The sequence below is a fragment of the Zalophus californianus genome, chromosome 14 (genome assembly GCF_009762305.2).
Source record: "Zalophus californianus isolate mZalCal1 chromosome 14, mZalCal1.pri.v2, whole genome shotgun sequence".
Classification (NCBI taxonomy): domain Eukaryota; kingdom Metazoa; phylum Chordata; class Mammalia; order Carnivora; family Otariidae; genus Zalophus; species Zalophus californianus.
In genome coordinates this window covers 26,843,029-26,964,924 of record NC_045608.1, presented here as the reverse complement: position 1 = coordinate 26,964,924, position 121,896 = coordinate 26,843,029, and the positions used below count along the sequence as shown (strand labels likewise).

Below are 121,896 nucleotides of genomic sequence, written 5' to 3'. Positions count from 1 at the left end.
AATTAACGTGTGAAAAATGGGATTACTAATTCCTTGTGCTGGATAAGGAAGATGATTGTTACTGATTTCTACAGGATTTGGACAACAAGAAAGAGTGTTGGATCTCTTAAAGGGAAAGTGAATGCAATAATCCCGAGTGTTACCCAGCGATTTAGGCGAGATCAGCATTTCCCTAAGAAAGTTTCAGATAGGTCCTCCCCGGTCAGATTAATAGAAAGCAGGTAGAGTTCAGCCAGCAGATGTCTTAGCGCTACCTTACAACAAACAAGTAAAGTAAAAACAATTAAATAAATAAAGCATTTAGGAAGATCTGCTATTTACTCTTTGTGAGGTACTGGGCTAGAAACTTAAAATGTATTTGCACAATCTTTATGACATGCACGGTTCCACTTTCCAGCCGAAGGTCTGAGTGAACAGCACAATGAATGGCCCAAAGCCAGCTGTGTTATCAGAAGAGGGCAGGTTTTGAACCCAGATTTATGGGCCCAAAGCCTGTGCTCTCTGTACACCACCAAAGCAGAACATTTTCCAATATTTTTGTCCTGTAAGTCACTGCATGATGCCCAATATTGAAAAGAACCAAATATCCAAGAGTCCCTAATACATTCATGACATCTTGGTCTGAAAAAAAAGCTGCCAAGGACACCTGCCCTGGCAGCAGTTGCTGAAGTTTAGGAAGATGAGAAGAGACGCACATGGGCACTGTGTCAGGACTCCCAGCACTGCCTTCTTCCCCCGTCTATAGCCAAGCATCTGAAGAACAATCTGGAAAACCTGATGGAGCACTAAAATCCCACTGGCCTTCAAAGCACCAGCTTCTCTTTCTATACCTGATTACTGTAAGCAAAGTCAAATCGCAAACACACTTCTTTGGGAAACACTGTAATAAAGGACTAGGCGACTTCTATGTTCACATGTGAAATTCCAATTAAGCTATACATGCGCAGTACTGTTATTTTGGTAACACAGGGACACAATTTAATGATTCTAATTTTTTTTGTAGTTTTTTACAAGTCAGGTGCCATAAACATTCAAATAATCCATCTTTTAAAAAGTACGTTTACAACATCAAAAGAATTAAGATGAAATATAAACCTTTCTACTTACAATTTTTATACAGATTAACCAAATCACAAATACCACAAATAAATGTTAAATTGTAACAATATAATGAATAAACATTCAGATTCTTAATAAAATCTTCCTTTAACATTTTTTTTTAACTTACCATTATACTAAATAATCTATGCAGAGTTTTGGGGTACAATACCAAGAAGGCACCAACAGTACAAAGCAGATACAAAGCAGTTTCAGAACTTTCTTGAGTGCTCTACACGGATGAACAGCACAAAAAAGGCAACGAGCTTTAGGTAAACCTGGTGCAACCCCAGAGAATTCCCTCTGGATTCCCAGTCATTTCTGATCCATGATGCCAAACTGGATTACAGTGAGAGAGACCACATATCTACTGTTACATGCTTCTCATCTGCAATATAGGAGTATCATGTTTCAAACACCAGCATGACAATTTTAAAGCACAAATGCTTTAAAAATGTATAAGCAAAAGGATTGCTCAGATTTTCAAAACCACTACATTTACAAAAATATTTCCCTTAAACTTGGGATTGCTCCAAAACATTGATTTACAAATATAAAAGTATTATGGAAGGACCCAAAGCATGTGTGCATATGTGTGTATTAACATACTGTTACCGTACTATATAAAAGTTACCAATTTAAAAACCGTATTAACATATACGCAAATAAAGGTAAAACAGTCTCCTCTGAATGGTCTGAACATTAGGTGGCGTGTGGTGTGGGCAGCATACATGTGTGACTCCTTACTTAGATACAACCAATGATGAGCCACATGTGGCTCCAAAAGCCGACATGACCCTGCACACCCATCACCTATGCCTGCAGCAGGACAGACTGTGAACACACGACGCACTGTGTACTGCACACAAACACAATGATATTCTTCCACCCATGCATCAAAATGGTCTGCGTGTCTCCATCAGCTTTGAAGACTTGTGTCAGCACAGAGTCGTCATGAGTTCTCTCAAATCCATTCCACTGGCTTGGTTAGGTATTTTGTCTCATACTAAACAAAAAGTTTGGAATGTTTCAACAGGAATTTTTTTGCTTACTTTTTAGACACCAAAAAAGCCATTAGTTTGAAAGCTTATCTGAGCATACTAAAATGGAGGCATTCAGTATCACCAATAAGTAATCTGGATGACCTAAGCGGTACATTTTTAGAGATGTAAGAAGATCCAAATGACAAGCCTATCACACATAATAGCTAGTACTTTTCACAGGTACGTTGATTATAATTCTTTGACCTGTTGAACCAAGTTTGGCATGATTAATAAAAAGCACACAACTTAGGGCTACAGTGATTCTAGAACACAGTTAGTGGTTTCATGCCAATCGGACTCCACAGTACCAGGAGGGGGATGGGACAGCCTACAGTCCTCAGGTATTAGTAACCAAGGCTATGGCTTTCTATTTAGAGGACTGCAGATTAACCTCATAATACTAACATTCCATTTAAAAAGGACAAAGAAACAAGAGTAAGAAAACTGTCAATGCTTCTTTGAAAATGAAAACTGACTCACCAATGTATCAAGTTAACAGTCAAACCTCTATCCTATCAAAGCCGTGCAGACCTTTACACGGCAGCTCTGAGCACGGAGATGAAAATCACGGATTTTAGGGCAAGAATCTAGATGTGGTTCCAATCTCTGAGGCTGACTCAGCCGTCCTCTGTTAACCTGTGAGGTGTGAGCATCAGCACCCTGGGCCGGTTGGTGTGGGGCCAAGTGACACTGGGCAGTCCTTCCCAGCACCCAGCCGTGCCCAGCAGCATTTCTGGGGCACACAGGCAGGTCTTCTTTAGAAAGAACCAGAGAATCCAACCTGAGACGTTTGGGAGTCATCAGAGTTTGACATAGTAAATTTGAGTAAATGTACATGATTTGAGTAAAGGTACATGTCAGAGTTGATTCTCTGCTGTGCAAAGGGAAACTAGGACCCTATAGAGATGCCTTCTAAATCATCTTATGTAAACCAGTGTTGGGGCAGTTCCCCGGGGGCGGGGAGGGGGGCCGCAAGCATTTCTGCTCCAAGCATAAACTGAAGCTGACTGTCCATTTGGACACGCTGATCCAGAGGAAATCGACACTGAATCTTAACATGAATATGAAGATCGAAGATGTACATTTATTTTCATGAATTACAAGTGCATTTCTGTTCATATTAGCAGGCAGTCTTTATATAACCCATTCTCACTGTTGTCAAAAATCAAACAAGAAAAAAGGATAGCTGAGAAATGAAAAGCTAAAAATAGAATTAGTTTTCCTAAGTGATCTGCTGGATAGCATTTCCGTGGAACACAAACTCAGAGGTAACAATAAGTTTTCGTTTCAATCATAGGCATGTGGCACTTGGACAGTCATCTGTGCACAGAAAGCTGTAACAGTCATGCGAGGGTACAGTGATGATTGAACAAGGCAAATTTCTCACCACAGAGAGCAGTGGGGGAGTCAAGAGGAGGCACCGCACTGGGACAGAACACCAAGTCAACGCCACAGTGTACAGTGGCAGAACAAATACTTAGAGAGATCAGGATAATATGGGATAGAGCTCCAAACATGACTTAGTGCTAGCTTTTTCTCATGGTCTTAGCTCAGCAGTATCAGAAACATTTGAGAGTACTTGACGACAGAACAGTGCTTCACGTCATGAGCTCATGAAGGCTTTATTACAAATTTTATATCGTAGGTTGAAAAATGAACTTGAGATGCTGACATGCTGTAGGAGGAAAAAGAATTGTACACTTTCTCATTTAAAGACGCAGGGCTCCTCTCTGCTAAATCCTGAGGCATTGAATGTGGCTATACTGAACATGGCAGGCCGTGTGAAGCGCTTGGGGGTATGCGTACACCCACGTGCGCAGCTCTGCCCCAAGACGTCCGGCGGGCCTGCTGGCTGCTTCTTCACGCACTTGCCTGAGCGCCCTGCTGCGACCTGTGTCCGTCTCTCACTAAATCCCGAGTGCAGCTGCCACTTTAAATCTTTCTGTGTAAGCCTGGCAAACAGTTAGTACTGCAGATAACACATCTGGGCAAGTGTTATACCTCTATAAATGGTATAAGAAACCACAGTAAATCTACAGAGTGAAGCTGCTGGGTGCAGTACTTCGTTCTTTTATTAAGAAAAATGATTGGGTTTTCTAAAAGCTGGGCAAACAGCACAAACCTTAAATATGCTAGTGACTAACATGATATGAGAAAAGACACGGGCAAGTGCCCCCAAAGGTTCCCGAGATGGGAGCACTCGCTGCAGGCTGCAACAACATCCCAGGTGTTTCCACACGCTCCTGCTCTGGGGAAACGCTGACGGTGAAAAGCTGAAGTGCAAATAAGGGGCTGTCACTGACTTAAAGTGCCCTAGGTAATAGCCTTCCCTACCATAAAGTAAGATGCCAGTGACGAGAGCCATTCTGGAAAGAACTATCTCTGGTGTGACTGCAAGGGTCAGCAGGGCAGCACGGAGGAAGGACTCAGGAGAGGGAGGAACCACTGCATCTTTCAAACCAGAAAGCGATTAGTGACTAAAGCAACGGTAAGCAGTAGGTGCACTGAAGGTACATACTGCCACAGGTCACCAGTGGGTGACACACACAGGGATGCCAGGAACAGTTCTCTGGACTGAAGGAATTCTTTGAAAGCATAAAAGCCACAACTACCAGAAACCGCCCCTCCGAACGGCTCAAAGGAGTCAAGGTGGATAAGCCGAGACGGGCTGGAGACAGGACCGGGGTCAAGAACTGGGAAGAACAACACCGATGTCTGAGCACGTCCAGTCCTCTGAGCCCTTGTCCTATTGAAAAACAAACAAACAAGCCTATGAGTTAAGAATGACCCACGTTAAAACATTAGCAGCAACATTAGGAAAACGGAGAAGTGAAAAGAATGGACCAACATTATGAAACTGGAAGGGGGGGGAAGCAAAGGAAAAAACACTCCTGCAAAAAAGTCATTTCACCTGGAACCACTGGGGCCTGCGCATCACAGGGCAGCTATGAAGGAGTGGGCTCTGTCTCCAGTCTGTAGGCGCCTCTCCTTGGCCACCTCAGAGGAGGTTTCTGTGACACTCACAGGGAACACATGCATGTACGTACACTCGCAGCTCGGCAGGCTTCAGTGTTCCTAAGACGCCTTTTATTAACTACAGTACCCGCCACTCTAATGGTCAAAACCAGAATCTGAAGGTCTTTGTAAAGAACACACATTTGAGGGGCGCCTGGGTGGCTCAGTCAGTTAGGCTCAGGTCATGATCTCGGGATCCTGGGATTGAGCCCCATGTCGGGCTCCCTGCTCTGCAGAGAGCCTGCTTCTCCCTCTCCCTCAGCCCCACCCTCTGCCTGTGCTCTCTCGCTCATGCTCTCTCTCAAATAAATAAAATCTTGGGGGAAAAAAAAAACCCCACACATTTGGGGAGTCTGCGTGGCTCAATTCGTTAAGTGTCCAACTCTTGATTTTGGCTCAAGTCATGATCTCAGGGTTGTGAGATCAAGCCCCATATCGGCTCCACAATGGGCATGGAGCCTGCTTAAGATTCTTTCCTTCTCCATCTCCCCTCCCCGTCCTAAAAAAAAAGAACACACATTTATGCAAGACATTTGTCTGCGATCTATTTTTTTTTTTTTTAAGATTTTATTTATTTATTTGACAGACAGAGACACAGCAAGAGAGGGAACATAAGCAGGGGGAGTAGCAGAGGAAGAAGCAGGCCTCCCGCGGAGCAGGACGCCCGATGTGGGGCGTGATCCCAGGACCTGGGATCATGACCTGAGCCGAAGGCAAACACTTAACGACTGAGCCACCCAGGTGCACCCCCCCCACCTTTTTTTAAAGTAATCTCTACACTCAACGTGGGGCTCAAACTCACAACCCTAAGATCAAGAGTCACATGCTCCACTGACTGAGCCAGCCAGGCACTCCTGCTGTCTCCTATTCTTACCAAGTCTCTTTCTCTCTCTGGATGTCCAGTTAAGACAGAAATCAACCACACAGTGCCAAGTATGTTGTTATAACACTCAAGTTTCCTGCGACTGCAACAAAGCAGGACAAGCAAAATGAAGTACTGGCTGGAAGTGTGAGGTTGGCAGGCCTGGATTCTGGTGAGGCAGGGAGCCATGGCATGGTTCCCACGAGCAGAAGATGGTTCTGATCGCCTAGGTCTGAGGTGATCTGACAGCTATTGTCCCACCAGGCCTGCAGGACAGCACCCTGAAAGACAGGTGGCACCCTGAAGATAGCCTTCACTCATTTACTACACTTGACAGGGCCCACCTGCCTCTCTAGATGTCTGCAATATGTGCCACCTGTAGGAGGTCTACTAGGAGTGTCACACCATCAAAGTACAAGAAGCACACATGTCCCCCCCCTTCGTTATTGTAATATCTCTATTTTACTTGAAGAGATTATATTACAAATCAAATCTACTTTAACACTTTATAGGCTAATAGTTCTCAAGGGTGAGCATCAGGATCCTCTGCAGAGCTTGTTAAAACACAGACTGTGGGAGGTAGGGCAGAGATGGACCACACTTTTGAGGACCACTGCCTAAAGCATCTATATGTAATGAATTAAGTTCAACCCCAGGTCTATTAGTTTTATATCATCCTAGGGAGAAGTGAAACATTACCACTCCAATCAGGTTGGTTCTTGGTTCTGATGAGGAAACCTGCTTGAGATGGCTGGGAGAGTAACTAAGTGCGTCAAAATGCGAAAATAGATCTTCTCTTTGGAGAGACCCTTATTGTTGTGAAATGTTTGCTAGTATGATCTAGCAGAATGTCACTTTGGTATTTCACAATGCACTTTCAGGCAAGATGGAGTTCATCTACCACTCAAGGGTCAGGGCAGGAAGGATGGTTGTTATAACCCAACTCTGTGACAAGGAGATGGACTCAGAGATGGGAAATGACCTCCCTCTAGAGGTACGCTGTTCTGAACTGCAGCCAAATCTACTGGCTGGGAGAAATTTATCAGTCTGAGAAAATTCACCAACAGGCCGAGGAGGAAGGAAGTCAGGCACCTACCTTCACCAGCCTCTCGCAACAGGAGGCTTGTCACAGAGTTAACCACGCAACAGGAGGCTTGTTACAAAGTTAACCACGAACACATTTTTAACTTTTCAGTGGTGTCACACATATCTAAAACTGACCACTTAAACAAAATATAATGAACAATCCCTGATCCTTTCAGACCACTCAGGGCATCAGTAAAGCCTGTGCCGAGGCAAGCAGGGGATACCTGGGGCTTCCTCTGGAGTAGTCTTTGCCATTCCCTCCCGCAAAGGGGCCCCATAGCTATGCTCTGAGGTCCTGTGTGGGCATGTTTTCCAGTTCTTTCCTATGTAGTTGGGCAGTCAACATCACCTTTAACCTCCCTGTATGTTCTGGCACCTGTACCTCCCTGAGTCTCCAGTTTGTAGCTTCTAATCTCACTGTTGCAGGCTGGGAACTCAGTAACACTGTGGCATAGTATTGTGAACGAGTTCCTCAACCTTTTCCAGGGCACAGAACTACTCCAAGGCAGTGTACAGAATTTACAAGAAAATGGATTCTGGGTCCAAAGACCCAGATATACCTAACTTTGCCAACAGTGTATAATCTTCAGCAAAACGCTTAAACGTGTGCAATCTTCAGTTTCCTCAGTCATAAACATGGGCTGTGTGCTGACTTCAGACAATGTTGCTGTGAGCATCAAAATAAAATGTTTGTGAAAGAACTTGGCCCAGAATTTAATGAATGCCTCCAGCCCCACCTTCCTCTGGATTCACTTTTATATTCTAGATGACTAAATTATAAGCCAATCTAGATGCTGGCAACCTCCTTTGAAATGTGTAAGAAAGAAATAAGATAGACTGACAGGTAGATGGAGGAACAGATGGACAGATATGTGAGAAAGATGGATAGCAAAATGTTAATCACAGAATCTAGGTGGTGGGAATGTGGGTTTGTAATTGTAAAACTCAACTTCTCAGAAGAGTTGAAAATAGTAATTTAAGAAACATTGGAAGTAATTAGGTCTACTGAGGTGATCATTTTGTGATGTATAAAAATCAAATCATTATGCTGTACACCTGAAGCTAATATAGTAAGTCAACTGTAATTCAGTAACAAAAAGTTGGGGAAAAAAAGTCACGCTCTAAGCACGTACTGTGCCTTTTGCTCCCGTGGAGAAAGTGAACTAAACACAGAGTGACCGTCTTTGCCACCCCTGTCCCTGGTAAAAAGCCCCAGTCCTGGACTCTCAGAACGCGAGTGGACACTGGCAGCCGCCGTGGCCTCCGTCACGAGCCATCAGGCCAGCAGTTGCGCCCTGCAGCCCCAGGAGCATGCTTGCGTTTGTCTCGTTCCCCTGTGGCAGGTGCACTGCCCTTTTCCTCCAGTAGCCTCGCCAGTGGTCCCAAGGGTACCTGCTCTCTGAGGTTACCCAACATCCTTACTGCCCTGGAGTCACCTGCCCTGATGCTTCGGGAACCCGAAGATGCCTGTGAGGGAGAGGCGGGCTCCTCGGTAAGCCTGGGCTTCAGCCTCCCACACGGGCCTGACTCCCTGGTCCCCCACTGCCAAGCGCCTCCCCAAACAGCAGGATGCCCCCTTCCTGGCACTCTCTTTCACACTAAAAATATGCATGGCAGTTCTGTGTGTCTTTGTCCCCTACTAAACTGTATGCTCCTTTGAGGCCAGGTTCAAGTTTGTTTGCTCTGCTCCCCAGAGAGTCTAACACGTGCCTGTCCCAGAGGAAGCATGCAGTATGTGTGAGCTCAACAAGAAAAAGACGGGGAAAAACAGAGGCCAAAGGACTTCAGGAAAATGAGCTGTTAAAGGGATGGTGAAGGAAGAAAAGCAACCCAAGTAGCTCAGCTCAATATTCTAGGCCAGAGGTCAGAAAACCTGTTCTTGTAAAGGGCCAGATAAAACTGTATCTACAAAACGCTGAGGCAGCTGATCTGACCTTGTGCAGACACAGGGAAGGGAGAGAGCAGGCTCTGGGAGAGGACCCCTTCCACTGTAAGCACCAAGCAATCGGGCCAGGAAGGAGAACCCAAGGAGACTCAAGTTAAGGAGTAAAAATGGTTGGGTCCTGCGGTCTTTCTGTCAGTGAGTGACCTTGCAGATCATTATACGTAACAAATACTTTAATAGACTGTCACATCATGAGGTATGAAAGGATAAATGAATCCAAACCTTGCTAGACTGTCCTCCTCAGCCTCCTGTTAACACCTTCCCTCTCTCATTCAGACACTTTCCCAAGGGCTTGTTTATCAGCATGCTCCTAATGTCCCATAAGCCCGTGCTTCTTCCACACTTCACTTGCTTTGAGTTTGTCTTTTAGGACATGTCCAGCGTCAGGTGCTACGGTTAGGAGCTCTGGTCTTTCAGACTTTGCATTTCCTCCACTCTCCTGAACACCACTTCTTGCCTCCATAGCCCTCGTCCAAGCCTCTAGCCCTCTGGTCTGGAAGCTAACAGATTCCCTTTGAGCTCATCTCCCACCCAGTCTTCTCCTCCAACCTTCCATGCTTAGACACCAGACTTCTGAAAAGCCCATTTTCTGTATCCCACACTAGTATACTCCCTACTAGTTCCCAGCCTTCCTCTGCCTGGCTTCCACGGCTCTCTGAGGCTGAGCTGGCCAAGTGTGTTCTCAGATCCTTTCTACCCTTCCCCTGTCCTCTGTTCTTAATGACAGGGCTGTGAGCTTGTCAACTGCACTGTTGGACTTCATTGGTGACTGGCTTCTGATTAGATTCTGCCAATGGCCGGCACACATAGGAAAAGCCAGGTTTCCTTTTCTCTGCTTCTTAGTGACACATGACTTTTCAGGAGGAGGGAGGCTCCTGGTTTCAGAGGCACTGGATGGTAATGGCAGTTTCAGGCTCCAGAGATCGCCCACACCAGTGGCAGTACAGGCTCCTGACCCCTTCTCAGCAATGGTGATGCTCTAACAGCTGCAGTTACAGAAGCTGCCCAGCACCCTCACTCTGTGATGATCAAGGACCCTGCCTAACACCGTTTTACTTTTGCTCCTTTAGCTGAAGGCCCCCAGGAAGAGTTTCCTGGGGTTACTAATCTGCAGGTAACCCCACTCACTGCTTTCCAGCCCTTCTAATGCCTTCTGACCAGTTATATGCCCTCTATGTGAAACACCCAAGCAGGTTCTGCTTTTGAGCCTTGGTATTGCCAACCCTCAGCCTGAACCATCGTCTCTAGATCCTGATGTATGCAAACAGAATGGACAGGGCAGGAAGAATGGAGCAGAGATACAGTTCTATCAGACGCATGCTGCCACAGAACCCACTCTTCTCTCCCCGCCCTCAGGAAGCCTCCTGTTCTGGTGCAAGTGCAGCAGCCCCGAGGCCACTTGTCGGCAGGCTGCACATGACACTGCTGCCTGTGGAAAAACACCTCCAGCCTCTCCCGGGCTGGTCTGTCCACAGCATTTCTCCAGAAAATGTTTCAGCCCTTGGTTGTAATTCTTGACTTCACTGCTCATTTCTGCAGACTTGAACATAATTCTCACTCCACCACTCACTCGAGTTCCCACACTATTGTCTCTCCTCTTTCCGTATGTTCTCTAAAATCAAGATCTGCATTTCCTTTTTTTTGAACACAATTTTTTGAAAATCTTACTGATACCACCGCATTGTTCACCAGACTTTCCGACTTAAGCATAGGAAGCTTCCACATGGAACTCAAGGAAATCTTTCTTTCTTTTTAATAATATTTAATTTATATTCTCTCTTCCTCACCGTGTGGCTAAAGCTCTAGGTACCTGAAAATTTAAGATCTGTATCCTGGCTGGAATCTAGCTGTCTCTTCAAAGATGAGCTCTTTGAGCTTTTCCTTGGGCAGGTCATCCAGCTCCATGTCAAACTTGAATGGCGCCTCAGCGATGGGCTACAGGAGAACACGGAACAGACAAGAGTGGTTATGGTTGAGGTAGTCATGTACTGATTCATGATGTCTGTACCTTAGACTCTGAAATGTATACAGCAGCACTGACATCTACGGAAATCAAGAGCTCTGATAAAGTATCTACGCACCCATGTCCCACCTGTGAGCTCCAAAAGGCGCACTTTGTATGAACATGTAGTAAATGAATGGAGAACAACTAAATCCATTTTGAGCATTCTTCTGAATTTATCACTAATCCCAAAATTATTTTCAAAATTTTAAGGCACTATGTGTTGAAGTAACAGAAATTTGCTGTTGTGGGGGTGGTGGTGATACGTTTATACAACCAAAAGCCATGATACTCAAATCAATGCACTTGATTAAATACATTACAGTTATCTTCATATGAAAAAATATTATGGAGCCATTAAAAAATGAAGCTGTAAGGAAGATTAATATCATGGGGAAATGTGCATGTTTGAGTTAAACAAAATGAACCCTATTTGTTTTTTTAAGATTTTATTTATTTGACACAGAGAGAGAGAGAGAGAGAGAGCACAAACTGGCAGGGAACGGCAGGCAGATAGAGGGAGACGGAGAGGCAGGCTCTCCGCTGAGCAAGGAGCCTGATGTAGGGCTCAACACCAGGACCCTGGGATCATGACCTGAGCCGCAGGCAGCCGCTTAACCAACTGAGCCACCCAGGCACCCCAAAATGAATCCTATTTAAAAAAAAAAAACTTAAGATACAGAAATATAAGACTGAGAAGAAAATACTCCATAATCTTAATATCTGTGTAACAAGACTACAAAGTGATCTGTGTCATAGTTTTCTGCAAGTTTTCATTTTTGTTTTTCAGCACACTGTATAACTGATCAGAAGGCTATTTAAGTACATATTTAAGGGGTGCCTGGGTGGCTTAGTCAGTTAAGTGTCTGCATTCAGCTCAGGTTGTGATCTCAGCATCCTGGGATCAAGCCCAACATCAGGCTCCCTGGTTCAGTGTGGAGTCTGCTCCTCCCCCTCGCTCGTGTGCTTGCTCTCGCTCTTTCTCAAATAAATAAATCTTAAAAAAAAAAAAAAGTACATATTTAAAATGTATCTGTCAAGGAATTCCCATATATATAATGATGAAAAAGGAAATCAGTCAACTGATATTATTTATATTTTGATTTTTAAGTACCCTCTAACTAACACAGTGTTCTAGAACTAATCTGATGAGGATTCCAGCTGTTAATCAGTGGATGCCTAGTAGTTACCAGGCATTCCTAGATTTTATCCATGTAATCCTCACAACCAGGCCTTTAGGGTAAGGAAACATGGACACCAAACTCTGCGGTAAGCACCGGTTTCCTGAAAGGGGGAAAAAGATTCATGTCCATGAGAGAAAAACAAGTAGCTAGCCCTCTTTGAAGGGCAGCTCCATGTGTGGGGTCACACTGGTGTCCTACATATGCCATCCTTCTGGTCTTCCCAACCCCCTAACTGGGTTTGGGGTACCACCCAGGCTTGCGATTAGGACATGGTGGGCTCACAGGTCTAGTCAGAGCCCCAAACCTTACACTCTCCTTTCCTTTCCTGTTATTTACTATGTTGTAGGTATCTTTGCAAGCTGCCCCCATTATTTCTGACAGAAGGAGACAGAGATAGAAGGAGACTGATTAGGAAATACTTCCCCTTTTTGATTTCTTCCTTCTCTTTATCATCTTCCATTTCCCCCCTTTAACACGCTCCACTTGGTTCTCCCCTCTTTTAAAACCAGAGTGTAAAGGCTTGCTGTCTATACATGAGCCTCAACTAGAAAGATCCAAACTTTGGTTTATATTGCATTTTTCTTCATTACCGTCCAGAGAATAAAGCCCCAGAAGACTCAAAAAGGCCAGGGAACTGGGACTTTCCTGGAGAGAACATGACACATAGTATCTTTACCTGGCTGCCCAGCATGCTCCAGAGGTCTGCCACATCCATCTCTGGACTCATTTCTCACCACAAAGGCTCTTGTGTCCCCATCCCCAAGGAGGCACACCAGACACGAAGTCATAAAGCCACAGTGGGAACTGTCCAAGCCGTCCAACCCCCTCTTTGCAATGCCCCTCCCCAAGCAGGCAGTTGGCCTCCTTTCCACCACCCTCAGGCAGGCACTCTGATTTAGGCACCTCTCACTGCCACAAACCATGACAATGGTCTCTAGCCTTGGACCCCTTGTTTATCTGTGCTCCCCTTCATTCATCCATTTCCGCAGGCCCACCCCTGCTGCAGGTGGCCTGAAGGAAGCTTTCTAAGATAGAAGGGGCTTGGGGGGTGGGGTGGGGAGAGGTTTCAAGCTGTGCTGACAGCACTAGTCTTCAAGGCAGATGATGTGGGCCACTGAGAGGACCAGGTGTGGCACCATATACCTCTCAGGATCGATCTAAGCCTGACATCTGGGCCCTTCCTGGTTGGGCCTGCTGCTGACTGATAGATATTCCCAAAGAAGTAGCCAGGAGTATGGGTCTTACCTCATCGCTTGGGTCATAATACTGCTCCAGATACGGATGGGCCAGAGCCTGCTCTACTTCAATCCTCTTGTGAGGGTTGAATGTCAACATTTTGTCCAGTAAATCCAGAGCTACAAAGAGAAAGGTTTTGCAGTGGTGAGAAGCCAAAGGAACATTTACTGAATTTCCGTTTCCTGCTTAAGTAAACTTAACCCACAAAACAATGGAACTAAGCATCACCATGGAGAGAAGAACCCGCACACTGGGTGCCTATTATCCCTCTGAGCTTCTTGAGACTGTGACCATCTTGACAATCGCAGATCCAGGCTCAGAAAGGTGATGTGATCAGCTAAAGGCTGAAAGTGGAAGACCAGGGTTCAAATCCAACTCTGCCTACAAAACCTGGACTTTTCCGAAATCACTATTCTGCTTTGCAGGCATTTGAAGGAAAAGTGTTATACATGTATTTCTCTTAACTCCAAAGCCCTCTCTGCAATGGCCAATTTATCTTTCAACACATAGAGTAGGCCTCCAAGGTCACAGAAGACAATGGTCACTTGTCCTCCTATGTGGTTTCCAGGTCCTGGCTGAGATCCATGTGTGAAGCACAGGCCCCCTGGCCCACTCTGCAGCTTGACATCTTTCTCCAAAGCCCCAAAGTATTCTCTTTCTCTCATTCTCTCTCTTTCTTATTTGTTTATGTATGTATGTTTGTTTGTATGTAATCTCTGATCTCTACACCCAACGTGGGGCTTGAACCCACGACTCCTAGATCAAGAGTCACATGCACTTCTGACTGAGCCAGCCAGGCGCCCCCAAAGTATTCTCTTGATCTGGTCAGTAGTCAGCAGCTGAACACTTCTCTTATGTAGCGAGTGCGGGAATAGAAGCAAGTGTGGGATCAAAAGGACCAAGAGGGAGGGACAGCTAATGAGCAGCTTACCCTAGTGGCCTCCATAGCTATTGTCCAGGCACTACTTCGAGCCATGAGGAAAGCCAAAGGTCATGGCTGACAGCGGCTAGAACATGGGTTAAGGGAAATGTGACTGAACAGTTCCTGTATTTAGTATCAGGAACAGGTTTCAATGAGAAAGAATACATGCTAGAAAAGACATTACTGCTCTTAAAAAAAAAGTGTGCCTTTATTTAATGATGTTTAGAACAGTGGTTTCCAATTTAGGTAGCAGGTCCTTTCCTCAAATTGAAGGCTCTCGACAGGGAGTAAGTAAGGAGCTACCCAGCTCTCTTAATTCCTAGCTCACAGCTCTGAGGCACCCCTGAAAAATCTAAGGACTCCAAGGAACAAGTCTGAAAAACTACTAGGGAATATAAAGAACACTTTTTAGAGAACAGAGTGATCAATAAAATAAACAAAACCAAAAATGAAAACACTGCCATCTCCTCAATGAAGCCTTATTGCTTACAGTGATAATTTATTAGATCATCGACCTCATCCATCTGCAAATTAGCACATATCACTTAGTCCTGAGAGTAGAATGGTAAAGGAAAATCATTTTAATCACTTCCTAAAAACTGTGTTCAACTCTGGAGAGCAGCAAGCCAGTACACAGTCTGAATCTGAAGTGCCTGACTGCTCGTGTGCCAGGAAGTCAACCTCGGAGAGCACGCGGAGGCAGCACCTTACTGCCTCAGGTGACTGAAAGCACAGGCATGAGAGGATGTGTGTGTGCGTGCCTGTGTGTACATACTCAGCTCTGGCTCCTACTGTGACTTCCCTTGTTGCATGTCACCCACCCTTAATCTTCAAGACAACTGGGAGATGATAAATATGGTAAACCACATGCCGGACACATGAGAAATTCCACCCCAAAACAGAACTTTTCTCATGTCCACAAAACAAACTGTAAAAAAGTTTTTTACATAGTGCACTTCTACAAATAGTACATTTTCTATTTTTTTTTAAAGATTTTATTTATTTGAGAGAGAGAATGAGAGAGAGAGAAAGCACATGGGGGGGAGGGTCAGAGGGAGAAGCAGACTCCCTGCTGAGCAGGGGGCCTGATTCGGGACTCAATCCAGGGACTCCAGGATCATGACCTGAGCCGAAGGCAGTCGCTTAACCAACTGAGCCACCCAGGTGCCCTACATTTTCCATTTTTGCCTCTATCTTTTCAATATACACGAGTGTACTATAGGAAATTGGGGAACAGTGACATTTTGCTTTATGGGCTAGAAAACTTTTTGGAGCAGAGGAGGCTTTAGGAATCTACAGTGTTGACTAAAGCACTGTCTGGACAAGAGAGGTATTCATCCTTGCAGCCATGATGCGGGGTTTCAGGGGCCCACAAACAGGCTTTCAGAGACAGCTCTCTCAAGAGTCAGGATAGTGTAGCACAATGGTCAATAACTCAGGCACCTCTGGCCCCAATGCAAGTCCCACAGAACCCCTGGCAGATGTGTGAACATACAAAATAACCACTTGCTGGGCATTACAGTCCTACTATCTGTAACCCAGATAATAAACCTATCTACTGTTCCCAACCACTGATTGCTCTCCCCGCACCATCCCTCTCACCACAATAGAACTCATCATAGACATTCCCCAAGAACTTTTTTTTTTTAAGATTTCATTTATTTATTAATTTGAGAGAGTGTGAGTGTGTGTGTGCAGGGGCAGGAGAGAATCCCAAGCAGACTCCACACTGAGCGCAGAGACTGATGTGGGACTCAATCTTATGACCCTGAGATCATGACTGAGCCAAAACCAAGAGTTGGACTCTTAACCAACTGAGCCACCCAGGTGCGCTTCCCCAAGAACTTTCTTGAGAGATTAGAAGTCATTTGGCCTTTTGCCCAATTACACACTGTCAGGAAAAATCCAGAAGGGTCTGGCCACAGTCAGATTCTAACAGCATTAGTTCTCAGCCACTGGGGGATACTTTTCCCCTCCAAATCTTGTTGGTACTAAGTAGGGAAACACTTCAAGGCAGCTGGTATTTGGCAGCTTAAGCAGCTCTAAAATAGACCTTTTAGTTCCTTCAAGTTAAATTCTAGGCCCTTAAACCTACAGGCAAAAATCACAAAGGAAGATAGCTTATTTTGCCACTTGAAAAATAACTGGATCTCCAGCTCCCTTTTATTGCTAGCACTACTTCTGCATTACTCACAGCTACAGGGGGGGAGAAGGACAGAAACGGGAAGCCGCTGGCAGGTGCTGATCCCACAGTCAGAGTGCCCGGCCTCCCTCCTCCCACACCACACAGCAATCCAATGGCACTGCTCACATGGCATGAATCACTCTGTCCGTGCATATGCTTCCTCTGATACAGGTTTTATTTCCCCTAAAAACTGGAAGTCTTTTTGAGGCTGGGATTACATCTGACCATGATCCCTGACTCTCCTTGGTAGCCTCCTAGAATGCCACACCTTCTCTTTAACTTCAGTGGGTACACGGCAATATGACCCTCCCTTCTGGTACATCAGCCTTTTTCCTTTCCCATCTCAGACCAGACCTGGGTGAGTCGTATGATCGGCTCTCTACAGCACCACTGCAGGTCCATCCTACCTATCCAGCACAACTCTCATCCGAGATCAAGGCTGCAACCTGTCACTCCCATCCTTGGCCTGAATTTCTGAGTAGGGCCAGAGAAAAAGACCTAGCTGTTCAAACTGTGCCACTGCAACAGTGCTTCTCAAACTTCCCAGTCTTAGAACCCTGCTCTTAAAACCTATTGAGGATTTTTTTTTTAAGATTTTATTCATTCATTTGAGACACAGAGATAGAGAGCATGAGCAGGGGGAGAGGCAGGGGGAGGGGCAGAGGGAGAGGGAGAAGCAGGCTCCCCGCTGAGCCAGGAGCCCGATGTGGGGCTTGATCCCAGGACCCTGGGATCAGGACCTGAGCCGAAGGCAGACACTTAACCATCTGAGCCACCCAGGCGCCCCTTGATGATTGATCTTAAAAAGCAGTTAATTCAGCCACAGTTCAAACTGTACAAGCACTTTTCTCTGAGAAAAACCACTGCATTCAGTATGTGGCAGACATGCTTTATGTGTCTGTGTTCTCATTTTGTTACACACAACGTGCACAAGACATGTAAGGGTGGGATTTAATAAAGCAAATACTTTTTACTGCTCTGTCAGGGACATGCTTACGTGCAGCTGGCACTGGTTTTTAGCTGTGAGGGCATGGCACAGCCACTGCCTTGTCCTGGGTCGAGGTGCCAGCAGTCTTGCTCACCACTGCTTCTGCACCAACGTGTAGATGGCAGCACAGAGAAAGTGTGAGAACACCTTGGTGTTACTATGAAAATAGTTTTAACCCTACGGACACCTGAAAGGACTTGGGGTACCTCAGAGATCTAAGGAGCACACTATTGAGAACCATGTTACCACACAAACTCAAGATTTTTAATCTTATCATGGCCCCCCCAATGTTCTGGGAAATCTCTGCTCAGCTACTTTTCTATTCTAAGATCCTTCTCAACTCACACAGCTTGAGTCAGACCCTTCCTGCCATGTGAACCTCATTACTCTGTGCAGGTATTACTGAGGGTGCTACCGAGGAAACAGAGGTCCCCAGGAGCAACCCTCCTGGATGTCCTTCCACCAGATTCATACATATCCTTACTGTAGAAAGAGGAGACTCTCTCCCTGTTTGAAGCCAAACCTCCACAATGGGTAGCCAGCTCCCCCTCATCTGGACCAGTTGTTTCTGTCTGTACTTTCCATTCACACTGAGTGCTTCAACTCTTTTTTTTTTTTTTTATAAAGATTTATTTATTTGAGAGAGAGAGAGCACACGAGCACATGCACAAGCATGCATGAGCAGGGGAGGGGTGGAGGGAGAGGGAGCGGGAAAGAGAATCTCAGATTCCCGGCTAAGTGCGGAGCCCGGTGTGGGCTCACGACCCTTAGATCATGACCTGAGCCGAAACCAAGAGTTGTATGCTCAACCAACTGAGCCATGCAGGGGCCCCTCAAATACTCTTATGTAGTCACCAATGATCCCTTAATTGGAAGCCTCTGTTCCACGGAGACTGCTGAGCATGTCCACTTTCTCATGATGTCATCTACTGCTTCTGTGAAATATGCACTGGTTATTTTCTTTGTCCATCATTCTTTCTGGTTTTCAAGAGTTCCTACTCCTATTCCATTGGCCACTGAAGGCTCATATTCTCTAGCTCTGACACATGTCCTTCTTAGCCTCTCAACCTCCCGTATGATTCCAAATGCCATCTGTGAAAAAAATTCCTAAATCTATCTTTAGCCTAGAGCGCTGACCCAAGTTTCAGATTGATAAATACAACTCTCTGCAGGCAATAAAAGAGTATATAGCTTATGACCTCATTCACAGGGGTCATAATATATATGTATTTACGCGCACAACTAGAGTCTGGAAAGCCTTTCAAACAGGTTATCTGAAAAATGGAGACAGACTTCTTACACAAATTGCACTTTTACTTTAAAAAATAAACAGAAGCAATTTCCATTTCAAACTTCCCATTCACACTGAGTGCTTCAACTCTTTTTTTTTTTTTTTTTAAGATTTATTTGGCCACAAAGACTGGTCAGGGATGAATACAAAGAAGCAGTGAGTCCCACAGGGGTTGAAACTATCAGGAAACAGGTCAGAGTGACCTGGAGCAGCCGGTGGCCATCTTGTCACCACAAGAAAAGAGCTAACTGGGCACCTGGGTGGCTCAGTTGGTTAAGCGACTGCCTTCGGCTCAGGTCATGATCCTGGAGTCCCGGGATCGAGTCCCACATCGGGCTCCCTGCTCAGCAGGGAGTCTGCTTCTCCCTCTGACCCTCTTCCCTCTCGTGCTATCTCTCATTCTCTCTCTCAAATAAATAAAATAAAATAAATCTTCAAAAAAAAAAAGAAAAGAGCTAACTAACAATAAAGACATCAGAGAGGAAGGCAACACTGAACAACAGAGAGGTCCAGATTCTGGTCAAAGTGGCTATGCTCTGGAATCCAAACATCACTGGACCTGTCAAGTTATGAGAGCCAGTACAGTCGTTCTTCAGGCCTAAGCCATTGGCAGTAGGTTCTTGTGAGGTGGAACCAAGAAAGCCTCAAACAGCTGACCCTCTAGTCCGTGAATGACTCATCCAAGATCCCATCTCTCAGCCCCAGCACCCACAGCCCCATTGCTCAATGTAATCACTGCTAATCTTCTGACAAATTTTGTAGAATTTTTCTCTGCATGTTCTTTTACATGGCTGAAATCATACCTTATATAAAAAATGCTGTATTATTTCCCTGGTAAATATTGCTCATTAATATTTTCCCATGCTATAAAAACTTTGTAAATCACTTCTAGTGACTTTATGATATTCCTTTAAGCAGAGGCATCATAGTTTCTTCAACCATTCAATTAACATTTAGCCTTAAGGTGTCCTTAAATTTAATACGCCCAAACTAAAGTTTCAACTGCCATTCTTTAAAATGTTCCTCCTACTTTTCCTCATCTCACTATTTTCTTCATGTAAATTGTGTTCTTGTCCTTTGCTCATGTATTTATCCACTGAGGTCTTAGATTTCTCTCTGTTCTTCAGGCACGACTAATATTAATGATGACTCTTAACATCAATAAACTAATAATTCATGTAACTCTCCCAAAATTACCCTATGAGGTGGGAAATGCAATTTGTTCCAATTTTGAGATGAGGAGATTGTGAAACGGAGAAGTTAAATAACTTGTCCAAAGTCAAAGATGTGAGGTGGTGGGGTCCATCTGAATTCAGGAGGCCAATTCTAGAGCACAGGGCCCAAATACATGGTGCTGAGCTGCCTTAACATTAATAGTTTTAGGACAGGGATCCTGCAAATGTTTTTCAATTTGAACATTGTATACCTATTGCTCACACCTGACCTATCTAATCCACTTTAAGTTTTAAACTTTTATGTGATCAAATCTACCATTTTTCTCTTATGTTTGCTTTCTTGGTTTGTATGTTTTCACAGCCTAGGAAGAAAGTCTTTCTCCATTCAGAGATCAGAAAAATACTGAATATGCTAAGTATCACTGGCTTTTAACGGCATGATTTTTAAAACTGTATTAAATTATCAGTTCTTTTGGAATTCACTTTCAAGTATGAGTAAATGATTTAAATTGATTTTCTTCCAAATAGTTATTCAACTAGCCCAGTACCATCTGTTGAATAATAATCATTTCTTCCCCCTCACTGAAGTAATTTTGGAGAGAATCCTAAACTAGACTCCTTTGAAGAAAAATCTACAATACTACTGTTCAAAGGACTCAGCAATAAGAAATTTCTACCAAATATGTGAAAAATATTCAATCTCGGGCTTTTTTTTTTTTTTTTAAAGCAAGCTCTATGCCCAACATGGGACTTGAACTCATGACCCTGAGATCAAGAGTTGCATGCCAGGTGTGCCATCTCAAGTCTAATTAAAGAAAAACAAATTAAGGGTCGCCTGGGTGGCTCAGATGGTTAAGCGTCTGCCTTTGGCTCGGGTCATGATCCCAGGATCCTGGGATCAAGCCCCACGTCTGGCTCCTGGCTCAGCGGGGAGCCTGCTTCTTCCTCTGCCTCTCCCCCTGCTCGTGCTCTCTCTCTGTATCTCTGTGTTTTGAACGAATAAATAAAATCTTAAAGAAAAGAAAAACAAATTAAAATGCCACTTCTCCCCCATTTGGTTGGCAGATCCAAAAGTTCAATACCCAAAATTGCTGGAACAAAAGATGTGACAAAATGCCAAACTGCCCTCCAGAGAGACTCAACCAATTTACATGCTATCAGCTGTCTCTGAAAACATCCATTTTCCCCACAGCCTTGACCATATGGTGGGTCATCGAACTTTTGATGCTTTCTACTGGGTAAAAAAAAAAAGGAATTACTGATCTTTCAATGTTCATACCTCATATAATAAAAATGAGTACCAGGACGCCTGGGTGGCTCAGTCAGTTAAAGTGTCTGCCTTCAGCTCAGGTCATTATCCCAGGGTCCTGGGATCAAGTCCCGCATCAGGCTCCTTCCTTGGTGGGGAGCCTGCTTCTCCCTCTGCCTGCCCTCCCCCTGCTTGCGCGTTCTTTCTCTCTGACAAATAAATAAATAAAATCTTAAAAAAAAAAAAAAAAAGAGTACCTTTTCCTAATATTTGAGATATCTACATTTCCTTTTTTGTAAACTATCATTAACCAGACTTAAAAGTGCCAGTGTTTCAGCTTGAAAGTTTTAGTGTTGTGAGTTCCCTGAAGTCTCCCATTCATCTATTTGTCATTTTTTATTAAAGATTTTTTTTTTAATTTATTCATTTGAGACACACAGAGAGAGAGAGAGAGAGAGAGAGCGCATGAGCAGGGGGAGAGAGAAAAGCAGGCTCCTTGCTGAGCCAGGAGCCTGATGTGGGGCTCAATCCCAGGACCCTGGGATCATGACCTGAGCCGAAGGCAGATGCTTAACCATCTGAGCCACCCAGGTGCCCCTCTATTTATGTCATTTTTGTAAAATCCAGACTATTAGCTCCCTGCAGGCAGGTAATCAGTTTTATTGCTGTTCTAAGTCCAGGCCTTGGAACCCTGATGGCACAGAACACTCAGATCTATTTATTAAATAAATGAATTTATGCACGTTATAGTAAAAAACTAGAAACAACCTGGTGGCAGATTAAATATGGCCACAAATTCTTTGCAGCTCCTCCCATCAATGGGTGGATTTATTTCTCCACCACTTGAATCTGGGCTGACCTTGTTATTTGATTTGACCAACAGATTGTGGCAGAAGTGTACTGCTATTCTGAGACCTTGCAGTTTCTGCTCTTTCTCTTTTGGAATATTTCTGCCATTAGAAGCAACCCAGTTGGGTCTACCGTAAGACGACAGGCAATGGCACAAAGGAGAAGCAACTGTAAGATGTGGTGAGGCCACCTCAGACCATGCAACTTGAGGCAAGCTGAGCAGACCCACTTAGATGCACCCAGGCCAGTGGACTTATGAACAAATACACGGTGGTCATTTTAAGGCCCCAGACCGTGGAGTAGTTACACAGCAACAGATAACTGAAGTGAACTTCAATGTCCAATATGAGACTGGTTAAAGACACTATGAGTCATCCACACAAGGGAGTAATACGTAGCATTCATATAACTAGGGTTACAGAAAGATTGCCAAGATATATAAATGAAAAAAAAATCAGTCTTAAGATACAGAATCTAGACCTACAAATTCCAGTGGTCTGAACTTTCATATGACCCTGTGATGCATGTACTATTACTAACTCTATTTTGTAAAATAGGAGGGGTGGCTCAGTTGGTTAAGCCTCTGACTCTTGATTTCAGCTCAGGTCATGGATCTCAGGGTCCTGGGATTGAGCCCTGCCTCAGACTCTGAGCTCAGGTCAGAGATTCTCAGCTTGAATCTCAGCTTGAGATTCTCTCCCTCTCACTCTGCCCCTCTCCCGGCACGCACTCTCTCTCTCTCTCTAATATAAAGACAGAAATCTTAAAAAATATTAAATTAAATAAATAAATAGATAGATAGATAGGAAAACTGAGGCCCAGAGAGGTTAAATAGTTTGTTTAAAGTTCACACAACTAGTAAGTGGCTGGCTATGAATGGAAACTGTTTCTGTTAGAAACTGTGCTTCTAACACATGATGCTATACTGCTCACTCCAGCACTACCAACTCCCATTTTTCCACTTTTTTTATTCTAGTTATAACCCCTCCCTGCTTCATTATTTTCATCGAAGGCCTACATTTCAAAATTAACTTTCTGGATTTTAGTAATGTTAATTATCTAAATGAACCAATCTCAAAGTTCACAGCTTTAACCTAAGGACAATAAGCTAAATAAAAGTCTCAAATAATTTGATACAAATCACAGCTAACAATAAAAAAGAGTGAGGAAACAAACAGGAAGGAAGCCTGGAGGTCTTTTTATTATAAAGTCTTAATTATGCAGTTTTGTTATGTATTAAAAAGGCAACTTAGGAAATAAGATTTAGGTGACATGCTTGGGACAATACAGAATACAAACCAATCTAATCAGTAACCTATGCAATGTAAACGAAGGTATAATTTTTTAAAATCTTACAATTATAATGCACTATGTAATTACAGAATTATAACTAAATACGTAAAAGCTGTGCAAACCTTGGAATAGCAAATGTTAAAGATTACTTATATAATAATGGCATAACAGCTTACTTTAAAAAAAAAAGCCTGAGATTGAATATTTTTCACATATTTGGTAGAAATTTCTTATTGCTGAGTCCTTTGAACAGTAGTATTGTAGATTTTTCTTCAAAGGAGTCTAGTTTAGGATTCTCTCCAAAATTACTTCAGTGAGGGGGAAGAAATGATTATTATTCAACAGATGGTACTGGGCTAGTTGAATAACTATTTGGAAGAAAATCAATTTAAATCATTTACTCATACTTGAAAGTGAATTCCAAAAGAACTGATAATTTAATACAGTTTTAAAGATCATGCCGTTATATATTAATCATGTTAAAGATGACTTTGCGATTTGGGTAATTAAGTTTCTTTTACCTATTCTTTCTATACTTCAAACTGTCTCCCATGATAACACACTATACCTTTATAACAGAGATTTTTTTTTTAAAGATTTTATTTATTTATTTGACAGAGAGAGAGAGAGCAAGAGCAGGAACACAAGCAGGGGGAGTGGGAGAGGGAGAGGCAGGCTTCCCGCTGAGCAGGCAGCCCGACGTGGGGCTTGATCCCAGGACCCTGGCACCATGACCTGAGCCAAAGGCAGACGCTTAACGACTGAGACACCCAGACGCCCCTATATCAGAGATTTTAAAAGATAGTTCCCCCAACATCAAAAATGAATTTAATTTTAAACAACCAAGTGTTTCTGAACCTTGACTCAGATCAGTACATAAAATAAATTCAACATCGAAGCTGACAGTTATTAAAGTAAACATATACAGACATAAGAGCAAAAGTTAGAAAAAGCTGAATTTCCAAAAGAAGACTGGATGACATGTTGTTTTTAAGTAGGCTCCATGCCTAACTTGGGGCTTGAACTCACCGCCCTGAGGTTAAGAGTCGCATGCTCTACCGACTGAGCCAGCCAGGCACCCCTGGATGAAATGTTTTAAAATCATTAAAGAAAAGCCAGATCTATGTATTAACATGGAAAGACACTCAGATACAATTCTATTAACAGTGACCTTTAGGGAATAATTATAAAAGAATTTCACATTTTTAGTTGAATATTCCTAAAACTTTTGAATTTTTACCAAAAATGTTAGCTTATATAATAATTATTTATAGAAAGGAAATTTTAGGTAAAAATAGGGATATGTATGAAGATAAAGAAAGCTGTGGAAGAACAAGCACTGAGGTGCTGGCAAGCTGCTCTCTCTCTCGTTTCCCACTCTGATTTCTTCTTCCACTTTCAAGGACCCTTGTGATTATACTGGGCCCACTGAGATAATCCACGACAATCTCCCCCTTCTTAAAATCAGGTGATAAGCAACCTTAATTCCATCTGCAACCTTAATTCCTCTTTGCCATGTCACCTAACATATTCACAGATCCTCGCGGTCAGGATGCGGACATCTTTGGGGATGGGGTCATTACTCTGCCCACCACAATTCTGTAATAGTATGAAGTCTTTAAAAACAGCCACCTATTAAAAAACAGAAAAACCAACCACCTAATATATTTAACAGATACATGCTAAATAGGCCTAATGGATAACATAATTATTAAACAAAGTGAACCTAAAATATAAAAGAGTAAAATGAAATCCATCACCTTTTTCTCTTATGGATGAGGGCTCTTGGTAATTTATCTAAGAAATCTTTGTATAACCTAGGGTCATGAAGATTTTGTTCTGTTTTCTTCTCAAAGCTTAATAGTTTTAGGCCTTATATTTAGGCCTATGTTCCATTTTTAGGTTTTTATTTGGGTGGGGGATATAGATGTCTAATTGTTCCTGCATCATTTGTTGAAGAGACTGATACAAGCAATAATACTGATAACTTTCAGGGTGCCTGGGTGGCTCAGTCAGTTAAGAGTCGGACTCTTGATTTCGGGTCAGGTCATGATCTCAGGGTTGTGAGATGGAGCCCCACATCAGGCTCATGGAGCCTGCTTAAGATTCTCTCTCTCCCTCTGCCCCTCCCTGCCCTACCTGCATGCTCACGTGTGTGCTCTCTCGAGGGGAGGGGAAGGGAAGGGAAGGGATTGGGGGGGAAGGGGAGGGGAGGGGAGGGGAAGGGAGGGAAGGGAAGGGAGGAAAGAATATTGGTAACTCTCAAATGCATGATGCTGAGTGGAAGAATCCAGACATAAGAGGCCACATACTACATAATTACACCTCTATGACATTCTGGAAAAGGCAAAACTGTAACAGAGAGAAATGAAATCCGGGACTGCCAGGGACTAAGGAAGAGAAATGAGTACAAAGGGGCACAAGTCAACTTTTGGGGGTGATGAAAATACTCCATATATTGATTTTGGTGGCAGTTATGTAACTACATATATTTGTTAAAAGTCAAAGACCCACAGAACTAAAAAGGGTGAATTTTACTCTAAGTTCTTCTTTGAAAAAACATGACTTGAAAAATTATTCAATGACAAGATGAAAAAAGTATAATTTGTTTTGTAGGCTCCCAAATTTTCTGAATCCTAAAAATGTGAACTTAATGCAAGTTAAAAAGTAGCAACGAGGAGGGGGCCTGAGGGGTGGGCAAAATGGATGAAGAGGATTAAGAGGTACAAACTTCCCATTCTAAAAATAAGTAAGTCACAGGGACAAAAAGCACAGCATAGGGAATATAGTCAATAATATTGTAATGCAGGGGCGCCTGGATGGCTCAGTTGGTTAAGCGTCTGCCTTTGGCTCAGGTCATGGTCCCAGGGTCCTGGGATTGAGCCCCGCCTCGGGCTCCCTGCTCTGCGGGAAGCCTGCTTCTCCCTCTCCCACTCCCCCTGCTTGTGTTCCCTCTCTCGCTGTCTCTCTGTCAAATAAATAAAATCTTTAAAAAATAATAATAATATTGTAATGCACTTATCATGGTGAGCATTTAATAATGTATATAATTGGGCACCTGGGTGGCTCAGTTGGTTGGGTGACTGCTTTCGGCTCAGGTCATGATCCTGGAGTCTCGGGATCGAGTCCCACATCGGGCTTCCTGCTCAGCAGGGAGTCTGCTTCTCCCTCTGACCCTCCCCCCTCTCATGTACTCTCTCTCTCTCATTCTGGCTCTCTCAAATAAATAAATCTTTAAAAAAAAGGTAATGTATATAATTATGGAATCACTATGCTGTATACCTGAAACTAATTTTTTATTGTATGTCAACTACAATTCAAAAAAAAAAAAAAGGGTGCCTGGGTGGCTCAGATGGTTAAGCATCTGTCTTCAGCTCAGGTCATGATCCCAGGGTCCTGGGATTGAGTCCCGCATCGGGCTCCCTGCTAGGCGGGGAGCCTGCTTCTCCCTCTGCCTCTGCCTCTCTCTCTCTCTCTCTGACTCCCATGAATAAATAAATAAAACATTAAAAAAAAAAACTTTTTTGAAAGGAGCAAAGAGGGGCACCTGCCTGGCTCAATGGGTAGAGCACGTGACCCTTGATCTTGAGACGGTAAGTTTGTGCCCCATGTTGGGTGTAGAGCATACTTTAAAAAGAATAAAATAAGGGACGCCTGGGTGGCTCAGTTGATTAAGTGTCCGACTTTTGATTTTGGCTCAGGTCACAATCTCAGAATTGTGGGATCGAGCCCCGTGTCAGGCTCCATGCTCATATGGAGTCTGCTTGTCCCTCTCCTTGTGCTTGCCCCCCTCCCCACGCTCATGCACCCTCTCTCTCTTTCTCTCTCTCTCAAATACAGTCTTTTTTTTTTAAAGATTTTATTTATTTATTTGACAGAAAGAGACACAACGAGAGAGGGAACCCAAGTCAGGGAGAGGGAGAAACGGGCTTCCCGCTGAGCAGGGAGCCCAATGAGAGGCTTGATCCCAGGACCCTGGGATCATGACCTGAGCCGAAGGCAGATGCTTAACGACTGAGCCACCCAGGTGCCCCAATAAATAAAAGTCTTAAAAAAAAAAAAAAGAATAAAATAAAAATAAATTTGGGGCACCTGGGTGGCTCAGATGGTTAGGAGTCTGCCTTCGGCTTGGGTCATGACCCCGGGGTCCTGGGATCGAGCCCCACATTGGGCTCCTGGCTCGGCGGGGAGCCTGCTTCTCCCTCTGCCTCTCTCCCTGCTCATGCGCTCTCTCTCTCTCTCCCTCTGTGTCTCAAATGAATAAATAAAATCTTAAAATAAAATAAAAATAAAAATAAATTAAAAATAAAAAGCAAAGGTGGAAAACTACACAGTCATTCCCAGATTCCCGTACCCTACTGCCCCTGCTCACAAATAAAAGGGAAGAAAGCAACAGAGTGAGTACTAAATAAGGTATTACCCAATAGCCACAGACTAACTTTTCAGGCTAGGGACCTAATGATTTAACCAATATAACAAACAAACAAAAAGCTAAGTCTAAGAAAAATAATCAACAAAAAAATATTTACCTTTGGAGTCAGCATTTGGGAACAGCCTGTTCCATGGCACCTTATTTTTGTGTGGAAGAGAAAGCAAGTAGTTTCTAGCTTTTAAATTTATTATACAGTTCAGGTCTTCCTGTGATGGGGATCCAAGAATACCTACAAGATAAAATAATTAGCTGTTAATTATCCACACCCAAGTAGACTGACCTTTTGGCTGCGGGGCACAATGGGCCCTAATAATTGTTTTCTCACCATCTCCCCATGCTTACCTTTCTTAAAAGTTTTTAGAAGGATCCTTAATATTTGGAATCAAGCAAGATTACAAACTCTTAAGTTACGGAGCTGTCAGAACTATTCTAGTTTCATAAAGTGACTCTTATGTAAACTGTGGCAGGTGAACTGAGTAAATCTAGCCCTAAAATGTTCGGTAACCTTACCCAGAATGTGGTTCAGCTGGTCGAGATAATGCTTCCCCGGGAAGATGGGCCTGTTGGACAGCATCTCTGCCAGAATGCAGCCTACAGACCAAATATCAATGGACTTGGTATAGCCCTGTAGTGGGAAGGGAGAAAAGATGGAGAATGGTATGTAATGTTACCGGAAACAGTGAGATCCTCCTACAGGACAGGTACGTGGCTGACAGGAATTTTACCTTCTCCTTTGGCTCTATAATTCAGAAATAAGAGAGTGTGCAGATACACATAATAATTTGGCTTTCTTATAAGTTGTTGGACAACCAAGATTACGTGATTTTATTTCTCTCTTCAAAGTTGATTAGCTTATTAATAAATGAGAATTTCCAAAGTATACTTCATTCCTTTTCTCAAATGATTTGAAAGAAAGCATCCTTATAAACTGAAGCTGGAAAAAGGAAAAAACATTAACAGCCCTTGCTTCAGGACATCTGTGGCCTATTTATTCATTCTGAAAACCTAGAAACCAACTCAAAAAAAGAGGCACTGCTATACTTCCATAATATCTTTATGCATTTTGCAAATCATTTGCAAAAAAGTCAGGCTGAAAACCCATGATCTCTAGCGGGGGGGAGGAGGGGGGTAGTGTGTGCTGGTTCCATCATATTTTACCAATCTGTATTTCTTGTCTTCTTTTTCTATTCAATTTTCAGATATACTTTTTCTTTTAAAGGAATTCTGTGAAAAGACTTGGAATAATTATCTAAATCATACAACAGTGTAAAAAAAGATAGCTCTCCAAGGAGTATAAGTTGAATTTTATGGAAAATGTTAGGTATAGTGATAAATGAACAGAGAAAAAAACTTCAGCCAAATATTAAAGTTTAGAGAAACATAGTGAAAAATCAACACAGAATGAACAGATCTGCAGCTATGATAAACTGGAGTTGAATTTCAAGATAATTATTCCCCAAATTTTTGTAATCCAGAATAGCTTTTGCTTTGAGCCAAAACTAAATAAAGAGGAACATTTAAAACACACACACAGGGGCGCCTGGGTGGCTCAGTCGTTAAGCGTCTGCCTTTGGCTCAGGTCATGATCCCAGGGTCCTGGGATTGAGCCCCGTGTCGGGCTGCCTGCTCCGCAGGAGGCCTGCTTCTCCTTCTTCTACTCCCCCTGCTTGTGTTCCCTCTCTCGCTGTGTCTCTCTCTGTCAAATAAATAAAATCTCAAAATCAATCAATCAATCAATCAATCACACAAAATAACTAAAAGGAACCAGGGCTCCCTGGAGAAATGGCTGCTCCAAGTCTGGGACAGGGAACATATTACGAGGTAAGCCTAGAGTGTCTAGTGCCACAAAGTAAGGAAGTGCTCAACATAAGTGGGGACATGTCACAGTGGCTCCCATTAGAAAACCCGGGACAATTTGAACATCAAATACAGAATGTTAGCTATGGAACTGAAGCCACTGAATAAGATAACCATGAATTAATAAATGGAGAGAACTAAAACAAAGAAGGAACGACAGAGCTACAAAATCAATGGATGGTAAAAAGTAGTGATTGAAAGTATGATGAAGATAACTTACACAATCTTAAGGTATTTTCCCACAAATTCCTACTCACCTAATAATTATTACCATAATTATCACCATTACATGGTGGAGAACCAGAGGACACCATTTAACCAAAATATCTACATGAATTTCACCAATGCGGACATAAACTATCTATGCCTCCTGATACAATACACTGAGAAAAAAATATTGTTTCTGTGGTACTCATGCCCAGAATACATGACACAAAACTGAGGTGCATTCTACAAAACCGCCACCTGTACCCTTCCAAAGGATCAAGGTCAAGAAAGGCCGAGGAATTATTTCAGATTGAAAGAGACTATAGAAACAACACAATGTGTGAGCCTGGAGTAGGGGGAGAAAAGCTATAAAGATTACTGGGGGGCGCCTGGGTGGCTCAGTTGGTTAAGCGACTGCCTTCGGCTCAGGTCATGATCCTGGAGTCCCGGGATCGAGTCCCGCATTGGGCTCCCTGCTCAGCGGGGAGTCTGCTTCTCCCTCTGACCCTCTTCCCTCTAGTGCTCTCTATCTCTCATTCTCTCTCTCTCTCTAATAAATAAATAAATTCTTTAAAAAAAAAATTACTGGGACAATATCCAAAATCCAAATATAAATAATACATTAGATATTGGATCAGTGTTACATTTCCCACCTTTTTTTTTTCTTTTTAATTTCTCACTTTTGATTACTACACCATGGTCACATTAGGAATATCCTTCTTCTATGGCAGGGTTTCTCAACCTTGGCACTGCTGACATTTTGGGCTGGATAAGCCTTTGCTCTGAGGGCCATCCTGTGTGCCGTAGGACGTTTAACATCATCTCTGACCTGTAACTACTTTTTTTTTTGAAGATTTTATTTATTTATTTGAGAGAGAGAGAATGAGAGATAGAAAGCACGAGAGGGAAGAGGGTCAAAGGGAGAAGCAGACTCCCTGCTGAGCAGGGAGCCTGATGTGGGACTCGATCCCGGGACTCTAGGATCATGACCTGAGCCGAAGGCAGTCGCTTAACCAACGGAGCCACCCAGGCGCCCGACCTGTTAACTACTTGATGCCAGTAGGTAGCATTCCTCTCCCCGTTGTGACAACCGAATATGTCTCCAAACACTGCCAGATGTCCTCAGGAACATGAGAAACACTGTTCTAAAGAAATACATGCTGAAATGCTTAGGGGTAAAGGGGCACAACTACAATTTACTCTCACATGATTCAGTGGGAAAAAAATCTACACATGTATACAGAGAGAATGATACAACAAACAAGACAAAGGATAAAGAACTGGTGAGTCTGAATCTGAGGTGAAGTTCTAGCCAGCAGTTCTTCCAGGTGGTCCAGAGCCCCGTGGCTTCCCTCTAAGGATCTGAGGGGTGACACTACTTTTGTACTACTAAGGTGTTTTCCTTTTCATTCATTCTCTCACAAGCGCACAAGAGATTTTTCCAGAGGCTACACAACATGTGACGATACTGTACAGGAAATATAACAATATCTGGAAGATCTGCTTAACTCCGTGAACCAGTATTTTCCAAATGCTAAATATTATAAAACCAAGCATCAGTGAATGTGAGGTAGACCAGTGGGTTTTAATAAGACTGTACAAAAAGTTCAGTGGCATGGTTTCAGATTCCACAATGAACCTTTCATTTTGTTGAGCTTCACTGTAATATTAAAAAGGAAAAGTCACAAGTAGCTGTAAAGACTACTAACATACTCCCTTTCCCAATTACGTATCTATGTGAAGACTCTTCTTCACGGATTTAAACCCAAACAACCTACTGGACAGACGGAGTGCAGAACTGGGAAAGAGTCCAGCAACAGTCTATTAGACTCCATGAAATTTGAAAAATGAAAACAATGTCACTCTTCTAACTAAAATGTTTTTGTTGTGGAAAGTAAACATACTTTTTTATGAAAAATACTTGTGTTAACAAGCAGTACCTTTATTACTATTATTTAGATATTAAAACTTTGTAAAAATTTCAGTGTTAATTTCCATATAGTAAATACTGATGGATATAACCCCACATAAACAATCTTGCTTAGGGTCTTTAATACTTTTTTTTTTTTTAAAAGATTTTATTTATTTATTTGACAGAGAGAGAGACAGCGAGAGAGGGAACACAAGCAGGGGGAGTGGGAGAGGGAGAAGCAGGCTTCCCGCCGAGCAGGGAGCCCGATGTGGGGCTCGATCCCAGGACCCTGAGATCATGACCTGAGCCGAAGGCAGACGCTTAACGACTGAGCCACCCAGGCGCCCGATACTTTTTTTTTTTAAGATATATTTTTTTATCTTAGAGAAAGCGTGTGTAAGCGAGCAGGGAGGAGGGGCAGAGGGACAGAGTCCCAAGCAGACTCCACGCTGAGTGCAGAGCCCGATACGGGGCTTGATCCCACGACCCTCAGGATCATGACCTGAGCTGAAACCAAGAGTCAGACGCTTAACCTACTGAGCCACCCAGGAACCCCTAATCTTTGATACTTTTTTTTTTTTTTAAGATTTTATTTATTTATTTGACAGAGAGAGACAGTAAGAGAGGGAACACAAGCAGGGGGTAGTGGGAGAGGGAGAAACAGGCTTCCCCCCAGGCAGGGAGACCGATGTGGGACTTGATCCCAGGACCCTGAGACCATGACCTGAGCTGAAGGCAGATGCTTAACGACTGAGCCACCCAGGTGCCCCTCTTTGATACTTTTTAAGAGAGTGAAGGAATGTTGGGGCTCAAATATTTGAGAACCACTGCCTTATACTTTTCTTGCAAGCTGAAAAGTCTATGAAAATGTTACAAATACACACACAGCACTCTAGCCAAAATGGGGACAACATGAGTATAAAAATAAAAACATGATAATGGACAGCACGTATTTCACGAGTCCCTAATAATGTTTTTAAAAACAAAGGTGGGAGGGGCGCCTGGGTGGTGCAGTCGGTTAAGTGTCGGACTCCTGGTTTTGTCTCAGGTTGTGATCTCGGGGTCATGAGATTAAGCCCTGCATTGGGCTCCCCACTCAGTGGTGAGTCGGCTTCCTCTCTCCCTCTGCCCAACCCCCTTCTTGTGCACACTCTTTCTCTAAAATGACTAAATCTTTAAAAAAAAAAAAAAAGTGGGAGACAGGAAGAGAAAGAAAAAAATGGAAAGCTCTTCATATAAGAATGGCAGTGAATTAACGTAGAAAGAATACGACTGGAAAATCACCATTTTGCAACCCCCAATATAATGATAGAGGCAAGGGGTCATCAAGGGGTAAACCAGCAGGGTAAGACTGCTGGGAAACAGGAGCTCCATATACATGAGTTCCAAGAATCCATGGGGTTCTTGCCAGAAAAATGTGACCTAAATCTAATCATAAGGAACCAATCTGTACTCTGCAAAGTATTCAATGTCATGAAGAAGACAGGAAGGGCGGGAGGACTATTCTAGAGTGAGCACAATGCATGAAACATGAATTAGATCACAGACTGAAAATAAAACAGAAACAGCTGTAAAATACTTTTGGGTGGGATGACTGGGATGTCACGAAGTTAATGCTGATTGTCTCAGTGTGCTAAGGGTACTAGGGCTGTGGGGAAAGAACACCCTCTGCCTTTAATGAGTATTAGTACGGCCCAAAGGGTCTAGAAGTCAAGTCTTAGTTTATGTTGGTGAAGTGTCAGAAGGTTTGACCAAAGGGAAGAGAGAAGAAGGCAGAGAGGCAGGCAGAGATAGCCAGGGAAGGAGTAGTAAGGTGTTAACAGCTGGTAAACCCAGGGAAAGGGTGTAAGGGCGTTCACTGTACTCTCAATTCTTTAGGGGTTTGAAAATGTTCTAAATTAATAAAAAGAAAAAAATGAATATGGTCCTACAAGTAACATTTTCAGGCTAGAGGTGCTGTAAATAAAAAGAATTCGCACTCAGTTATTACAGTTAACTCTACAAGCAGGAAGTGCTGGGCACCTTGTAGAAGACAGAGGCCATCCTGTTTGGTTATTTCCCCTCCAGAGGGTGAAGACAGTGGAGTCATCTCAAGTCGGGATGGAGGCTGCAGGGCCACCAAGGAACCAGGATAAAAAGCACACTGTCAGCTCTCCTTTACAACTGGCAGGCACAGCGTGCGCACACACACACACACACGCAAATGCTTCTGGTTTGGAATGGCTGTCACATGGCCAGTCCAAAGAAAGAACCTACTATTTGGGATTATGTGTAATACAGAATTATGAGAATCAACATGGCATTTTCTTCTTTGAAACATCTGTTATACTACATCCTTCTTTATAATGGAATTTATTTTAATGCAATTCTTTTATAACTAAACTGAACAAATGTATATCAAGAATAACTAACTGCTTTAAACAAATTCCATTTCCTCACAAAGCAACTTAGTGTTTATCTCAAGCCCTTCTATTTATAAAGGATGGAGGAAGAGAGTGAAGCCCATGGGCTCACGAATTCCCTTAAAGCTTCTTGGGTCGATTTCTGGTTCCTAGATCTGAGACACAAGGCCCAATGCCTACTTTTATTGCTTTTCTTCAGGTATCTTAACATTACATTAACAACAGATGGTGTTGAAGAAGGTCATCATAACGCCATGACTCCCAGCTGATCCTTGAGCTGGACCCCGGCAATAGGAAGCTCCTCACCCCCTCCTCTATCCGTGGAATATGTGCTCTGCCCAGCGTTCCCGCAGCAGGAGCCATTTTCAAGGATGTAGCCTTGAAAGAATAGATGTTTTTGTGACCACCTGGGCAGTATATGTGACTGAGCCCAGTTAAGGCTTCTATATAAACTTTTAAGGCTTGGCAGATGAGTACCAAGACTTACCTTGTGACTGCCCAAGACAAGCCTTGTAATAAGTTCCCTTACATATTAAGACTGCCACTACCAATCTGGAGTGGTCTTCCTCTTCAGGTTTTCTTTGCCCACCTAGTACTGGGGGTAGTTTGCAAACCAAGAGATGGAATTAAGTTCAAAATCTCCTAATTTTGAGATACTAGATATAGAAGTATATTGGGTCCACTTACTTTCTTAAATCTGGCACTTCATTCAATACTATTTGCAAATGATATATTAAAAATACTGAATCTCAATCTCCACAGCAGTCCTCAATGATTGCCACCTGGCTCATAAACCTAACAAAGATGTCATACTTCACTTTTTCTTGCTTTTATAAATTTATTCAATCATTTCTTACAACCAAGACACAGATATTGTTAGAAATGTTTGCCTCCCACCTGTATGTACTCTCCACAGCCACTCTGAGATGTAGAGGTGCATTTGGAAGCAGGACTACCATATAATTTTGAAAGAATCCATAGTAGTTCCTATTCTTTCCACACCTACGTTTTTTTATTTTTTATTTTTTATTGTCACACCTACGTTTTCTTCAAACTACGGTGTAATTTTGCTGAAGAGACATTCTTCACTACCAGATAAATCTGACCTTTGTAACAGCGCTGGTCCACCTTCAGAAAAAATATGCACTATCAGATAACCTCTAACCTACCCAGCGGGCACTCAGCTGTGGCAGCAGCAGGTGTAAGAGCTGCCATAGGTAGGACTTCAGGGAAGTTGACCAAGGACTAGGACACAGACAATGTATTGTTAACAGCGACAAGACAGGCACGCCCCCCAGCTCTACAACACATCAGCACTACTCTGGCAGAGGTAGAGAGGCCAGATCCCAGGGCCCAGAAGGTCGATGCTGAACTGGAGATTAAGACAACAGCTTGGTTCTGGCCGGACAGGTCAAGCCTCAACCTAGTAGACACAGGCTTACTGAGAGGGAGGCTTACTGCAACACACATCCAAAGTTCTTTTGCTTCTTGTTTTTTTTATGCAAACCTCTGATCCTTACCTTGGAATTCAACATAATTTCCGGAGCCCTGTACCAACGTGTGGCTACATACTCCGTCAGGAATCCTGTGTGATCATGGTCCGGATCTGCAACGCGGGCCAAGCCAAAGTCACAGATCTAAGAGAGAAAAAAATGGGACACCTTAGAGACTCTAATAAAATTAATCTCAAAACATCCTAAAAATAAAAAAGATAATAGCAATAATGATGATGATGAGCAGTTGCTGCCATTACTATGTGGCAGAAGCTTCGCTGGGAATTCTATATACTCATTCTTATATAATCCTTACAACCACCTGGAAGGCCGTGATGACCATCCAACAGGCTGGAGACGAGGAACAGGCTGGAGGAGCCTGTTAAGAGGCAGCCTCATCTTTCATTATCTACTTATCCCACAGAAATCTTGCCTAGGTAACTTGACAAAAACTGTTCTGGGTAAAAATAAAGTCACCAGAAACTGCCCAGGGTCATTTCTTGGGCCGACTCCTGCCGGCCCCTTGACGATTAACACTGCTAGATCCGCTCCTTGACCTGCACTTGCCTCGTTCCTCCAGATTTCACTTCCTGCCATTCTTCCACCTGTTCCACAAATGCAGGTACCTCCAAAGATTCTTCCCACCTCCTTCTCTTCCATGTAGTCAAATCCACTCCCAAAGCCTTACAAGAGGTTTCATACACTGAAGATGAGTTTATTTTTTAAGGTTTCATTTATTTAACAGAGACAGAGAGAGCGCACAAGCAGGTGGAACAGCAGAGGAAGAGGGAGAAGCAGGCTCTCCACTAAGCAGGGAGCCCAATGCAGGGCTCTATCCCAGGACCCTGGGATCATGACCCGAGCCAAAGGCAGACACCCAACTGACTGGGCCACTCAGGTGCCCTGAAGATGATTTTTTTTTAGGTAAATATCCAGCTTCTAATTTCTCCTGACTCACAAAAGTACCCGCTGGCTATCCAATAGTTTGGTGCTACTCCAGACTCCAACACATATAAAATTTAACTATAATATACAGTTGACTCTTGAAGAATATGGGTTTAAACTATGCAAGTCTGCTCACACATTACTTTTTCTCCAATAAATATACTGGAAAACTTTTTGGAGATTTGCAACAATCTGAAAAAACTCACAGATGAACTGTGTAGCCTAGAAATACCCAAAAAATTAAATTAGGTACTATTGCAGGAATACAGTGTATAATACGTATGACATACAAAATATGTTAATTGACTTGATGTTGTTGGTTAAAGTTCCTGGTCAATAGAAGGCTATTAAACTTGGGAGGAGTCAGTTATATGCAGATTTTTTATTGTGTGTGTGTGGGGGGCGGGTGTTGGTGCCCCATATCCCTGTGTTGTTCAAGGGTCAACTGTACTTAGACTCATACAATTGGAGGATATTTTAATTCCTTAGCATCTGGAGAACTAACTTGAGAAAGAGAGAGACATGTTAATAAAGACAGGCCAGAGTATAGGACAAAGCAGCCTGGAAAACAGACTGTTTTGGAGCCTTACTGCTCTAATTCAGTTAAGAAATGGTAAGAGCCTGGGCTCAGGCCATAAAAATGGAGACAAGAAAAGGACACGCTTAAGAGATATTCATAGGACTTAAATGGACATCGATCTTCGCTTAAATACCCCAGAGGTGGGTGTCTCAACTCAACTTCAGAAAGCTCCCATCCACCTCACAAATGTCTTCCTCTAGCCTTGGACACCGACATCACCATATAGTGCCTCTGATCCCACAGGTCCTGCAACAGATTTCAACTATACCACTCATCAGGAAGAGTTATGTATTTGTGGCTGCACAATTCCCACCAACTTACTGCGTCTTCAAAAGAAGCAAATGTCATATCTGCTTGCCACTTACTCTATCAAAGGCCATTTTCTATGTGTACTGAGTCACCTGGTGAGGAAACCCTGGGTCCTGCTCCGTAGCTCTGATGCTAACTCTGGCCACTGTACTCCCCTAACTTCGGTCTGTTAACTTCCACCATAAGCACCACCATCACCTTTCAAAGCTGGCTTGCTTGCTGATGCCATTACACTCCCAAAAGTTACGGGCCTGTCAGAGGACCTGGTTGATGTATGACCATAACCTTTTATGCGGGATCACAGTAAGTTCTAACTTTGGCCTGGCTGATCTTGAGGTTTTCAATGTACCTGGCACCCTGTTTGTTTCTTTCAAGCCCTTTCTACCAATTCCAGTGACACCAACTGCAGGAAGGCTTCCTAGTAATCATGCCCAGGAGGCTCATGCAACATAGTCCTCTTTGGCATGACTTCCAACTCAGAGAAACAACTATTGATGATTTCTTCTTACATCTGGAGGCAAGTCCTCTAAGCCATTCCGAGCTATCACCTGCCACGTTGCCCTACCACCAATTCATTTTAATTCTGTGGCTTGAACTCTTCAATATATCTGTGACACATAGTTTCTCTTTTTAGGGCTAACACTTCATCTGATTCAAATTCAACCAAAGTTTACCATTCAGTCCGCCCTCTGTTGTATAAATGGACACCTAAAAGCCACATTTTGAATTGTACAGAGAAGAAATACTGCATCTTGTCAGCAGAGCAAAACCATCACAAACCCCAGACCATGGCCAAAGATCCTTCATCGCCCCCATGCCTGGTATGACAGAGACTGGATGGGTCCAGACTTGATACACAGCTTTTCATGGGCTAGCTGAATAAAAAAATAAGTCCCAGATAGATTTAGAGAGCCAGATATAAGAAATTCACATATGAGGGAGGCCATGTATTGAAGCTGATGTTTCCATGCTCCTCTCGGAGTGTGGACAAAGAAATGGAAGCTGTTTTAGATGGGGTGGTTAGATTCCTAAATAACTACAAAGACGTAGGATAAGTCGAATAACTATGGCAGATTTATTTTCTAAAAAGGGACACATCATTATAACCCAATCCTCCATGCTCTTCTTTTAAGGTCTTTGAACTTGTATCAAGAGGGTAGGATCTATCTTCCCTCCTCTTGAATCTGGGCAAACCTTTATAACAGCTTGAACTAAGAGAACATAGCAGAAGCGATACTATGTGACTTCAGAGGTTACATCATAAAATGCAACATGACTTCCACCTGGCTCTCTCTCTACTGGGGTACCTGGAACCCTCTGCCCACCTCAGGAGGAAACCGACACGTGGGCTATACGTGGGTGTTCCAGGTGACAGCCAGTATCAACTGCCAGGTACACAAGAGGATACCAGCCCCTACCTTTGCATCTTCTAGCTGAGATCCAGACATAAGAGCAGAAACCCGTCATCACTGCTACCCCTTGACTAAATTCCTGACCCACAGAAACTATGAGCTAATACATGATTATTCTTATTTCAGACCACTACCTTTTCAGGTGATTTGTTACAGAGCAAGAAACAGCTTAATACAGTGGTAGTGGACACAGTGCTTGTGCTGAGACAGGCACTCTCCGAGGAGGCCCCACTGAAGTGATACTGAGCCACTGAAGAAAATATGCCAACCACAGAAAGACCTGGGGAAAGCCAGAGCAAGGCCCTAAAATATCTAGCTGAGCAAATGTGAGGGGCAGAGGTGGCAACTAGACCTGAAACCTCCTAAAACAGCTCTTGAATTGACTGCTTCCACATCTCAACTGCCATGGCCTTAATTGAGATTCAGTTTAGTTTGTCTGGAATTAGGGAGACTAGCTTGGTTACCCACCTGCAAGCTAATTCATCCTCTAAATTCCTGCCTAAACGTTGTTTCTAAAATATAAGTCACCTTTCTGTCTCAAAAATCAGATGCTTAACCAACTGAACCACCCACATGCCCTGAAACCCAAATTACTTAAGTGTAACCTTCAAGACCATTCACATGGTGCCACCAAACTACCTTCCTGATCTCTTCTCTCCCACCATCTTCTCTGCCCACATCTGCTCCTACTGACTCCACACTATACCTGCTTTTATGACCTAACTGTGCAATGACCTCTCCACTGAGTGCCCTATCCATGCCATTCCCTTACCCTAAACCCAGCTTGAAAGTTACCCTTTCTGAGAAGTTTCCCAGAATCAAACACCCCCCCCAAGAACTGACTGCTCACTTTTCTAAACTCCAATACTTTTTTTTTTTTTAAGATTTTATTTATTTATTTATTTGACAGAGAGACACAGTGAGAGAGGGAACACAAGCAGGGGGGAGTGGGAGAGGGAGAAGCAGGCTTCCTGCTGAGCAGGGAGCCCAATGCAGGGCTCAATCCCAGGACCCTGGATCATGACCTGAGCCGAAGGCAGACGCTTAACGACTGAGCCACCCAGGTGCCCCTAAACTCCTCTAATACTTTGTTAGACACATATAAGAAATATATCTAATAATATCTAATAATAATAATAATATAATGGGGTAGAAATACATCCCACAATCCCTGATAGTTAGCTGTGCATATGCCTATCTCCCCAGCTAAAAGAGAATCAACTCCCTAGAAAAAGGCAGCACTTGACTGATCTGTTATTCCTAAATGTCACATACATGGTGGACACTTGATGTTTGGTCAATAAATGACTTACTTTATATGTTTATAGGAAGCACAACAACTGGGGTGGATTAATTGGCACAGACTCTAGTGGTGATCATTTTTCACAATATCTGAATTACTGATAATCTTTTAAAAAATAAAAATCAGGGGCGCCTGGGTGGCTCAGTTGGTTGGGCAACTGCCTTCGGCTCAGGTCATGATCCTGGAGTCCCGGGATCGAGTCCCACATCGGGCTCCCTGCTCAGCGAGGGGCCTGCTTCTCCCTCTAACCCTCCCCACTCTCATGTACTCTTCTCTCTCTCTCATTCTCACTCTCTCAAAAATAAATAATAAATAAATCTTGAAAAAAAAAATAAATAAATAAAAATCAGGGTACAGTTACCAGGGTTAAAATCTTATGTTAAACAACATTAGTAAAATTACACCAAAGTGGCAATATTGAGGAAGGAAAAATTAGTAACTGGAATTCCTAGTATTCCTTCACTAGGAAGGACAATATAACCTCTCATGCTGAATGCTGCAATATAGCTATTTCTTTAAGATTAAAACTAAATGGGGGCACCTGAGTGGCTGAGTTGGTTAAGCGACTGCCTTCGGCTCAGGTCGTGATCCTGGAGTCCCGGGATCGAGTCCCACATCGGGCTCCCTGCTCAGCAGGGAGTCTATTTCTCCCTCTGACCCTCTTCCCTCTCGTGCTCTCTCTCATTCTCTCTCTCTCATATAGATAAATAAAAATCTTTAAAAAAAAAAAACCTAAATGTGCAGTTGTTCTTCCTCATCCTCTCCCTGCAGGAAATCCAGTCCAAAAGCCCTTAAGGGGGAGGTCATGTGACATAAGGATCTCTGTGGGGTTGGGAGAACCGCAGTGGCCCACGGGGGTATGATGCACCCAAGCAGAGGTAAGAGGGAACTCCAGGATCACGGCATGGTCTAGGTGTGAGATGAAGAGGGAATTCATGTGGGGAGGCAGCAGCAGCCCACGTAGGGTCTGAGAGTCTGAGCAAAGTGAGCAGAGGATCCACGAATTATACTGTATAAACCAATTATTTCATTGGAAGTTACAAAATGGTGATTTTTCTAGTTTTGTTATTTGTTCTGCATTAACTAGCTGGCATTCTTTTTAAAGAGCCATTGTTCATCAACTGGAGCTATTTACGCTGATGCACAAATCCTATTGGAAAGACAGGAAAAACGTTTCATCCCTTTCCTTTAGCGACTGATTTTCAGAACAGTGAGTCGGTATAAGGGCTACCTTATTTTATTACTTGTATCCCCCATGCCTAGTACAGGACACAGAAAAAGCAGGTTCTCAAAAGTTATTGGTTACAATTTAAAAAATAAAGAGAGATATGTGGGGTTTAGACCTCTAAAAGATTTCACAACTCCATTCACAGTCATCAATGAAAAGCTCGTATGATTTAAAAAAACAGACAAAAAAAGGGGCACCTGGGTGGCTCAGTCATTAAGCGTCTGCCTTCGGCTCAGGTCATGATCCCAGGGTCCTGGGATCGAGCCCCGCATCGGGCTCCCTGCTCAGCGGGAGGCCTGCTTCTCCCTCTCCCACTCCCCCTGCTTGTGATCCCTCTCTCGCTATGTCTGTCAAATAAATAAATACAATCTTAAAAAAAAAAAACACACCACAACATTGAAGGCTAGCCATATTTACATGGCAATGACTAAAAACTGTGAAGGCTACAAAATAAAAAAAATATTCATTATAATTCCATACAAAGGAAGGTATGGACAAGTAGCATATGGTATAAGAAACATAAACTGACTTCCAGCAAAGACAGGTTTCATTTCCTATCTTCCAGAGTCCTTCCCAGGCATAACCCGAACTAATTAACACTGTGATCCTAGCACCCTGGGACTCCAGTTGGGATTTCTGTGGGCTCTGTCTAGCAAGCATCAAGGACACAGAGGGCTAGAGACCTCATTCCCCTGGTAGTTCCACTAGAAATATGCTAGCAGAATCTCCAAATAGGATCTATAATCCTTGTGTTTCTGTGGCCCTGAGAAATAAAATAGGAGTCTACAAGAGAGGCTCCCAGAGGGGTTCTAAGAGGTCAACATCTACTTATCTCAGGGCTTCAAATAACAAGTGCAAAGCATGTTTATGGAAGTGAGAAAGAAATCTTACTGCTGTTGGCCTTGACTAGTACGAAAGTCAAAAGTTAACAGTCTAAAGACATTAATAACAGCTGATATCCCAAGGGCTCAAGAGAAATAAATACTTTAGTAAGAGAAGCCATGGAAGGGGCGCCTGGGTGGCTCAGTCGGTTAAGCGGCTGCCTTCGGCTCAGGTCATGATCCCAGGGTCCTGGGATTGAGTCCCACATCAGGTTCCTGGCTCAGCAGGAGGCCTGCTTCTCCCTCTCCCTCTCCCTCTGCCTCTCTCCCTGCTCATGCTCTCTCCCTCTCTCTCTCTATCTCTGTGTCTCAAATGAATAAATAAAATCTTAAAAAAAAAAAAAAGCCATGGAAAAAGGAAGAAATGACATGACTATCTACTTGAAAATTCAAAAAACCCTAAATAACAAGAGGTAAGATCACCGGTTACAAACTTTCTAGGCACGGGGGCCTGTAGTACAGGTACCATGGTCACCCCAGGGTACTGAGGATGTGATGGATATACAGTGATTTCAGGGCTCAAGCAAGAAAGACCCTTTTCCTCACTGGTGCTCTCTCAACCCGCATATATGCAACTAAACTGCCACTGTATCCTGACCCACCTTTGGGACGTGCTCACCATGACAAATCAGAGATGACATACCATACTCATCATTACAATGAGATTCTCTCCTGAATATTTATGCCCATGTAAATGATGCACACCCCATATGTACATTTCAAAATGTGGGTGAATTGTACCACTGTAAATATCTAAATTATCCTATTGTGTTTCTGGATCTCTGTGTTATACTGGGTTTTGAAAACAATACATGGATTGTACAGATGGCCAACAACACAGATCTATCAACGTGGGTGTAAATTTTGGTGAGTATGAATAAAATGGCCCTAGGTAAAGACAAACTCACAAATAGTGAACAGACAACAAAGTAGTCTGGTTCTGTTTGTTTTCTTCTTAAGGATGAGCATTTTCAAACAGAAGTTAGGAGTCAACTTTTCCCAAAAATATTACATACTGAAAATACTGATTGAGAATGTTTCTCTAAAAACAAACAAAAGCAATCTATCATAACAGAGTTGTGGTAAGAAATAGAAAGAAAAAAGAACTAGGAGACATAAAAATACCGTAATTTTTCAAGAAAATCACTAACAGTCAATGAAGTGTGACCATTCCTACCAACAGCTTCATTCCTTTTGTGCCCACCTGGCTTTCAGTTGCAGATCCATGGGAAAGGATCTGGTTACGCCCCATAAAAGACATGAATCTAACTTTGTAGGATCCCAAGAGGTGACAGAATCCAACCGAACTGTATCTAATGTAGGAAGCTACCCTTTACCACATCTCACAGAATGTTGGTCACCGTTTCAGACACTCAATGATAGTGACTAAGCTGACCGACCACCTGGTGACAGAACCCATTGCTTTTTTTTAGACAGTTCCAGAAAGTTCTCCAAGATCTACCTCCAACCAACAGCTCCAGCTTAGCATCAATGACTTCCTATTACTCATCCAAAGCTGCAGCCACACAAAGCAGGCCTCAGTGTTTATGCACTAATCCCTTAACTTACTTCCCTTTCTGTTGTTCCTTTTGCCTACTATGATACTCTTTGCCCAACACAGCCACTCCCTTACTGAAAGCCTGCCCATCTCTAAAGGACCAGCATGGACACCACCTGCTTCCTGATGCCTCTCAAAGCCAGAACTAACCCACTTCTCTCCTTTGCATTTGTATACTATTCTTTTCAGTATCTCAGTTACAGCAGATATTATATTACAGCAGATATAAACAATCATCTATCGTTTATCAGACTTCTGATCTATCAGTTTTCAGATTGCAGGGGGAGACATTCCTCCCTCTCCCTTGCCAGGTATTCCCTAAGGGCTTCTCACAAGAATGTCTGTTAAACTGAAGTCCAAGAAATGATCACTGCTATACATCTAAATGCACTTTTTAAATAGCTTTGAGATATAATTCACATACCATATAATTCACCCACTTAAGGTATACAATTCAATGGTTTTGATATTATACTCACAGGGTACACAACCATTACCACCATCTAATTTTAGAATATTTTTGTAACCACAGAAGAAATCTTGTATCTATTAGCAGTGTCCCCATTCCTCCCCAATCCTACCTGCCTAGGATTTTATTTTACCCACTTTCTGTGCTACAGACTTATCTATTCTGGACATTTCATGTAAATAGAACCACGTAATATGTAGTCTTTTATGACTGACTTCTTTCACTTACATAATAATTTTCTGAAGTTCATCCACATTGTAGCATGTATCAGTACTCCATTCCTTTTTATTCCATTATATGGATCTACCATATGTTATTTATTCATCATCAAATGGGCATTCAAATTGTTTCCACTTTTGGACTATTATGCTACTTTAGATTACTTGTATGCTAGTTTTTGTGTGGACATATTTTCATTTTACTTAGGAGTGAACTCCTCACCAACACTTATCATCTGACTTTTTGATTATAGCCATCCTAGTATGTATAAATTGGTATCTCATTGTGGTTTTGATCTGCATTACCTGACTTATGATACCAAACATTTTTCACGTACTTACTGGCCATTTGCATAACTTTTTTAGAAAAATGTCCATTCAGATCCTTTGCCGAATATTAAACTGGTCTATTTATCTTTTATTGTTGAGTTATAAGAGTTTTTCATATATTCTACATGTAAGTCTCTTATCAGATACATGATTTACAAATATTTTCTCTCATTTTGTGGGTTGTCTTTTCACTTGATGGTTTACTCTGTAACACAGGTTCCTAATCGAGATGAAATCAATTTTTTTCCCCTTTAGTTGCTTGTGCTTTTGGTGTCATGTCTAATAGGATCTGTCTAATGCAAGACTGCGAAGACTCACTCCTAGGTTTTTGAAGCCTATTCTAGTTTAGCTCTTAAATTTAGGTCTTTAGGGGCACCTGGGTGCTCAGTTGGTTAAGCAGCATCCAACTTCAGCACAGGGTCCTGGGACTGGCTGGCAACTGGCTCCACACTCAGCAGGGAGTCCGCTCGTCCCTCTCCCTCCCCTTCTGCCCCTACCCTGGCTCATACGCATGCATGCGTGCACATGTGCTTGCTCTCTCAAATTAAAAAAATTTTTTAAGCTTTTATTTATATATATATATATTTGACAGAGAGAGAGAGAGCACAAGAGAGCACAAGCAAGGGGAGTGGCAGAGGGAGAGAGAGTGGCAGAGGGAGAGGGAAAAGCAGGCTCCCCACTGAGCAGGGAGCCTGATGCTGCTGGGCTCAATCCCAGGACCTGGGATCATGACCTGAGCCAAAGGCAGACGCTTAATCAACTGAACCACCCAGGCGCCCCTCAAATTAAAATCTTAAAAAGAAATTTTTAGGTCTTTGATCTGTTTTGTGTTAATTTTTATACATGGTATGAGCGTATATCCAGTTGTCCCAGCACTTCAATCATTTGTTAAAAAGAATGATCTTGGCCCTCTCACCAAAAATCAGTTATCATAAACATACAGGTTTATTTATTAACTCCCAATTTTATTTCATTGATCTATATGCCCCACTCTTATACCAATATCAGTGTCTTGATTACTATAGTTTTGTAGTAAGTTTTGAAATCAAGAAGTGTAATAAGTCCTCCAATTTTGTTTTTTCATAAGATGATTTTGGCTATTTTGGGTCTTTTGAATTTCCATATGCATTTCAGGACCAGTCTGTCCATATCTGCAAAAAAGCCACCTAGAGCTTTGTCAGGGATCACACTTACTGTGTAGATCAATTTGGGGGAGCTCTGCCTTCTAAACAGTATTAAGTCTTGCAATCCAGACATTGGATATCTTTACATTTATCTAGGTCTTCTTGCATTTTTTTAAGATTTTGTTTATTGGGACGCCTGGGTGGCTCAGTCGGTTAAGCGTCTGCCTTCGGCTCAGGTCATGATCCCGGGGTCCTGGGATCGAGTCCCACATCGGGCTCCCTGCTCAGCGGGGAGCCTGCTTCTCCCTCTGCCTACCACTCCCCCTGCTTGTGTGCTTTCTGTCTCTCTCTCTCTGACAAATAAATAAATAAAATCTTTAAAAAAAAAAAAAGATTTTTTTTTATTTATTTGACAGAGAGATAGCGAGAGCAGGAACACAAGCAGGGGGAGTGGGAGAGGGAGAAGCAGGCCTCCGGCCGAGCAGGGAGCCCGATGCAGGGCTCGATCTCAGGACCCCAGGATCATGACCTGAGCCGAAGGCAGACGCCCAAAGACTGTGCCACCCAGGTGCCCCGTCTTCTTGCATTTTTATTAGATGAATCCACATCCCTTCATATCTAATCCATCCTTAGATTTCCCTCCTTGTTTAGCTCTGCTACTATTAAAATAGAAATATATGTATGCAAATGCCGCCCATTTTTAAGAGAACTCTGAGGACTGTAAGGATCTAGGGTTCTCCTATTTATTGGGAATGTCTTAGGTACTAAAGTCATTAAGGTTAAGTTTTCTATTTTCTGAGTGTTCTTTGTATAAAATTTATTGAAGAAAAAGGTTACCAATGAAATGATTTTTTTAACCTATACATAATGCACATGATCCTGCTTTTATATATGTAAGCATAAATTACACATATATGTAAGAGAATAGCAAGAACTTTGGAAGGAAATATACCAATATGTTATAGTGGTTACCTCTGGAGAGGAAGGAACAATTGGATGGAGAAGAAGAGGACTAGCACTTCCTACTTGCATAGGGGAGGGCATAAACATGTCTTCATGTATTTCTGGTATGATTTTAAATATGAGTAACAATATAAATATGCTCCAGTGAAAGAGTTTTTTCCAACATATATCACCCTAGGAGTAAGTAACCTGGCCAACCTTGAGATCGCAGGTGGTGTTGAGCAGCAGGTTGGAAGGTTTGAGGTCACGGTGCAGTACATTAGCTGAATGGATATATTTTAACCCTCTGAGGATCTGGTAAAGAAAATAGCAGATATGGTCGTTGCTGAGGTGTTGCGTCTTCAAGAGCTTGTAGAGATCTGTTTCCATGAGGTCCTGTACTATATATCTGTTTAGACAGGTTAAGGTAACAAATATCTGGTTACACTTAGCAAAGTACACTGAAATCAAAATGAACCCTCTCCCCAAACAGTCCATTATTATATCATGAGAAGTGTAAGGAAAATGAGAAACTGTTGAAAACTTGGTATACACGTCTATGGAAGAAATCTAAAATAGTTAACCCCCCCTTTTTTTTTAAGATTTTATTTATTTATTTGAGAGAGAGATACACAGCGAGAGAGGGAGCACAAGCAGGGGGAGTGGGAGAGGGAGAAGCAGGCTTCCCGCAGAGCAGGGAGCCCGATGCAGGGCTCGATCCCAGCACCCTGGGATCATGACCTGAGCCAAAGGCAGACACTTAACAACTGAGCCACCCAGGAGCCCCTAGTTAACCCCTTCTTAGGTCCTATGAAACAGGCATTAATATCTACCTGATGTGACCAATAACAGGCCTAGACTGAGATGAGACATGCTGTTATGGAAATACTGGCTAATCTTTAAGTCTCAACCTCCTAGTCCACCATCAACAAAACCTCTCCAAGGATTACTGCAAAGGGCTTTTAAAACCTTTGGAAATACAGCCCTAGAACACATCGCTACTAAATTCAGCCTTCTATGTGCTTGACTCTTCAATTAAGGTTAAGAACCTAAATAAATGAGAGTATTGGGAAGTCATGCTAAGAGGCTCATGCTGGTTTTGCTCCTCTTGCTTTCTTTCTTAGATCTGTGTATCTAAGCCACCTAGAATTTTATCTGTGGCTGACTTCCTTCTTACAGAAATTAAATTCTAAAACTCTTTAGCTTTAACTTCACCAGATTATTATTTCATTAACAGTGTTTTTGCATTTCTCTTATTCATTTCTGTGTAAATATTATTGTATGTCCTTTATAGATTCATGCTAGATAAGACACAGTATGGGATTCAGAGGAAACAGAAATTGAAAACTTGTCATCTTGAAAGAGACTTGATTTTCCTAGTAAAAGGTAAAGGAGGACAACAGGTGGTAGCAGCAGGAGGCATTTCACTTAAAATAACACTACAACTTGGTAACAGGGCTGTTTAAAAATGGAAAGGGCTGCCTAGAGACAGTGAGCTGCCTATCCCTAGAGGGGCAGAATGCAAACTGGGAAAACTGGTAGGAATGCTGTACTAGCCCGAATAGTAACTTTTCTCTGGCAAACCCTCTTCAGTATACTTAATGCTTCTATCTTTCAAATGCAGTCTTTAATCAGGCAGCGTCCTCTGGACCTGCTTAGTCCAGATTTCTAAATGTTGCTGACAGTTAATAACACAATTTCAGAGCTGAGTCAGCTTTAAAGATGATGAAGGCCAGGCTAGTACCTTAATTCTTAAGATGAGAAAAGAGCCCTAGAGGTGAATGACATTGTCTAAGATCAGGATAGTCTGGATTTGACCAGGTGATATCCAGGGCACCCTCTTTCTTAGTCTACTGTTCATTCCTTCTCTTTTTACCATAACAAACCATACCTTGAATGGAAAAAACATGACTGGAAATGGTGTTAAGATTTTTCCATAACTACACTTAAACAAAATCTTTACTGAAATGGACAGAGAAAATACTGGATTTGCTAAAAGACACTAAGAATAGTTACTGACAACTGAAAAAATGAATCAAAGAAAAAAATTATACAAGTCTTCTAGTAAATAGCAAGCAGATTATAATTTCCCCTTTAATGTGCTTTATATACTTTTCCTTTACTCTGATAAATCCAGGTATTTCAAGTTACAGTTCCTAAACAAGGTGACCAATCAGTGGAGTCAGCTGTCTGAAAAGGATACACATCTTTCATTTGCTCGATGGTTGGCGCTCGAATAATATCATTGATTCCAATGATGTTCTCATGTCTGAAGCGCAGTAAGATTTTTATCTCCCTCAGGGTTCTCTGGCAGTAGGTCTGGTGTTCAAAAGGACTGATTTTCTTGATAGCTACTCGAACTTTGTTGACATTATCATAAGCAGAGCTAAAAAAAAAAAATGGAAGAAGAGAGAGATGGCATTTAGAATAGTTTGGGAACATCTTGGCAGAAAGAATAAAAATCAGTGAAGTATTAAATGTTTAGTACTCTGGGTAAATACTTGTTTCATACACATGAAGGCAGCATGTATATTATCCACAAAAAAGCCTCAAGGTAGGAAGGATGCAGCCGGTGCAATGCAGCACATACTGAAATCTCAAACTTAAGAGGGCCCAGCCCTGGTAAATGTGTGGATGCCCACTGTCATAAGTCCAGGAACATGGTTTTATGTCACACACACATGCACAAAACATTTTCCCAGTTTTTAACAGCAACTGCATTTTGGTGAGAGTAATCATTTCTGTCTCCAAAACAACTTCCTATTGTTGTATTAGATTCCTCTGACTCAGCAGAAACAGTCAAATGACCATCAACCACATCTTTATCCCTAAGAAAAATGGACCCAAGAGGACACCTTGATTGCTTGCATATTTGTCTTATTTGCAAAATGACATGACTCTTTCTTTTTTTCTTTTTTAACTGTTTCAAGTAATCAATTTATGTAGGCTCATATAGTTCCAGGACTGACCTTCATATAAATGATAAACAAATTATTCTTGGTGAAGAAAAATGATGGTTCTATGTGTACTAAAGTGGTTTTTAACCATAAAACACAAAAGCCATAAGGGAAAAAAAATCACATTTTAAGATGGTATTGGTAAATATTACATGATTTTGAAATTTATTATAACACATTAAAAAAAAACTTTGCTCTTCAAAGCTCTTCATATACATAATTACATTTTGTCTTCACAATACCTTCAAAAGTAGAGGACAGCAATGTTTTCACGTACATTGTCGAGGTCAGATTCCCTCAGTTACAGAGAGGATAATTCATTTACCCAAAGGATTAATCTCCCTAAGCCTTCTTTTTCCAAAGTACCTTAGGCTTACATCCTTTTCTTAGGAAGTTCTCTTTCTATCTCACTCTATTTGGGTACATGTTGCATTGATAGGTTGCCACCAGTGGATGACCCCCATCACTCAACTAAAGTGCTGCTCAAATTGTGGTCCCCAGACCCCTGCATCAGGATCACCCGACATTCCTGTTAAAAATGCTAGTTTGGGGGTACCTGGGTGGCTCAGGTGGTTAAGCATCTGACTCTTCATTTCAGCTCAGGTCATGATCTCAGGGTTGTGCGACTGAGCCCCGCAGCGACAGGCTCTGGGCTCAGCAGGGAGTCTACTTGAGAGTCTCTCTCTCCCTCTGCCTCTCCCCCGACTCACACGTGCTCTCTCTCTCTCAAATAAATCTTTAAAAAAAAAAAAGCTAGTTTCTGGGCATCCTAGGCCTTCCTTTTTGAAAAAAATTTTTTTTTAAATTCCAGTATAATTAATGTACAGTTACGTTAGATTCAGGTGTACAACAGTGATTCAACAATTCTATATAGATAGTACTCAGTGCTCATCATAAGTGTCCCTTCACGTATTTCATCCATCCCCCCAGCCACCTCCCTCCGGTAACATTTGTTCTCTATATTTAAGAGTGGTGGGAGGGGTGTAGGAAGGAAGAATCTATTTTTTTGTCTTTTTTCTTTGTTCATTTCTTTTGTATCTTAAATTCCATATATGAATGAAATCATACAGTATTTATCTTCTCTGACTTATTTCACTTAGCGTAATACCCTCTAGAACCATCCATGTCACTGCAAATGGCCAAGACTTTATTCTTTTTTAATGGCTACTCGAGTAATATTCCATTGTATATACATATATTTTCATCCACTTATCTTCTGTTGATGGACAATTGGATTGCTTCCATAAGTTGGCTACTATAAATAATACTGCAATAAACACAGGGGTGCACGTGTCTTCGAATTAGTGTTTTTGTATTTTTTTTTAATTTTATTATGTTATGTTAGTCACCATACATCATTAGTTTTTGATGTAGTGATCCTCAATCCATTGTTTTCGTATAACACCCAGTGCTCCATGCAGTACGTGCCCTCCTTAATACCCATCACCGGGCTAGCCCATCCCCCCACCCCCCTCCCCTCTAAAACTCTCAGTTTGTTTCTCAGAGTCCATACTCTCTCATGGTTCATCTCTCCCTCCAATTCCCACCCCCTCATTTTTCCCTTCCTCCTCCTAATGTCCTCATTGTTACTCCTTATGTTCCACAAATAAGTGAAACCATATGATAATTGACTTTCTCTGCTTGACTTATTTCACTTAGCATAATCTCCACCAGTCCCATCCATGTTGATGTAAAAGCTGGGTATTCATCCTCTCTGATGGCTGAGTCATATTCCATTGTATATATGGACCACATCTTCTTTATCCATGTGTTTTTGTATTCTTTAGGTAAATACTCAGTAGTGGAATTACTGGATCATATGGTAATTCTATTTTTAATTTTTTGAGGAACCTCCATACTCCTTTCCAGGGTGGCTCCTTTTTTTTTTTCAAGGTATTTAACCATAATATTGGGTAATTTATAACAAAACCTATAAAGTATTCTTCAAAAAAAGAGTTCCAGGGGTGCCTGGCTGGCTCAGCAGAGCATGTGACTCCTGATCTCAGGGTCATGAGTTTGAGCCCCACGTTGGGTGTAGAGATTACTAAAAAAATAAATAAATTAAAAAAAAAAGTTCCATAGCTGTTACACAGGGCCCAGTTCTTTCCAAGTTGACCTCAAGGTCTGACTTAACAGAATTCCAAGCAGAAGCAGTAATTATGTCTTCAATTTTGTGATGGATTTATTTATTTTAGAGTGAGCGAGTGGGGGGAGAGGCAGAGGAAGAGAATCTTGAAGTAGACTCCCCACTGAGTGCGGAGCCCCCACGCAGGACTTGATCTCATGACCCTGAGGATCATGACCTGAACCGAAACCAAGAGCTGGATGCTCAATCAACTGAGCCACCCAGGCGCCCCACTGTGATGCATTTTAATCTTGAATGTTACTACTGTCTTTATGATCAATATTCTATTTAATCTTTTCTATAAGAGCTTTCCATTTTAATAAGTATCAATGCCTGATCCACTGACTGAAGCAATGAAATAACATTGACAGGGAATGGGGCACCTGGGTGGCTCAGCTGGTTAAGCCACTGCCTTTGGCTCAGGTCATGATCCTGGAGTCCCGGGATCAAGTCCCACATCGGGCTCCTGGCTCAGCAGGGAGTCTGCTTCTCCCTCTAACCCTCTTCCCTCTCGTGCTCTCTCTCATTCTCTCTCTCTCAAATAAATCTTTAAAAAAAAAACAAAACACTGACAGGGAATAAAACATTGCTTGTTTCCTCAAGTGCTAGAAATAGAAAACAGTAAAATAAGTTTTTTTCTCAGGTTTGTGCTTCTATATGGTATTTGTCAGTTTGCTTATTCTGAGAATTACTGATGCATTTGTCTGACTCCATCACAAAACTACGCTGTAGGAGGCACCTTACTCAACTTCAATTCTCCCACACTACTGTTAATATATAGCACTTAGGTGCCCCCAATACTCTGAAATGAAATATATATCCTTAAATAAAAGAACCACTACTCAAATCTTATTCTGCTCTGGTTTGCTGCATGAGGGCCTAAACCACTGATTTTTAGTTAGGCAGGCAGACGGGTATGTCATTCAAACAACCTAATTCAATATTGATAATATTTTTAGAAATTAAAATGCTTTTTGGGTAATTAAAAATCATAGAGCATGAGTCCACCAAAAGGGAATACAGGTTAAAATACTGGTTTAAAATCAACATTATAAATTGCCATAAATATGCTTGAGCGTAAGACTGGGGCGGGAGGGTTATGGTCAATGTGCCCCTCCAACTGTATCAACACTAAGTGATGAAATAACCAACTGACCTCTTTTGAGTGAGAAGGCATAAGATCTTCCTCATTGGTTCCCACTTGAAAAGAAGGTAGGACCCTGTCCATGGAGTTGGGTCATTTCCTATCTGTTTTCCAGCTCCTTTTGTTTTACATAATCTGTCATAGAACTGATCACAAATAGTTTACACTCTTCCATAACAACTCTATATTTCCTCATTTCCCCTTGGATTTCTCAGTTTTGTTTTCTCTGTTTTATTTTGCTATACTTTTTATCATGGACGTTTTGATGTTAGCTTTTGCTTTAAAATCACTTTGGCACTACCAACTTTTTTTTTCTTTCCTCTAAAATTTAATCTTTGCCCATCTCCATTTCCCCCACAACTAATACCATGCTACAACATTTGCTTGAAATGTGTCTCTGTAAACAACTTATGGGTGCAGTTTAGGATCTAAATCCAGTATGCAATTATACAGTTTTTGGATGAGTTAATTTTAGATATTCACATTTTTTCTTTGAACTGATAAACTTGCTCTTTTCAAAAACAAAAATTTAAATAAGTTGTTCAACATTAAGAAAAGGAAAATCTTGGGGTGCCTGGGTGGCTTCGTCAGTTAAGTGTCTGCCTTCGGTTCAGGTCACAATCTCTGGGTCCTAGGATCAAGCCCCACATTGGGCTCCCTGCTCAGCAAGGAGTCTGTTTCTCTCTCTCCCCCTGCTTGTGCCCTCTCTCTCTCAAATAAATAAAACCTTAAAAAAAAAAAAAGGAAAATCTTCCTAACTCAGCTCTATAAAGTAAATAATCTTTAACAATAAATAAAAACTGATGATGATGAGAAAGAACTAAAACCGAAACTAAAGACAGGGGCACCTGGGTGGCTCAGTCAGTTAAGCATCTGACTCTTGATTTTGGCTCAGCTCATGATCTCAGGGCTGTGAGACTGAGGTCCATGTCAGGCTCTGTGCCCAGCGCAGAGTCTGCTTGTCCCTCTCCTTCTGCTCCTCCCCCTGCTCATGTTCTCTCTAACAAATGAATGAATAAAATCTTAAAAAAAAAAAGACCAATCTCTTTTATAAGCACAAGCTTGAAAATCAACAAAAAATGAGTAAATACAATTTGATAACACATTAAAAATCCATTATGTCCAAGTAATATTTAATCTTAGGAATTTAAGAAGGGTTCAATTAAAAAGAACATTAAAAATGAGACATCATGTCAAACAGACATTTCTCCAAACAAGATACACAAATGACCAACAAGCATAGAAAGTTATTAAACATCACTCATTATTAGGGACATTGAAATAAAAAGTGCAACAAGGTATCACCTCATACCCATCATGACTGCCAAAATAAAAAAATAAAAAATAAGTGTTGGAGAGGGCATGGAGAAATTGGAACCTCTGTGCATTGTTGGGAATGTAAAATGCCACTATGGAAAACAGTATGGAAGTTTCTAAAAAGAAATTAAATATAGAATTACCGTAAAACCCAGCAATCCCAACTCTGGGTATATATCCAAAAGAATCAAAATAGGATCTTGAAGAGATATTGGCCCATCCATGTTCACTACAGCACTATTCACAATAGCCAAGTGGAAGCAATACAAATGTCCACTGATGGATGAATGGGTACATTTAAAAAATTTGATATATATACACACTGGAATATTATTCAGCCTTGAAAAAAGGAAATTCTATCACATGCTACAATGTGGATGAACCTTGAGGACATTAACTGAAATAAGCCAGCCACAAAGTACTGTGTATGATTCCACTCATATGTAGTACCTAAGTTGTCAAATTCATAAAAAATCAGAATGTAGAATAGAGGTTACTAAGGGCTTGGGGGAGGTAGGAAATGAGGAGATGGTGTGCAAGGTTACAGAGTTTCTCTTTTGCAAGATGAAAAAGTTCTATAGATCTGCTGCACAATAATGTGAATATACTTAACATTACTGAACTGTATACTTAAAAATGGTTAAAATGTTGTGGTTTTTAATACAGTTAATTTTTTTTATTTTAAAAGGAGTGCAACCACTATGGAAAACAGTATGAAGGTTCCTCAAAAAATTAAAAATAGAAATACCATATGATCCAGCAATTCTACTCTAGGTATCTACCTAAGGAAAACAGAAACACTAATTCAGAAAGATTATGTGCACCCATTGCTCACTGCAGGATTATTTACAATAGTGAAGTTATGGAAACAACCTAAGCTGATGAATGGATAAAGATGATGTGGGGGTGTGTGTGTGTATGTATATATGTACATATGTGTATATATACATTTAAGTGGAATCTAAACAACAAAATACAACAAAACAAAACCCAGACTCATTGATACTGAGTGGTGGTTGCCACAGGGGAAGGGGTTGGGGGCAGGGTGAAATGGGTGAAGGGAATCAAGAGATACAAACTTTCAGTTATAAAACAAATATGTCATGGGGATGTGATGTATAACTTGGGGAACAGTCAATAATATTGTATTAACTTTGCACGGTAACACATGGTAACCAGACCTATTGTGCTAATCTGTTAGCAATGTATACAAATGTTGAATCACTATGGTGTACACATGAAATAGAATATAGTTGGGAACCTGGGTGGTTAAGCGTCTGACTTTGGCTCAGGTCATGGTCTCAGGGTCCTGGAGCTGATCCCTGCATCGGGCTCTCCGCTCAGCAGGGGGTCGGCTTGTCCCTCTCCCTCTGCCCCTCCTCCCACTCTTGCACACGCTCTCTCTCAAATAAAATCTTAAAAAAAAAGAAAGAAACAGAATACTGTCAATTATACTTCAATTAAAAAATTTTTAAAGGGTGCCTGGGTGGCTCAGTCAGTCAAATGTCCGACTCTTGATCTCAGGGTCGTGAGTTCAAACCCTGCATTGGGCTTCATGCTGGGTGTGGAGCCTACTTAAAAATTAAAAAATTTAAAAATTAGAAAACAAAAATTTAAGGGAAAAAAAGACATGTTAACAAGGAAAAAATTTAACATTTCAAGATGTCAAAAATGAATGACAGTGGTTTATGAACCTACATATGTGATAAAATTGCACAGAAAGGGCGCCTGGGTGGCTCAGTTGGTTAGGCGACTGCCTTCGGCTCAGGTCATGATCCTGGAGTCCCTGGATCGAGTCCCGCATTGGGCTCCCTGCTCAGCAGGGAGTCTGCTTCTCCCTCTGACCCTCTCCCCTCTCATGCTCTCTATCTCATTCTCTCTCTCAAATAAATAAATAAAAAATCTTTAAAAAAAATGAGTACACATAAAATTAATGATATATGAATGAGCTCTATAAATTGTATCAATGCCAATCTCCCAGCTATGGTATTGTGTTGTAATGTAATGTATGCTATAATGTATGATTGTAACACAAGATGTTACCAGAGAGGGAAACTGGGATCTCTCTGTATTATTTCTTACAACTGCATGTGATTCTACAATTATCTCAAAATAAAAAGTTTAATTTAAAAGCATCCATCAACAGGGGAGTGGTGCTCCATACAGTGAAATACTCTGCAGCTGAAAAAAGGAATGACATAGAAAGATCTCCAAGATCTGCTAAGTGGAAAAAAAGCAAGGTCTAGCAGTGGATAACATGTTATATTTTTCTAGTAAATAATAAACGATATATATTAACATTTGCTTGTGTTTGCATAAAGGAAGTCTGGAAGGATACACAAGGAAGTAAAGGAGTGGTGGTGTAGGCACAGAATGCCAGGCAGTGCAAAACCCTTCACTGTACACCTCTTGATTGAAGAGCCATGTGAACCTCTTCAAAAACAAACAAACAAACTTCTTAATTAAGGGAAAAAATGTACAGGAGAAATACTAGTGGAATACTGGAATACCTTTAAAGGGGGAAGCACAATTATTTGAAATTCCTGACCAATACAAAAATACTTGAAAAATAATTATTAGAAAGAGGTGCAGAATATCTTTACTTAACCTTGTTCCCACCTGAGAGAATAGTGTGCTCTCTCGCAAATAAATAAAATCTTTAAAAAAACTGGAATTGGGTATATTATTTCTCTCTCTTTCACACCTCCCCCCGAAAAGGGGGAACTTTTATCCAGTCTGGGGTTAGTATTTGCTATGTATCGAGGACTATTTTAACAGGATACAAACATTTTAAATACTACTCTTCTTGAGGATCTCAAGCTATTGACAGCCAGTCATCTTACGTAAATGTAGCCTCAATTTCCAGATGAATCCTGAGATCCATAAATCGTGGGGAATAGGCATAGGTCAAGGCTGGAGGTGAGCACACTCAATATTCAAAGCAAATTCCTATTATTCGGCAATTAAAGGGAATGAACTTGATATAAACAACACAGAGGAATCTCAAAATAATTATGCTGAGTAAAGCCAGACTACCAGAAAAGTACTTCCATTCATATAAAATGCAAACTAATCTTTGGGGACAAAAGCAGATCATAGGGTTGCTGTGGGTTGGTGAGGAGGGGGCTGGTGGGATGGAAGAACTACACAAATGGAGACCAAGTAACTTTGAAGTGATGAATATATTCCTTATCTTGGTTGTGCTGATAAGATTCATGGGTGTATAATATGTCAAAATATAAACACTTTAAATATGTGCTCCCTGGATATGTGGTCAATTCCTGGGACACGGTGGATGGGAAGAGATAGATTCCAGAAACATATCTGATCAGTAAATGTGGAAGTAGAAGCCCACAAGATTCTGAAGTAGGTTATTTAACAGATGTTTTGTGATCACTTAGGGAAGAAAAGGGAACCAGCATGAGTCAATTATGAACAAGTCATGCTAAACTAACTTCATTTCCTGTTTTGATAGGGTTACCACAACAACACGAGAATGACGCCAGAGCTGTGGTGGACTCAAGCCGCACTTGTCAAGTACTTCCCATTTATAAGATTTCATGTTAGGATTGGTGACAAAAACAAGTAACGATCCTGCCCTTAAGAAGCTAAGAAACATGCAACAGGAACAGACAACATAGACTGCCTTTAACATAGTAAAGCACTTCTGAAACAAAAGGCAAAGCTGGATTTGGAAACAAGGGTATTAGGAGAGGATTAAAAGATGAGACCTATAGAAACCATATCCTGAAGGATGAGCAGGCTTCTGAAAGAGGTGCAAGGGCACCAAGAAAGGCAAGAGGTAACACGTGGAGAGGAAAACAAGCAGAACATCTATGGGGACCACTGGCCGGCCTCACCCAACTGAGCCCCTCTCCACAAGGAGGTATTTATGGGGTCTGGAGAACATGGGGTCATGGCTCCATCCGGAGCCCCAGAATTCCCTACTGCCTGAGTCTGCTTCCAAGGCTGTGCAAGCCTCTTACACAGCAGCTCCGCTGAGAGGAGAATGTTCCTCCAGTTTCTATACCACAGAGTGGCCAAAGGGCAGCTGTTTGCAGGGTGTGCACTGCACCTGGACTGTCATGTCAAGCTGGGTGTCCCATTTATGAGACACACACAAGCTCAAGCTCATGGCAGGGCAGGCTCGGGCTGGGAAGAGAAGAGGGCTGTGCTGGAGGTCTGTTTCCTGGAACTGCTGGCACAGAACTCCAAGAAGCCCAAGAATTTTCCATTTGAAGCTGATCTTTTTTTTTTTTTTAAAGATTTTATTTGAGAGAGAGAGCACAAGCACAAGTAGAGGGAGTGGCAGAGGGCAGAGGGAGGAGACTCCCTATTGAGCAGGGAGTCCAATGCAGGGCTCAATCCCAGGACCTCGAGACCATGACCGGGTGGAAGGCAGACCTTAACCAACTGAGCCACCCAGGCACCCCAATTTGAAGCTGATCTTACAGGTCTTTAAAAGGTTTATCTGTGTGATAGGAGGAGAGACTATATTATATTTAAGGTTTCTTAATTTGATGTATATGGTACATGGGGCTCCATCTGTATTATTTTTTCCCCCAGTTGTATTTTTTTTCTTAAGATTTTATTTATTTATTTGACAGAGAGACAGTGAGAGAGGGAACACAAGCAGGGGGAGTGGGAGAGGGATGCGGGGCTCGATACCAGGACCCTGGGATCATGACCTGAGCCGAAGACAGACGCTTAACGACTGAGCCACCCAGGCGCCTCCCCCACCCCCAGCTGTATTCTTTTTTTTTTTTAAGATTTTATTCATTTGAGACACAGATATACATACACAGAAAGAGAGCATGAGCAGGGGGAGAGGCAGAGGGAGAGGGAGAAGCAGGCTCCCTGCTGAGCCAGGAGCCCGATGTGGGGCTTGATCCCAGGACCCTGGAATTGTGACCTGAGCCGAAGGCAGAGGCTTAACCATCTGAGCCACCCAGGCGCCCCCCCAGTTGTATTCTTGACACAGGCCTTGCACACATTAGAGCTGGGTTTGAGAAGTATACAATGAAGATGGGGGGGGGAGGGGAGGACAAGGACAGTCTTGAACTTCCTTATTTTGAAGATCTAAGAATGCTTGCGGGTGATTCAGATGGAGAAATGAAGGTTCTCTTCTTCCAAGAGCATTAAGGAGAGATCAAAGTTGAGAATAAGGTATGGGAATCTTTAACAGAAGCCAGTTGGGTAGGGGCACCTGGGTGGCTCCATGGGTTAAGCATCTAACCCTGGGTTTCGGCTCAGGTCATGATCTCAGGGGCGTGAGATTGAGCCCTCCATCGGGCTCCTGGTTTACCAGGGAGTCTGCTTAAGATTTTCTCTCTCCCTCTCTGCCCCTTACCCTGCTCACGTGCACACATGCATACTCTCTCTCAAATCAATCAATTTAAAAAAAAAAAAGCCAACTGGGCAGCACTACTGAGGAGAGAGATGTCGTGAAAAGAGGTCTGAGGATAGAATTCAGAACAGTGAAGAGGAACTGGCTAAAGAGAGAAAGTAGTGTAAGTAATAATGGAATGAGAACCCTTGTTGTCCAACTCCAAAACCACATGCTAAACCACAGACAAGAACCAGGAGAGGGTGGTGTTTCAGAAGCTAAGGAAGGAAGGAAAGAGTTCCAAACAGGAGAGACTAAGAAAGGTAAAAACTGCAAAGCAGTTACTGAATCTGCAATGAGATGATGTGTGGTAATGTGGGTGTAAAGTAAGTAAATGGAGGGGAATGGCGACAGCAGTGGGAAAAGTACAGCTGACTGTTTTTTAAAGAAGGCAAGGAGGAGGAGAACAACTAGCAAATCCAGGTGAACAACTGAGAGGCACAGGGTGTTATGAAAGCAGTGGATGGTCGGAGGCTGGGGGACCAGGTGGGGTGAAAGGAAAAGGCCCCCTAGAGCTAGCCAGGCGGATGAGAGAGAGTGCTTTTCAAGCAAAGCATGTGCAAAGGTACAGAGGCCTGAAGGAACCTGGGGCAATGGAGTGTGGGGTATGGGGGGACATGCTGGGGTTGAGGCTGGAGGTAGAAGAGTAGAACAGAATTTGGTATGGGAGAAACAGTAACTTTACAGTGGAGAAATCCGACAGATACCACCTACACCAAGTGATAACAGTTCATACCCTTAGTGGTAACACGTGAATATTGTCAAACAAGGGCATTTCACCTCTGTGATATTCTTTCCTAACACCTGTAACCCCAGTATAATAATGACAACATCAGATAAACCCAAATTGAGGGACATTCTAGAAAATACTTGAGCAGTACTCCTTAAAACCATCAAGGTCAGGAAAAGAAAGTGTGAGAAACAGTCCCAGATCAGAGGAGATGAAGTCAACATGACAACTAAATGCATGTGGTATCTTGAGAACAGAGCAGAAAAGTGAAATCTGAATAAAGTCTGGAGTTTAGCTAGAACATACTAATGTTGGTTTCTTAGTTTTGATAAGCTTCCTACAGAAATGTAAGATGTCAACATCAGGAGAAACAAAATGGGTGGGGGCACATGGGAACCCTCTATTTGCAACTTCTCTGCAAACCTAAATTTATTCCACCATAAAAGTTTATCAAGTATAATTCAATAAAATAATTTATTTGAAAAAGTAAAAAAAAAACAAAGTTTATCTGAAAAAGGTATTCCACTAAATGATAACTCCAAAGCTAATAAAGTGATTAGCATGTAGATAATATGGGCTAAATTTAATAAGTAATTCATAAGTACATATTTTAACCTCCTATAAGTGAATGTTTGACAGAATTAAAATATTCCTAAAAAGGTAACTGAAAACTTTACTTAACTGAACTTTTTTTAAAAAAAGATTTATTTGAGAGAGAGATAGAATGAACAGTGGGGAGGGGCAGAGGGAGAGAAAGAAGCAGATTTCCCACTGAGCAGGAAGCCTGCTGTGGGGCTCGATCCCAGGACCCTGAGATCATGACCTGAGCCAAAGGCAGACACTTACTCAGCCATCTAGGCACCCCTACCTACCCTAATTGAACCCTGTAAGTTAAATTCCACCTCAATCATTTGATAAACATTTACTAATAAATACCTAACATAGCCTATTCATTGCAAATTGAAATAAATAAAACATTCCACCTGTCTTTCTCCCTTTGAGCATCCTTAAGAACAGGGATGATAGGGTAGCTGGGTGGCTCAGTCGGTTAAGCGGCTGCCTTCAGCTCGGGTCATGATCCCAGGGTCCTGGGATCAGGCCTCACATCCGGCTCCCTGCCTGCTTCTCCCTCTCCCCCTGCTTGTGCTCTCTTTCTCTCTGTTAAATAAGTAAAGTCTTAAAAAAAAAAAAAAAAAAGAATAGGGACAATAAATGGAAGATATATACTGCAGCACCACCTAAAAGAACAAAGCCTGTATTGCCAAACATAAGGATTAATACATTATGGAATATTAACAGGTCATTGTGCAGCTATTAAACTGAGTTTGAATACTGTATTAACTAGAGGTAAGATTCAAAATAAAATCAAAGACTGAGGGGCGCCTAGGTGGCTCAGTCGTTAAGCGTCTGCCTTTGGCTCAGGTCATGTTCCAGAGTCCTGGGATCGAGCCCCGCATCGGGCTTCCTGCTCAGCAGGAAACCTGCTTCTCCCTCTCCCACTCCCCCTGCTTGTGTTCCCTCTCTCGCTGTGTCTCTCTCTGTCAAATAAATAAATAAAATCTTTAAAAAAATCAAAGACTGAAGCTTAAAAATATTATCTAGAGGAGGCAATTTATGAAACAAGCTAAGATGATGGCATCATGAGTGATTTAAGACATAATTTAAATTGTCTTTTGTCTCACCATTTCTGTCTACTCCATTGGGAGAAAAAAATAACCAATAAAGTGCAGGTTATATAAAACAAGACAGCTTAAAATAAGGCAATAACCTGAGATTTAAATGAGTTCCTAAAGTTCTAAATACCTTCACAGGCTTTTGCTTCTAGCCATGACAAAGGAACACAGGCTGATTTACTCTCGAACCTTAAACAATGAAAAAAATCCAGACAGTATGTATGTGAAATAAGTTTTTGGACATCCAACAATGGCCAACACAGGGCAGCTTACTGCCTGGAGTTTCCAGACTGCAATGCATAGAAGAGAAGCCCACTGGAGCCTGGCTGAGTCTAGGACAGAATTCAAACTTGGAAAAGTCAAGTAAGAATTTGCCAGGCAGAGTCTAGAACAGGAGAGAACCTCAGAGAAGGTTGAGGAGATCAGCAGATGGATTCCCTTCGAGTCTTCAGCTGAGTAATGATCAGAAGCACATGCATGATGAAATTCCAAGGCTGGGGAAGAAGCCACACAGGCCCAAAAATATGCTTAGAAGTTTTGAAAGAATTGAACTGTACCTTAGTTGCATCCCAGAGAAAAAGCCCCAAAATATTTAAAGTAATACCAAAAAAAATCTAGCACTCAGTAATATCCACAATGTCTTACATCTAATCAAAACTTACCAATATTCAAAAAATTGGAAAATACATCCATAATGAGAAAGCGAATAATAAAAAAAGACCCAGAAATTAGTGGTGATAGAATAGACAAGAATGTTAAAACAATTATAAATATAACAAGAAAAATAAAGTAGAGCATGACAAAGAGAAATGGAAGGTATTAAAAGACTCAAACTGAATTTCTAGAGATGAAAAAAATCAAGAGTTGGAATTAGGAACAGATTACACCCTAAAAAAAACCTGGTGACTTAGCAGACACAACAATAGACACTAGTCAAAATGTAATACCAAGAGAAAAAAGAGTGGGCATGGGGGAAAAAACAGCACCAGTGAGCTGTGGGACAAGATCAAGTGGCTTCCCATACATTTAATTGGAATCTAACACCTTCACGAGTATAAAATCTGAGAGAAAGTAAATACTTATTTCTATAAAAGTACTGAAAAAAAGAAACACAAGTTCTCTCTCAACACTGGTTAAAACTAAGCAATAGGCACTTGCTAAAAGAGGAAAGACAATGTCATTACAACAGAGAGTGAAAATGTATTCTGATGTCCAAGTAAAAGCCCAGAGTGGTTGCAGCTGCATACTTAAAATATGTATCTTAGACTATAAAAGGAAACAATTATTTACAGATTCCCACTTAGACACACAGGAATACTTTTATATATTCTGGACTCTGAGAAACAGAAGAACCATTTCAAATCTACTGTTTGCCAACTAGGACTGACAGAAACAGTCTTCTCTGTGGGGAAAAACAAGTGGAGAAAAAAAATACAGCCTTCTCTAAATTGCCATATGAAAACTGTACCTTTTATACTTTAAAAAAGCATTATTTCAAAATCTCAAGATTTCCAGGGCCGCCTGGGTGGCTCAGTCAGTCAAGCATCTACTCTTGCAGAGTTTTGGGATCGAGCCCCCTCCATGCTCAGGGAGGTGTCTGCTTGAGATTCTCCCTCTTCCCTCTGCCCTTCCCGCTCTCTTGCATATAAAAAAATAATCTTTAAAATATTTTCAGATTTCTAATTATTTGGTTCTTAAGAGTTTAGGAACTAAATTTTATTCTTAAGATGTTATTCATTTGGATGGCTTTACCTTTGTGGTATAGTTCCTTTCACTGATAGTATTTCTTTGTTTCTTGTAACATTAGTATCCCTCCCCCTTGCTATCTTGAATGTACCTGCTTTTTCCTAGGTACATTTGGGCCTGAAAGTAGGGTGCTCCACACTATTACCACTTTCCAGTGCTAGTAGTGCCCATATAAGCTCAGCAAGCAGTAAGCCAACTTGATCCCTATAGCTACACTTCCAATACCACTAACTGCATTTTTTTTTTTTTTTTTGGTTCCCAAGTTTTATTTAAGAACTCATACAAAATATTCCAGATAAATGAGTTTTAATCCTCATCTTCCTCCTCTTCCTCGTCTTGGTAAATCTGGAAGTAACGCAACTCGTAACTCTCTTTGCTGTTAGCAACTACGCGCAACCAGTCACAGAGATTATTCTTCTTCAAATATTTTTTGGTGAGATATTTCAAATACCTTTTGGAAAAAGGCACCTCAGAAGTTACAGTAATCTTGCTTTTGCTCCTTTCAATTGTTACAACCCCTCCACCGAGATTCCCAGCTTTTCCATTCACTTTGATTCTCTCTTGAAGAAACTGCTCAAAATTGGCAGCATCCATGATTCCATCTTCTATAGGGTGGGTGCAGTCAAGGGTAAACTTCAGAACTTGCTTCTTTTTTTTGCCCCCCTTCGCCACAAGCTTTTTCACGGGCGCCATGGTGGCAGCGGAGGCAGAAAGCCCACTAACTGCATTCTTCACACAAGCTGTCTAGGCTTTGAACTGCTCCAGACAACTTTTCATACCTCTGGCTTCTGATCACATCTCCTCTCCTTTCTAAGTCATATTTACTATGATGTAAAAAGCAACAACAGTTAACATTGTTGCTACAGTGCTTTCAACTCTTGTTTGCCCCACCTCAAGGTTTCTGTTTTTGGTGTATGTTATATTTGAAGCAGTAAGTACTGATCAGTAATTAAAGCACATTAAAAATGTGGAGGAAAAAGAATTCTTAGGAACTTGATGGCTTTGTTTTATAAAAAAATGATTGGGCATGCCTGGGTGGCTAGGTCGGTTGAGCATCTGATTCTTGATCTCAGCTTAGGTCTTGATTTCAGGGTTGTAGATCAAGCCCCATGTTGGGCTCCATGCTGGACGTGGAGCATAGTTTTGTTTTTTTTTTTTAAATGACTGCTAGTACTCTAAGTCTACCATGTCTATCAGGATTCAAGGTGGGTTTTTGGGTGACCAAATATAAAGGATAAGAAATATCTACTAAATCATTTTTTCATTATGCTCTTGTGCTCTGATGTAAAACTGATAACCATTCAAACCAAGATCAAAACAATATTCTAAGTATTAATCATTTATGCACTCACTTTACATTATACTTGCTTATACTTACTGATATATTGCTTTGCCTCGTTTCCTTTATGTACATCATTCAAAATGTTTATAGTTTACTTATACTAGGAACTAAGTGGTGGTGATAATGAAAAGTTTATGAACAATTCTTTTTTAATAATTGCTACAATTTATTGAGTGCTTATTGTATGTCAGGCATTGCTCTGTGTTACTATCTGTGGATCTTTTTCAGAGGTGATATTTTTTAAAAAAGCAGGCAGAATTTCAAAATAGGCGGTATATGAGAAGGGCTTGTAGGAAGGAGCTGTAGGAGCTAAAGCATGGAAGGCTGAGTACAAGTGCTGAGTCCTTCCATATAGCTGGAGTTTAGGACCCAACTAGGGAAAGAGCAAAAGGTGATGTCAGACTGAGAAAGCTGAGAAATCTATACTTTCTTCTTCTCATTGAATCCTCAGGCTTTCAGAGTGACACTATCAGAAATATGGTATAAAAGTGATGAAGGGGATGCCTGGGTGGTTCAGTAGGTTGAGCGTCTGCCTTCGGCTCAGGTCATGATCCCAGGGTCCTAGGATCGCGTCCCACATTGGGCTCCTTGCCTGGTGGGGAGCCTGCCTCTCCCTCTGCTTGTGCTCACTCTCTCTCTCTCTGACAAATAAATAAATAAATTCTAAAAATAAATAAATAAATAAATAAAAGTGATGAAGGGGGCTAAAACTAGAAACAGGAAGACCAGTGAGAAGACTACAATTGTAATTCTTGAAATACTTACACTCTTCACTACTTTGAAATTACAGTAGTTATTAGACCTGCTGCTTGATCTTGTTATTTAAGGTATTAATAAAGAAGCACATATATCAGGATTAAGAGTACACTTATCATGATGAGCACTGAGTAATGGATAGAACTGTTGAATCACTGTACTGTACATCTGAAACTAATATAACACATGTTAACTATACTGGAATTAAAATAAAATCTTACATAGTTTGTTCCACTGACTCCCTAAAAGATCCACAGCACAAAAAGATTAAGAAGTCTTGTTACTATGGCAATTTACAGATTCACTGGAAGTGACAAAGATAGAAAACTAATACAGAAATTTATATTCAAGAGAGATAGGACAGGAGCACCTGGGTGGCTCAGGTTAGCCTCCACCTTCGGTTCAGGTCATGATCTCAGAGTCCTGGAATCGAGCCCCGCATTGCACTGGGCTCCCCACTCAGTGGGGAGTCTGCTTCTCCCTCTCCCCCCTATGCTCTCTCAAATAAATAAAATCTTAAAAAAAGAGAGAGAGAGAAAGATAGGACAGTTTAGGATCTTGAAGGAGGCACACTGGATAACCTTAAAAACATTTGTTTAACATTCAAATGTTAAAATTAATTTTATTTATTCATCAAATATCTATTAACCATCCACACTGCATTGACTGCTATGGAAACAGCAGTGAAAATAGAAAGCTCCCTTCTATCACTAACCTTATACAATATGGGGGAACTATAAAGAGACTGCATTAATATATATTTACATAATAGGATATATATTATATGACTATATAAATTATGATAGATACCAAGGAAAAATGCAAATGGTATAATTAATGTTGTCATGGATAACTAGACAACTTGGTTTAAATGGTTTAGAGAAGGTTTTTCCTCTCTAAGGAAGCAGCATTTAAAACAGACCTGAAGGATGAATGGGAATTAGGCAAGTTGAAGAAGGGCAGAGAAAGCAAGTACTCTACAAGCAGAGAGCAGTTAGGCTGGAGTATTTGTGGACTCAAAAGAAGGCCACTGTGCCTGCAGCATACTAAGCACAGACAGTACAGTTCAGGACGAGGCGGAGAAACCTGGCAGTTCTGCTAAGGATTTAAGATTTAACTTAAGTGTTCTTCCACTTTAATCTGGAACTAAAAGTGCCCAATTTATATTTTTAAACAATCTCTCCAGCTGTAATACGCAGAATGAATTGTAAAAAGGAAAAAGGAAAAAAAGAAACCATTTGAAGCACTCCAATGGTACCAGTGAGAGAGAAGAGGAGCTTGGACTAAGCAACAAGCCTATCACTGGCACTTTAAGCAGGTCAGTTACTGTGTAAAACCGTGCCACCTACTGCAGGACATTTAGCATCCCAGGCCAAAGGGCACTATGAACCTGCAGCATTCCCAAGTCAGGAAAATAATTTTTTTAAAAAAGATTTTATCCATTTGAGAGAGAGAGACAGCGACAGAGGGAGAAGCAGGGGGAGTGGGAGAGGGAGAAGCAGGCTTCCCATGGAGCAGGGAGCCCGACACGGGACTTGATCCCAGTACACTGAGATCAAGACCCGAGCCGAAGGCAGACACTTAACAACTGAGCCACCCAGGCACCCCAGGAAAATAATTTTAAAAAGAAAAGGAAAAACCACCACACTTTCTGAGGGGAATGGTAAAGCCCCCCAAATGTACAAGAACAATGGCACGGAGACAGAAGAAATTCGCAAGACTGAAAAGGTTGCCAAGTACGATCTGGCCAACGAGATGGGTAAGCAAGCCAGTTAATACCACTGGGGTCCAAAAGAAGCTGTGCAGGGGTGCCTGGGTGGCTCAGTCGTTAAGCGTCTGCCTTTGGCTCAGGTCATGATCCCAGGGTCCTGGGATCGAGCCCCGCATTGGGCTCCCTGCTCCGTGGGAAGCCTGCTTCTCCCTCTCCCACTCCCCCTGCTTGTGTTCCCTCTCTCGCTGTGTCTCTGTCAAATAAATAAAATCTTAAATAAAAAAAAATAAAAAAAGAAGCTGTGCAGATGGGAGAAGAAACTTTGCAACACACAGGACTTGGTATTTGGAATATATAAAGAACTCTCACAACTTCAAAACAAGAGGACAAACAACCCAGTATTAAAAATAAAAGAATAAACATTTTTTGTGACAATAAACACATGAAAAAATGACTGATGAATCATAGGGGAAAATGCAAATTAAACCACATACCCATTAGAATCGCTAAGATAAAAAAGACTGGTCATACCAAGTGCCGATGAGGATGTATAAAAGCTAGAACTCTCACATACTGCAGGTGCAACTTTACAACCACCATGGAAAACAGTTTAGCAGTTTCTGAAAAGTTAAATGTACACTGATCATACAATCCAGCAATTCCACTGCTAAACCTTTACTCAAGAGAAATGCAAATATATGTCCACACAGACTTGTATACAAATGTCTGTAGGAGCTTTATGCACAGTAGCCACAAACTTGGAACAACTCAATGTTCATCAAAACAAGGAAAGGGTAAACTGATCCATCTCCACATGATGAAAGTGTACTCAGCAACAAAAAAAGGAAACAACTACAGCACTGGTATATTCACCAAAGATGAATCTGAAGAACACCATGTAAAGTGAAAGAAGCCAGGCACAAAAAGAGTAGACTTTTTTTTTTTTTTTTTGAGAAGGAGACAGAAAGAGCAGGGAGAGAGAATCCCAAGCAGGCTCCTTGCCCAGTACAGAGCCCACTGGGCTCGATCTCACAATCCTGAGATCATTACCTGAGCTGAAATCAGGAGCCAGACGCTTAACCGACTGAGCCACCCAGGTGCCCCAAAAGTACAGACTTTCAAACTCCATTTACATGAACTTCCAGAAAAGCTCAAGCTGAGCCACAGTGATAGAAAGCTGATCTGTAGTTACCTGAGGTGAAGACTGACTGCAAAGGGGCTCAAGGATGCTTTCTAGGGTTATGTAATGTTCTTTATCTTTCCTATGGTGACTACACAAGTAAATTCACTTGCCAAGATTCAATGAACTGTATACGTAGAGAAGGTGCATTTTACTATATATAAATTATACCTCAAAGGTGATTAAAAAAATTGAGCTGTGCTACAAAATTATACGGTTGGTTTTCTTTCATGGTTCATATGCTCATATTGAAGGCAATTCCAATGGAAATGTTCCAAAAAGGTTTTGGGCAATGGCAGGATCATTAGAATAAATGCCCAGCCTTCCAGAGTCATTTCTGAGGCTTTAATATAAATATAAAATTTCTGGTATGTTCAGGTTTTCTCATCCTCCTCAATCCCGTCATTATAGTCATTTCTTAGCAGAAGCTCAATAATATTTGTGGATAATAAAGTCTGTCTAAATAAAGTAGGTATCTTATCATGCACAAGCACCATATACTGTACACGTTGTTAAGCAACTAAAATGCTACCTATCAACTGTGAATGGGTTATTTTTAGAGAAAGCTATTAAGCTGTTCTCCAAGCTACCCATTTTGGTGAACTTCAATTATCTGAACAAAACTACAGTATTTCATTTCGTTTCACAGATAAAAATTAACTTGTCTTCAGATGCTAAGTAAGTTAGACTGATCCAAATTAATGTTCCAAAAATAAAAAGATAGATAATACAAATGACTGCTTTAAAAGAAAATGTATTCCTTACCTCAACTTGATTCTCTCATAATTTACTAATCAAGAACGCCAGTACAAAGATTTTTTTAAGAGGGTGCAAACCATTAGGTGAGCAAAAAACAGCTAAAGTCATTTCAGCTATAAAACCATCATCATTTTAAGGCTCCAGGAGCACCTGGGTAGCTCAGTTGGTTAAGCACCTGACTCTTGATTTCGGTTCTGGTCATGCTTTCAGGGTTGTGAGATCGAGGTGTCAGGCTCCATGCTGGGTGTGGAGCCTGTTTAAGATTCTCTCTTTCCCTCTCCCTCTGCCCTTCCCCCTCTCCCCCCCTTAAAAAAAATCAGTATTCCAATATAGTATCACAGCTTAGGATCTGATGTCATTAACACATATGCAACCTCTCAAGAAAAGGTTATCTGGACAGCCCAGAGCTTAAAAAAGTTTGCCTGTCTATATACGCGTATTTCACTCTTCAATAACAAAACAGGAGCCAAGAGCCAAAGACTATCAATTCTGGCCCTATCCCTTCCTGAGACATCACTGAGTTACCTAACATGTATCTCTGAACAACCATTTGTTTAGATCAAAAATGAGGAAAGGCTAAGGGTTGTGAAGACTGCAGAAATAGCAGATGCAAAGCCTAAAAGATATCAAGCTTTCAAAAAAAAAAAGTAAAGTCATTCTTATTAATTATATTATTAATTATATGTATCACTTATATTTAAATATGTATTTATATATTTTTTATAGTTATCACATGAATCCAAAAAAAGAAGTAACATTAGAAAAGAACACCAGACTTCAAATCAGGAGGTCTGAGTTTTAGTCCTAACTTGGCTATGCCCTACATGTCTGCTCTGAGAGTGTTGGCCAAGTTACAAAAAAGAGAAGATTGTTATTCCGTGTTCAGGCTTCTTCTAAACATAGCAAGTGGAAAAAACTAATATGCATACAAGAGAATAAAAAAAAAAACCCACACCTAATAATGTGGATGTATATACACATGTATGCATAGAAATAAACATAGAAAGATGGGAGATTTGGGGGTGCCTGGGTAGCTCAGTTGTTTAGCGTCTGCCTTCAGCTCAGGTCATGATCCCAGTGTGCTGGGATCGAGCCCCGCATTGGGCTCCCTGCTCTCTGGGAGGCCTGCTTCTCCCTCTCTCTCTGCCCCTGCTTGTGTTCCCTCTCTCACCGTTTCTGTCAAATAAATAAAAATCTTAAAAAAAAAAAAAAGAAAGATGGGAGATTTGTAGTGACTTATATTCTGTAAAGTTTCCTCAAATTTTTGGTGGATTGAAGTATACAAATTATCGGGGCGCCCAGGTGGCTCAGGTGGTTAAGCGTCTGACTCTTGGTTTCAGCTCAGGTCATGATCTCAGGGTCCTGGGATCAGGCCCCATGCTGGACTCCATGCTCGGTGGGGAGTCTGAGGATTCTCTCTCTCTCTCAAATAAATAAATCTTAAAAAAAAGTACACAAATTACCAAAAGAGTATGAAAAACTAACATTTCTCTTCTCAGGAAGAGGAAAAATGAGTCTAGGCTACCAGATCTAAGGTACTGTATGTAATAGGTACCAACGTGACTATCATCATCCTAAAAATTCACAACCAAGAAATCTTGTTTAAGTTGAAGCATGTTAGGGTAACACAAAATCAGAGTTAGTATTCTTTGCAATAGATACTCTAATTGAAAGCAGTGCTATTTAGAAGTGATCTTTGGGGTGCCTGGGTGGCTCAGTTAAGTGTCCGACTCTTGATCTTGGCTCAGGTCTGGTCTGTCTCAGGGTTGTGAGTTCAAGCCCTGTGTTGAACTCAAAAAAAAAAAAAAGTGATCTTTTAATTCCACTGTGCTCTGAACTTGTCATGACAAAGAGAAACGTTGATGAAGCAAATGGGCCAATTACTTTTTGATTATTACATTTCCTTCCTCAGTTATTCTCTCCTACCTTCATAGGCAAGAATTTTGTAATGGTTCAGGTCAAGATGACTAGTATTGAGCTATAATAATAGCTAGAAGTCATCAACAAAGACCAAGAGCATCAAGTCTCTTCCAATGATGAGCATTCAATGGTAGCACAGGCAGCTCCATGTGCCTCTGGACTTGAAGTAGACTAAGAAAAGGAAAAAGGACCTCGTTACTCATAATGACCATAGTCCTGAGCACTTGGCCCAGTGCTAAGAGCTTTAAAAAATTCCTTACATATTGTCTTTACCACAACCCTATGGTAAGTAACCCCTGTTTTACGGATGATGGAACTGAGGCAGATGGGAAGAGTCAAGTAGGTTGTGTGTAATTACTTAACCAACAGTTAACAGAACTGGAACTCAAACCCAGGTGAGCTGACCTCCCATGTTCCCAGCCACTACACCAAACAAGGACCAACAGTCCTCCACTAGCCATGCCCTCTTAGTGGTGATGAACCAAAATTAGGGCCACAATTGAGCCAGATTTTGACAGGTCAACTGAAAAAAAGGCAGACGATGAAGACAAGAAAAATAATGATCATGATTATGATACAGAAAATGCTCTGCTTCCCAAAGTGGTCTACCTGTTTTGATGGTTATGGCTATTTAGATGTTCTTTGGGATGAGCCAAAATCCATCTCCCCGAAATAACAAATATATGCTGAAAATGAGGTGTGGGGGTGGGAGAGTAGACTTGAAGGCAGAAAATAGAAAGGCAAACCAGACACAAGGGAGGTGAGAAAGGGGCCTGAATGGAGACAAGCAAAAAAATCATGTTGAAAACCTGCAGAAATTAGAATCCAGAGATTTTCAGTGGTGCCAATCACGACAATTAAGTGATTGTCTCTAGCATCTATCATACCCCTGTGCAAGAAGATCAGGCAAATAAACAGGTGGGTTCTTGTAAAATGGGAGTGGAAAGATCATAAGAAGTTGAGAATCTGGTCAGAGAGGTCAGCAGAGAGAATCCAAACCAATGCCAGACCAGACTAATATACAGGGAAAACCAGAGATCTCAAGCCAAGGGGCACAGGGGAAAGGAGGCACAACAGAGGTATGGTCTACAGGAGGATGACCTACTTCACGAGGGCGACCCTTGCACACCTTTGTAAGCTGTACCCTGATGAGTCAAGTCAAAGAAAGAGAAGCTCAGAAGACTGTCCCCATCACTAAAACATAAAGGAATTACTACCCTTAAAAATAAAATGGTGAGTCAATTCACCACCAAAAATGGGTTTATTCAGGAATAACAGAGAATTATAATTTGGGACATACAAACTATAGTAAGACCACAGGCAAATCAGACAAAGGAGAGAAACTTTATTTTATGGAGCAGGAAGTTGGAAGGGTTGTTTTGAACAAAAGTCCATTTGAGAAAAGCAAAAGTTCAGGATGAGGATGGTTTCTCATTGGCTGAATTGCAGAGGTAGTTGATTTCTTATAGGAGATGCAAGGTATCTTTCTCTGCTGGGGCCTCTAAACATTCTTTCCTGTCTAGCTCTTCAGTTGGGATCTGTAATTGACAATTCTTACTGTAACATCCAGTGGTACTGTCTGGCTCTAGCCTCCCAACTCCACTTTAGCAAGGTTTGCCTTTATTAATTTTCAGTCGAGAAATGCAAGTCTCTTATGAACTGTCACTGTCAGAAATATCAAACACCTGCCTCAGACATGTGGAAAATGACTAAGATGGGGGAAAAAAATGACTAAGATGGGGAAATGTTTAAGCTTGAAGTATACAGTATTATTATCTAAACTGAAAGGAGCTGCCTGCACAACTAAGCAGGTGGTGAGATGTTATATAACAGATACTAAAGTAGGTAAAGTAGAAAAATGTAACATATAATTATAACTAAAATGTCAGTCAGAAAATCTCCAGTCAGCTCTGGAAAACTAATTTACTTTTTTCCATTAAAAAAGTTTCTGCAGTTAAAAGTTTGTCTCTGGGGCGACTGGGTGGCTCAGTTGGTTAGGCGACTGCCTTCGGCTCAGGTCATGATCCTGGAGTCCCGGGATCGAGTCCCACATCGGGCTCCCTGCTCAGCAGGGAGTCTGCTTCTCCCTCTGACCCTCTTCCCTCTCATGCTCTCTTTCTCTCTCTCTCAAATAAATAAATAAAATCTTTAAAAAAAAAAGTTTATCTCTGTTTTTTTTTTGTTTTTTTTTGCAAAACCCATCATGATAAAAGCGGCAGACAAGGAAAAGGAATATCCTGGGCAAAATTTGATAATCTCTCACATGTATGTCAAGTTATAAAATGTATGCAATTAACTCTATGTTGCTGAAGGGAATGCCAACTGTACAACTCTGAAGTCCCCTGAGGACTTCAGAGACCTACAACCTTCTGGAGAGGAATTTGGCAATACCCACAGAATTACGTACTATACTTATCTTTTGATTCAGCAATCCCACTCCTAACAGTCTACCCTGGAGATACACCTCCGACAATATGAAAATACAGATGTTAGAGGTTATTTGTGGAAGCATTATTTGTAGTTTCAAAATACTGGAAATAACCTAAATACCCATATATACTGGAGGGGTGCTGAATAAATTATGGTACATCCACACAATGGAGTACTATGCAGCTATAAAAATAAGATCCCTAAGAACTGATCATAGAATGGTTTCCAAGATACAAAGTTAAAGAAAAAAAAGTAAGTACAAAAGAATTTATACTATGTTATTCTTCACATAAGAGAAGGGTTATAAGGAAATATACATGTATCTGCTTATCTATACAAGAAATATAAGGATAAACCAGAAACTAGAGACAGGCTACCTATAGGGGGGTGAGTGGGAAAGAGACAAAGCAGAGAATGGGAGCAGGGTGATACAGATGAGGAAGGAATAAGATACTTCCCTTTCTCTCTGTCTTTTTTTTAAGATTATTTATTTATTTATTTGACAGAGAGACACAGCGAAGAGAGGGAACACAAGCAGGGGGAGTGGGAGAGGGAGAAGCAGGTTTCCCGCAGAGCAGGGAGCCCGATGCGGGGCTCAATCCCAGGACCCTGGGATCATGACCTGAGCTGAAGGCAGACACTAATGACTGAGCCACCCAGGTGCCCCCTGGGTTTTGTTTTCTAATTGTTTGTTCCCATCCCTGTCTTTATCCACTCCTACCCCATAAACCGTTTTGAGTTTTCTGTTTATACTTCCATTATTTCCTTATGCAAATACATATTGATTTATTTACATGTATGAGAATAAAATAATTTCCAAACCTAAGTAGATTAAAAGTGTGGGCACCCCGTTTCTATTCCACACCTACTGACTGAACAAATGTCTGGGAAGTGGAGCCTGGAACTCTTTGACTTTCTACGAGACCTCTTTTAGGGCACCCAGGCAGCTCACATTCCCCTCACCTATGCAGATTTGCCCCATTGCCATGGCTGACGAAGTAACACCCAGCATACGGAGAAACCACCCAAAGGCTGAGCTGGACCAAGTAGCTTTTCTTCTGAGAAAATGTATTTTTTGGAGGGTGGAGAATGCTGGGACGGGCCACGCATACTCACAATTCATTCTTCAGAGAGAGGCGTATGAAGCAGACAGAGCCACAGAGAAAGGGCCTGCTGTTCCAGAGAGAATGACAAGAGCATTGCCTTGATTCCTGATGACTTCCCAAGTCCTCAATCTAGTCCTCCATCCCTCAGGTCCTGGCCTGAGTTTGTTTCAATAATCCAAGAGTGTACACACAGGGTCCCCTGAGGACTTCAGAGACCTACAAGAATTCCGGAGGATACCGGTCAGCAGAATTATGAATTTTGTGAAATTACTCAAATTCTTCATTGCTCAAGTTACTGTGGAAATCTCATTTCTGAAATCAGTTCCTTTTCTCTCCGTATTATCTCCTCACTTTCACTTTTGAGCCATAAATATATCTGTGCCCAAACACAATCAAAGATCAAGGCAGGGAAATACTGCCAGAGAGTGGCTGCCCCCAGATAACTCCCAATACTGACCCACAGCACATTCAAAGTAACTGATGATCTACAGGACCACGGCTGAAACTCCTGCCTTTACTCACTCCAGAAAACCTACTGAACATGATAGAGCAGCATGTATTTGAAGAAATAACCTTAAAACTATCCAAGCTTTATTTTGGGTCAAGTTACAAAGGCTGGTCTTGGAAGTCCTGAAATCTGAATTCAAGATCTTGCACTGTCACAACTCCACACCTGTTTTGTTTTTAAGACTTTATTTATTTGAGAGAGCAGATACAGCGAGAGAGGGAACACAAGCAGGGGGAGTGGGAGAGGGAGAAGCAGGCTTCCCACCAAGCAAAGGGCCTGATGCAGGGCTCAATCCCAGGACCCTGGGGATCATGACCTGAGCCGAAGGCAGAGGCTTAAGGACTGACCACCCAGGTGCCCCACAACTCCACACTTGCAACATTGGTCAAGTCTCTTAACGTTGCTGAACCTCAGTATCTTCCCTTGAAAAATGTAAATACTACTTACCTCTCACATACTGTATAGGGTTATTTGGAAGAATAAGTATCTGTGAACTCACTTCATAAATTCAGTACATATGCAAACAATACCATTGCCACCTAGAAGACAACAATTTTTATCAGAGTCCCAGCCCCAACAATCTATTATTTTATTATCATTAAAAATAACCATTAAATCACTTAATAATAATATCAATATTCTGTTGGCCATTGTAAACTCTGCATATTTTAATTTTCATTATATTTCCATTAAATTTAAAAAATACACTTATTTTTAAGAACACAACAATATAGAACTTTAAAAGAGCTAAAGACCTATCATAGGATGAGTCTAAGTGACTTAGCCAAAGTCACCCAACCAGAGGGCTAGGATCAACACTTGGTCTTTCCTCTGAATACTGTGTTCTTTCCATTATAACAAGAATGTGCTCAGAAAGTCTTACACAACAGAATTTTGGGAAGCGCTAAATGAGAAATGGTACAGAATGCCTCCTTCAAAACCCAACAAAATAAATAAACATGTTACAAACAAAGAACAAAGATGAGACTCAAATGAAGGAACACAGCAAGCATATTTTAAAGGGCAACCCAGGAGCTGGGAGTGGTAACAAAGTACAAACTATAAAGGCCCAGGAGAAAAGGAGAAGGCTTGGCAGTCAAGTCTACAAGAATGGAGATAAAGACAGAATGGGGCTCACTAACAACATTTAAAGTTACACATAAGGGGAATGCTAAATAAAAACAGACCACAATATATATTGCAGAATCATGACATATTACAAAAGAATTTAAAACACCTCTGAAGGCAGGAAATAGCAGAATGGGATTTAAAAAAAAAAAAAGGAATGAGCCAAGGGAATATAAATTATAAGATGACAATTTATAAAATGACAAATCAGGCAAGTGAAACCATCAGAGCTGAAAATCACTAAAAAAAGAATTAACCTACAATAATAGAGGCCCATAAACAAAGTGAAGATTAACTGCTTAGACTCACAAAGAAAATAATCAAATATTTTTCAAATTTGAACAAAAAACACAAAAAAACAAAAGACATCATTGGCAAGAATGAAAGAACAGAGTGTGCCTACCAATCAGGGTTAAACCTAAGAGAAAGCAGCTCAAAAATGGGGAAAATAACAAAGTTTAAATGCGGGGGCGGGGGAGGGGAGATCTGAGAATGTAAAAAGAGAATGAAAAGACAACACACCGCCCAACTAAAGAAAATTAAAAGTGTGATGATTATTCTCCAAGTAGATTTTATGGAGTCATTGACAAATAATAACTAATGACTCTGAAAAGTAAATCCTGACAAGTAACAAAAAACAAGTAACAAGAAGTAAATCCTGACAAGCATGTGGAAAGATAAAGAAGCAAGAGTGCAAAAGGATATAACACAGTAAACTCAAAGAGATCCACAGCAGCAGGGCAGGCTCTGTACTATTAAAGAAACAGGGGTTGGCTGTTAGGGGAAAAAAAGGGAGTGACCACTAATGGGTACAGGGTTTCTTTTTGGGGTGATGAAAATGTTCTCCTATTAGATATGTCCTCCCACCCCACAAAAGCATGATCTCATTTTTTTAAAAATTCCATTTTCAGGGGCACCTGGGTGGCTCAGTTGGTTAAGTGTCTGCCCTGGGTTCAGGTCATGATCTCCGGGTCCTGGGATTGAGCCCCCACATTGGGCTCCCTGCTCAGCAGGGAGTCTACTACTCCCTCTCCCCCCCCACTTGTGTTCACACAAGCACTCTCTCTAATTAAAAAAAAAAAAAAAAAAACAACACTTTAAATGTGAGAGACCTCTTCACTCTGGAGAGCTAACAGCAACCAAGATAAGGCACAAGAGCCTGAAGCAAGAAGACAAACCAGCTCTGAGTTTTGAGGGTAGGGAAAAGGGAGAGAAAGGGCATCTTCATGCTATTTTTTTTTATCTTGGCAGACCATTTCACTATGGTAGGGAAACTGACAAGGACTCAAGGTAGAAGCCCTGCTAAGAAATTTTAAAAAGACATCTTGTGCGGGGGGAGAGGGGGGCGGCGGGGAGTGGTGCCTGGGTGGCTCAGTGGGTTAAACATCAGCCTTCAGCTCTGGTCATGATCCAGGGGTCCTGGGATAAGCCCTGCATCTGGTTCCCCACTTAGCGGGGAGTCTGCTTTTCCCTCCCCCTCTGAACCTCTCCCTGCTTGTGCTCTCAGGCTCTCTAATTAATAAAAGCTCTTTACAATATATATATATATATGTATATATATATATCTGGGAGAAATAAGAGTAAAAAGTCTTATAATGCCAGGTATAGTTCAAAATAATAAACTAGACCAACAGAACAAACAGGTTCCAGAAACACGTAAGTAAAGGGTATCCATAAGTTTAATATGAAAACTGAAAGTCGACTATGTTGAAAGCAATTAATACTAGTAAAACCTAAAATATTAAATGGAATAAATAAAATTAAGCATCTAAATGCAGTACTTTTCTCCATAGTAATTTCTCTACTGGTTGGTTAAAGGTTAAAAGCCTTAATGTAGTTCACTAATTCTGAAGCAATAAAAACAACATATCAAAGAATTCGTTGATGAATTTGATTATATAAATTTTTCTGACTGATTATACAAATTTTTAAAGCTTTCAGAAAATAATACCCAGTTTGTTGTGCATAGTCCAATTATTTTAATACAGTTGAAACACCAGATAAGTAAAACCTAGAAAAAAAGTTTATTTGCCTTAGAAATAAACCAGACAAGGCAACTATAAGGTTCTAGCTCACTTCCATTACATTGTAAGTAAAAAAATAATACCATGTTTCCACTGCAAGAGGGAAGGGGAGGGGAGAAGAACTTCAGAAGATTAACAGTAAAAGCATTAATTTAAATGCTATTTCTAGAGAGCAATCTAGCCACATACTACTAGGATCCTATTTATTTATTTATTTATTTATTTATTTATTTATTTATTTATTTATTTATTTATTTGAGAGAGAGAGAGAATGAGAGCACGAGAGGGAAGAGGGTCGCAGGGAGAAGCAGACTCCCTGCTGAGCAGGGAGCCCGATGTGGGACTCCATCCCGGGACTCCAGGATCATGACCTGAGCCGAAGGCAGTCGCTTAACCAACCGAGCCACCCAGGCGCCCTCATTTTTGAAAAATAAATTTCAAGAAAATTCCTCAAAGGAGGTTTGCACTAAAAATGTTTATAAGCTGCATTACTTAAAAAGAGTTAAAAACTGAACTAATCCAAATGCCTAGGTAACAGTTACATAAACTACCTGTTTTTAATAAAATTTAATGTTATGGTGGCGTGCCTGCCTGGCTCTGTCAGTGGACCATGTTAACTCTTAATCTCTGAGGTTGTGAGTTCAAGCCCCACGTTGGGTGTGGAGAGTACTTGTAATATTTTCTTGGGGCGCCTGGGTGGCTCAGATGGTTAAGCATCTGCCTTCAGCTCAGGTCATGATCCCAAGGGTCCTGGGATTGAGCCCCGCATCGGGCTCCCCGCTCAGCACGAAGCCTGCTTCTCCCTCTCCCATTCACCCTGCTTGTGTTCCTTGTCAAATAAATAAATAAAATCTTTAAAAAAAATTAAAAAATCTTTTCTTAAAGATTTTTTTTAATGTTATGTTGACAGTAAATGTTTGATTCACGATACATGAAAAGGAGGGGGAGGGAAGAAGGACACAATCCTATAGTACAAGCATAAAGCAGGCTTTAAAAAAAAAAAAAAAAAGACCTTGCTGAGAATAGGTCCAGCAGAGCAGAGGGAGGTAAAGCCCAATGCGGGAAGGAGAGCCGAACAGGAGGCAGGACCTGGAGAAGAGAGAAACATGGCAGTATCTGGAAGGAACTGGGAGCATGATTCTCTCCTACCTTTTTTTAAAGGAGTGGAGAGTCACCAATACATAGGAATTTGGATGAAGTGACCCAGATTGTATGGAACATGTGAAAGCCCAAGAACTAAGAACAAAAGGTCAAAGACTAAAAAAGAGTGTATTTCAGGAAAAGAGTGAAGGTAACTTTTTAAAAAGGAAATGGTTTACAACATCACATCTCCAGAAAGATCAAAATCTTGGCAGGGGGATATGGGGACCTTCAGGAAAAAGCCACCAAATCCAGAAGGATCAAAATTGAAAAATACCACGGGGCGCCTGGGTGGCTCAGTCGTTAAGCGTCTGCCTTCGGCTCAGGTCATGATCCCAAGGTCCTAGGATCCCTGCTCCGCAGGAAGCCTGCTTCTCCCTCTCCCACTCCCCCTGCTTGTGTTCCCTCTCTCGCTGTGTCTCTCTCTGTCAAATAAATAAATAAAATCTTTAAAAAAATTGAAAAATACTGCGCATTTCTTAATGTACACAGCATCAGGGGCGCCTGGGTGGCTCAGCTGTTAAGCATCTGCCTTTGGCTCAGGTCATGATCCCAGGGTCCTGGGATCAAGCCCCACATCAGGCTCCTTGCTCCATGGGAAGCCTTCTTCTCCCTCTACCAATCCCCCTGCTTGTGTTCCCTCTCTTGCTATGTCTCTCTCTGTCAAATAAATAAAATCTTTAAAAAAAAAAATGTACATAGCATCAGTTCTGAATGAAGTGCTGGGTGTGAAGTCTGGCTGCAGTGAACACAAGAAGCAAGCCCAAAGTATCAGAAAGCAAGGAAGAAGTAGACCATTCCTGAGAGAATCTGAGTGTAGCAAGAACAAAAGGTTCCCTTTCTCCACCTTCCAGATTCTGGGGCAGAGTGAAATAAAGTTCAAGACTAAATTAAACAATGAAAAAGTACTGGACAGAATAAAAAAAACTGATATTTTCAATAAGTGGTTTACAGCAAAAGATTTGTTTTGTTGAATTTTTTTCACCATAAAACTAACACAACTTCAGAAAAATAATATAATTTATTTTTTTAAGATTTTATTTATTTGACACAGAGGGACACAGCGAGAGAGGGAACACAAGCAGGGGGAGAGCAAGAGGGAGAAGCAGGCCTCCCACAGAGCAGGGAGCCCGATGTGGGGCTCGATCCCAGGACCCTGGAATCATGACCTGAGCCAAAGGCAGACGCCTAACAACTGAGCCACCCAGGCGCCCCTGAAAAAGAATATAATTTAAAAATAATTATTATTATCTTAAATAAAAAAGAAATATTGTACAAATCCCTAGTCACTTAGGAGGTTTCTAAGATCAGGAATAAGACAAGGATGTCAGGGGTGCCCGGCTGGCTCAGTTGGAAAAGCATACAATTCTTGATCTCACGGTTGTGAGCTTGAGCCCCACACCAGGTGTACAGATTACTTAAGTGAAAAGGACAGACGGACAGAAGGAAAAGAAAGGATAGGAAGGGACAAGGATGTCTAAGTCTGGCCTCACCATCTCTCTTCAACATTATACCTGAGGCTCTAGACAAGGCAACTGGGCAAGAAAAAATAAATAAAAGGCATCCATAGTAGAAAAGAAATACAATTATCTCTGTTTGTAGATGACACAATCTTGTATATAGGAAATCCCAGGGATGCCTAGGTGGCTCAGTCAGTTAAGCATCTGCCTTCAGCTCAGGTCATGACCCTGGCATCAAGTTCCATATGGGGCTCCTTGCTCGGCGGGGAGCCTGCTTCTGCCTCTCCCTCTGTCTGCCACTGCCCCTGCTTGTGCTTGCTCTATGACAAATAAAATCTTTAGGGCGCCTGGGTGGCTCAGTCAGTTAAGCGTCTGCCTTCAGCTCAGGTCACCATACCAGGGTTCTGGGATCAAGTCCCAAGTCCTGCTCCCTGCTCAGCAGAGAGTCTGCTTCTCCCTCTACCCCTCCCCCACCCCGCTCAGGCTCTCTCTCTCAAATAAATAAATCTTAAAAAAATAAAATCTTTTTAAAAAATAAAAAATAAAAATAAATCCTGAGAAAACAAAACAAAACCCAAAATAGATTAAAGACCTAAATCTAAGAGCTAAAATTATAAAACTCTTTAAAATAAAACAGTGGTTGCCTTAGTCTAGTTGGGCTGCTAAAACAAAGTATCGCAGACTGCGTAGCTAATAAACAGAAAGTTCTTAGTTTCTTACAGTTCCGAAAGCTCAAAGCTTGAGATCAGGGTGAGGGCCCTCTTCCTGGTTTGCAGAATTCTCATTGTATCCTTGCATGGTGGAAGGGACTAGGGAGCTCTGTGGGGTCTCTTTTTTAAGAGCACTAATCCCATTCATGAGAGCTCAAGGGCTCCACCCTCATGAACTAACCACCTTTCAAAGGCCCTACCTCCGAATACCATTACAGTTGGCATTAGGACTTCACCAAATAAATCTGGATTGGGGGTTAAGGGAGGGACACAAAAAGTCAGACCATCGCAGGAGTAAATCTTCATGACCCTAGACTTGACAATAAATTCTTAGATGATGGGCGCCTGGGTGGCTCAGTCATTAAGTGTCTGCCTTCAGCTCAGGTCATGATCCCAGGGTCCTGGGATTGAGCCGCGCATTGGGTTCCCTGCTCAGCGAGAAGCCTGCTTCTCCCTCTCCCACTCCTCCTGCTTGTGTTTCCTGTCTCGCTGTGTCTCTCTCTGTCAAATAAGTAAATAAAATATTAAAGAAAAAAATTAAAAGCCTTCGTGCTTCAAAGGACCATATCAAAGTAAAAAGGTGGGAGGGTTTGGTGGGCTCAGTAAGTAGAGCATGTGACTCTTGATCTTGGGGTCGTGAGTCTGAGCTCCATGTTGGGGGTAGAGTTTACCTAAAAAATAAATAAATGTAAAAAGGCAATTCACAGAACGGGAGAGAATATTTGCAAATCATATATCTGATAAAGAATCTGTATCTAGAATATATAAATAACTCTTACAACTCAATAATAAAAAGGCAAATATTCCAATTTAAAAATGGGCAAAGGAGGGGCACCTGGGTGGCTTAGTCGGTTAAGCATCTGCCTTCAGCTGAGGGTTCTGCGATTGAGCCCCGCATCGGGCTCTCTGCATGGCGGGGAGCCTGCTTCTCCCTCTCCCTCTGCCTGCTGCTCTGCCTACTTGTGCTCTCTGTGTCAAATAAATATTTTTTTTTTTTAAAGATTTTATTTATTTATTTGAGAGAGAGAGAGAATGAGATAGAGAGCATGAGAGGCAAGAGGTTCACAGGGAGAAGCAGACTCCCTGCTCAGCAGGGAGCCCGATGTGGGACTCGATCCCGGGACTCCAGGATCATGACCTGAGCCGAAGGCAGTCGATTAACCAACTGAGCCACCCAGGCGCCCAAATAAATATTTTTTAAAAAATACATAAGTAAATAAAATTAAAATGGGCAAAGGATCTAAACAGACATTTCTCACTCCCCCCAAAATATGAATGGCCAATAAACACATGAAAAGATATTTGATATCATTAGTCATTAGAGAAATACAAAACAAAACCACAATGGGATACCACTTCACACCCACTAGGACAGCTATTAAAAAAAAAGGAAAATACCAAGTGTTAGTGAAGATATGAAGAAACTGGAACCCTATACACTCCTATACACTGGTGGTGGGAGTGCAAAATGGTGTAGCCACTTTGGAAAACAGTCTGGCAGTTCCTCAAATGGTTAAATATCAAGTTATCATATTAACCTAGCTAATGAAAAATAGGTCTACAAAAATGCACACAAATGTTCGTGGCAGTATTATATTCAACCTGAAATGTAATGAAGTACTGATAAATACAACATGGATGAGCCTTGAAAACATGCAAAATGAAAGAAGCCAGTCACACACAAAAAAACACATATTATATGATGCTGTTTATATGAAATGTTTAGAATATGCAAATCTATACAGACAGAAAGCACGTGATTAGTTGCCTAGGGCTGGGACAAGGGGGAGAGAGTAGAGAGGTGACAGCTAGAGGGTACAGAGTTTCATGATAAAGACATTCCAAAACTGATTCTCACGATGATTGCACATATCTGTGACTACCAAAAAAAAAAAAATCAAATTATAAACTTTATTTTTAAAGACATTTATTTTTAGAGAGAGAGCGAGCGAGCAGGGGGGAGGGGCAGAGAGGCAGAGAGTCTTAAGCAGACTCCAAGCTGAGCACAGAACCCAATGCAGGGGGCTCAATCAGGCTCAATCTCACAACCCTGAGATCACTGCACCACCCAGGTGCTCCTCAAATCATACACTTTAAATGGCTGAATTGTACAGTATGCGAATTACATTTCTTTTTTTAAAAAAGATCTGAGAGGGCGCCTGGGTGGCTCAGTTGGTTAAGCCACTGCCTTCAGCTCAGGTCATGATCCTGGAGTCCCGGGATCGAGTCCCACATCGGGCTCCCTGCTCGGCAGGGAGTCTGCTTCTCCCTCTGACCCTCCCCCCTCTCATGTGCTCTCTCTCTCATTCTTTCTCTCAAATAAATAAAATCTTTAAAAAAAAATTAAAAAAATAAAGATTTGAGAGAGAGCACACGTGCACGAAGGGGGACAGCAGCAGAGGGAAAAAGAATCCCAAGCAGACTCCCCACTGAGCATGGGGGGGGGGGGGCAACGCAACGATACAACAGGACTTGACCAAGCTTGATGTCAGGACCTCAAGATCATGACCTGAGCCAAAATCAAGAGTTGGACGCTCAACCAACTAAGCCATCCAGGCACCCCATGAATTTTATTTCAAAAGTGTGGTTTGTTTGGTTTTTTAAAGTTAAGTCCCTGAGGCAGGAAATGTACGAGGTGAGCCTGGAGCATCTTGGAGTACAAGAAAGTAAGGTGCTTAAAAATAAATAAAGGAGTAAGTCAAAGGGACAGAGGAACCAACTGAAAGAGCTCCCAATGGCCAAAGCCGCCAACAATTTTAGAACAAAATAAACAAAGTAGCATTAGATTATAACCCAAAATGTAAAATTAATAGCCATGAGTCATACTGATATAAATGAGGAGAAGAGACAAACTTTCTAAGCAGAATTCTAAATAATTTATGTAAATACTCTCAAGGAGGTAGAGGACACGTCCCACTACTTAAGGGATAGACAAAATGACTTCCTCCCAAGGAGTACATTATGGAAAAGGAAAAATAATTTTATGATGGAGACACCTGACAAACAATACCTCAGTGGAACAAGGTCAACATCAACAGTGTTAAGTCATGTTGACAGCAATATAACATAGTAAGACGGCACTTTATTTTTGTGGTCCTCCTCCCAAAACCCCAGTCTGATCGCAACAAAAACATTGGATAAATCCCAAAATATCCAACCAATACTCCCAACAGTCATGGTCATCAAAAACAAACAGAAACTGTCACAACCCAGAAAAGCCTATGGAGAAATGACAACTAAATATGTGGTGCACCTTGATGGGATCCTGAAACAGAAAAAAGAATCTTAGTGGGGGGCCTGGATGGCTCAGTCGTTAAGCGTCTGCCTTCGGCTAAGGTCATGATCCCAGGGTCCTGGGATGGAGCCCCGCACTGGGCTCCCTGCTCAGCGGGAAGCCTGCTTCTCCCTCTCCCACTCCCCCTGCTTGTGTTCCCTCTCTCACTGTGTCTCTGTCAAATAAACAAAATCTTTAAAAAAAAAAAAAAGAAAAAAGAAAAAGAATCTTAGGGGGCGCCTGGGTGGCTCAGTTGTTAAGCGTCTGCCTTTGGCTCAGGTCATGATCCCAGGGTCCCAGGATCGAACCCTGCTCCACGGGAAGCCTGCTTCTCCTCCCTCTCTCACTGTGTCTCTCTCTTTCAAATAAATAAAATCTTTAAAAAAAAAAATCCTTAAAAAAAAAGAAAGAAAAAGAATCTTAGGTAAAAACTCAGGAAAAAGGAATCAAGTAGGGACTTTAGCTAATGTACCGATATTGATTCTTTAATTGTGACAAATGCAGCACACAAATGTGAAATGTTAATAAAAGGGGGAACTGGGTGTTATGGAGTTTATGGGAAAATTCTGTACTACTATCTTCATAATTTTTCTATATACCTAAAACTGTTTTTTTAAAGTTAAGCCCTTTTTATTTTAGTATTTAAATACATTGCTTTGCGGGGCGCCTGGGTGGCTCAGATGGTTGAGCTTCTGCCTTCGGCTCAGGTCATGATCCCAGGGTTCTGGGATCGAGCCCCACGTCGGGCTCCTGGCTCAGTGGGGAGCCTGCTTCTCCCTCTGCCTCTCTCCCTGCTCATTCTCTATGTATCTCTGTGTCTCGAATAAATAAAATCTTAAAAAAGTAAATAAATACATTGCTCTGCAATGCATGAATGATATGGTTTTAAAATTTTGACTGTTTTCAAGATATGTTCAGTGCTTACAAAATACATCATGCTGGATGAAAGAATCAGGACACCAAACTATATACAACTGACCTTTGAACAACACGGGTTTGAACTGCATCAGTCCATTTACACATGGGTTGTTTTTTTTTTTTGTATGCAGTACAGTACTGTACATGTATTTTCTTTTCTCTAGTTTACTTTATTGTAAAAATATAGTATACAACACATATACCATATAAAATATGTGTTATCTGCTTATGCTACTGGCAAGGCTTCCGGTTGAAAGTAAGACTATCAGTAGTTATGTTTGGGGGAGTCAAAAATTATATGCAGATGTGAACATGTAAGAGGTTGGCACCCCAAACCCCATGTTGTTCAAAAATCAACTGTAATGTAATCCCAATTTTATTAGGAAAAAATGTGCTAAGATGTTGACGGCAGATATCTTTGGGTACTAGCACTACAGGTAAAATTTTTGGGGTATATGTGCCTTTCTATATTTCCAGATTCTCTATAATAAAAAGCTGACACAATTCTCAAATCATATTATTTGGATGTTACAAATTGTACCAATCAGAAGAAGTGCACATTCATCAGTTCTTAACTAAAGACCTTGGAATCAGAGGTGTTTCAGAAGTTAGTACTTTTCAGGTTTTACAAAGGTAATAGAATGCATATAGATGCAGCATACGACACCCCTGGCAAGGTCTGGTGCCATATTCAGCATGTAATTTCTGCAGCAAATTATATGAACAATTACACTGAATGGGAAAAATAAAGGCTATAAATAGCCTCATGATAGTTCAAGTCAGGTTTTAACCTGAAGGAGTTACAAAAGAATCCAAAAAGGCTCGAGACTCTAAACTATGTGAATAAGGACAGTGGACCTGTAAGAGGCTTTTGGTCCGTAGGAGGACTTCCAACCCATAGAACCAATTCCAGCATTAACAGCCCCTCCCTCATAGCTTTGCTGAAACAAGAACTCGGTAGTTCCAAGTGTGAGAGGTATAGACAGGATTTGGAGATGATGAGATAGAAAAGGGCAAAGAGAATACACTTCAAAGATTTTTATTTGTGAGAGAGAGACAGGGAGCGAGCGGGGGGAGCGGAAGGCAGAGGAATAAGCAGGCTCACCACTGAGCAGGAGCCGGATGCGGGACTGGATCCCAGGACCTGGGATCATGACCTGAACAGAAGGCAGACGCTTACCCAAATGAGCCACCCAGGCATCCCGAGAATGCACTTGAGCAAAGGGCAAGGCAGAGGTCTCCTGTCAGAGGAAGAGCACAAGGGCTACCAGGCAGCTCTCTGAAGATCATCATTATCTCAACTAAGCCCATAGAGACTATACTTCTGATGATATGTCTGGTATTTTACTTGAGTTGTGTCATTTTACAGTCCTGCTGAGCCCTGGAGATCTAGCCAGAATGCATATATATTTTTAAAAATTTAGATGTACAGACCCATTTATTGAAGATTCAAAATCCTAAGAATTATTAGCACATTTTTAAGAACAAGTAATATTTATGTAGAATAAATGTAGCACTCAAATGGTTAGAGAAGACAGAAACATTTAACATTACCTTCCAGCTTATACTTACCTCCTTCAGTGTTGATATTTATAGATATAGAATGTAAATAAAATATTACCTACCCCTACACTGTAGCAACACGCGTACTTTTTTTGTGGGTTTTTTGTTTTGTTTTGTTTTTTGTTTTTTTAAAGTAGCCTCCACGCCCAACGTGGGGCTGGAACTCACAACCCTGAGACCAAGACCAGAGGTGAAGGGCGCCTGGATGGCTCAATCGTTAAACGTCTGCCTTTGGCTCACGTCATGATCCCAGGGTTCTGGGATTGAGCCCCGCATCCGGCTCCCTGCTCAGTGGGAGGCCTGCTTCTCCCTCTCTCACTCCCCCTGTGTTCTCTCTCTCACTGTCTCTGTCAAATAAATAAATAAAAATCTTAAAAAAAAAAAAAAAAAGACCTGAGCTGAGATCAAGAGTCAGAGCTTAACCAACTGAGCCACCCAGGAGTCCCTGCAATAGTCTTTTTTTTTTTTTTTTTAAAGATTTTATTTATTTATTTGACAGAGAGAGACACAGTGAGAGAGAGAACACAAGCAGGGGGAGCAGAAGGAGACTTCCCACTGAGCAGGGAGCCGGACACAGTCATGACCTGAGCCGAAGGCAGACGCTTAACGACTGAGCCATCCAGGTGCCCCTAGGCCTACTTTTTAACATGGCTTTGCTACAACCAGCAATGTGGTATCCACTCAAGGTGGTGGACATTATATTTCCAACAATCTCTGAAACCTCTATTCTACTTAGGAGAGTTTAAAAAGGCAAATATCGCTGCTGTTTTAGTTACAATTCCATTACATGACAATCTTATAATGGATGACTATCCTAACCTCCAAAGGAAAACAGGCCAAACTCAGTAACTTGCTTCTAACAACAAAAGGGGCGGGGGTTGGGGGGTGGAAGTGATGGTATGTCTTTCCAGGCTAGGTCATAAAGGTATTCTTTCCCTCTGGGAGAGCCTGGCCAACCACAATGTGGTGAGGGCACTCAAACAGCCTAGGGAGAAGCCTCCAGGGGGAGAAACAGAGACCTAACCTCCTACCCCGGCCCCCCCCCCCCACCAAAAACTGCCAGCCATGTGAGTGAGAAGTAGATCTCCTAGCTTCAGGCAAGCCTTCAGATGTCTGTAGCCCCAGCTGAGATCTTGGCTGCAACTGGCTGCAATGTCATAAGTCCCTGAGCCAGAACTGTCCAGCTAGGCCCATTCCTCAATTCCTGATCCACAGAAAAGTGTGAGATAACAAATATTTATTGTTGTTTTAAGTCACTAAGTTGTAGGGCACTTATTACATAGCATTAGATTAGCAACAGAGCAATGGAATGAGGAAAACAAGATAATGGAAAACTTTATAGATACAATGTGGTCTGGAAAAGAAATGGAAAGAATATGAAGAGTACCCAAGAACTTCCTCCCTCCAGATACAGAACATTAACAGCACTGCAAAGCCACAGGATCAATGACAGAAAAATGAGGAAAGTCTTTTCCTAGGCTGTCAGTAGTATGCCTTAAAAAGTAAAATAATTTTGAACTACAGACATACACAATATGGATGATTCTCACAATGCTGAATAAAAAACAAACAAAACAGACACAAAAGAAAACATACCATAGGACCAATCTACATAAAGTACAAAACCAGGGGCACCTGAGTGGCTCAGTTGTTAAGCGTCTGCCTTCGGCTCAGGTCATGATCCCAGAGTCCTGGGATCGAGCCCCACATGGGGCTCCTTGCTCAGCGGGGAGTCTGCTTCTCCTTCTCCCACTCCCCCTGCTTGTGTTCCCTGTCTCGCTGTGTCTCTCTGTCAAATAAATAAATAAAATCTTAAAAAAGAAAAGAAAAGAACAAAACTAGGCAACTAATCTGCATGTTAGAAGTCAGGATAATAGTTACTCTGGTGGGTGAGGGGTGGGTAGTGACTGAAACGGAACACAAGCAGGCTTCTATAATGCCAATTACGTTGTTTCTTGATCTGACTCCTGATTACCTAGGTGTGTTCAGTTTGCAAAAACTCATTGGGCTGAACAATTAAGACACATATAGCACTTGGCTAACTGTATATTTCAATAAAACATCATCGAAAAAAATCTTTGAGCAGATAAAATATTTATTGTTACTAGGAATAATAACTGAACCCGTAATTAATGCTTTTCTTCAGCTACAGGCTTCTCATAAAAAACCTGACTACCGGGCGCCTGGGTGGCTCAGTTGGTTAGGCGACTGCCTTCGGCTCAGGTCATGATCCCGGAGTCCCGGGATCGAGTCCCACATCGGGTTCCCTGCTCAGCAAAGGAGCCTGCTTCTCCCTCTGACCCTCCCCCCTCTCATGTACTCTCTCTCTCTCTCAAATAAATACATCTTTAAAAAAAAACAAAAAAACAAAAAACCCTGACTACCACAAAGGAATTTGACAGTTTCATCCTATGCATTAAGCCATAAAAAAAATCAAGTTCATACTTACTACAACAACAAGGAGAATGCTTTCTATGCAGAAAATTCTGAGACTACTTAGGGAAGAAAGTAGTACCTCTCCAACTCTACCTGTACTCCCACCCGCCACCCCCACAGATAAAGCAGGCTGGGCTTTCCCCTACCCTCTCAATACGTACTACTCTCTGGGTACTACCCTCTCCCTCTGCCCCATTAAGTGATAATAAAGAACTTGAGGGCAATGCCCACCTTCTCCACCCTCAGGGAGGTTGTAAGCCCTGAAGGCTCCATCACAAGGCTGAGAAAATGGAAATTCTAAGATTATGAGTCTCAGAGTATTTATGAAGTACAGTCTAAATAATGGGAAAATTTATAAGGTCTTTTAAAATTCCATTGAAAACCTAAGGAATAAAAATAAAATATTCCTTAACTTTCAATGTTTAATGTCATTAATTCACTAACCATGGTGATACTATTATGACCATTACTTTGAGAAGTACTTTTATAATTGTCTAGGAACAAAGGGCATGCTAGGGAAAACACACACTCATACACACAGACTTCTAAATTGTAAGCAGCCTAACTTTATTTACTAAAGGCTCCTCTGAGATAAGGGTTATGCCTGACTCATATTTTTATCCCAGCAAGTGCTTAACACTATTTATTGAAAGCGTCACTCCCATTTTAACTGCCAAATAGCCACTGCTGACTGAAAGCACATCAAACATACAGGGCACAAGACTCATCAAAACAAGCTCTCCACCTCCCACCCATTAGGATGACTACTATCAAAACAAAACAAAACAAACCAGAAAACAAGTGATGGTGAAAAGGTGGAGAAATCAGAACCTCTGGGTGGGAATGTAAAATGGTGCAACTGCTTTGAAAAACAGTATGGTGGTTCCTCAAAAAATTAAACCTAGAACTATGAAACGATCTGACAATTCCATTTCTGACTACATATCCAAAAGAAGTGAAAGCAGGGGGCGCCTGGGTGGCTCAGTCATTAAGCGTCTGCCTTCAGCTCAGGTCATGATCCCAGGGTCCTGGGATCGAGCCCCATATCAGGCTCCCTGCTCTGCGGGAAGCCTGCTTCTCCCTCTCCCACTCCCCCTGCTGTGTTCCCTGTCTTACTGTGTCTCTGTCAAATAAATAAAATCTTAAAAAAAAAAAAAAAGTGAAAGCAGGGGCGCCTGGGTGGCTCAGTCGTTAAGCGTCTGCCTTCGGCTCAGGTCATGATCCCAGGGTCCTGGAATCGAGCCCCGTATTGGGCTCTCTGCTCCACAGGAAGCCTGCTTCTCCCTCTCTCTCTTCCCCTGCTTGTGTTCCCTCCCTCGCTGTGTCTCTCTCTGTCAAATAAATAAATAAATAAAATCTTTTTAAAAAAAAAGTGAAAGCAGGGTCTTACAGAGACATTTGTACATTTATGTTAAAAAAGTAGCATTATTCACAACAGCCAAAAGGTGGAAGCAATCCAAGTGTGCATGAGTGGATGAATGGATAACAAAGAAGAAAATCCTGCCATTTGCAACAACATGGAAGAAACTTGAGGACACTATGCTCACTTATGAGGTAAAATTCATAGAAACAGAAAGTAGAATGGTGGTTGCCAGGGACTGAGAGGAGGGGAGAATGCAGTTGTTTAATGGGCAGAGTTTCAGTTTTGCAAGATGAAAAAGTTCTATAGATCTGTTGTACAATAATGTGAATATACTTTTATACACATATATACTTTTATATATTTTAACCAAAAACGAGGAAGAATCCAAATGAATATTAACAGGATGAATAACTGTGGTATAGTCACACCATGAATACTAATACTACAATGAGAATGAATAACTCACAACTGCAAAAGCATGATGCTGAATAAAAGAAGCCAGATAAAAAAGAAAACAAATATGTTATATGATTTGGGGCGCCTGGGTGGCTCAGTTGTTAAGCGTCTGCCTTCGGCTCAGGTCACAATCCTAGGGTCCTGGGATCAAGCCCCGCATCGGGTTCCCTGCTCCATGGGAAGCCTGCTTCTCCCTCTCCCACTCCCCCTGCTTGTGTTCCCCCTCTCGCTGTCTCTCTGTCGAAAAATAAATAAAATCTTAAAAAAAAAATGTTATATGACTCTATTCAAGTAAAGTACAAAACAAAATGAATCTATACTACATGTCAGGATAGAGGTCACCTATGTACCCATGGAGACTGATGGGAAGAGAGTTCAAGGGGAGCTTCAGAGTTGCTGGGGTTCTGACTGCTGTTCTGGACACTGGTTATTTACATGACTGTGTTTAGTTTGCGAAAATTTATCAAGCTGTAATCTTATGTGCACTTTTCTGAATATATGTTATACTTCAATAAAAGTAAAAAATAAAAAGGGGATGGAAGCTGAAAAGAACAATTATCACAAAATTTTGAGGATAGTGGTTGACTCCAGAAGGGGATTTTAGGAAGCATTTCTTTTTTTAAAGATTTTTATTTATTTATTTAACAGAGAGAGAGAGAGAGAGAGAGAGAGAGAGAGAGAGAGAGAGAGCATAAGTAGGCAGAGCGGCAGACAGAGGGAGAGGGAGAAGCAGGCTCTCCGCCAAGCAGGGAGCCCGATGGGGGGCTCAATCTCAGGACCCTGGGATCATGACCTGGGCCAAACGCAGCCGCTTAACTGACTGAGCCACCCTGGCACCCCCTAAGAGGCATTTCTAAGGTACCGACAATGTTCTAGCTTATAATTTGCATGGTTACATGTATTTAACTTACTATTCTTCAAACAGTACATATGTTTGAATACCTCAAAATAAAATTAAGAGGTAAGAAAATACAACACTCCAATAAATAAATTCCTAGAAAAATATGATTAAGAAGAAATAGAAAATGGAAAGTTATATAACCATTTTCTTAAGAACTATGAATCAGTACTTTAACATGTTCCCACCAGAAACAAAAACACCAAAACAAAAGCAAAACAACAAACCACTCAGGTCCAGACTTCTTTATAGGCAAGTTCTACCAAACTTTATGTGAATCAATCATTCCAATTTTACAGAAATAAGAATAGTAGGAAAAAAAGAAGAAACACTTCCTAACTAATATTGTAAGGGTGGTCTAATTTTTTTTTTAAGATTTATTTGAGAGAGAGAATGTGAATGGGGGTGGGGCGCAGGGAGAGGAAAGAATCTCCAGCAGACTCCCACTCAGTGGGGAGTCAGATGTAGCCCAATCCCACAACTCCAAGACCATGACCCGAGGTGAAATCAAGAGTGGAATGCCTAACCAACTGAGCCACCCAAGTGCCCCAGGGTGGTTTAATTTTGATACCCAAGCTAGAGGTGAGCATGAAAGCCTGAGAAAGGAAAAACGACAGGCCAATTTCATTCATGAACACAATGAGGAAACCCTAATTATTTATTAGCAAACCAAATACAGCAATATGTAATAATGATAATACATTATGACCAAGCTGGGTTTAATCCCAGACATGCAAAATTGGTTTAGCATTAGAAAAATCTATTAATGTAATCTGAAATTTATAACAGATTAAAGGAGAAAAATCACATGAAAATTTCTGTAGATACAGTAAAAAAAAAGCATGTGGAAATTCAACAATCACTCAGGATAAAAGCAACAACAACAAGAAAACCTAATAAGGAAAACTACCCTAAAACAGCCCCTCCGCCATTGGATTAGAGCTTGCCTTTTTTTTTCTCCTTTGCTAAGACTTTTCTTTTTTTATTAACATATAATGTATCATTTGTTTCAGGGGTACAGGTCTGTGATTCATCAGTCTTACACAACTCACAGCACTCACCATAGCACATACCCTCCCCAACGTCCATCACCCAGCCACCCATCCATCCCTCCCACCCCCCTCCACTCCAGCAACACTCAGTTTATTTCCTGAGATTAAGAGTCTCTTATGGTTTGTCTCCCTTTCTGGTTTTATCTTGTTTCATTTTTCCCTCCCTTCCCCTATGAACCTCTGTCTTGTTTCTCAAATTCCTCATATCAGTGAAATCATATAATTGTCTTTCTCTGATTGACTTATTTCACTTAGCATAATACCCTCTAGTTCCATCCACATCATTACAAATGGCAAGATTTCTTTTTTTGATGGCTGCATAATATTCCATTGTATATATATACACCCCATCTTCTTTATCCATTCATCTGTTGATGGACATCTAGGCTCTTTCCATAGTTTGTCTATTGTGGACATTGCTGCTATAAACATTGCGGTGCACATGCCCCTTCACATCACTACATTTGTATCTTTGGGGTAAATACCCAGCAGTGCAATTGCTGGGTCGTAGGGTAAGAGCTTTCCTTTTAACATCAGATCAAGTTAGTGATGCCACTATCACCACTGCTCCCAAGATAAAAGAAATCTGGGGTGCCTGGGTGGCTGTCATTAAGCGTCTGCCTTTGACTCGGGTCATGATCCCACGGTGCTGGGATGGAGCCCCACATCAGGCTCCTTTCTCAGCGGGAAGCCTGCTTCTCCCTCTCCCACTCCCCCTGCTTGTGTTCCCTCTCTCGCTGTGTCTCTCTGTCAAATAAATAAAATCTTTAAAAAAAGAAAAGAAAAGAAATCTAAGTAATGAAAATTGTCAGGATTTTCAGATGATATGCTTGTCTTAAAAGAATTTAAACACAAACTATCACAATAAGAGTTTAGCGAAGTTGTGGGACATAAAATCAATTTTATAAAAGTCAAATGCACAGAAACAGGTAGAAACAGATACAAATTACCACAGCAACAACATATATAAGGTACTAAGGAATAGATTTATTTACTTTAAAGATTTTTATTTAGGGTGCCCGGGTGGCTCAGTTGGTTAAGCGACTGCCTTCGGCTCAGGTTATGATCCCGGAGTCCCGGGATCGAGTCCCGCATCGGGCTCCCTGCTTGGCAGGGAGTCTGCTTCTCCCTCTGACCCTCTTCCCTTTCATGCTCTCTATCTCTCATTCTCTCTCTCTCAAATAAATAAATAAAATCTTAAAAAAAAATATTTTTATTTATTTGAGAGAGAGATGGGGAAAATGAGCAGGGGGGAGGGGCAGAGGGAGAGGGAGAAGGAGAAGCAGACCCCCTGCTGAGCAGAGAGCCCTACCCGGCACTCAGTCCCAGGACCCTGGGATCATGACCTGAGCCGAAAGCAGATGTTTAACCGACTGAGCCGCCCAGAAGCCCAGGAATAAATTTAACTTATTAAATTTAGTTTGTACATCATTTTACATCATTTTCTATTATTTTTGTACATCACTGATGTACAAAAATAAGAGCACAAAAATTTGCTAGGAAAACAAGGTGGCATTACCTAGTGAACATGTTATGCATATGCCCTACCACCCAGCAATTCTACTACTGGAGATGTGTCTAAAGAAACTCATACATCAGAACCACTGTACTAACAAGAAACAACCCAAATGTCCATTAATTCCTGAATGGGTAAATTGTAGTATATTTATACATGAGACTTATTAAAGCCATGAAAATGAGTAACTATACTGAAAAACATAACAATGAGTGAAAGAAGCTAGTTGAACAATACGTATAGTATGATTCCACTCATACATATGATGGTGCTTAATGGATAATAAGCTCTCAAAGAAATGACAGTCATGGTGGTAGTTGTGCAGAACAAACTGGAAGAGCAAGAGAGTGATGGCAAAGAGACCAGACAGAAAAAAAACCTCAAGGAAACACAAAAAAGCACCAGGCCAATGGTTTCTTAGGGAAATTCTACCACTTAAAGATAAGGTAATCCCAATGCTATCTCAGAACACACAACAAGAAAACTTCCAAATTAATTTTATGAATAAAGTATAACAGTAACCCCCACACCTACCAAAAGATTGCACAGAAGAAAGATATAGCAGACTAACATCACTTGTGAATATCAACACAAAAATCTTCAAACATTAGCAAACAGAATCTAACAGTACATTATAAAGAAGAACACAGCTTAACCAAGCAGGATTTCTTCTAAGAATATAAGGGAGGTTCAATATAAGGAAATCCATTAATATGGATATAATAATGCTAAAGAGAAAAAAAAACACATGATCATCTTCATGGAGGCAGAAAAGACATTCGACAAAATTCACTCATTTATGTTAAAAAACAACAAAAAAAGGAAGTGATGGGTACTTCCTTATATGAATAAAATATATCTCGGCCCAATGCCAGCAGCTTACTTAGTAGGGAAACATGAGACTTTCCTGAAGTCAGAAACCACGTTAAGGCCAAATTATTATCCAATTTACATTTGTATAGATTAGCATTAAATTCTAGGATGCTACACACACATTTACCAGTTCTTGAAAGCTACATTCTGCCTGCTGGGTTAACCAGAAACATTCCTAAAGTTTCTATAAACTTCTTAACAACCAGTCTGTCTTATACTTTCTTGGTGGCAAGAAATAAATGGCTCTTCCGAGCAGTTACATCAGAGTGGACAAAGAATCACAAATGTCCTTTCTTTCCAGCTCCTCCTGGACTAAAGAAAGAATTTATTTCAACACTTCTAAAGAGTATCACTTTTATCACATGGATGGTAAGGAATCAGAGTCGTCCTAAAAGGATGCTTGAAAACATTAGCAAAATATATGACAGGCAGAATTGGCCCAAAAAGGGGATAAACGTTCCTGGCAATAGTCTTAGATCAATCTAGTGTTGCTGTCAACTGGTTTTTCACTGATGTGAAACATCGTATCAAATACTTTTATATGCCTATATGGTCTTGCAAAAATTACGGGAAGGGATTACATTCATCTTAAAAAAAAATCTGCTTCAACTATGGGACAGAAACAAAGATGATTTAATGAAGGAAATAAAATTTTATCTGAAGGTGAATTCAGCATTGCTAGATCGAAAAGAGAAGGAACATTTCAAATAAGCCCCAAACTAAACATTTTCACATTTCTATTGAGGCAATAAATAGCAGTACCCTCAACTCAGTTACTGACTCAAGATAAAACCTTGTGGCCAAAGTAAATTCTGTAGGTTTTGCTCCCTATTTTGCAAGCCTGACCTGTGTTCAGTGGAAATTTAGATATTAACTGGGAAAATGTATTGGTTTTGCTTTATTTTCTTTAGCTGTTCAAACTATTTCTTCTATAAATAAGACTGTACTAAGTTTTCTCTTTTTCAGAATTACTTGTAATCAGGGGCACCTGGCTGGCTCAGTCAGTGGAGCATGTGACTCCTGATCTCAGACTTATAAATTTGAGCCCCATACTGGATGTAGAGATTACTTAAAGATAAAAAAAAATTTTTAAGATTTTGAAAGCGAGAGAGTGCACACGCACACACACAAAGTGGGCGTGGGGTGGGGGTGGGGCAAAAGGAGAGGGAGAAATAGACTCCCTGCTGAGCAGGGAGCCCACTGCAGGCTCTATACCAGGACCCAGAGATCATGACCTGAGCTAAAGGTAGACGCTTAATGGACTGAGCCACCCAACCCAGATGCCCCAAAATAAAAAAAATCATTAAAAAAAAAAGATTTACTTATAATCAGTTCTATTTAAGTATTTCCTATCTCTGAAACTCTACATTTTCATAATACGTTTGTTCCCAATGCCTATGACAGCATTAACATTCATCCCAGTCAGCAAGTTTATTTTTTTTAAAAGATTTTATTTATTTTTTGAGAGAGAGAGAATGAGAGAGAGAGCATGAGAGGGAAGAGGGTCAGAGGGAGAAGCAGACTCCCTGCCTAGCAGGGAGCCCGATGTGGGACTCGATCCCGGGACTCCAGGATCATGACCTGAGCCGAAGGCAGTCGCTCAACCAACTAAGCCACCCAGGCGCCCCAGTCAGCAAGTTTTTAAAAACTCCCTCTTCAAACACATGTGAATAATCTAATCACTTGAGGTAAACCAGTACTCTGTATAGAAAGTTCCAACTTAAGAGCATAAAAATAATTATTTTCCTCAGGGTTTAATTTTGAGCTTAACATTAAAGTAAATTATTTCATTGGGTTTTTTTTAATCCATTTTTTTAAAGATTTTATTTATTTATTTAACAGAGAGAGAGAGTGAGAAAATGAGCACAAGTAGGGGGAGCGGCAGAAGAAGAGGGAGAGGGAGAAGCAGACTCCCCGCTGAGCAGGGAGCCCGAAGCAGGGCTCGATCAATCCCAGGACCCCGGGATCATGACCCGAGCCGAAGGCAGCCACTTACTGACTGCCCTATTTTGTTAGTTTTTAATAGGAAGTTTCCCCATTTCTTTTCGATCTCAGTAATGACTACCCAGAGATTTCTCCAGTAAACTACACTAAAACAGATAGCTTTCCAGTAACAGGGAAATAATCTATGCATGAGTCCTCTTTATATATGTGTATGTACACGTATATGTGTGTATGTGTATATATATATATGTGTGCTAACTTCACGGAAGGTCTCTGAGGACAATGACAACATTAGAGGTGAAAGGGACTTTTATACAGAGTTTTACTTAATCCCTTAATTTTCAGATGAGAAAAACTAAAACCTGCAGAAGCAAAGTAACGAGCATAAGCCCACAAAACATGCCAATGATGGCAGGGATGGAGACTCAGTTCCCCTGACACCCCGGCCAGTGCTCTTTCACTTGGCTGAAAGATGCCTTTCGTGATTTGCCCCAAATTTCAGCACACCCTCACACAAGCACCTTCCAGAGACCAAACAACTCATCGGTGAAAAGGAACTAAATCTCAAACTACAGAAAAACAGTAAATTTAGTTCATCAAATTTGTACTCTGAAGCATCTGAAAGTAAGTTTGCTAGTATGATGCCTCATTACCCATAATGCTTTAGTGTGTATTTCCTACAAACAAAACAAGACCATTTTCCCACATAGTCAATTTGCAAATATCAGAATTGTTAACACTGATACATTCTTACAATCCAGGCCCCATTCTATTGTGCCAATTCAGATTCACCCATCATATCTAGTTGTCACATCTCTTTGGATTCCTTCAGTCTGGAACAATTCCTTAGGTTTTTGGTTTGTTTTTTTTACTTTCATGACCTTAACATCTTTGAAGATTATAGGCTAGTTTATTTTGTAGAATATCCCTATACCAGGTTTTTCTGGGTTGCCTCATGATTCGATTTGGATTATGCTTCAAATTTTAGCTGTCCCTGTTCTAAAGGAAAACATGGAGGGGCGCCTGGGTGGCTCGGTTGTTAAGTATCTGCCCTCGGCTCAGGTCATGATCCCAGGGTCCTGGGATCGAGCCCCGCATCGGGCTCCCTGCTCCACAGGAAGTCTGCTTCTCCCTCTCTCACTCCCCCTGCTTGTGTTCCCTCTCTCACTATCAAATAAATAAATAAAAAATCTTTAAAAAAATAAAAAATAAAGGAAAACATGGAGAGAGCAGAGCTATATATACCAAAACCAAATGAAAGACGTGAATTTTTTTTTAAATGGGCAAAAGTCAGGACCAGACACTTCATCAACGAAGATATACAATTGGTTAATATGCACAGAAAAAATCATCATTAATCGGGAGGAAAATACAAAGTGAAATTATAATGCAATACCGCTTATAAACTCAATAGATAGGATATAATCAAAAAGATTGACTAAATCAAGTTTTGGTAAGGCTGTGAAAAAATGGAACGCCTCACACACTGCTGATGAAAATGTAAAATGGTGTATCTGCTTTGGAAAATAGTTTGATGGTTTCTTCAAAAGTAAAAATATAAGTTTTCAAAAGTGTTAAGGTATTAGAGCCAAAGGAAGTCTGAGGAACGGCTCAGCCAAAAGGAGACCAAAGAGACAGGACAACTAAACGAAACAAGATTGCTGAACAGGGTCTCAAGAGTAAGAAGTAATAATGTGTCAGTGTTAATTTCCTGATAGTGATGGTTATATTATGGTTATGTAGGAGACATTCCCTGTTTGGTAAAAATACACACTGAAGTGTTCTGGTGAGATGAGGCACTGTATCAACAATTTACTCTCAAGTGGTGCAGGGAAAAACCTTTGTACTGTCCTTACAATATTTCTAAACATTTCAGATTGTTTAAAAAAAAAAAAGTTAGGGCGCCTGGGTGGCTCAGTTGGTTAAGCAACTGCCTTCGGCTCAGGTCATGATCCTGGAGTCCCTGGATCGAGTCCCGCATCGGGCTCCCTGCTCAGCGGGGAGTCTGCTTCTCCCTCTGATCCTCCCCCCTCTCATGTGCTCTCTCTCTCTCATTCTGTCTCAAATAAATAAATAAAATCTTAAAAAAAAAAGTTACATGTAAAAAAAAATTTAAGTGCGTAGCATTAAAAATGTTTACAGGAAAAAAATGCCTTCCCCTTTTCACTCTATACTTTTAACCTATTTTATAAAAGTTTTCTTCATAGCACTTATCAGTAAGTGAAACATTAGTCTACCTCCTCCACTGAAGAGCTAACTCCTCAAGGTCAGGGACTAAGTTTTGTTTACCACTCCATTCTCAGTACCTAGAATAAGGCCAGTACATAGGGTATTCAGATTTATTCAATGAATTAATTTGTACTCTTATTATCGTTTAAACCAAAATCATTTTACCATCCTCTGCCCCAAAAACACACACACATAGAGCTTGCTTGTCCTATGACCCAGCAACTCCCAAGTAACCAAGAGAAATAAAACCAAATGTCCACACAAAAACTTATAGATGAATGTATAACAGCATTATTCATAATAGACAAAACCCAAAAATTTCCACATGTCCATAATCTGGTATATCTATCCAAGTAATTACTATTTAATGACCAAAAAAAAAAACCCCAATAAACTACAGATCCTGGCAATGACACAGATGAATATCAAAACCACTGTAAGTGAAGAAAACACCAGATACAAAAAACTGTATCTTGCATGATTCCATTTTCATGAAAGTTCAAAGACAGGCAAAACAAAGCAGATCAGGAGTTGCCTGGGGGTGGGAGTGGGAGTGGGAACTGACTGCAAACGACAAGGAGAAACTTTTTGGAATGATGGAAATGTTCTAAAGCTAGATTGTGGTGATGGTTGCACAACTCAGTAAATTTACTAAAAATGACTGAACTGAACCTTAAAATTTTATGAATTTTATAGTATATTGATATAGCTATTTTAAAAGATAGAACGATAGGGCGCCTGGGTGGCTCAGTCGTTAAGCATCTTCCTTCGGCTCAGGTCATGATCCCAGGGTCCTGGGATCGAGCCCCGCATTGGGCTCCCTGCTCGGCGGGAAGCCTGCTTCTCCCTCTCCCACTCCCCCTGCTTGTGTTCCCTCTCTCGCTCTCTCTGTCAAATAAATAAATAAAATCTTTTTTAAAAATAAAAAAACAAAAGGTAGAACAAAAGTTAGACACAGCCTCCTTCTGCTTGCTGTTTGGTCAATTTTTTTTAAAAAATCAAGTGTCGTATAAAAGGATGAACAGGGCTACATCCTGGAAGGGGGTATCAGCATTTTAAAAGAGGCTGTTAAGCCAAATTAAGGTCCAAACTGCAAAACCTGAGACCCTAATAATTAGTAGAAGCTGCAATCCTCATATTCTGTCCATTTGTCTGACCCCTCAAGTTGGTCCTAAAGGGAATTCTCAAAATCTGCATCAGATTCATACCTGGCCATCTCTCCAACACCCAGGGTAAGAGATTCTGGGAATACCTATGCTTGGAAAAACAAATCCATTAATGCTAGTAATTGAAATAACGTTGCAAAATTGAGCTAAAGAGATTAAATCTGTGTAGAGGATACTGACTAGCTGAGAAAGAAACTATTAATTTTCTTAGGATAGCCTACCAATTTTTTAGTTGTCAACCACAGTTTTATTTCTTACAATAGAATATGATTCCTAAATAGGGAGGACAACTTTGATATGGCTTCAAATTCTCAAAAATTATTTTAGGGGCCATGTGAGAAAAAAGAAAACAAATATGATCTTAGTATAAAAACTGCTCAGAGATGCTTTATTTTCATTTAATAATAGAAAGAATAACCCACTTAAAAAAATAGGCTTGTGCATGGGGCGTCTGGCTGGCTCAGTCGGTTGAGCATCCAATTATTGGTTTCAGCTCAGGCCATGACTGATCTCAGGGTCATGAGATGCAGCCCAGCGTCGGGCTCCATGAGCTCAGCTTACAGTCCGCTTGAGATTCTTTCCCCCTCCCTTACCCTCCCCCTGCTCCTCCCCCATTCATGCGCTCACTCACTCTCAAATAAATAAATAAATAAATAAATATATATATATATATATTTTTTTTTTAAGAAAAAGATATTCTAAGAGACTGAGGTGAGAGAGGATCCAGGTCTTGCCAGGCCCATTTACTTCAAGGGAATAATCGGAGCATTAACCAGATACTGAGCACTCAGCACTTCACCTACATACCTCATTTAATCCTCACAATACTGAGGTGTACACCACTACTCCCTTTCTACAGATGAGGAAAATAAGACTCAGGTTGGATAACCTGCCATAGCCACATATATAAATGGTGAAAAACCATGCCCTTACCCGCTCCACTGTACAGGCTCCCAGAAGGAAATTAAACCTTGGAGTGAAGGCTGTGGCCGAAGATCAGAATGTTGACCTCAGACAATATGGTCAAGAAGTCACTGGGGGAGGGGCGCCCCAGGGGCTGAGTGGGTTAAGCCTCTGCCTTTGGCTCAAGTCATGATCTCAGGGTCCTGGTATTGAGCCCCCCAGCATTGGGCTCCCTGCTCAGTGGGGAGCCTGCTTCTCCCTCTCCCTCTGCCTCCACCCCCCAGCCACTGGGCAAATCAATAAAATCTTAAAAAAAAAAAAAAAAGTCACTCAGGGAGTGGTAGGTTCTTAAGTGTTTACTGTTAGGCTACCTAACTTACACATGCTACATATGTATCAAATACCAAATAAAGTTTAAAGATACCACCCAGTTTAGCTGCCACCCCCATAATACCAGAAACAGAAAAACAAAAGAACCCTAGAAGCAAAGCAAAGCTCTTCTGTCTCAACTACTTCTCCCTCTCCTCTCCTCTCTCCCCCACAGGCTCCAAAAAGCAGGGGAAAATTCCAGCCCGGAGAACAGCAGGGGAAGCAGCACCAAGAACTTGAACCTGGCAAGTCAGCAGTCAATAGGAAACATCTTTTGACTACCCTACCTCATTCCTCATACCTTAGAGGTCAGCCTTTTCAAATGACTCCACCAGCAAACTGGACCCGAGATGGACACTATCCCAAGCTGGATCAAATTCTCTCTCCCAGGAATTGGATTCAGAGTGCTCTCAGCCTCTGGCTGTCAATGTACTAAAGACACATACCTTGAGGAAGCTGGGATAAGCTCTCTTCTGCCAAATGCATGGGGATGTGGTGAAAGAGAAAAGAAAAAATCCCCAGCTGTGCAGAGATGCAGAGTGCAAGATTTTGTAAACATCAAGATAGAGGGAGGTAGGGGAGTTGGTCTATTTTCTAGTTCTTGGTTACAACTGTATCCTGAAGCTTTAACTGCACTTCCCATCCCCGCAGTACCATGAGAAAGATCCCTGAATCTTAATCATAAACTCACTTTCCACAATTATTTTCTACAAGATAGTATATGAGACACTCCAGCACCTTACACCACCTTTTAATTAGCTAGCTCCAAGTCATTCTTCAGATCCCAACTTAAATACCACTTCCTCAAGGACATCTTCCTGGACTACTCAAAACCATCCTACCTCCACCTCTTACACCCTCCAGCAGCACTGTGCACCTCATCAAACTCAGTAAAAGTTATTCCTTTCCTGTTGCAGTAAACACCAGAGTAAAACTACCCCTTCTCTTCACCCCTTTGATCCTATTGCCTAGCACATAGGTCAGCTACCCACTTAATACTATTAAGTGAATGGAAATCAAGAAACGGATGGAGGTAAGCAGAACACATGAGAAGAAATTAACACTACCCTCCGGATAAAAAGTAAGTTCGACCCTACTTCTCTCATCCTTTCCAGGTATCCAGTTTTTCCCTCTTTTACCTCTCTACAGGCCCAAGTCATCTATGACAATTATCATTTAATACTTTGGTGCCAATGCATTCAAGAATCCGGGCTATAGGAAGCATGTTTCCAGGTAGCTTGGTATAACAGAGTAAAGCCCAATAAATAAATAACTCACTCACAGGTTTGGGGTCAAGATAAATCTCAGTTCTGCTATGTATTTATTGGCTGTGAACCTTGGACAAATTACATGAGACTTGGTTTCCTTATCTATAAAGTGGGGGGAAAAAATTACCTCAAAGATGAGAATGAAAATGAACTCGGAACCCCAGTGACCTAAAACAAGGTAGGCATGCAACTCATGTCAGTTAATTGATCATGGCACACCCCTACACCCTACTTCCCAGCTCCTACTGGCCATGGATTCAGAACACAGAGACTGTCCGAAGACTGAGAATCCGAAAAGGACCTTGGAGAATATCTATCCTGCTGGCTTTCCAATGTGAGGAAGCCCCAAGTAGTGAAAGAGAAACAAAGGGGAAAAAACAGCATCTCAGGGTTAGGTGAGTGGGTAGACTGACTGGATACAGGGTGAAACGGATCTGGATGTTTGTTGGGAAATCAGTTTTTGTTTTGTTTTTTAAAGATTTTATTTATTTATTTGACAGAGAGAGACACAGCGAGAGAGGGAGCACGAGTAGGGGGAGTGGGAGAGGGAGAAGCAAGCTTCCCGCTGAGCAGAGAGCCCGATGCGGGGCTCGATCCCAGGACCCTGGGATCATGACCTGAGCCGAAGGCAGACGCTTAAAGACTGAGCCACCCAGGCGCCCCGGGGAATCAGTTTTTAATTACCAGGTACCTTAATGTGAACAAGGTAGAGAATAAATTATGTATGGTTTCTAAGAAAACTTGGATGCTTTTCATAAAAAAACTTTTCATAAATACTTGAGAAGTGAAAACCTACAAATTAAATTCATGGAAATGGCTTATCAGTTATAGCTAACCACCAGATTTCTACCATCAGCAGGGATGTTATTAATATCAAAATTAATTTCATTGAGTTACTTGTACTCAAAACTATTCAGAAACATTGAATTTTCAATTGCTCATGTAAAATGGTGTACTCAGATCTTTGAGCTCCCAAAATCATACAAGACACTTCTTTATTAAATGTTAACAATCAAAACTAAGAATCTGAATCCAGATCCACTTTTAAGTCTTGAGCTTCTACAGATGATACATACTACTGCTGGTCTTGCCTTTCAAACAGGTGGTACCAATACCCAACAGTTTCAGGAAGGGAGGGAGTGCTACAGCCGACAGTAGTAAGGGTAAGTTTATGGAGAAGATGAGCCTAGAGGAACACAGGACTTGAACAGGGCCCAATGTTTCTTGGGGGTGGACTGGAGGGGTGTACTACTATCATCTTGACAGGATGATTCTCCAGCACAGGGACTGTACCATGCACTGTAGGTCGTTTAGCATACCTGCCTCCACCATATACACATGGAAGGCCTATAATATTCCCCAATCAATGTAACAACCAAAAAACAAAACCCATATACATTTCAAAATGCCCCTGGAAAAGGGATAGAAGTTACACCCACTGAGGAACCCAAGATAAGCAGAAGGAAACGCACGTAAGCACAGCAGCTGGAAAGCATGAGAGACACAAAGAGGGGAACATAATTCACAAAATTTGACGAGGAACTGGCAGAGACAAGGCCATCTTTTAATAACTCTCACTTACAAAATCAAGTCTACTCCTCAGTAAACGATGTCCTTTAGGATTTGGCCCTGTCCATCCCAGCTGTCAACAGCTTTTGTCCTTAAGACATGCTACACTCTTGGGGCGCCTGGGTGGCTCAGTTGGTTGGGCGACTGCCTTCAGCTCAGGTCATGATCCTGGAGTCCCAGGATCGAGTCCCACATCAGGCTCCCTGCTCAGTGGGGAGTCTGCTTCTCCCTCTGACCCTCCCCTCTCTCATGCTCTCTCTCTCTCATTTCTCTCTCAAATAAATAAATAAATAAAATCTTAAAAAAAAAAAAAGACACACTACACCCCTGCCATCCCAAAAAACTTGTGGTTTTCCTGACCTGATGTGCTGCCTTTGCATGTACATTTTCCTATACCTAGAATGCACATCTCAAGGCGAATTCCTAGTCATACTACAACACCCAGGTCAAAAGTCTATGAAGCCATACAAAGACAGCCCCACATCACTCAGGCCGTCTTTTTCTCACAGCACTACATACATTCTTTCTGAATGGACTGGTATATTCTCTTTACTACTCCACCCACCACCTGGACTAAAGGATACTAAGAGGCAGGGACCGTGTAAATCCTGGCACATAAAAGGTGCTCAATAAATATTTTCTGAGTGAATGACCTTGCGTGGAGTTTTTTAAAAGGCTAAAATGTGGGGCGCCTGGGTGGCTCAGTTGTTAAGTGTCTGCCTTCGGCTTGGGTCATGATCCCGGGGTACTGGGATCGAGCCCCGCATCAGGTCCCCTGCTCTGCAGGAAGCCTGCTTCTCCCTCTCCCACTCCCCCTGCTTGTGTTCCTGCTCTAGCTCTCTATCAAATAAATAAAAATAAAAGGCTAAAAAGAGGGGTGCTGGGTGGCTCAGTCATTGGGCACCTGCCTTCGGCTGGGGTCACGATCCCAGAGTCCTGGGATCGAGCCCCACATCGGGCTCCCTGCTCAGCAGGAAGCCTGCTTCTCCCTCTCCCACTCCCCCTGCTTGTGTTTCCTCTCTTGCTGTGTCTCTCTCTGTCAAATAAATAAATAAAATCTTAAAAAAACACAAAACTTTAAAATAAAATAAAAGGCTAAAAAGAGGGCACCTGGGTGGCTCAGTTGGTTAGCATCTGCCTTTGGCCTGGGTCATGATCCTAGGATCTTGGGATGGAACCCTCCATCAGGCTCCCTGCTCAGCAAGAAGTCAGCTTCTCCCTCTCCCTCTTCCCCTCCCCCTGCGTGTGTGTGTGTGTGTGTGTGTGTGTGTGTGTGTGTGTGTGTGTGTGTGTGTGTGTGTGTGTGTGTGTGTGTGTGTGCGCGCGCGCGCGCGCGCGCTCACTCGCTCTCTCAAATAAATAAAATCTTTTAATAAATAAATAAATAAAAGAAAGTGGGGCGCCTGGGTGGCACAGTTGAGCACCTAACTCGGTTTCAGCTCAGGTCATGATCTTGGGGTCCTGAGATTGAGCCCCACGTCAGGCTACAGGCTCAGTGTGGAGTCTGCTTGGGATTCTCTCTCCCTGTCCCTCTGCCCCTCTCACTTGTGCTCACTCGCTCTCTAAATGCAAAATCTTTAAAAAAATAAAAAAAACACAAGGCTAAAATGTGATACAAGCAAAAGCAGATAATAGGTATTTCCTGTTACTGAAAACATACACTTTCTCAACTTTGACCTTTGGTTGAGCATCATTTAGGAACCAGACAGACTGGGATGCACTATCACTTACTATCTGTGTGTCCTTGGGCAAGTTAACTAATCTGTCTCAAGTTTCCTCACTTTTGTACAAAGTAACCATGTTTGCAGTGTGGTTGTTGAGGATTAACTGACACATATAAAACAAAGTGTTGACTAAATGGTAGTTCTACTTGTCTACCATAATCAAAAAGCCTTAATAAGACAGGATATTGTACCATTCGGAAGGTGATAACACTGAAATTTTGCTTGGAACCATCTTTTTTTAGGAGAGTTGAAAATCAAGTCCAACAGCTTGTCTTCAAGTTGCATTGTCTGTCCTCTATAGTATCCAACGTCAATCCCTGATGACCACAATCTTCTTGGCTCCTTTGATGATCTGCACTCCTGGTTGTCTGGTCTCTCTAGCCACACTTCCTCTGTCCTCTTCTGTAACTGGCCTTCTGTTGACACCTAAAATCAGGCATTCCTTTGGCTCAGTTCTCACATCCCCCCGCCCCCATCTAATCCACTCTCAAAGTATCTCTATTTCAATTACTATCTCTATGAAGATAACCCTATGACCTCGCAATCATATTCAGAAAGGGTTTCAAACTCAACTTACTCAAAATACTTACCTTAGTTAATAAATGATCAAGCATATACAGCTTCAGTTTCTCCTCTCATACATTTTTTTTTTCCTGATTCTAATATGTCTCACCAGTCCTCAGGCTCTCATTCCTTTGCCTACCTCTTAAAAATATTTGTCAAGGCGGAGCACCTGTGTGGCTCAGTTGGTTAAGCATCTGCCTTCAGCTCAGGTCATGATCCCAGAGTTCCAGGATCAGGTCCCACACTGGGCTCCCTGCTCAATGGGGAGTCTGCTCCTCCCCCTGATCGTACTCTCTAATAAACAAATGAAATCTTAAAAAAAAAAAAAATCTGTCAATGGGACGCCTGGGTGGCTCAGTGGGTCGAGCAGCTGCCTTCGGCCCGGGTCATGATCCCAGGGTCCTGGGATTGAGTCCCACACCGGGCTCCTTGCTCAGCGGGGAGCCTGCTTCTCCCTCTCTCTCCTTCTGCTTGTGCTCTCTCTGTCAAATAAATAAAATCTTTAAAAAAAAAAATCTGTCAAGGGGGCACCTGGGTGGCACAGTCGGTTAAGCATCCAACTCTTGGTTTCAGCTCAGGTCATGATCTCAGGAGTCGAGAGACTGAAACCTGAGTCACACTCGCAGTCAGCAAGGAGTCTGCTTAAGACTCTACCTCTGCCCCTCCCCTTTGCGCACGCTCGCACTCACTCTCTTCCCCTCCCTTTAAGATAAATAAATAAATCTTTTTTAAAAATTTGGTTTACCTCTGTGGTCTTCCTGTTCTACCTCAGTAGTTCTTAACCTTTCTGGGACAACGGATCCCTTTGAAAATCTACTGAATGTATGGAGTGTTTACTAAAAAGATGAATATACACATCTGCTTGCAATTTCACATCGTCAGTCACCTCAGATAAGAATCTGTGCTCTTCCATGCAAGACTACCACTTTCATAAATTTTCATCTCCAGATTCTACTTCCCTCTTCTAAATTTCAAGATGCCTTCTGGAAATAGCCTAAATGGCCTACAGTCATCACAACTTAGTAAGTCTCAACTCACTATTTCTCCCTAATAAACCTGCTTTGTCTGCCTATTTCCTCCCTGATAACAGCAAAGCCATCCTCCCAGGCTCCCAAAATAGAAGCCGTGGAATTAACAAATATACCCATATCCAAACTCAAAAATCCTTGTCTCAGAAATCCCTCTTAAATCCAAATCCCACCTCATTAAGACTCTTACCCTTCTAGATCTCATCATCCTTTGCTTCCTCCCATACTTGCCATAATTCAGTCTTTCTACCATTCTTCTGATAAAGAGCCCATATGGATTTTTTTTTTTTTTAAGATTTGATCTTTAAGTAATCTCTACACCCAATGGTGGGCTCACACTTACAACCCTGAGATGAAGAGTCACAAGCTCCATTGACTGAGCCATCCAGGCACTCCATGAATTTTTTTTCTTTTTTTTTTTTTAAGATTTTATTTACTTATTTGAAAGAGAGAGACATAGCGAGAAAGGGAACACAAGCAGGGGGAGTGGGAGAGGGAGAAGCAGGTTTCCCGCAGAGCAGGGAGCCCGACACAGGGCTCGATCCCAGGACCCTGGGACCATGACCTGAGCCGAAGGCAGATGCTTAACAACTGAGCCACCCAGGCACCCCTCTTTTTCTTTTTTTTTTTAAGTAGGCTCCATGCTGGGCATGAACTCACGACACTGAGATCAAGACCTGAACTGAAATCAAGAGTTGGACACTTGAACCAACTGAGCCACTTAGGCACCCCCATGGATTCTATCTTAATAAGGTCTCTCAAGCCCTCCATCTATTACCTTCCAATACCACTATATCACTTCACCTCTAGACAGTTACAATAGCTTAATTGCAACATCACAGTTTTTTCTATATCACTTCCACCAGTGTTGATCTACCCCCCAAAATCTCAGAATTGACCATATGACTGCCTGTTTTCAAAATCATTGATGCTTCTTCATTGCAAAATATAGAATCAAACTCAGTTTTGCCTTTAGAGTCCTCTACCATTTGCTACCTACTTCTCCAGGATTAGATTTCACAGCTCAAACTGTCACTTGAGCCTATTATCCATCAAAATCATAACCACTCTTAAAATACCCAACTCAAACTCCACTCTTCATCTTTAATACCTTCCATACAATGATCAGGAAAGGGCTCTGCACAAAAAAGGCAAAATTCCTAACTGCCTGAAAATCTTCAAATCTGTCTGGAAGCGTTACATTTTTTAAAATATCACTATTTAAATAACATTTCATTCAAGAAGCCCTCCATAAACCCAGCATTTTTTTTTTAACATTTTATTTATTTGACAGAGAGAGACACAGCGAGAGAGGGAACACAAGCAGGGGGAGTAGGAGAGGGAGAAGCAGGCTTCCCGCTGAGTAGGGAGCCCAATGCGGGGCTCGATCTCAGGACCCTGGGTTCGTGACCTGAGCCGAAGGCAGACGCTTAACGACTGAGCCACCCAGGCGCCCCAAACCCAGCATTCTTAATCAACATTTATTAAATGCTAATAATGTGCAACATAGATTACATTCTTACTAAGATGAGAATTAAAAGCTATAACCTGGACCGAGGATTCTACTTCCAATTATACTTGTTTTTGGATTTCAGGAAAGGAAAATTACTGTAAAAGTACTCAGCATCTCCCCCGATAGAGACTTGGAAGGTCAAATATGTCTACAGCAATGACAGAAATAGCTACCCTATCTAAATTATCTTCAGACTAGTAAGAATCTCATCAGGAGGAAAAAGAAAAAAACCCTTTTCAATTAAAGTATCCTAAACCTAAAGATTTTTTTTCAGTCCATATTTTAGATGTGAAATTTTTTAAGAAAGCTGAAGGACGTTATGGACAATTCTGAACCTCTCCTTACACATGTTTACTAGTATACTTACCAGCCGGTGCAATAGCAATCAGATGTATGACAGAGAAGTGATAATGTGGGCAGTACTTTCTAGGGCCTTTTTTCTTTTAGACATAATTTAATTCCTCTTTTGGCTCCTAAACCTCTGAGTTCACATTAATTTTCACAGTTGTATATGTGAAGCATTTTGCTCCTCAAGAGAATGAAAACAGTCAAGATTCAATTAGTCTTTTAAAAATTTAACTAGTCTAAGATACTCGTTAAAACATGCCCTTTATGGCATTTCTATAATCACTATCATTCAAATTTGAATACATTTCTAAAACAGACTTGCTTACAACAGTAAAATATGCCAAACTCTAAAGCTATTAATAACACTATTTAAAGACAGCAGGGTATAAAGGAAAGAGCTGCAGCGCTTTTGAGCCAGGATCTCAGTCTACAATCTTGTCTCTCTAGTTGTATGACCTGAAGAATTTGCTTCACCTCGAAATACTTTCTCTCCTGAAAGAGGGATATCACCACCTTTCCTCCTTCGAGGTGGCTGTTCAAATAAAATGAGATAGGGCGCCTGGGTGGCTCAGTCGGTTAAGCATCTGCCTTCGGCTTGGGTCATGATCCCAGGGTCCTAGGATCAAGCCCCGTATCAGGCTCCCTGCTCGGTGGAAAGCCTGCTTCTCCCTCTCCCACTCCCCCTGCTTGTGTTCCTGCTCTCTCTCTCTCTGTCAAATAAATAAAATCTTTTTAAAAAAATTTAAAAAATAAAAATAAATAAATAAAATGAGATAATATACCTAGTACCTGCCACCAAATGTTCAATAAATATTAGTTTGCCTCCTTCACTCAACACAAGACACACTCACAAGAAGAAATAGATGGAAGGGAGTCTACACTTCCTTAAGTCTTCATCAACACAAAAACCAGCTAATTCTAATAAAAAGAACCGGGAACCTTTCTGGGGGATATGGATCAAGATAAGGGAGGGTGCATGTAATTCTGCAAGAACTCCATTAAGGCTGCATATATACTGACCACTAAAACATTAACAGGAAAAGTCCACAATTGTGCTAAAACGTCTGAATACATTTACGCTGTTAAGAGCGCTCTCTCGGGGTAAAGAAAAAAAGTGAAATTAGGCCCAACTCCAAACGACTCTTTAATAAATCAAGAGAGCAGTGCGGGCTTATCCTTCCTGAAACGCAAACAGTATGGGTATTAAAATCCATTTTAAAAACTTCAAGATTAAAATATTTCACAACTAACAGTGATGCTACTGACGCTTTTTATAGAAAGCCTGCGCAGGAGAACACCGTTAGCACTACTGAAGATATTTAATGAAAACCGTTCTCAAAATACAGGCGAGGGGAAGAAGGTAATTATTTCGGCGTTCTGCACACATGCCGAGGCGAAGCGCTTTTAAGACCGCGGCCAACACCACCACCGACAAGCTTCTGAAGGAATTCCCAGCTCTACAATTGGATGTCAAAAAGAAGGCCACGATGCTAGCAAACCGGGGGGGCTGAGGGGACGCGGGACCCCTTCCGTTCCCTTCCCGGGGTCCTGGCTCTAAAATCCGCGCTGCGCCTGAATCTGGGGGTCCCCGGGTACTGGCCTCCGCCCCCTATGCCCCTCCCCGCGGCAAGCTAAGGCCGGCCCGCGAAACGCCGCGAGCAACACCCAAACCTCGACCAGCCCCCGGGCCCCGCCCGAGGCCTCTGGCGCACCGACGACGGTGAAACCAAGGGTTGGGGTCGCGGCGGCCCGGGAGGCCGGGGCGCGGACGAGGCCGCGCCTGCGTCCTCTGCGTCCCCGGGCGATGGGGTGGGCGGGCGTGGCCGGGCCTGCGGGCGGGCGCGGACACTCACCACACCATGCCGTAGGCGCCCTCGCCGATGTACGAGAGGTTGGTGTAGCGTGGCCCCACGTCGAACACCTGCCCGCGGACCATCTCCGGGCCCGCGCCCGCCGCCGCCGCCGCCGCCATGTTGGCTGCCGGGCCGCCGCCGCCGCTCCGCCGCGAAGGGCTCGACACTCCGCGGCCGCCGCTCGGCCCACGCCGCACCTCCCAGAGGGACCGCGCCGCTGCGAGTGCAGCTGCGGACGCCGACCGGGAAGGAGCAAAGAGGGCACGGCTTAGGACAGCTGGAGAGGTTACGGCCACTCGGACAGACTGCCGGCCTGCCTGACTGACTGACGGGCGGGCCGGCGGGCGGAGGGAGGGGCGCGCGCCGAGGAGGGCGCCGGGGCGGAGCCAAGGAGCGTGCACGCGGATTGGCTCCCCGCCGTCTGGGGGCGGGGCTGCGCGGGCCGGCGGAAGCGGGGAGGTCGGGGCGGAGCACTGCGGCGGCGGTAGAGTCACCGCCTTGCTTGGTCACGTGCGTTCGCGGGGGAGTTGGCGCGGTAGGCGGCTGTCGAGAGGCAGAAGGACACCAAGGCTTCGGGACGGGAACCGTAACACTGAGCCTAAGAAACTGTCGGGGCAGGGAAAACCCCGGAGCGCGGTACTGACTGAGCCAGGGAACGACCTGGGTCCGCGCGTGAGGTTACGCCGACGCTCCACACACCGGCCGCAGGCGTGCGGCAGGCCTCCGCGACTCCGTGCCCCACACACAAACTTAGAGGCCGAAGGCAAGACCGAGACCGCGAAAGATATTTGCATACTGAGAAAGTGTGAAACACAAAGTTTGAGACTAAAGCGAGAGACTCAGGAACCAGTGTTTGTTGAGCATCTACATTGTTCCAGGGCATCCACATTCTAGAGTGAGGTTATAGACAGATAAGAAAGAAAAGAAGGAAGTGAGGTTAAAAAAAAAAAATACGCAAGTTGTGATAAGTACTGTGAAGAAATATAAAGCAGAGTCAGGGGTCAGAGGGTAGTGGAGAAAGACCTGGAGATTCAGAGACTGAGACCCAGATGGGTACAGATGGGCAGAATCTCAGGACATACCAAAACATGAATGCAAAAGTGGAAACACCAAAACCAAAACATTAAGATCTAGAGAAAATGAGACACACTGGGGCCCTGAAGTACTCAAAAACAGCAGAGGATGAAAAATAAAAATCAATCCTAAAGCAGGTGAATACCAAGAATAGCTTAGACAATAAGACAGAAATGAAACAGCCACTGCTTCTGAGCATTTCCCAGGCCATCTTTGAAGGGGGAATAAGGATGTAAGATCCTGCATCTCAATTGTCCAACACTGTGATCTTGAAAGCCCTCAACTCTGGACTTCTAGACGTCAGCAAAGTTCAGTCAGTCTCAAAGGTGAATAGGCTAATCATGTAAAAACCTGGTAGGAAAAAAATAGGTGACACATGAAATAAGAAAGTGCTAGAGCCAAAAATTACTCCTTTGAAATATATTTAGTCCACTAAGCAGAACCCAGTTTTAGAATACACCTAATTTTTATTCTTGATTATAAGAGAACATTGCATCTTTTAAAGCACAGGCCAAGATAAATGGGGAGTACTATGAAATTAAAACCACAATAACCAAACTAAAATTCAATAGTTAATGCAGTAAAAAGTGGATTTGACAATGCAAAAGAGCAAATCAGCAATATAGAAGATAAACATAAGAAATACTCAAAGTGGTGGAATTCTTTGAGAAGAAATGAGTAGGAGAACGTCATGAAGATTCAAGCTATAGGCATCCCTCAAAAGAAGACAGAGTATATCAATTACAGGCAATAATTTAATTAAGTTTTCCTTGGGTCTAAAAAGATCTGAGTGCAGGTAGAAATTTGAGTAAATTCACTGGCATCTAGAAAAATTAATAAGCAGAAACCAACTTCAAGACATAATCTGGAAAATTTCTTAAATTTCAGGGATAGAGAACAAACACAGTATCCAATAAGAAAAAATATATATTTATTTTTTAAAAACTTTGTTTTTTTTCAGATTCTTCCTTTGTAATAATCAAGCCAAAGGAAAATGGGACAAGACAGCACTCTGAGGTGGTAGGTTGTAACCTTCCTTGGATGGTTTCATTCTCTCCAATCCTGAATTCCTCCCAGGTCTTCAATCATTGCTCAGAATCTCATTCCTGAACTCCAGGCCAGCATGTCTACCTGAACATCTTTATGTGACATCTCCACGGGTGCTTCAGCTCCACATATCCAACTTGCCCATGGTTAGCTGCAGGAGTTCTGCTCTCAGAGTGCCAGAGGGTTTCAGTCTTGGCTGCTCCACTTACTACCTGTATGACCTTGACCTCAGTTTCCTCACTCTTAAAATGATGATCACAATAGTACCTACCTCATAAGTTTTTTGTACAGAATAAATAAGACAACATATGTAAAGAACCTGGCACATAGCAAGTACTCAATAAACGTTATCTATTATTATTATCTACCCCACCCAAACCTGTTCCTTATCTTGTATCTGTGGATAGCATCACCACCCAGATACTCAAAACTGGAAATCTGAGTATGATCCTGAACAACTCATTTTCCCTTGTTGCCAACTCTCCCCCCATCCAACCAATCACAAACTCCTGTAAATTCAGATTCTTTAATATTTCTGAAACCCTGGGGCTGGCTCAGTTGGTGGAGCATGCAACTCTTGATTTCGGGGTTGTAAGTTCAGGCCCCACATTGGGTATAGAGGTTCCTTAAAAATAAAATCTTTGGGTGCCTGGGTGGATCAGTCATTAAGCATCTGCCTTGGGCTCAGGTCATGATCCCAGGGTCCTGGGATCGAGTCCCGCATCGGGCTCCCTGCTCAATGGGGAGCCTGCTTCTCCCTCTCCCACTCCCCCTGCTTGTGTTTCCTCTCTTGCTGTGTCTCTCTCTCTGGCAAATAAATAAATTATCTTTAAAAATAAATAAATCTTTAAAAATAAAGATAATAATAATATTTGTGAAATCCTTGCTACTCAAAGTGTGGTGTCCAGACCAGCAGCATCAGCATTATGTGGGAGTTTGTTGGGAATGTGGCATCTCAGGCCCTACCCCAGAACTACTGAATCAGGATCTGCATTTTAACAAGATCCCCAGGTGGTTTGTGTGCATATTAAACTTCGAAAACCACTATTTATTTTTTATTGAGGTATAATTGACATACATTACATTAGTTCAGGTGTACAACATAATGATTCAATATGTATAAATATTGTGAAATGATCATCGTAAGTCTAGTTAACTCCAAGCATCACACATGGTTACAGACTTTTGAAAAGCACTGTTTTAAACATACCCACTTCATCCCCGCTGCCATTCTGCAACTTTAAAGCCTGCTGCATCAACTGTCTCACCTAGAGTACCACGATGACCTTAGTCCTTCTGCTTTCAGTGTTGCCCATCTCCAGTTGCTTCTCTTTTTGCCAGATCAATCTTTCCATGACAAATTTGACCACGTCTCTTTCCTTCTTAAAGCAAATCAGTGGCTCCCCACTGCACTCAGAGTGAGGCCTTTGCCGACCACCCCTCCACCCCAGCTCAGCTTAATCTGCTCTCCTTACCTTCCATGTTTTGGCTGGATTGGACTACTCTCAGTTCTCTCTTGTCTTTCATTCTTACCACATACCAGTCTCTCTTCCTGTAACACGTTCTCTTTTCAGTCTTCCAGCATTCGTGGAAGCCACCACACTATCATAGCATGATGCATCTGACCACTCATTTTCTCCAGAGAACTTCTCTTGCCTGATTCCATGGGTGCTTAGTAAACTTATGATTAGAGTTTGGCCTGTTGTGGTTTTCAACAGGGAAAGTCCACTAACCAGAGGACAGCCCTGTTCAGGTCCTTTGGCAATTACTATTTATTCTAAGATGGGAATTAGATATACATCAGTCTCTGCTGAGTCAGGTTAGCATGAGCCAGGCCCAGAGGGAACAACCATCTAGCTACACTGACAGCAACAAATATTTGGAAGCACAAAGCTGAGAACTAGGTTCTGGAACACTGTGAGACCATATGAAATCGCTATCTAAGTGCAAAACCCTACTTAGAAGGGCACCTGGGTGGCTCAGTCGGTTAATCATCTGCCTTCAGCTGCAGTCATGATTCCAGGGTCCTGGAATCAAGCCCCGCATCGGGCTTCCTGCTCAGTGGGGAGCGTGCTTCTCCCTCTCCCTCTGCCACTCTCCCTGCTTGTGCTCTCTTGAGCATGCTCTCTCTCTGTCAAATAAATAAATAAAATCTTTAAAAAAAAAAAACAACAAAACCCTGCTTAGATGGGCAGCTGACCACCTGGATGTCTTCTGTGTTGTCTCTCTAGAGTGGTGACAGTTCACAAACCTGTAGAATCTTAGAAAACAATGGGTGTCTGTTATTTTTGCCTGCCCAGCATCAACTCCTCCTTCTGGAAGCAACAACTCAATTTTTCTTTGGTGAACTGTCCCTTCTGTACTCTTACATGGTTTGGAGGGCTGGCCCCACCCCCAAATGAAGTGTAAGCCTGTGACCCAGGGCTCGCCAATCAGAGTCACAGACATTGGTTCAAAGGATGGGCACGTGACCTAATCCAGGCCAATGACACTTGGCTCAGACTTTTACAGAAACAATTGGAAAAAGAGTGCTCCCTTTCTGCTGGGGTTCTAGGGCAGTGAGTATGAGTTGGAGCAAAACATGCCACGATGTGGAAAATGCCCTTTGAGAATGAAGGCAAGATAGGGAAAGCAGAGTCCAGAAATGGAGACAATTTCCTGATGACACATTCTGAGGCCATATTCAACTGAATCTGGACGTCCCAGGTTCATGAGCCAATATATTCTTTTTTTTTTTTTTTTTTACTGTAGTCAGTTTGAAGTAGGTTTCTGTCACTTGAAACCACAAGAGTTTCTGACTAATGCACTGCCCAATTAACTCCCTTTTCTGCAAAAATTGCTCAGAATTGTATAATAAGCCACTGAAACATGAATCAGAAACTCATGAATGATGAAATGAGAGGAAAGAACTGGCAATAAGCCTTGAAACTAGCTAAAGATAGAGAGATAACGGAATAAAAACACCACTCAGTAGAGACTGTTTGATGCTGATAAGTTGAAATAATCTTTGTTGCTATGGTAACAAACAAAATGCAAAAGAAAAAACTGAGTAAGAGGATTTTGTAAAAATTGGATTTTTAACCTCAGATTAATACAATGAGAACCAGAAAGGAAGAAACAGGGTAGAAAAAGCAAGTCATTAAGTCTTTGTTTTACATACAATGAAGATAAAAGTTATTTTATTTTTTTAAATTTTTTTAATTTATTTTTTGACAGAGAGAGAGAGACAGCAAGAGAAGGAACACAAGCAGGGGGAATGGGAGAGGGAGAAGCAGGCTTCCCGCCGAGCAGGGAGCCTGGTGCGAGGCTCGATCCCAGGACCCTGGGATCATGACCTGAGCTGAAGGCAGACATCTAACGACTGTGCCACCCAGGTGCCCCAAAAGTTATTTTAAAAATAGTATAATTTCACATATTTTTCACTGTAAGAAGCCATATGTCTGTTTTATAAATTATTAGAACAGATAAAAGGGAAAATGTAATTCATGCAGCAAAAATCAAGAGCCTTTACCAAGAAGTGTACCAGACACTTTGTCACATTGTAAATGGAAAAGAAATAGCAAGGAATCATAAAAAATGACTTCAAGGTGAGGGAAAGAAAAGCAAAATTAAACTATTGGGACTACACCAAAATAAAAAGCTTTTGCACAGCAAAAGAAACCATCAACAACAACAAAAAGGCAACGTACTGAATGGGAGAAGGTATTTACAAATGATATATCCAATAATGGGTCGATATCCAAAATATCAAAAGAACTTATACAACTCAACACCAAAAAAAATAAATAATCTTATTTAAAAATGATCAGAGAACATAGACATTTTTCCAAAGAAGACATACAGATGGCCAACAGATACATGAAAAGATGCTCAACATCACTCATCATCTGGGGAATGCAAATCGAAACTGCAATGAGATAATTACCTCACACCTCTCAGGATGGCTAAAATAAAAACACAAGAAACAAGTGTTGGCAAGGATGTAGAGAAAAAGGAATCTTTATGCACTGCTGGTAGAAATGCAAATTGAGGTGCAGCTATGGTGGAAAACGGTATAAGTTAAAGGTTCTTCAAAAAATTAAAAAGAGGGGCGCCCGGGTGGCTCAGTCGTTAAGCCACTGCCTTCGGCTCAGGTCGTGATCCCGGGGTCCTGGGATTGAGGCCCGCATCGGGATCCCTGCTCTGCGGGAAGCCTGCTTCTCCCTCTCCCACTCCCCCTGCTTGTGTGCCCCCCCTCGCTGTGTCTCTCTCCGTCAAATAAATAAATAAAATCTTTAAAAAAAATTAAAAAGAGGGGTGCCTGGCTGGCTCAGTTGGTAGAGCATGTGACTTTTGATCTCGGGGTTTTAGGTTCAAGCCCCGTGTTGGGTGTAGAGATTACTTAAAAATAAAATCCTTTAAACAAATTAAAAAGAGGATTATCATATGATCCAGTAATTCTACTACTGAGTACTTACCAAAAGAAAATGAAAACACTAATTTGAAAAGATACCTGTACTCCTATGTTTATTGCAGCATTATTTATGATAGCCAAGATGTGGAAGCCAAGTGTCTTCCATAGATGAATGGATAAAGACGTGGTATATATACAATGGAATATTACTTCAGCCATAAAGACTTCTCTTTTTTTAAGACTTTATTTATTTATTTGAGAGAGAGAGAATGAGAGATAGAGAGCAGGTGAGGGGGGAGGGTCAGAGGGAGAAGCAGACTCCCTCCAGAGCAGGGAGCCCGATGTGGGACTCGATCCTGGGACTCCAGGATCATGACCTGAGCCGAAGGCAGTCGCTTAACCAACTGAGCCACCCAGGCGCCCTCTTCAGCCATAAAAAAGAATGAAATCTTGTCATTTGCAACAACATGGATGGACCTAGAAGGTATAATGCTAAGTGAAATAAGTCAGAGAAAGACAAATATATGATTTCATTCACCTATGGGGAACTTAAGAACCAAAACAAATGAATGAACAAAGAAAAAAAAAGACTTTTTTTTAAGATTTTTTATTTATTTATTTGAGAGAGAGAATGAGACAGAGAGAGAGCATGAGAGGGGAGAGGGTCAGAGGGAGAAGCAGACTCTCTGCCGAGCAGGGATCCCGATGCGGGACTGGATCCCAGGACTCCAGGATTATGACCTGAGCCGAAGGCAGTCGCTTAACCAACTGAGCCACCCAGGCGCCCAAAAGACTCTTTTTTAAAATGTAAAGATTTTATTTATTTATTTGAGAGAGGGAGAGCACAACCTGGCGGGGGGGAGGAGCAGAGGCAGAGGGCGAGAAGCAGACTCCCTGCTGAGCGGAGTCACCCAGGAACCCCCCCCCCCAAAATTATTTATTTATTTATTTACGTTTGGTTTTAGTTTTTTTATTATTTATTTATTTGACAGAGAAAGCGAGAGAGAGCACAAGTAGGGGGAACGGAAGGCAGAGGGAGAAGGAGAAGCAGGCTCCCCTCTGAGCAGGGAACCTGATGCGGGACTCGATCCCAGGACCCTAGAATCATGACCTGAGGCAAAGGCAGCCGCTTAATGGACTGAGCCACCCAGGGGCTCCCCCCGCCCAAAATTTTTTTAAATCACTGAAGACAGAGTTTCACCACAGAATGAAGAATAAAAAAAAAAAAAAATCAAAACACCAGAATATTAGATGATGGAAGTTAGACTAGGTGTAACAAATAAGGCAAATGTAAATAAATAGAAAAATGTAAATAGGGGCGCCCGGGTGGCTCAGTCGTTAAGCGTCTGCCTTTGGCTCAGATCATGGTCCCAGGGTCCTGGGATCGAGCCCCGCATCGGGCTCCCTGCTCCGTGGGAAGCCTGCTTTTCCCTCTCCCTCTCTCCCTGCTTGTGTTCCCTCTCTGTCAAATAAATCAATAAAATCTTAAAAAAAAAAAAAAAAGAAAGAAAGATGTAAGTAGCTAATGTTCTCATATAAAAATAGGAAAATCTCAGATTGGATCAAAAGACAAACTCTGAATATGTACTGTTGTTAAGAAAAAAAAGTGCTAAAAAATACATATAGTAAAGAAAGGCACTGGGCACCTGGGTGACCCAGTCGGTTAAGCATCCAACTCTTGATCTTAGCTCCAGTCTTGATCTCAGGGTTATGAGTTCAAGCCCGGCGTTGGGCTCCATGCTAGATGTGGAGCCTACTGAAAAACAAACAAATAAAATAAGATAAGATAAAATAAAATAAAATGGTACTGTGAAACCAAATGCACCAAAAAACATAGCAATATTAAACAGGAAACAATAATCTTTAGAAATACAAGTAATGGGGGCACCTGAGTGGCTCAGTCAGTTAAGCATCTGCCTTTGGCTCAGGTCATGATCCCGGGGTCCTGGGACTGAGCCCTGCGTCAGGCTCCCTGCTCAGCGGGGAGCCTGCTTCTCCCACTCCTGCTTCCCCTGCTTGTGCTCTCTTTCTGTCAAATAAACAAATAAAGTCTTTTTTAAAAAATACAATAGAAACACAGTTATTGTAAACTATGTTATATACCAGACTGTGACATATAAAACAACAATAAAGATCAATTCAATAATAGACTTGATAAGGCATAAAAATACAAGCTGAATTCTACATCTACATAAAATATAAAAAAGTATCCTACACTGGACCACCAGAAATTTTACAAATCCAAATAAGCAAATATTGTTCAAAAAACCCACTGGTC

At 41.8% G+C, this 121,896-nt stretch overlaps 2 protein-coding genes across 2 annotated transcripts; both read right to left on the bottom strand.

The window, feature by feature from the left end:
- Nucleotides 1-950: 950 nt before the first annotated feature.
- Nucleotides 951-113,435, bottom strand: MAPK1 (mitogen-activated protein kinase 1). Its single transcript, XM_027575328.2, has 9 exons — nt 113,105-113,435; nt 49,229-49,411; nt 47,245-47,434; nt 35,754-35,870; nt 28,366-28,480; nt 27,953-28,084; nt 13,481-13,590; nt 10,860-10,984; nt 951-4,887 (listed from the first exon to the last, which is right to left on the bottom strand). Exons 1-8 carry the CDS (start codon nt 113,221-113,223, stop codon nt 10,868-10,870), a joined length of 1,083 nt encoding a protein of 360 aa, XP_027431129.1. The 5' UTR covers nt 113,224-113,435; the 3' UTR covers nt 951-4,887; nt 10,860-10,867.
- LOC113912321 (60S ribosomal protein L22-like) lies at nt 64,346-64,811 on the bottom strand. Its single transcript, XM_035723876.1, has one exon. The coding sequence runs from the start codon at nt 64,794-64,796 to the stop codon at nt 64,410-64,412; it is 387 nt and encodes a 128-aa protein (XP_035579769.1). The 5' UTR covers nt 64,797-64,811; the 3' UTR covers nt 64,346-64,409.
- Nucleotides 113,436-121,896: the final 8,461 nt, after the last annotated feature.

Bases quoted from the DNA above. Each gene is read 5' to 3' on its own strand.
- LOC113912321 (XM_035723876.1), bottom strand. From the start codon at position 64,796: ATGGCGCCCGTGAAAAAGCTTGTGGCGAAGGGGGGCAAAAAAAAGAAG.
- MAPK1 (XM_027575328.2), bottom strand. From the start codon at position 113,223: ATGGCGGCGGCGGCGGCGGCGGGCGCGGGCCCGGAGATGGTCCGCGGG. The intron at 28,481-35,753 runs GTAAGGATCAGA...TTCCCACTACAG, and splicing joins AAATTATGTTGAATTCCAAG to GGCTATACCAAGTCCATTGA. The intron at 10,985-13,480 runs GTAAGACCCATA...GTTCTCCTGTAG, and splicing joins ATTATGACCCAAGCGATGAG to CCCATCGCTGAGGCGCCATT.